This window comes from Drosophila arizonae, chromosome X (genome assembly GCF_054131065.1).
Source record: "Drosophila arizonae isolate 15081-1271.41 chromosome X, UAZ_ARI_1.0, whole genome shotgun sequence".
Taxonomy (NCBI): Eukaryota; Metazoa; Arthropoda; class Insecta; order Diptera; family Drosophilidae; genus Drosophila; species Drosophila arizonae.
The window spans coordinates 13,325,144-13,435,004 of NC_142927.1; the positions used below are offsets into that span (position 1 = coordinate 13,325,144).

Consider the following 109,861-nt stretch of genomic DNA (forward strand, 5'->3'; position numbering starts at 1 on the left):
CCAAATTATAGCAAACAAAAGTTTCAATACTGGGAACAATAAAAGCTTACAGCTTAGCCGTAACACAATCCAAAATGTAAAAGCTCTCTAGGCCTTAAAAATTCTGCCCAAAACTATGCAATACAATTGTAAATAGCCAAGAACAGAACCAATATGAAAAAGTCCAAAGAGTTTGTCCAAGACTAGCACCAGCTATCCAAACTCTAGAGCAACAGCTGTTGGCGCGACAAAGCAGTGCTGAACAATACCGGCAAGAAGCGCGCCAAAGCATCGATAACAGCGAGGTGGTAAAGCATATCGATATAACAACAACTACAACAGTGTCCGAACGTAAGCAGCTGCACAACGTGAATGCATGCCTGTTAACAGTTAACAGTCCGCTAGTCGGTTTTTTGTATTCGCTCAGTGCAGGCGTGCAGCTCGCCGTGAAATTTTTTGTCTGTGCGTTTTTTTTTTTCGATTTATCATCTTTTTTCGAACGACGCGCTTGGAATTCAATTTGTGGTTCGCTCAACAGACGCGAAGTTAAACCGAGTGTAGCCAAGTTAAAGAAGCCAAATTAAAGCATTTGGTTAGTAAGTGTTAAACAAACGCAAATAAAATGCCATTGATGAGCGACGGAGGAGAAAAGTGAAAAGCAAATTTTCTGCTACGCTTGGGAACCGAAACGAAACAGCAACAAGAAACAGAAGAAGAAGAAGCAGCAGCAGCAGAACAAGACAATTGAGCGAGACGAAGACGAAAGCGAAAAGCTGAAGAGAAGTAGAGAAAAAGATCATGCGTGCTTGACGACGACGCTGGCAAGGCCAACACATGCAGTAGAGGGGCGGACAGCGGGCGAGACAACAACAACAATAAATAGTGCCAAACACAATGCACAAGATAGACAACAAGAAAACGAGGAGCAACAACAGTATTTGTATTTCCACATAATTGACAACGAGCGCCTGCAAACGTGCGCACAAGAAGCCACACAAGAGAGAGCCCACGAAATTAGATGAAGAAAATAAGACACAAAACAACAACAAAATTACCGCTCAGCATTGCTCAAGCATATGTATATGTGTGAACATATATATGTGTGTGTGTCTCTCTCTCTCTCAGTCTCTGTGTTTTGAAAGTACAGCGAAGGCAACAGGCGTCTAACAGTGTTGTGTGCAGCAGCTAAGCTTACCTTCAGCTGGGCTCAGACAAACAGGAGACACCGCTACGAAAACAGTGTTGTGTGCAGCAGCTGCAGAAAAAAGTAGTATTATGACGAACTAATGCAAAGGAGGCTCACAACAAGAAAAACATAGCAGAAAATGTAGCAACCAATGCAATTAGGCAATTAAAACTGTGTTCAATCAATTTTAATTTTGAATTGTTAATATAAACATATTTATTATATTGAAAGTGCAGTAAAAACAGTGTTGCGTGCAACAGTAAAACTAGGCATACAAACAAACGAGGATTGAGAAACGAAGCCTTGCGCAATACATTTTAAATTCCACTCCCTCACACACACAAACGCACACACAAAGATGAAGAGCTTTTGGCTTTTGCTAGCGCTGCTGATCGGCACTGCGAACAGCCAAGAGGATTTGCTCACAACAACAACGACAGCGGCGTCGCCTGGCAACGCGTCGGGTCGGCCGCCTCCACCGCGTGTTTTGATAAACAAGTGTTGCCACCATGGCGAATATTTGATTGGCAGCACTCTGGAGTGCGTCGCTGGCTCGTCTGAGAAGTGGGTGCCGCTGGTCTATCTGAAGCAGCAGAATCGCTTCTTTGAGCCCAGAGGCGCCAAGCCACGGTTCATGAAGTTCCTGCCGAACGTGCGGCCGCCTTGCCAGGCGCAAGGCCAGCAGCAGGAGCTGTTTAGTAGCCGTGACGCGAATGTCGTACTCCTGACCAATGGCACGATGAAGGTGCACGAGCGTGGCCTATTTATCGAGCCCTCTCGCTACTGTGTGGATCAAGGAGTGGCGCTGGTCTGCCTCGACAAGGACAAGAACAAGGATCTTGAGACCCCAGCGGCTGCTGATGGCGCAGGTGCATCAGCCTCCACTGACGATGCACTGCGACCGGCCAGCTCGACAGCGCCCATGCTGCGCCTGCGCAAATGCTGCGGCAAGTGTTGCTACTACGATACCGTGGCCAAGACCTGCAGCGTCCTGACGCCCGCCGAGCGCGGCTCGGACAGCGGGCAGCTGAATCTGCCCAATCTGGAGACAGGCAGTTACCAGACTACCTATGAGCTGCCCGATTGCAAAGGCAACGGCACTGGCTATGCCATAGCCGGGGACTGGCATGAGGCGACACTGAACCGGAGCAGCGGTTCCCTGCAGCTCAGCCACACGAATCTGACGGCTGCGCAGTTCTGCCTGGAGCACACGCAGCGAGCGGGCGAGGTGAAGATCATTGCCTGCGCCCAGCACTTTGCCGACGACCACAACAACATCTCCTATGGCGGGGCAAACGGCAATCTGCAAAAGGCTGTGCTGGACGTGGGCATCATCATATCCATTATCTTTTTGGCGGCCACTCTGGTTGCCGGGTATATGCTGCCGGCAGTGCATCATGCACTGCACTGGCGTTGCCAGATCTACTACGTGTTCTGCCTGCTGGTGGGCAAGATTCTGCTGGCCATCGAGGAGCTGAGCACAAGCCTAGAGCCGGGCACAGCAAGCTGTCTGCTCATTGCCATTGGCATGCAGTTCTTCTTCCTGTCCGCCTTCTTCTGGCTGAACACGATGTGCTTCAACATCTGGTGGACATTCCGAGACTTTCGGCCCAGCTCGCTGGAGCGCAATCAGGAGTCGATTCGCCTGCGTCTATACTCCGTCTATGCCTGGGGCTTGCCCCTGCTCATCTGCGCCATTGCCGCCTTTGTGGATCAGCTGCCGGAGACGGAGACCTCGATGCTGCGGCCGGGCTTTGGTCAGCCGTTTTGCTGGTTCGACAATCGCTCGCTGACCATCTTCGCCTACTTCTACGGCCCGATCGGACTGCTGTTGTGCGCCAACATTGTGCTCTTCATCTCCACCACGCATCAGCTGACGTGTGGACTGTGGAAGCGCGACGATGTCAAGTCCACGTCGGAGAAATCGGCGCTGGGTCGCGTGTGCCTGAAGCTGGTGGTGGTGATGGGCGTCACCTGGATCTGGGACATCATCTCGTGGCTGGTGGGCGGGCCGCATGGTGCCTGGCTGTTGACGGATCTCATCAATGCGCTCCAGGGCGTCTTCATATTCATCGTGGTCGGCTGCCAGCCGCAGGTGTGGACCGCCTGCAAGCGCATCTGCTGTCCGCGCCTCCGACACGACATCACCAACACCACCAATGGCGTGCAACACTCGAGCAGCTCCCAGGGTCTGCCCTCCATGGCCAATGGCACCGAATTCACCCAAAACATCTCCATGAACAACACGATAACAACCATGACACCTGCCAGCCCCACTACAGAGGATGCCCCCACCTCGATACCTGCGCCGTGCAGTCCAACTACCCAACCCCCCTCCATACCCCAAGCAGGAGCAGCAGCAGCAGCAACAACTACAGCAAAGATACCCCTGGAGACCATTTGCTAAGGTGAGCTATTTGATCAGTAATCATATAATGGGACTCATAAAACTAGGAATTAGGATCTAGGCATTGTGCGGGCTGCAGACATAACTGTTGATCTAGTCGAGTACATAGTTTATATGATATATATGTACATACATATCGTAAGCTTAGACAATACAATTATGTAAGGAATCTCTCCAGACGGTCTTTAAGACCATACCCAACTTTATGGCCAGCACTATGCTGATAAGATTATGAGCGTGTGCGTGTGTGTGTGTGTGTTTGTGTGCCTTGGACAAACAGACGCACAGGTAAATCTTGTAATCGAGACACACCTTTAGCAAAGATAAACAGCAATGCAAATGCAAATGCAAATACAAATATCCAGTCATAGAGCCGTCAATTGCCTCACTTTCTTTCGCTCGGTGGCAAACAGAACTTAAAAGCAGAAATAACAAAGATATCATTATTTAAACTGAAAATTCCATTTGCCTGTCGCTCAGATGGAGTCAACAAAGCTCTGTTTGTCATGCTAAGACGATGAATTCATCGTGCATCTACGGCGAAGATTTAACAGCTGTATCAAATTATTTCGCATTAGTTGCTCTCTAATGAGGTAATACGACCCCAGCTGAAGTTGCGAAACCTAACAGAGAACTCGAGGGAGTTACTCATTGGTGAATAATTTAAATGAATAAATTGCATACATGTGTGGGAACATATTTGATATATAATTCATTTGCTATATCTGTCGATCTTTGAGAGAGACTTGGGTAGATGTCAATCCTGGTAGACAATCTCTGTACGACTGATTTATATGGCAGCGATAGTTTCTATAGTAGAATATTATAGTACTCCGTTTTAATACGACTTTCTAGATAGCTCGACTAAAGGCAGCGAAGCACGTAATTGCCAAAGATAACTCACGAAAAAGAAAAACGTCTCATATTATGCCACGATTTCATTTAAACTAGTCATACATTTATAAGACTGGAGTATATTATTTGGGCATGTATATGTGATAGAGCTCGTAAAGTCAAGTATCAATAAATATAAATATGATTTCAGATATAGGCAGTTTCTAGTCTTGTACCATATGATGAAGTATAAAGTATAAGATGATTTCCAACTAATTAATTGACTAACCCTGAATGAGTAATTTGTGTCACGCTTCCTGCTTACGAATGAATTGGTCTCTATTTAAAACTTTATTTCACCATAGTTAGCTATCTGAACTCAGCTAACTGTACTGCTTGGCATGGATGCCTGAATCAGCTAACAATGATGCGGTAGCTCTTATATAGATCTCTTATATAGATATAGATATAGATATAGATATAGATATAGATATAGATATAGATATAGATATAGATATAGATATAGATATAGATATAGATATAGATATAGATATAGATATAGATATAGATATAGATATAGATATAGATATAGATATAGATATAGATATAGATATAGATATAGATATAGATATAGATATAGATATAGACATAGATATGTATACATAGATATATGAATCAATAAGGATCTATGTATATGTAGACCCATCCATATACATGAATACGGATATGAATATAAATGTAAATAGATTTATGTATACCACGCTGCAAACATTTCCCACTCATTTTCTGCGCTTCACATGAAGTCAATTAAAATCTGCAAATGGGTTTTCTCTATTTTCTTTTACTGCTCTTGAGTAAGCGCGATTCATCCATTAAGTACGCCCACACAGTGATTGCTGCCGGGTCTGATTCCCTGTGACTTTTGCAATACGCCCAAAGATGGGAAATGAAAATTGCAATTGCAATGGAAACTTGATGGGAAATAACAGGACATATGGAAATCAACGGCAGGCAGACATATGTGTGTGTGTGGTTATTTCAGTTTCGGGAAATTTTCCAACACTGTCGGCGAAGGCGCCGCGGCGCCTGCTGTTGAAATTCTCATGCGTGTGTTGACCATGCTTGGCCTAGGCTTGTTTAATTATTTTACAGCTATGCGCCAAGTTTACAATTGCGTCTGCTGCTGCTTCTTCTTCTGCATTTATTGCGCTGCGAACGAACCACTTGAGAGTGCCATAAAAATCAAGACGGTGAAGAAGAAGAAGAGCAACAAAAAGAGGCGTAGGAATGTGAAATGTGAAATGTTTTTCATTGTTTTTCAATGGAAAAATGCTTGGGCAGCGCCGTTGGCTATTCGGACATTTCCTGTAGATTTCCACATGGCCATAAAATAATCAGCGCAACCCTTGACACACACACACACACACACACACACAGAGCCATAGTGTGTGTGCGTGTTTTTATGGCATCCTCTTGAGTCCATTTAAATGTTATGCATATTGATAGAAGAAATGGACACACGTTTAACACGCCGTGATAAGAACTTTTTACTTGATTCCCCCCGAGCCATCGGCGACGACCTAACACCCGGAACACCAACCACAACAGCACAGTTCCCCCACCCCTCCTCTCAATACAAGAGAGTGTTGCCTTGGACGCTGCTGACACAGTTGGCTAACAAGAAATATGTGCTCGACGAGCAGATACCCCGCAGGCCTTAGATACTCCCAGCCTAAAGAGATCTAAGTGAAACTCAGTTATTGGTAATTTCATCAGTTATATGCAGTTTGGATAGTTGATATAATTATAATATTATATAATAGGACTTTTAGCATTTATATTGTTAGCAACTGAATAAATATTTCAATACCTTTTGCTATATATATTTTGGTCAGTATTTGTATTTCTACCATTATTTGTATACAAATTTGTGGGAAATGATCTGATAGAACCCCTATATCATTATATAGCTGATTATATAAATAGTGGGTTAAGAATTTGACTATTGTACAATGATCTGATATGATATGAGCAATGAGCAATATCATCATCAAAATCGTGCTGTTATATAAATCAATGGTAAACTGGATCAAATTATTTCTGTATTAATATATTTAAGTATCTGTATGTATATATTATCCATTCCATTATCAATTCATACCTTCATTGACTCACACAAAATGAAATCAAATTGTTCTGCGATTTCGTAACAAATTTCGTTCAATTCCCCCAAAACGAAATCGAATATCAAGCATAAATCACCAGATATAGGAAATATTTATATATATATATATATTCACGACTGTACATCAATTATGTACGAAATATACAAGCATGATTATACCAAAAATTTCGAATGGCTACAGGGTAGAATGCGGAAAACCATAATGAAATCGAAATCGAAACTGAAATTGAAATTGAAATTAAAATGAAAATGATTTTTAATATACAATATATATGTATATGTAAATATATATACATCCACACATACATATACTGATTTGTGTGTACAAATTTGTGGACTGCGTCACTGCAGCAACAGAAACAGAAACAGATGTCGGAGCTGCCACGGGGTGGGTGTTACATGCGGGGGGAGGCGACCAAGGGGGGCGGTTGGTATGTTTACCAAGCCAATAATCAAGGCGATTCAAAATGTGCCGAGAGCAAATGAGTGTGCGTGTGTATGTTTGTTTTTGTTTTTGTTTATTGAGGTGGTTTTACCCGGTCAACATTCACACACACTCACACACACATGCACACTATATATGAGTGTATCACAGCTCCGGCTTTAACCTGCCCCATGGGCCATTATCGTCTCGAGTATTATGCAAGAAACATTTTGGGCAATGCCATAAAGTCGACGCATCCACCGAAAAAAAAACCGGGCTTAAAACTGTGCCGGGTCACAAGCCACTCTTAACACGACATACAAAACACATATACAAACATATATACATACATACATACTTGTATACACGTCTGCTCGGTTAAGAGCTCTCTTCTTATCGAGCACATGTCACGGACGGTCTTCAACTCACAATTAACATACATATCGTGGCACATTAAAGCTATTCATGGGATTCTGTTTCATTTTTATGACTATATACATGATATCTTAACTGCTTCTATTATTCATAGTTGATAATTGAGCAGTTCTACTTAAATGGGGTTCTTCAAAATTAAGATAGGGCGGGAAAAGTTGCACTTACAAATCTCAAATTTAGTCATTTCACTAATTAAGATGAGTGTCTCTAGCGGTTATTCTAATTGGCTTAAGATTTATAAAGCAAACCGCCTTTTCTTTAAAAGGAATACAACTGAATTTATGTATATTTATGTATATTTATATAACATAAATATAATTATGTCTAGAGATCTAAAGGATAGATGAAAGACTTGTATTTATTGCAATTTAATGTTAGATCAGAGACTTCACCACATGACTTAAATTAATATTTAAAAAAAAAAAAATTAAAATTAATCTTAAATATATTTTCCGTTAACATCTAAAATATGTACCATGTATTATGGTATATTGGCTGTAGTCAATGGCGGGATCCTACTAGATCGCTAAAGTACAAGTCTTACGACTTTTAACTCAGGGGATCATTTTTAAGTAGATCACAAACCCTCCTTTCCATATATCACACCTTACCACAGCCAAAGGAAACATATGACAGCCTGCTATATCACTAAACTCAAGCGACTGATTGATCCCAAGTATATCCTATTTTGATGCCCAAACTAAATGTTTATAAATCGTACCATTCTCAACGATATTTGCTTGCTTTCACTCAACTCGTCTTCAATTTAAAGCAACTTTCCAACGGAACCCATTGAGTATGCATAGACCACATACGAGATAATCGGCTGTTTATCTTGGCCGAGAATATCTCGCTGTCAAGTATTCAATTCATGTACCTAAACCATCAATGCAACAATATCGAGCACTTGTTTACAATTTATATGTCTGCATGTATGTATGTGTGTACAATTGTTTAAACTATATACATACATCTATATAGTACCTATCTATACCTTTCAGCTAGAGCCAAGCAATGGCTGATTGTCGGTTAACTTTCCAACACTGTTGTTTACTCAAACCAAATGCTATGGAAATTGTTTGCTATAGAGACTGCGACTTGGTCTATGACTATGACTACGTCTACGACTACGACTACTTGGAATTTGTTTTCCTCGTTTCCTTGTGCATGTTTATAAACAATTACACCTTTATTTACCTGCATTTCCTCATTCAAATGTGAATGCTGTTGACTTTTTGTTTAGATTTAGCATTTCTTGGCCCCACTGTGCGTGCCACAGCTGCCAGCGAGCGTTGCAGTTGCAGTTGCAACTTCGTTGGCTTTTTTGCATAATCCCCATGCAACGTGTCACCGTCACGCTCAGCAGCCGTGCAGCAGTCGATCCGCAGATCTAAATGAGCTATATCCATATGGAGGGGCACTGAGATAGCAGACCGAGAAAAAGAAGAGAAAGAGTGAGAGGGAAAGAGATGGAGATGGAGATGGGGTCAGGGGCAGGGGCGGTGGCAGGTGCAGATGCAGATGCAGGGAATGAAGCATCTTTCGTCAACCGGTACGCGCATATCAAAGTCTTCTTCTTCTTGGTGTTTTTGTGGTTGTGTATCTTATAAATACGAATGTATCGGATAAATGCGAAAGTATCTTATGGATGCGAATGCGAATGCCAGCTCGAGTTCGAGTACGTGTCTGTATCGTTGAGTACTTTTTTGTCAAATAAGCAAATGCAGCGAAAATGCAAAGCGTACAGCATTTACACACACACTCACACACACACACACACACATATGTGTGTATGCATATGTTGAGGTATAAACAGACTTCGTTCATTAATCGAGTTTGGCCGCAATTTTAATTTGTTCGTTCTGCAGTTTTTCAAGTTATAATTGCAATGTGGCCCATTTACATTTTACGCTCAGCTCTTTTTATAATACCCTCAACGAAGCAAGCGTGTATGTGTGTATATGTGTGTGTCTTGTGTCTGCCTGAACTCCACATTCCTTAACATCAAATTTACTTTGATTTATCTATGCAAGATTTTCCGCAGATCATCAAGAGATCAAGCCACATACATACATACATATATACATATTCATTTGTATGTATGTATACATATATCTGTGTAGATACAATCATATATGCACTAGAGCATAAAAACTTCGTTAAACTCAAGTAAATTGTTCTATCCGCTTTTAATTTGCGGCTCAAGTGGAAGTTCTTAAGCGAGGGCAGTTTCAAAAAATGTATAGCTCAGAAATATGTAAAATGCTGTGAATTTATATTTATAAAAAGAAGCTTCAATATAACTAATATATGTAGTTTTGGCCGTGTAAATTAATTATGTAACATAATTAACATTATTTATATGTATGTATATATACAGTTATTAAATTTACTATTTTGTAGTATATGCATACATAATAATAGTCACCATATTCCTTTCTTTTAAGTTCGTAAAAGTTTAATGAACTTGTTGAGCAACCCTCGCACGTTCATGTACGTGAATATCTTGGTAATCATTTGTTGCCCTTTTGTTGTTTCTTCACATTTTGCAGAAAACTGAGACGAGCGACAATGCGAAAGTAAACCGAGTCCTACAACAACTACAACAGCAGCAGCAGCAACAACAATGACAATGAAGGCAGCAACAACAGCAACCACCGCAAGCGGGCAGGCTTGCGCAATAGCAGAGACAACAACAACAACAACAGCAGCAGCAGCAAAAACAACAGTAATAACCGCAATAAGCACAACATTCAAGCACGCGCATTGACCGAACGAGCGAGAGGCCAACTTGACTGCCCAACCCCAGGCCCCAGGCCCGAGCCCATGCCCATGCCCAGGCCCATGCTCAGCTGGCCAAGCTCTTTCTTGCAATGTAAGTGTATTGTGCTGAGCTGTAAGTGCGCAATGTGTGTGTGTGTGTGTGTGTGTGTGCCTGTGTGAGCGAGTGTTTGTGCTTTTCAAAATCAGTTTTTAGCCGCAGTCAAACAAAGACGAGCAAATTACTTACAAACACAAATACACATGCATATGTGACTGTGAGTCTGTGTATGTGTGAAGAGCACAAAAGAAATGCCTTAATTTATACAAATAACGGTGTGCAATAGGATATGCGCTGCAGTAGAAGGGATAGAGCAAGATAGCTGTATATGTATATAAACATACATACATATGTATGTATGCTTGTACAACAAATACAGAGCGCGAGTGCTGATTGAGTGAGGAGAGCAAAGGCCTCGACTTGAACAATTTGCTATTCTAATTGAAAAGTCACAGGCAGAGGCAGTGGCAGCGGTAGAGGTGGAGGCAGTGTTGCAAAACGCCACTGGCAGCCGGGTAGGCGTCAAGGAATGCCCACAAATAACAAAATACAAGACAATGCGTTGCTATTGTTGCAAAGACTTTCAAATGGCAATTAACAAAAGCAACGGACACACACACGCACATACATATATACATACATACATACTTTCTAAGCATTTATGCATGTGTTTTGTTTATGAAAACGCAACCAATAGCAACAGCAGCAGCCACAGCAACAACAACAACAACCGCAGCAGCAGCAGCAGCAGCGGCGCCCAGCCACAAGGAATTTATTGTTGAGGCATTTTTTTCATGCTTAGGTCTTTTATTATTGCTGTGGCTCTGGTGCCTCTTCATCTATTATTTCTTAGCGCTGCTCTGTTCTGTTGGTTTTGCTTTTCTTATTTTCAAGTGCTACCGCCGCTTGTCAGCCACAAAAATGCTTCGAGTGTGAGAAAACGGCCACATTTAAATTAGCTGATTCTGATTGGAATTGCGGTTGCGCTGCATTTTACGTCATCGCACGTACGAAAATGTTAGCGTTTGCGTATGCGTGTATCTGTGTGTGTTTGGCTGTGTATACATATATATGTGTGTCGTTCACTGCTTTCTGTCATTTCGATTGCTTAATCTACAATGGAGGACAAAAGTATTTTGACAACGCATTGCAAACACTCTAACCGCTTATTTATGCGTGCTGAGAGAGGTAACGGTACCCATTATATTTTTCAGAGAGAGCAAACATAAAAAGCTATAAATGACCAAAATATTGCAGTGATAACATAACTCATTATTTTTCTATAATTATATGCATGGCAGATTGTCATTATTTGGGTGGACAAAAGTATTTTGACATTAATATTTATTAAATAAAGTAAGACAAAAACTTAACAATGGTAATAGTAACTAAAATATTAATTAGAATTAAACCCTCCTTTACTATCTGCAAGCGTCTAGGGATCGATCTAACCAAATTTTGTAATGTTTCTATTGAAAAATCCTGCTAAGGTCCTCGAACCTCAGCAATCCGTCTCCTTGGGCGTTCTTGATAAGTCTAAGCTACGTTTTACTTTTGCGTAAGCCTACACATTCTCTATAATATTGAGATCAGAGCGCTGAGGTGGCCAATCATATGTATTGACTTCAATATTCCCAGAAAATTCAGTTAAAATATGGACCTTGTGGCATGGAGCATTGTCCTGCTGCAGTATACATGATTTTCCAATGAGCCGGTAACCGGAATTCGATGAGTGGTCATTCAGGACACGTAAATAATTATCCCTCTTCATTTTTTCATTAATTAATATCAAATTGGAGAGGCTATTGACACATGCGAGCCCCCAGAGCATTACCGATTCTTCAGCACGTGGGTACATACGCCTCTTTTTTTGCGAATATTCTTTGGCAACCTGTTATAAATCGCTTTTTTTAAATCCAGGATACCCAAAGGAACTATCGTCCATCCATAATACTTTTCCCCAGAAGAATTGCGGCTTGACTATGAAAGTTTTAGCAAATCGATACCTTTTTAGTTTATTTTATAGTGATATTAAGAGTATTGGAACATCTATAACGTAGAAAAATTTGCCTTCTTTCGCCGACTTGTGATAGTATTTCTGCTTATTGATAATTTATGATTATTTTTGGGCTTAATCGACATGACTTTTATGAAAATGCGCACATTTTCTTTATGATTTGTTAATATGATGCGACCTTCTACAGGTTTTTTTGAATGAATTTTCCGATCTGGCCTTCTTGTTTGAGTGAATCAGTTTTTTATTTTTTGTTAATTTAGTTGTAAATTGCGCATAGAGGTGCATTTTATAAGGCTGTAAGGTTTTCCACGGAAATACCTGCACAATTCTTCGTTTGCGACTAATTTTTTAATGATTTCACTTAATCACGTTGTTTGCCCATAAGTTACCGAAAACTATTATCAAATAATGGCTATTATTAAAGAGGACACCAAAAATAACTTAAAAGGAAAAAATATGTATTTTTGAATCCAAGCAAATTACCGAAAATGAATTTGAAAGGGAATGTCAAAATACTTTTGTCCACCTAAATAATGATAATCCGCCATGCAAATAATTATAGAAAAATAATGAGTCATGTCATCAATGCAATATTATGGTCACTTAAAGCCTAGTATGTTTGCTCTCTCTAAAAAATATAATGGGTACCGTTACTTCTCTCAGCACGCAGAAATAAGCGGTTAAAGTTTTTGCAATGCGTTGTCAAAATACTTTTGTCCTCCATTGTATTTTGGAATTCTTGTAGTTTGCTTATTGGAGTTTTGTAATTGGGCTTTGTTTATTGTACAAAATAGCGAAAACCTAGCCTAATAAGACTCTTTAGACTTGCATAAATATGTCTTTAATCGATTACTAATACAAACTTGCTATTTTGGTTTTTATTTTAGAATTGAACATCAAATGGTTTCAAATGGAAGGAATGGATCGCCTTTTCGTTTGTGGAACATGGAAGCTGTGGATCTTTTATGACTTGCCATTCCAGCTAAAAGCAGAGGATGTAACTGTAAACACTGGAAATCAAATTGTTTAGGTGTGTGAATGTGTGTGTGTATTGTTTTTTAGCGCGCGTTTAATTAAACAAACATTGAGAACGGTTAAATAGTTTACTTTGATATGCACACATACACACACACAAGCACATAGCAAAGTCATAACAATAACACACAGACAGACCCAAAAGTTCAACGGAATGAAAACTGATCAAGGTTAAATGGCGCAGAGCAATATAAAAAAAAAAAAAATAATATAAATAGAAGCGAAATACAAAAAAAAAAAAAAACAACAACAACAACTACAAATAGACAAAAAGCAGAGATAAAGAAGATGCCAAAAGAAGAAAGCGCGTTTAATTAACCGGACGCACAAACACTCACGCGATGCACAGTTAAGTTGGCGCAGTTGCCAGACCTGCGCGCAGAGCTGCCAGATCAGTTTTGCTAAGCTGTTGCAGTTGTACGACTTGCAAATGCCCTCACCCCGCCCTAATTTAACAAAATGTATTTATGTTTACATTTAAAAAAAAAAAAAAAAAAAAAAAAAAAAAAAAAAAAACGCAGAAACTAAAAAGAGTACAATTATCAACCTTTTTTTTATTTCTTAATATTTTAATTTATTAGTGCGTTAAACGCATGCAAAGAAGAGAGAGTAAAAAAAGTTAAAAATGCGTTTTGAAAACCAACAAAAAAGAAAAACTATAGAAAACCCCGAATGTAAACTATTTTTTTTTTTTTTTATAGTTGTTTAAGAACATTTGTATTATGCTAGCTGTATTCGTATAATTTACTTCCAAAGTGTTCAGGCCAAAAGTAATTTTCCCCTCTATTCCCCCTCCGCATTCTTATACCGTGAACGTCCTATATTTAAGTACATTTAATTTTGTTTATTTGATGTTTTTTCTTCGCTCTTTTAAACAATTTGTAAAGAAACTACAACGAATATTTTTAAATTAACAACTGACTGAGGCAAAGGCAGCGAATACATATACAACTATAATTCTTATATATATATATATATATACTTTTTTATATAGAGCACTCGATTATAAGATATTTCTGATACTACGAACAAACAGTCAATTGTATATAACTGTGTATATATATTTTGTATTAACTATTGTAATTGAACAATTGAACAATTGTTGCATGAAATTTCATTAACACATTTACTCGAATAATCATATATGTATATATGTATGTAAATATGCATATATATCATCCGTAACTGATCAACGAATATATTGTAGAGCATAACTAATATATAAGCACATTATTTTTACATACACATACACAGACTATATATTATATATTTATAGATATATATACATATATCTTACAAGTATTCCAAAAGAAGAAAAAAACTTAGCTCGAAACAATTTGAAATTGACAAAGTCTGCAAAATAAAAAATAATATATAGAGAAAAAACTGATAAATATTAAAAAGATATTATGTCAAGTGAATTGCAATATTTTGTATATTTTCCTTTCATATATCTTTTTTGATTATTTATGGAGCGTACCGCCCTCCGATCTTCCTATCTTTGCGCATTACTTAAAATTTATTGCGCACGAAATTTTGATGTGAGAATTTTTAAACGAAATCGAAAACTGAAAACTGAGCAAATAATTTAATGAGCTTTTCCCTCATATATATATTTATTTATATGTATATAGGGAAGTGTGTGTATATATCTATATAGCATGTATGTGTATTATCTAGTATTTCGTATTTGTGCATAAAAGAGTCATGACTAACTAGCGCAGGCAACTATATATCATGTATTTATATTTATATTTGTATTTATATATAATATTCTTATCTAAAAAAATAATAATAATAATAATAGTAAAATAAACAAAAATAAAAAGAAAAACCATCCAATAAAAAACTCAATCAAAAGTAAAGTTAAATGTTTTTCAATTGCAAATAAATATATATATATATTTATATATTATATATATTATCATTTTTGGGACATGGGGAATTTGTCATCATTTTCGTATGCAAATTGGGTCTGCAGGTGTGGCAAGACGTTTGCGACGTCATTAGACTTAATGGGGATTACGAGTGCAAAAACCGGTTTCCTTTGAAAGCACTTCAAATGCTTCGACAGCGCACATCATATATATAAATAAAGATCAGTGCAGAAAACAAGGCAGAAACCGGAAAGTATGCGTCAGACAATTGTGATCGACTAGCAGATACCCTGGCAGGCGCTGTATTGGGTATACTTTATGTAGTCAATCTCTTGAGATTGTCTAAATAATCAATTCATCAAACTACTTTAGTTTTCAATCGATTTTTTATTTTAGTGTTAAATTGATCTGCATCTGCTATAGTATATGCATCCAAAATTGAAGAGTCTAGATGCTATAAATAGAGATCCAGATCGACAATTGATATATACATACATAGACAGGTCTATATACATATTTATAGTATAAATATCTGAACGAACGCTAATTCTAGATTTATGTAGCTAATATACCATATTTAGGCATATAACTATTAGTTTTTAATATATATATATATGGAACACTATATCAGTCTACTCTCTGACATATGCGTATATATAGGTGGTTCCTTTATAATGAGCATCTACATTTTTTAGTAAGCAGAATATTTAGATAAGTTTTGTATATTGTATATAACAATCAGATATTTAAAGAAAATTGTGAACAGCAGATAGATACGTAAAGCCTATTATAGTTGTTCAATGTAGATATAGTCTATAAACATTTCTTATCTACACTACCATAAAACCAATTTATTAAAATTCTACAAAAAATCATAATGCCCACTTAAGGCAGGGTATACATGCAGATAAATGTATTTTAGGAACTGCAACAAGTAATGCTCAGATAATAGCTGTATGTCTACTACACTCAAGTTTTATTAAAAGAGATAACGCGAAAAAGTGAGCGAGTTATGCTAGCAGATCATATATCATATATGTGTATGTATGAGCACTATATCATTTTTAGGGCACATATGTATATGCATATACAAAAGTAGCGATGCGAAATGCTTGAGAAATAAAGTATAGCTCAAGAAAGAGCAGCAAAACGTTTAAACTGGATATACCTATGCGAAAAACCTTGGTATATGCGAACAATCTGTTGAAACTGTATATAAAAATGATATTATATATCAAATTGGGTAATGAAAACCTTAGGGCTTTGTAAATGCCGCCGAATTATAATATGGGATGTGAATATACACATACATATATATAAAAGTATCACATATACATTATATTCATATATATGTATAAAATTACAACTTAATAAAAGAAACGAATATACAAATTCGTATTCATGTGTAAATGTGTGGGAACAGTCTGACAATTGGTCTATATCGTGTAGTCGTATATTTGTGTATTATATAACAATTATATACATATATCAAACAAAGCAATAATAATAAATAATAATAATAAAATAATAAATAAAATATATACAAATCACGTAGCGTGTAATGAAATGTATAAGCATGGATGGTTATATATGTATAGGTTTACATAGATCGAAGACAATTACAGATCGTTAAAAAGAAATGCATTCACATGAATCATATTGCAAATGATGTACACATACATATGTATATATATACGTATATATAAGATAGAATAAGGTTTAACAAATTAAGGCATAAGAGTTAAGTGCTTGATCTTGCGACTAAAGTATATAGATGTCGAGGGCCTCCGCTAGCTAGTCGACATGGTACTCGGTGCGATGCGGCGATCCGCTGCGCTTCTCGGCCACAAAGGGGCCGGAGATGTGCGCGATGCTGGTGACGCCGCGCAGTCCGGTGCTGCGGAAGTAGATCAGCACATATTGTTCGCCGTGGCGCAAGTCGACGTCGTCGGCGAAGTCAAGGCGGACCAGCTCCTCGTTGGCCTCCTGCTGGCGGCGCAAGCGCTGCCGGTTGCGATGATGATGGTGGGAACGATGCGGGGTCGGCGCTGGCATCTCAAAGTAGTCCCTCTCGTGATTCGAGTCCGAGGAAGTGGGCGACTCAGCCTGGTTGACATACTCGTAGGCCACATAGTCCGCCAGGCTGGCATAGTCGATGCCATAGATGGCGATCCAATCGTTGGGCCCCTCCTCGAATTCCGCGTGCTTGCGGTACTCAACGGTATTCTCGTCGCCAATCTTCCACACAGAGACAGGACTAAATGTAATGCCCGGTGCACGATAGTTGGGATACAGCTTGATCGTGAAGTCGCTGGTGACCGGCTTATGGTCGCTGATGTTGTAGGCGGGGTGGGATTTGTAGGAGCACTGCTCAATGGCCAGCTGCATGCCAGGCTGCCGGTTGAGCGGCTGCACGGCGTACATGATGCGATCTGTCCATGCGGGCCGGCGCTTCATATCGTATTCGGAGGTGCCTTCCTTGAACTTGAATGTGGGCGGAAAGGCGGGCAGGCGCTCGTGCAGCACCTGAAATGCCTTTTGCGTACGCTCACGCACCTGATACAGTTGATCTCGCTGCAGCAGCTCCTCGTGCTTGGTGTCGTCGCCAAGGGCGTCGCGCACCTCGGTGGCGCTGTCGTTCCCCTCCAGCCGAAAGTTGAGATCACCGAACCAGAAGACGTAGTCGTGATCGTAGATCTCACGATAACGCTTCACATGGTAGTGATGGCTCTCAAGAATCTGCTTGTAGTCCTCGATGCGCTCGTCCAGCTGGTGATCGTGCGCAGCCAAGTGGGCCACCACAAACACCAGACCACAGCCGTAGAGCGTGAATCGCACACTCACTGCTCCCTTGTTGCCCCAGATGCCGCCAAAGCCAGTGCGCGTAAACTCCGCCTCTATGTCCTTCAGGTGCTCAACATGCGGCCGGCGGACAAACATGGTCAACAGCAGGCCCTGCATCTGCTCTGTCTTGACGGCGACATAGTTGTAGCCGCGCAACAGCTGCTTCGCCTTGTGCGTCCATGGATCCTCTTTGAAGAGGCCTAGCACCTGATGCTGTGGCTGTGCGTTCACCTCCTGCAATCCAATTGCATAGATGTCGGGCAATTCCTGTGCCGCATCGCCGCTGGCCTCGCCTTGCAGGCCCAGCAGCTGACGCAGCGAAATGTTGTCCGGGAATCGGCTACCAACATTCCAGGTGATCACATAGACTCGATACGTTTCCAGTTTCTGGCGTGCGCTCGACTCCACTTTGGGTGCGGCTGTCTCTGTCTTGCTCATGCTACGTCATAAATACATACACACACACACACACACACACACACACACATATGAATAGATTACTTATTAGCTTTTGATTCATACCATATTGTTACTTACATTTAACGAGTTCTCTTCTTGTTTTGTATATACTGTTGTTGCTGGCTTTAGCAATTGGATGTTGCAATTGGTATTCGATTTGGTAATTGCAAATATAGTTTGATTGCTGCGTTAGTTACTAAGCTGCGCTATGAAGTAATCAGCGTAATAATGTACGCAATGCGCATAGTAAATAAAGCAACACAAGCAACAGCAGAGCCCGTTTTTGAACAGCAATTAAGCCATAAACAGCTGTTCGCTGTGCGGCAATCGTTATCGATATTAAGCGATATATCGCAAACTGCGGTACATGCACTGTTAACTCGATTTTCAAAATTCTGCCTGTAAAATAAATAATGCAATTAGAAAATGCATCATCACCTCGATGAGACAAAAAATAAAATGCATATTAAGTATTTTTACAAATTTTTACAAAATGAAGCTACCTGAAAATTTATTAATTGTGCCTATTTTTTAATTAGTTTGAGCTTTTTATTTCGTATACAACACTTATCCTACGCAGTCAGGCCGTTTTACAGCACTGCGTTCAGTTTTGGGTTTGTTTTTGTTTTTGTGCAACACATATATATTTTTTTGTTTTATTGATGCACAATTGATAAGCACTCATAAAGCCGTAAAGCAGAAAAAATACACACCCTGACAAGCAATATCAGTTTCAAAAATACAAATCAATTCTGCAATGCGTACGCGGCCAGGGCGTGCGTTTAATTGAAGACAAGACGCCGATATACGCGGGGCTGCGGGAATAACAAGGCGAGCATAACAAACACAACAAAAACTAATTTTGGTTTTCGACTTTTCTGTGTTGTTTTTGTTTCTTCGCACATTGACGTCGTTGGCAGCAGTTGCCGCTGCTTGTTTTTGTTGTTGCTGCTGCGGCTGCTGTTGTCGTTGTTATGTAAAAATATACAAGAGCCAATTGTGCGCACAGCATCATCCTTGAAAAAAGTTGAACTGTAAATCAAAGCAGCCTCTGCATTGCTTAACAAGTCACGCGATCTTTGCGCTTTCAATTATTGGCTTGAGCCGCAGTTGCAGCAGCAGTAACAACAGCAGCAGCGCCGCTTGCACAGTTTATTTTTAAACAGCCAACAAAACTATCTAGTTGAACAATATTTTGAATTGGATTTGTTAATAAATAAATGCAATTGCAGCGAAGAGATGCCAGCGCCACAGACGATTGCAGTAAGTGCCGCTGCCATAACCACGACCAATGTGCCCAGCGCAGAGGCCAGCACCAACGCCGCAGCGCCAACTGCAACGGCCTCAGCTACGACGGCAACGGTAAACAACACCGTCAGCAGTAGTGGACGCCATCAGCTGCGACCCGTTAAGTACGATTATGCGGACTCGTTTGCCTGCACATATGTCGTTTCGGTGGTGGCCGCCTCCGTAGCCGAGCTGGCCACATATCCGCTGGATCTCACAAAGACCCGCCTGCAAATCCAAGGCGAAGCGGCCAGTGTGGCCGCCATTGCCAGTACCGCTAACGCCACCAGTAGCGTCACCGGCGGCGCCAAAGCCAATGTGAGTACTTTGCACATATTTAGGTATATTTTTTTTGTTGCATACTTTTGGTATTTTGGTGTTTGTTATTGTGTTGGTCTCTCATGCATGCTATCTTTTTGATCCTGGATTTTGCTAATAACTGTTACCCTTGCAGGACCGTTAACCCAAATCGAACGACATCCGTCCATCCGCTTGCCAGTGTTGACAAACGTCCACAACTCGTAGCCTTGCGCAGCCTGCGAGGATAACTTATCGATACTCAAATCCATGATAAGCGCTTCGGCGTGCCGAACTTAACTTTAGCTTATTTATTTATTTATTGTTTTTTACTTCATTTTATTAATTTTTTTTTTTAGTTCTTATTTTTGGTCAGTCATGCGTCTTATCAACATGCTGATAAGATAAATGTGGTGCTGGCATTTCAGTTTGTCATCATTTCTTTTCTTATTTTTGGGGGGAGCGTCCATCTGGGCGTGAGATAAGGTTTTATAGAGAGCTTCAGACTAGTTGACTGTTATAAATCCAATCGACCAACACTGCCCACCCACCTACCTACCCCACTAGCTGCCCAATATCCATAAATCCATTTCTCTGTGCGTTTGTTAAATGTGGAACGTAAAATGATAAAAAAAAGAAAACCAAAACAAAACAAAAGCTTGATACCACGTTCTATACATGTACATGTGCCTGTATGTATGCGTGTGTGTGTATGTATAGGATAGGTATATGTATATGTATGTATATACACAATATGAGCTGCACATATATATATGTTATGTAACTGAACCACAACCCCCCATTACCAGATGCAATATCGCGGCATGGTCGCCACGGCCTTTGGCATTGTACGCGAGGAGGGCGCCCTCAAGTTGTGGCAGGGCGTGACGCCGGCGCTCTACCGACACGTCGTCTATAGGTGGGCATTCAATCAATCAATCAATCGATTGCTCAAACAATCAATTGAACCAACCAGCTACAAACCAAGTACTATTATTGAAATTCAAATGATCTGTGCCACTCTTTAAGTAGCATCCGATGCGATTGCCTCAAGCATTCCAAAACGACAAATTCGCTCCATAGTGCCAGTTGCAGCTAGCTTGAACTAATCTCGTCCTCCTCCATTGACAGTGGTGTGCGCATCTGCAGCTATGATCTGATGCGCAAGGAGCTAACCGAGAATGGCACCCAGGCGCTGCCCGTTTGGAAGTCGGCTCTCTGCGGTGTCACAGCCGGCGCTGTGGCTCAGTGGCTGGCGTCGCCCGCGGACCTGGTCAAGGTTCAAATCCAAATGGAGGGCAAGCGGCGACTGATGGGCGAGGCGCCGCGTGTGCATGGTGCCGCGCATGCGTTCCGCAAGATTGTGCAGCGCGGCGGCATCAAGGGCTTGTGGAAGGGCAGCATACCGAATGTGCAGCGTGCGGCGCTAGTCAATTTGGGTGATCTGACCACATACGACACGATCAAGCATCTGATCATGCGTCGCCTGCACATGCCCGACTGCCATACGGTCCATGTGCTCGCCTCCATTTGCGCCGGCTTCGTGGCTGCCATCATGGGCACTCCGGCGGATGTGGTGAAGACGCGCATCATGAACCAGCCCACCGACGAGCTGGGACGGTAAGCATAGATAAAAATGTCTTCGATTCCCATTCTTAACCATATATCATTTTGCAGCGGCTTGCTCTATCGCGGCTCGGTGGATTGCCTGCGTCAGACGGTTGGCAAGGAGGGTTTCGTTGCTCTATACAAGGGATTCCTGCCCTGCTGGATACGCATGGCGCCCTGGTCACTAACCTTCTGGCTGTCCTTCGAACAGATACGCAAAATGATTGGCGCCTCCAGCTACTGAGAGCCCTTAGTTATTAAAAATCAAATACTAAATGCTTAGCATTGAAAGAGAATCAAAAAACAAACCACAAAACAAGAAGGATGAAATTGCAATCGATTTTAAGCAAAAAAAAAAAAATTAGTATCCTGTTTAATTGTTAATAGTATATTATTTTCTGCTTTTTGTTGTAAACAAGTTAAACAAGTGCCATTCGCTTTAAATGGTACAAATACTCTGAAGACTGTTTTTATCTATGCCTCCCCATTTGATTCCCGCTATCGTTCGACTCCTCAAACTGAGCGACATTCGGCTGATGATTCCCAGAACTAAAAGATTGATCCATCAAATATATAAATATATATACAAATAGAATCGTATGCAGAACCCATATATATAAAAAAAAAAATCCAGAGAAAAAATTGCAAATTATAAATAATTTGTAAGAAATCTATATACATATGTATGTATTGTTTAGGTAAATATATATATTTCTTAAAAGATGTTTTAAAAACATGTGACATGTAACAAGCTGTTTTTTTTTTTTTTGTTTTTTTTTTAATCTTAAATATATTTTTTATGTTTTTTAATGAATGTGCTAAATATATATATTTCTTAAATTTTCGGTCTTTCTTAATATTCTGAAATTAAAAAAAAAAAGAATATTTAAAAACAAAGTAAATACACATATTATACACTATTCCTAAATGTGATTATATAAATGAAACGGATTTTAATGTTTATGTTGGGCATTACATATTTAAAAACAGAATAAATGAATTCCTAAATATATTTTTAAACTTCTGTTCTTATCGAATATATTTTCCTAGTTATCGATATCAGTCGGAGCAATTCGTCCATTTTGTGTAGGCGGCAAGCTAATTTAGAAACTTGTACCAACTGAAGCTGGTCACACTGCCGCAGACGACCAATATTTGGTGTAGTGTATTTAATAAGTGCAAAGACGACAGACAAACATTTTCTACACTCCACAATGTTGTTTAAATCAATTATACCGCTGGCCATTTGTGCGCTCACCTTCAGGCCATTTTTGGCAACCGCATCAACGGACGAATCAGCAAAGCCGGCCGATGAGAAACAATTCGCCGTTGAACTCGATCCGGAAACATTCGACGAGGCAATCGGAGCCGGCAATGTCTTTGTGAAATTTTTTGCGCCATGGTAAGCAATGAATTTTAAAAGGAAAAGAAAAAAACCGCGACTGGCTCATCGAGCAATATGCAAACTCGGCAAGATTTCATGGAATTGCAGTGAACCAAGCACACGCACACGCATGCAGGCAAAGCCACGCAATCTTAAAGAAACGTACATACATACATGCGTATGAAAACATAGAAAAAAAAAAACAAAAACAAAAAACACATTTGCTTGTTGACACATATGGATGCACGCACACACGCTTGCAAATTCATCTGTGTTGACTTAGTGAAGTAAATAAGTTGCCGCTACACGACTTGAAATTATTTCTTGTATTATTTACACACATATGTTTTTGACAAAGATCTATGAAAATAGCTAATAAATAAGAGCCTAATTATATTTCTATCTGTCTTACTCTCTCTCTATCTCTTTTCTTCTAACACTTTTATTAAAATTTTATTCGTGTCACGATATCTTCTAGAGTTTAGAATAATTTTTCTAAAAAATGAGAAGCTATTTTTATTTCCATCTCTTTCTCCCACATATTACCCCTCTCTCTCCACCATTCTCATTTTTAATTGCCTCCTATTCTAATTTTAATTTAATTAATTAATGCCGCACTCGAAATCTAGCGATAGCATAGAAGTACACTTTATATTATATATTTTATGTGACGAATTGAGGATTAAAACTCTTTTTTTTTTTTTTTAATTTCAAATACCACGTACTTTGATAAGGGCGCTACGAGCGGTCAAAGAGCTTTCACTTAGGTTTTTTTCATTTTAGTTTTTCAGCTTGGCTAAAGTCAAGAAGCGCCTTTGATTGACACACACTAAGCACGCACACTCACATGCGCTCACACACACACACACACACATTCGCTCACGCATATACGATTTCAAAATTTACAATCGTACAGCAATTGCGATGTTATCTGCGTTTACATATAGACATACAGATATTTAGACGCATATCATGAGCTCTTTGTATTCAAAAACTGGTCGATGCCCGCTTTGTTGTACCCCTAATCCATAGAGTGTGCTTTGTCTACAATCATACAAAGCTTCCACACTTCTTATCTTAAAAAAAAAAAAACAACTTGTAATAGTTAAACAAAAGCTAATTTAATTTAATGAAGGCGATAATATATGTATGTAAGTAGAAGTGTTTCGAAACGATTTTATGATTTGTCGGTTTGCAATATAATTATGTCTATTAAAATCAAAGCTAAAATCGATCTATTACGGATTTTAAATACTTTTAATTAAATTTCGGCAAAGAATTGACTTTGGGTAACTTTCGAACTCGAGATCTCAATGGATTGTACAACTTTACTTCCAGGTGTGGCCATTGCAAGCGTCTGCACCCGCTGTGGGAGCAGCTGGCTGAGATCATGAACATCGATGAGCCAAAGGTGACCATTGCCAAGGTGGACTGCACCAAGCACCAGACGCTGTGCGCCGACCATCAGGTGACCGGCTATCCGACGCTGCGTCTCTTCAAGCTGGGCGAAAAGGAGTCCGTCAAATTCAAGGGCACGAGGGATCTGCCTGCCATTACGGATTTCATTAACCAGGAGCTGAATACACCAGCCGAGGAGGACCTGAGTGAGCAGCAGCTGCAAGAGGGCGGTGACAAGAATCCCAATTTGGGCAAGGTCGTTGACCTGACCGAGGACACGTTTGCCAAGCATGTGTCCAGCGGCAATCACTTTGTCAAGTTCTTTGCACCCTGGTGCAGCCATTGCCAGGTAAGAGAATCCATTTGCCTTTTACTCCTGGACACATATTAATTGCATTCGCCTGTGCAGCGCCTGGCTCCCACCTGGGAGGAGCTGGCCACAGAGCTGATCAAGGAGCCGGATGTAACGATTTCGAAAATCGATTGCACACAATATCGCAGCATCTGCCAGGACTTTGAGGTCAAGGGCTACCCCACGCTTCTCTGGATCGAGGATGGCAAAAAGATTGAGAAATATGCCGGCTCCCGTGACCTGACCACGCTGAAGAGCTACGTGGAGAAGATGATCGGTGCTCCCAGCACCAACAACAACGACCTGGACGATGCGACCAAAGAAGCGCAAGATGAGGCCAAGAAGCAAACAGTGCAGCAGCTAAATGGCAGCGAGGAGTTCGAGAAGGCCATCGCTGATGGCATTGCCTTCGTCAAGTTCTATGCGCCGTGGTGCGGACATTGCCAGAAGCTGCAGCCCACCTGGGAGCAGCTGGCCACAGAGACGGTAGGCATTGTGATTGCCAAGGTCGATTGCACCTCGCCGGACAACAAGGAGATCTGCGTCGACCAGCAGGTCGAGGGCTATCCGACCCTCTTCCTCTACAAGAACGGCAAGCGTCAAAACGAGTACGAGGGCAGTCGCTCGCTGCCGGAGCTGCAGGCGTACGTCAAGAAGTTCATTGGCCACGACGAGCTGTAAGCTGTACATCAGCATGAACGCCAAAACCAGCTCCAACACCAATACCAACACCAACATCATCTACATCAAATGGTGAACAAATCCAGATACGGAATCACATGCGAATGTTATAAACAAAATGGAATGCAGTTGCAGCCTCTGTGAGGGAAGTGTAGTCATCCATTTAGACAAAAAGAAAGATAGAAAGAACATAAATCAACCAGAAATAATAATTATAAAATCTAATTAAAATTAAATGATCAAAACAAAAACAATTAAATGTACGCCACAAATGTAAATCTGTTTGTGTTGTGACTGTCCTATTCTGTTTGCTGTGCATTAGCTTCCTCTGTATTTTTTTTTTTTTTTTTTTGTTTTTCTGTTTTTTTTTTAAGTTTTGTTCACATGTGCCAAATATTCAAATGCAATTTAACTGATATATTTCTCTGACAATTTTGATATTGTATTGTGAATTTAATAATAATTAATTATGATGTAGAGAAATAAGCATATACACATATTACATTAGTAGAGAAATCTGGCATATTTGATCTCAACTTGAGACTTTGAAAACCAATTTGTTCAGTTTGTTGTTTATCATTTATAATTTCTTGTTTTAAATCAATTCCTATAATTTATACATATTAAAGAATCCAATAAAGACAATAAAGACTTTAATCTTTTATTACATTGCGATACATCTGGCAATTAATGTTTATCATTGATATTGAACGAAGCAATATATGGGGACTGTTTCTTTCGAAATTAATTTTTCAATTTTGTTTCCTTTCAAGTAATGTCCATCATTTTTACTAATGTTCTTTACGTAAATTAAAACTGTTTTGAAAAATTGCGGTTTCATATTAAATGCTTTTTGCTTTTAGACGTTTGGTATTTTGGTTTTTGCCTTCGCTAAAATACTTCCAGGCAGTGTTTCTGGCTCTGTGTTGTAGTATTTTTTCAGTCACTTATTATATTATATTTCATGGTAATTACTTACGTTTATCCTGTGCGAAAAATGCTATAGGTGTACTTTTTATTTTTTATTAATATTCTAATTTTCTTTTAATAAGCAGAATTTTCTTATATACTTTAAATATTATATATTTTAAATTATATACTAAGTTTTTGTTAACGTTCGGTATTTTTGTGTGCAATGCATTTCAGGGTTTTGTTATAGTGCAATTAAAACGGTCACACGGCACTGTAACACAAACGCAATTTGTTGTTTTATATTGCTTGAAACTGAGATTCACCAATTGGGCATGTCCTGCGAGACGAACACAAACTTTCAGCAAGAGTTGTCATATCAATTGAACCTGGACTAGTAACGGCGCTTGTGTCAGCTTGTGTTTACCATGAGGTAAACAGAAGCGAGTGCAAAGATTTTTATGAACGCAAATAGTAACGGTGTGGCCGCCTCTGGTGGAGCTGCTGCCTGTGGTGGCGGTGGTGGTGGAGTTGCAGCAGCAGCAGCAGCCGCTGGTGTTGCTGGCGCTGCTGCGGCAGCTGGTGGTGCCGCAGCCGCTGCGGCTGCTCCGGCTGTTGCAGCGGCTGCAGCTGGTGCGGGCGCTAGTCCGGCTGCTGCAGAGCCCAACAGTGGTACCAATGGATCCCCTGCAGCAGTGGCAGCAGCTGCAGCCACCAATGGCACAGAGGGCAGCACAGCCCTCAACGATGACCAGGATGCCAAGCGGCGCAAGTGCCTGGAAACAGACGAAGCTCAAGATGGAGCGAGCACCGTGAGTATGCAAATGGCAACTAGTCCCCGCCCCTAATCCTACAAACAAAATCTTCACAATCAATCTAAACTGATAATTTCGTATGCGTTTATGCGTATAGCAGATGATTGACCCGAACAGCGTGCTCAATAAGATCGCCCACATGTATGCGGAACAGCTGATGTCGGACATTGTTCTGCTGGTGGATGGCAAGGAGTATCCGGCGCACCGCGTCATACTCTGTGCGAGCAGCGATGTCTTTCAGGTGATGCTGATGAACCCACAGTGGAACGAGTGCAGTAAGCACGTGATTGAGCTGCACGAGGAAGCCTGCTGCTCGGCCGTGTTTCCACAGTTCATCAAGTATCTGTATGTGGGCCAGATCGAGGTGACACTGCAGACGGTGATGCCAATGCTGGCGTTGTCCGACAAGTACAATGTGCGGGATCTCATCGAGCTGTGCATCGGCTATATGACGAAGCATGTGGCCAAGGCGGCGACCAATGGCTTCCTGGTCTCCTGGCTGCAGTATACGCTCTCGTTTACGCCCACGCACAATGATCTCACCGAAACGCTGAAGCGTTTCCTCAAAAACAATTTGGAACTGGTGGCCGAGTCCAAGGACTTTGTGGAAATGGATCCGGCCATCCTGCAGTTACTGCTGCAGCAGAACGACATCGTTGTCACCAGTGAGTACAAACTGTTTAGCATCCTGCAGACGTGGCTGCTGCATCGCCGTAAGCTAATCGAAGCCCAACCGGGCCTCAGCGCCGAGAAGAAGGCCAGCAACTTCATGGAGCTAATCGAGCAGACTGTCATGCACATACGCTTCGCCATGATGACGCCCCGAGAACTTTCACTCGTCGTTCCGTTCATGGAATATCACAAGAAATTTCTGATCGATCGCATCGCCATCGGCCTGAGCTATCAGTCCGGGCAGGAAGATCGCGTGCGCGAGGTTCGCGCAACTGAAGGCGGCCAACTGCAATTCACTCCGCGTCTCTACTGGAACGACACGTGGAGCCTCGGCATCAAAGTGCACAACTTCGACAAGATCGAGGACTATAAAAACTATGTCACCTGCTTCTTTTCGCAACGACACATTGCGGAGACCAAGGACGGTGAGTGTTGTCGATCTATATATGCATATATGCAACTATTGAATGGAACGTAGAGTAGAGAAGGTAAAAGTAGAGTAGACTGTGGACCAGAACATAGAGTAGTGTGGAACCTAGAGGAGAATGGAGTAGAGTAGACAGGACAAGATTAAAGTAGAGCGTAAAGTAGAATAGAGTAGAGTAGGGTGGACCGTAAGGTAGGGTGGAGCATAGAGTAGATTGGAACCTAGAGGAGAATGTAGAGTAGACAGGACAAGAGTAGAGTAGAACGTAAAGTAGAGTAGTGTGGAGCATATAGTAGGGTGGAACGTAGAGTAGATTGGAACATAGAGTAGGACGGAGTAGAAATGGCAAGAGTAGAGCGAATCGTAGAGCGAGTGAAGAAGACTAGAGTAGAGTGAAGCGTAGAGTAGAGTGGAACGATGAGTAGAGTGGAACGCTGTGTAGAGTGAAACGTAGAGAAGAGTGAAACATAGAGTAGGGTGGCGTAGAAAAGACAAGAGTAGTGAGAAACTTAGAATAAAACAGAGTACAGAAGAATCGAATGGAAGTGTAGAGTAGAATGGAACAAAGATCTTTTCTACTAGTAGAATGATTCTACACTCTAGTCTAATGCAGCATGGATATTTCTTTAATAATTAAACTAGATAGGCTTACGAAACAGAGCCTTATTTATACAAGAGGCTATGTATGCACTATAAGCAGTGTATAAAAGCATTCTAATTTAAATGTTGATCGTTCCAACTGGTATCGTTGCCTTTATTAAAATTGAATTTGATTCTCCATTAAGACGGCTGCATGATCTGGGAAATCGAGTTCTTTCCGCGTGGCGTCAAGTACAACAAGGCCAAAATGGTCTGGGGCGAGGACGTGCCCGGCTATGCGATCAACACGGTGCGGCTGCGAGTCACGTGCCAGCTGAAAAATATTGGCGAGGAGCGCTTCAAGGTGCGTATATACCCCAAATGGCTGTCATACCAGAGATTCGTACTTTAATGCAAATATCGAATTCGCAGGTTGCCGTGCTGATTGTTGGCGTGCAGAACAAGATTGAGCACATACGCACCGTGGTGCATCGCACGGAATACTTTTCGGATAATGCGCGTGTCATCAATTTGGATAATCTGCTGCCCTTCGACGAACTGGAGCAGACCTCCCGCAACTTGAGTCCACACTTGACGGGCAGTCAGCGCAATACGCTCTCCCTGCACGTCGTCATAACGCCAATGGATGCGCACACCTGCCGTGATGCGCCTCCATTTCAATTTTGAGCCAATCAACCAATGAAAATAGACTTCGCGATGAACATCTACCAATTCCTTGGAATGAAATGCAGAAGATTGCAGACTGCGGACAGTGGCGCTTGGCCTTATGCACTAGCATAAAGCTGAGATCTCTCTCTCTCTCTCTCACTCGCTTCATTTCTATTTTGAGTTAATCAACACACACACGCACACATTTGCAAAATAGAGAAAGCATAATAGTAGCCGCCCAGCCCCTGGTTGATCCTAGTCGTTGGAAGCTTTTAGCTTCGATCTGCTCGAATTGTGTGCATACACCTAGCTCTATGTTTAACTGTACATATATATGTATATATATAGACAGTATATATATATATATATATACGTATATATAGATATATATAAATATATATATATCTTCCAAATAGTTTTAAATCCATTGTATAAATGAAAACCATTTGAAGCGCAGCTTTTCGTAGCACATCGATGCGTCATATATCTACTTTTTCTGCTGTAAAAATTCCAGCTTAAACATGGTATATATATGTATATGCATATATTTGTATATTTAACTTTCAAGTAACGGTCTATGGGCGTGTCTCTTCTGCAATATTTTCTGTTTTCGTTTTTTATAAATTCCCTAATTTGTATCATAGTTTTTATGTTATTTTAATTATATAAATTAATTTGAATTCAATTTAAACTTAAGCGTTTAGCTAAAAGGGCCATTTATTTAATGTTTTTGTAGTTGGCTTTTTACCTTCTTCAACTTATTTTTCTGTTTTAGACCAAAATACAAATATATTTACTGATCGCAATGCCAAGAAACATTGCAACTAGACTATGGAAAGGATAAATTTCTAATAAACGTTGATTTGTATAGAAACGAATGTGAGTGTTTAACTATTTTATAAGCCACAATGTATTTGCCACACAGTTGTCAACAATTGCCATTAACTTTACCAGGCACTTTATCCTCATTGCGCTGGCGTTGCCAGATTGCTTGACAATAGCATGATTTCCTTGTCATTTGCTTAACGTGAACTTTGATCGTTGAATGAGATAGCAGTTCGTCTCTCTTACCAGCTTCATCTACTTCTTCAAGTGCTTTAACATCTGCCTTTTCAGCTGACAACCTAAGGAAAGAGTCATAAATTTTTACCGCTTGGTATACAGCAAGATAATGCCGATCTATGTAAGGCTGTTACCAAGTTATGTTGCTGCATTAGAGAGATAACTGTGTATTTGTAAAGCATAGGATACATATATTTCGTTTAGCTCTCGCTGTAAATAATATTTAGCCAAACTTATACAGACGACTTGGCTTTTGTTCTATTGTAGCATTAACGAAACCAGCTTAAGCCGACCGCTATAATAATCTAGACATATATACATATATATAAATCCAGGCATATATTATATCCATGTGTCGAAAAGTGCCCATAGATAAGAAGAGTAAGGTACAAAGAGTTTCAGGTAGCGCAACAGGGAGGGAGAGAGCGTGTGTAAGCGAGATAGAGGATGAGCGATATGTTTATCAATAGACAAAAAAACTATTGTTTATCTAAATCAAAGTCTGTATATCCTATAGCATACATATGTATATATAGAGCTGTATATCAACGATATATAACGATATAATTGTAAGGCATTGCCAACACTTTTGTTGCTTGCTTTGATTTGGTTTCTTTAATTAATTGTGTAATAGATGCACTCATTGTATATTAAAGCAATCAGGGGGTATATACATATATACGTATATACATGCATATATAATAAACCAGATGTTAAACATATTTTATATGTCAATTTGAAACATTTTCTAAAGTGCAAATATCAAAAGGTCAGAGATATACATACATATATATGTACATATGTTCATATGTATCTACCCTAGGCTAATTCTGTAACGATCTTTGCTTGTTTGATGTCTATTTAAGCACTTTCCATGTTCGGCTCATAAATTATGTTTATATTCTTAATTTATTCACTTAAATTACAATCACTCAATTTTTAGTGTGTAAATAAAGAACTCAAAATCTAGAATAAAATCAAGCTTAGTTTTAATTTTAAATCAAATAATATATTGTAGCATATGTGAAACACAAACTACAGTATATATATTGAATATATAATAAGGATCCATTTCTAGGATATCCTTTACTTGTACTTACGACTCTTGAGAAGAATTTCCTTTGCGATAAGGCTTTGCACTATTCGGAGTTTCCTATTTGTTCTGACGTCTTTTATTTGAGCACTAATACATATTTAGTAAGACGTGTGGAGGGGCCTAATCAAGCACCTCGTGCGCCGTCTGCCAAGAGACTGCGGGTGCTGGCCACGCCCACTCGTGCGCTGACTTGCAGATATTCTTAGCGATATCTGAGTGGGTTGTTTAAGTCATTTTATAGCGCCATGTTAAACCATTATTACGACATTTTGGCCAAGAGTTCTTTCCAATCTTCAAATACCCTAGCTGCATTGGGGGAGAGTGGTTAACAGGTAAGACCTTCAATGAGTTATTTTTATTGCTATATGATATCCAATATTGATTTGACAGAAAAATTATAGCCCACATTTCTAAAATAAAATCCGATTTAATCATTCTGGTAGTTTCCTATACATACTTGTGTGTCTCGGTTAGTCATTCAACTGATTCATATTCCTAGGGCTAATGTTGGTTATTTAGTCAGTCAATCAATTATTATTATTATTATTAGTCAATCAGAATATATAACAATCAATCAGTCAGTCAGTCAGTCAATCAGAGAACTTATATAATATATCAGAAAATATTCAGAAATCAATCATTAATATATCACCCATCAATCATCAATCAATTTCTAATCAATCATCAATCAATAACCAATTAATCCCCAATCAAGCATCGATCAATCACCTATTAATGACCAATAAATCATCAATCAATTGTCAATTAATTGTCAATCAATCGTGAATCAATCACTAATACTTCATCAATCATACACCAATCAGTTAGTTATAAATCGATCAATCCGTTAAGCAGTTAGTAGTCAGTCAATAGATGCAATCCAGATTGGATGCTGGGTCATCAATCACTCAGTTAATCAGTTCAATCATCCATTTAGTCCCATGTCGCAAGCGAGTTACCTAACCCGTCTGACATACCCAACTTTTACTTTTGAACGTCTGTTTATCTTATGTGTTTGATTGCTCTTCATCGCTCTTCATCCATCGCTTTACAGAACACCGTTGTAATTGACTCATATAATAATAGCAGATAGAACGCAGAGCGTGTTACCAGATGGTATATGCTTATGCTTAAAGTGGCATTGACTGCTCTCGGGCTGTATCAGTCGAATTTTGGCAACGACAGTGGTCGCAACAGTGAAAAATCAACTTATCTAAAATTGAGATATACTTGGGCATATGACTAGACTAGACTAGACTAGTATACACAAGTGATTTTGCGATTATTCGAGTCTCTGAACCCTTTTTTTTAAGTGCTTCGAATATATTTATATATATAGACATAAGTAATCTGGTGCCATGGATAATCCGGGCTATGTGATAGATTGTGATCGCGAGTTCGGTGAGTTAAGCCCCATTAAAAAAGGGCTAATAAAAGAAAACACTTCTCGGCTCCGAGCCTGCGTGTAATTAAATTGTGTAAAAGTGAAGTTTCGCTGATAAGAACTCGAGGAGCTGTTCCACTAATTAATATAGAACAATGGGCTTTATGTGAGCTGTAAAGCTAATTAAATTCTCATTAAAGCAGGACAGAAATTCTTCGACTGTCCATACTCTGTAAGGGGTGCTTAGGCGGGTTATATTACCTGGCTAGACTGAGTTGTTATATATTTGATAAGTATCGCTGCATAGTTCTTTAAGTAGATAATTCTAAATATAACGGATTTATTACTTCTATATACATTTAGAACTAACATGATAAAGAAGTTTCTTTAGTGCTTTCTTTTCAATCTTATCTTTCACTATGTTCATTTCACTTTCAGTCTGCGAGGTTTCAAGGGTATCTCTTTGTCGACTCCTTGTCACTTTATATCGTTAATGAAAACAATTTTTTGTGTTTGTTTTTTTTTTTTTTTTTTTATATATAGTTCATTCTATGCTTTATTATTGCCAAAATGATTCGTTTATTTTCCACTAAGTACACACATAGTACATATACGTGTATGTGTGTGAGTGTGAGTCTGTGTGTTTGTGTATTTATATTATATGCAGTTTATATGATTTTTCAGTTTTAAATACAGTTACAGGATACAATTCTATATCGTAAAGCCATATTGTTTTTATTTTCATAATTATTTGCCTCAACTTGATTTTTTTTTTTTTATTATTATTATTATTTTTTTTTTTTGTGGTAATGTTTTTCTTTGGTTTTTTGATTGCGATTTTGGTATATGATATAGGGTTTATTTCTTAAGGCTTCTTTTTTTTATTGTTTTTGGTTTTTTTTTTTTATTTTTATTTTTTTTATTTAGTTATTTATTTATTTATTTTTTTTTTGGGTGCGCATTTGCAGTTCCTTTTCTTATTATGAAGGTGCGCCACAGCAATTTATCAATTATACAAATATGTAAATAGTTCTCGTATATGTTTATGGAAATGTTATACGTCATATATCATAGGTCATATATCATGTGTCATGTGCCATATGTTATATATATATAGATGAATATATATATGGGGTACACTATATAGAGCACAAAATAATGCATGCTTTAACCAAAAAATAGAAAATCTCCAGCTATGCAAAGACAACAATTTAAGTTCAAATCGAGATATATATGTATGTATATATAGAGAATGCAAGTACACTAAACACTCATGAAAAAAATTATTTATATATATATAGAAAAGGTACACATTTTATATACATATATAGTTTTTGTTCTAAATTTCAATACAAACTTTTACTAATATGTATTATAATAAATTTTCTTTTTGGACCAAAATGAGTTTTTTTTTCGAATGACAACTTTACCCAAATATTTATAGTAATATTCTTTACTATAAATTTTTTTTTTTTTTTTCGTCCTAATTGCAATTGAAATATTTATTTTCTTTTAGGAACAAACACTTTATCAAAACTTTTTGCTGATACTAAATTCTACGGTATTATATATGTATATATAATATTATAGCAATTTATATATGTATACTTTCAATTTCCAATTTGTCTCACTATAACTTTACGATGCTACACAAATCTCAATGCAAAGTAGATTTATTGAAAAAAAAAAACATGCTTACATACATATGCATATCCAACATTCTATATGTCGTATGAGGGTTAAAAAAAAAAAAAAGAAAAGAAAAACACGCACTACTATTTGAAAGTTCCATTTCGTAAATATAAATGTTGTAGCATACTTTTGAGAGCGCGAAAAAATGACTCAACTTGATATTTGTCCACTCACAATTACTATGCGTAACTGAACTGAAGATTGTAGTTTCCACATATATATAAATATTGTTCTCTGCTTATATAGGTATGTAGTTAGTTATATGTGTGCTGTGCACTTGGTGTTATATTATATACAAATATCGTATAAACATCGTTAACAATTGTAATCCATCTATGAAATATTCATGCCAAGCCGAACCCTCTCCGAAATCTTTGATGCCGTGAGTGATATAGTGATATAGATATACATACGTATAGCTATGTATATGTGTGTGATATTTAGTGAGTGTGATTATACCATATATGTATATATACTATATATCTTTCGATTTTAACTAGTTATTGTTGTTGCCTTAAAGCAGTGTCCTAGGTGGGGTGTCGTTTGCTTGCCGCAGTGAGTGACGCTCTATTGGAGTGGGTCCCGTCTAGGTACATATGTCAGTAAGTACCTAACTAACGTTCGCATGCGATACTATCGCATGCACTATATATCATCTATGACTATTATTGAGTATTGCGTTCGCCGTGTGCTGCCAGTGTGTCTCTCTCTGTGTGAGTGTGTGTGTGTAGGATATCTGTAGGAATCAGTGTTAAGTAAAGCCCCTCTATATTTAAATATACATATATATATATATATATATAGTTGTTTTCTTTGAAATATTTGGATATATATATATGTCTGGGTGTGTATATATTTGTATATACGTAGTGGGAGGTGTCGCTAGGTGCCGTGCAGTGCATCGTCTATGACCTCTACCAGAGCTGTTCTAGAATTTCATTGAGCGCAATTCCATTTCAAATCCATTTAACATCATTGTCTGCTCTACAATGAGCATGAAGTTCAATTTAGCTGCTCGTTTGACTAGCTGTTAAATATTAACCAAGCTAGTTAAAGTGGCTGTTAACATATGTCAATTCTCTGTTAACTTGTTGACCCTCTCCGGTCAAAAGAGTGCAGCAATTGACAATTCCTCTGTGAAGAAGCTCAACTAACATGAACTTTACCAGGAACTTTAGCAGCTGGTCAATTATATCAAATCATTTGCCATTTAGATATAGAGTTCAGTGTGAACTGGGCCTAGAAAGAAATCTGAAAAGCCAACTCTGATATATATATGTATATGTGATATAGTCATATCTGATGCATCTGCTAGAGTGCAAGTATTTGTAGTTGTAGTTGTAGTAGTAAAAGTCTGGCTATAACTGTGTGATATGACAGTGTCCGAGTCTCGATTCCCTTCTCATCCGGTGCCGATGCCAGATGCTTAAAGTAAAGTATCTTTAGCTAAACTTTGGCCAAATGTTCAACGTGTATCTCTCAGCGAGTGTGAGTGTGTCTGTGTCGGTGTGTATGTGTGCGTGTGAGTGCGAGTGTGGCTCAGCTGCTTACTTCTCGAAGATGAGCTCGCCGGTGAGGAAGGGATTGAGGTAGGTCTGCGCATCGTAGCCCGATACGGTGGCTGTGGTGGCGCGTCGTCTAGCCTGTGCACCACCCATGCCCCGCCGCTCGCCGTGCGCATGGCTGTGGCTGTGGTGTGACAGGCGTTTCTCCCCATTGCTCGGACTGAGGATGAGCGGTATGGGCATGGATGTGTAGAGCTGCAGCGGCTGCTGCAGAATGGTGCCGGCTGCCGGATTGAGTGGGGCATCCATGTAGCCGTGTGGTGCAGCCACAGTTGGCTGCTCGCTGGCTGTAGTGCTAACGGTTGCAGTGGCACCGGTTCGCTCCGCCAGCTTCTTGGCACCGGCTCGACTGCGATGGTGCTTATAATGGCCACGATGAGTCTTCCGCTTCACATGCTGAATGTTGCCCTCTGCCGGTGGTGAAGTGTCTAGCACGAGGGGCAGGTGGTGCGACGAGCTGTCCCCATTCACTGCTGGCTCTAGGCGAAACGGGTCTCTGCTGCTGCTACCACTACTATTGTTGGCCAGGGCGAGGGAGGAGATGGAGGCCGAGGACAACGACGAGGCAGCCTGTAGAGCCTTTGACTTCTGGAGCGGATCACGTGGTTGCTGATGCGCCTGGTAGATGGTGGCCGTGGCGAACACCTCCTGGAAGCGATTGCTTGCCTCCAGCTGCTGCAGCTGCAGATGCTGCTTCTGCAGGAACTGCTGGCGCTGCATTTGCAAGTGGTTCAGGATGCGATACTGTTCGAGGATGTGCTTGTAGAACTGCTCTGCGGTGACTTCCGATGAGTTTAATAGGCGTATGGCAATCTTTTCGGGTATCACAATTTTGTCTGCAAGCAAAATGGAATATTGTTGAGAAAAAGTCAGGTAGAGCGATACCCGGAAAGTCTACTCTCTGATCAGTTTAACTGTTGTTTTCAGAGCTGCTATTTATGTATGTGTATTTACGAAAAATTTGTTATCGATAATTAATTATATTGATTCTTATGCAGATACAAAAGAAATAGATCCAATCAATGAGTCTTATTTTTGTGAATATATCAGATATCAAATGTCAGACGATCTCTAGGAGTTTTTTAAGGTTTGAATCGCGAAATGAATCGATAGTTATCTATTTGCTTGACCTGCAGCTATATTTATCGACGGTATTCATAGAAGAGGTGGCATGTCAGGTGTAGTTTATTTTGAAAAACAATTGGTCCAAATCGATATTTATCGATTCACTTAAAATGCATCTATATTTATCGATATGTTGCACTTTAATCTATATTTATCGAAGAACTAATATGTCCAATTGGTTAGATCAAGTTCATACTAACAGTCACACATACAAGACCAATACTTATCGATTCTATCGTGAGCCAGTACACCCATTTTCTCAAACTTAACTCTTAAAACTTCAATAAAGACCAGCAAATTAACATAGACTTTGCTAAAGTTTATTGTGTAGCTATATATATTTTTGAACAAATATTCTAAATGAATCTCAAGCTATCCCAATTTATTGCTTTTAGTGTAAAACGAAACAATTTCAATCCTTGTAATGTACTACTAGAACTAATGAAAAAACTAGATTTTATTACCATTTCTAAATTGTATTCAAGTTAAAGTCAGTACGAACTCATACTTAGTTGACTTTAATAGATAAATGTGGAATTGGAATGGCTTTAAGTGGGCACAGCTTAGACTGGGTCAAACTATTTTTAAAAACATTCAAATATAGGCTGACTAGAGTGGACTTCAGAACTGGTTTATTACAGCTTCACGCTAGCTAAATGGGTTCTGAAATGAGCTCGTATAAGAGTGTGTATAAGTGCGTAAATATAAGATTATCTGAGAGTTAATAGATTCAGCTCCAGAAGCCGAGCTTATACTTATATATGTAAATGAATTCGCTTTGAATTCTCTTTTAACTTCAAAGTGTTCTATAAAATATAAAATTATTAAAGTTATTTAACTCTATTTATCGACTCTTATCATTCAGTTATACACAAATATATAAATACAATATTTATATATTATAAACTACTCAATTCCGAGTTGCCCGCAATCGCCTTGCAGACCCATAAAATTTGATATCTAAATTTTAACGGTACTTCAACGATATTTCCTAACCACACATTGGCCTGCTTTATGATAATGCATTAGTGCTGGGTCAAGCATTGGGCAAATTTTTCTGGCTGAGCCAATTTCATGGGTTGTGACAAAGCGTTTATTGAACCGCAAAAGCCATGCAGGCACTACCACACACACACACACACAGACACACACACACATACGCATGAGAGATAGCCCATTGACCCAATTTCGAGTTGATTTACAAAACTGTAAAAGGACAACAGCAACAAGAATAACACAAGTAGAGAAGGAAGAAGGAGGAAGACGAAGACGAAGCCGAAGAAGAAGAAGAACGGCTAGAACATGCAAGCAAACTCTCACGCCCTTCCGGGACAACGAGAACCGCACGAGAACCGAAAGCGTTCCGAGCCGTTACCGTTATTGTTATAACGCCTCATCTACTTCTCGCTCCAGCTAGTTAATGTGTGTGTGTGAGTGCCAGCGAGTGTGTGCGTGTGTGAGTGTGTGTAATATGCAATTTAGCTGTAGCCTAGTTGAAAGCCTGTGTCCCAGTTTGATTTAGTGGCGGAACCCTACCCCCACCCCTCCTTCTTTTCCATGTCCACTTGACCATTGCCCAAAAGCACCCACATTTCCCCGCTACCCCCCTCCCCACCTGCCCCACCTCACCCACATACTTTGCAAAACTAGTGCAGTTTCAGTTACAGTTAATCCTTAACTTATTTAACGGCATTTTTGGGCATGTGCCGTTAGACGCCGTCACCGCCGTCGCCGTCGCCGTCGCCGCCAAAACACTTACCGCACTGATTGGCCTTGGTGACGAAGGGCCGTATGGTCGGATCCCATATGAAAATATAGTAGAGCGATAGCATGATGGCCGCCAGCGATACGCACAGCACATAGACGGCTACCGTTAGGATGCGTATGACCTTACGGTTGCTCTGCTGCGGCTGATAGCAACGGCTTATTGTCTCCGTTGGCGGCAGTTTCACTTTCTCCTCCAGCGAATTGACTTTGGAATTCATGTTCGTTGTTGTCTAACTGTTCTTGTTGCTCTGCTTCTCTTTTGATTTTCGTTGTGTCTGCTTATTTTCAGATTGTTTTCTTTTTTGATTTTGTTGCTGGATGTTTATATATTTTTGATTGTAAATTATTTATTGTTATTATGCACTTTCATTTTCTATACATATATGTCTATATATACATATATACGATGTATATATTTAAAGTTTTTAAAGTTTTTTTCTTCTTCTTGGCAGTGCAATTTGTTAGTCTACTTGTTGTTGTTGTTGTTGTACATAAATGCAAAGTTCTTGTAGTTTGTTATTGTTATTGTTGACAGCTCCAGTTGGAACAGTCGTCGCTCTCACAGTCGCCGTCACCCAAAAAAAAAGCTGCCAACCGACGCGTCGAGCGAATGCAAGCGAAATGACGCCCAAGCGCAAAAAGCTTTTGCCGTTAGCAGAGCCTTTGCTGCTGCTGCTGCTGCTGCTGCTGCTGCTGTTGCTGCTACTGGTGCTGCTTCAGCTGCTGCCTCAGTCGGTGCAGGAGCCATTGGCAGCGGCAGCGCGGCATCGTCATCGTCATCGGCATCGCCTGCTCCTCGTCGTCTGCTGCTGCGTTTCGTTCGGCTTAGACTTCGTGTCAGCCTGTCGCCCGACTCACACTCCCTCTCCCGCTCCGTTCCCTCTTTCGCTCGCTCACTCTCTCGCTCTCTCTCTAGCCTTTGCGATCCTCTACATTGCGTTGCGCTTTTTCGGCATTTTTCGCATATAATTTCATTCATAAAATGCCTGTTTACTCTACGCCAGCTGTCAGCCGCTCGCTCACTGCCTGCTCGCGTCCTGCTCGTTGCCTGCTCGCTGCCTGCCTGCCTCTGCTCATTTCGCTTCATTTCCATTTACATACAAATTTGCCGACGTCGACGTCAGCTGCGACCGCGACGTCTGGATGCGGTTCGTTAGCTGTCTTACTGTTGCTTTTGTTGTTGTTGTTGTTTTTAAATGCAACTGGCACGCGCCGCTGGCATTCCAAAACAAAAACATAGCCAGTCAGTCAGCCAGCCAGCCGAGCTGAGACTGCAACAGCGACGCCGGCAGCGCCAGCGCCAGCGACTGAGGCAGCATATCGGCACGTCTTGAGGCCCTGTCACTGCTTTATGTGTCAAGAGCGCAACGCCCACGTTCACGCCCACGCTCGTTTTTGTTGTTTATTGCACGCGGAAATACAAATGCGCGCCTCAATTTGACCGCAAAAATAGATGATTAATAAATAAATAATTTAAGAAACTGAAGAAAAAACTCAACGAAGCGCGCATTCGTCCATAATTCAAATGAAATCATGTTCCAGACATTTCGACAATTTAATTGGCATCCATGCAGTTGCTGCAGTTGCTGCAGTCGTTGCAGTCGTTGCAGTCGCTGCGCTGCATCTGACTTTTGAGTGTGACCGTGTCCGGGACAACCTTCGCAGACGGCTGTGTGCGAAGGACAACAGTGGGCAAGGCGAATTCAACTATACTGTTGTGTATAAGTATATGTAGGTGTCTATCTCTGTCTGTCTGCATGTGTGTGTGTGTGTGTGTGTGTGGGAAACTTTCGCTGCTGGGATGTCCTGCAACCGCACCAGCACCTGCCCCATGCGCACCTTTCGCCAGCAAGCGCCATGCGCTGCTTTATTGCTTTTCAATGCCCTACAAACTCGACAACAGAGGGTAGGCTCGGCTGCAGCTTCAGTAGATATGCCACAACTCTTGTATGAGCTAGGACATGATGCAAATCCGATCTGTTAAAGCTCTATTAAATAACATTCTTAACATAGCGATCATCGAAAACACTTGGCATAGACTAGAGCTTTGCTCTATATTTTTGGATCTTTGTAAACTCTTGTACTCTTACACTCTTCTACTCTGTTATGTCTAGCCCTACGCCATCTGCCCCTAGTAATTAGCTTTTACAGGGTATACGGGGAGTATATCCTTTGTGCATTGTGTAAAACTTTTACTTGTTTTCCATTTCAATTCGGCAAATCCGTTTGTCGTTAACTGGAGGTTAATAATCTGCAACTAGGTCACTAGGACAACGAAACGAATGCAACTGCGCGCGCGAGACAGAGATGGAGAGAGCGAATGACAGAGACAGAAACTGAGAGAGAGGGTGCGCGCCAGAGAGTGGCCGCGTGAGAGAGCGAGACCGAGAGCGGGCATCGAACGATTGCAGCGGTTGGCCATTGATTTTGTTGTATAAGCGAGACACACACACACACACACACACAGGCATACACACACATAGGCATACACTCTCGCGCACACATTCATCATGTGGCTGGCGCAAATGTAGGCCAAGCGCCCAGTGCCTCAGCCACTCTACCTCCATTACCTACCTCCCTCCCTCCATTCAGAGCCCATTCCACCCCCCTCCGCCCATTCCGGTTGCCCAGCTACAGCGAGTGCAACATTGTTTGCAAATGGCCCTCAAGGATTCTTCGCAGGTGTCGCGCCACCTTGAATGGCAAACAAACTCAAAAATAGTCGTTCCTTTTAACGGCAACTAACGGTATCGCTGTTGCGTATAAGTCACTCTTATACGCAATAGAGAGCTGCCATCAATCAAGCAGATTGTAAAGTAAAGTAAAATAGGAGTTTGCTGGAGTTGTTGATGCACGACTAGCAGATACCCTGTATGCACACACTATCCCTCTTTCTCTCTCTCTCTGTCACTCCTTTAAAAACTGAAGTATATTTAAAACAAGTAAGAAGGCTCCAGTCGAGACTGCTCGACTAGGAGATACCCTGAACCCTCCAAACTGATATTCTAATCATTCTGGACTTCTTTTATGCACACATACATACACATGCACGTATAAGCACGCGCTTTGCAAACTGCGCAGCTAGCAGCGGCTGCGCTTGGGCTGCACTGCAGTGTGGGCAATATAACGAGAATTTATTTGTTGAATAATTTCTTTTGTAGACATACGATCTTAATGAAACTTTTAGAGCGTAATCATATGGCTTAAATGTGTGTACATTTCAAAGCACAAGTCTCTAGTACTTGAAATGCGTTTTTTACAAATTGGGGGCGAAGGGGGCGTGGTATCCAAAATCTGTAAATTACAAAATCTTTGTATCCATTAACTTTATATACAACGCAAATTTGAAGTCTCCAGGTCTAAAAGTGTTCAAAATAAGCTGAAAAAAACATTGTCGATTTTTCGATTATTCTCGATAAAAAAGTTATCGGATGAGTTATCGAAAAAATAAAGCAAACTTGTACTGCCTATGGTATACACGAGTATGCTTGCCAAATTTCAGCTCTCTAGCTCTTATATCTTCTGAGATCCTTTTGCTCATACGGACGGACGGACGGACGGACGGACGGACGGACGGACGGACGGACGGACGGACGGACGGACGGACAGACGGACAGGGCTATATCGACTCAGCTCGTCGTCCTGATCAAGAATATATATACTTTATGGGGTCTGCGATGATTCCTTCTGCCTGTTACATACTTTTCACAAAACCATTATACCCTGATTTCCCATTTTCAATGGGTTCAGGGTATAATAAAACTAAAGAACTTTTGTACTCCTCATTTGCGTTACTCTCTTAATTAAAAAAATCTGTTAGTAGAGATCTCCCTTATAGGCACATATTTCCATATATAGCCATAGCTCAGATTTCTATATAGATTCTATATAAAAATGTTATAAAAGTTTGAACTTTTGTCTAATGTGAACTAGGGTAGCCCAATGAGAAAGTGCAGTATTCTTACATAGTTTCCCCATCATCTGTCTCTTTCCCTTGCCCCCATATATGGCGCAAAAGTTGATCAATCTTCCATCTCTACCTCTTCAGACCCCTTCATTTCTCCCTCTTATAGCTCTATACAAAGTATCTATATCTATCTATAAGAAAAAGGTAGAGTTAGCTCGTCTTGCCACTCTCTTCCTCGCCCGCCCGCCATCCACTTACCAACGTGGTCAGCTAGCTAGCAATTAGCCAAAGGCCGGCGGCTTCTTTTGGCCCTTGAAGACGGGCGGCATGCGCGAGTCCCAGAAGAAGAGGTGATAGATGGAGAGAAAGAAGCCGAGGCTGCAGAGACCGCACAGATAGATGACCAGCACAAAGTAGCGGGCGAATCGCTCCGAGCATGTCGGCTCGGCGAACACAATCTCCTCCAGCTGCGGCGACTTGGGCACGTAGCAGTAGGCGGCCCGGCGAGGGGTTCCGCTGCTGGCGAGACGCACACTCCGTGAGCTGCCGATGGCGGAGGTCGCCTCACGTGGTGCTGCTGGTGGCGGCTCGCTCGCCGACTCTGTTGGAACTTCGCGCACATTCGAGCCAATGATATTGACAATCTTGGCCAGGTTGGCGCTGGCTGGGATTTCGGCTGGCATGCTGGAATTTCAGATATCTCCGCTCTGCGCTCTATGGCCAGTGAATCGAGGGTCTCTTTGGCCCGGCTAGCTGTGCGTCGCACCGATTACTGATTTCATTTGATTGACGTCGACGTCGATTAAATCAAAATCGGACGCCAGCGACGCAGTGGCGCTGAGCTGGCTAGCCCAGTAGGTGCTAAAGCGGATTAGTTTTCTGCGTGCCTGTCAATTTTTTTTTTTTTTTGTATTTCGTTCGTATTCACTTGTATATCAAATGAAGACCGGAGAGGGTCCCTCGCCCCTGCGCCGACCCCACCACGGCTCATTGAATTGCATTTCGCATTGGATGAGCAGCCCTGCCACGCCCACGCACCCAAACATCGCCCACTCGATTAATCCGTGTGTTTAGCATAAAGCGCAGGTCAAAACAAAGTGAAAGCGGGGCGGTGTCAGGGACGGTGCCCTAAGACACCTTCCCTCCACAAGAGACTTACCCAAAAAAGGAAAAAATGAAAGAGGAAGAGAGTAGAGTTTGGTGTTTGATGCCGTCGTCCATGTGTCCTCCGCCTAGCCAATGGGATGCGTATGCTTGAAGATGGGCAGCGGCGGCATACGCGAGTCCCAGATGAACAGATAGTACATGGCCAGGGTTAGACCCATGCCGCTGACACCGCCCATATAGAGGACCAGGGTGAGCAGGCGGAAGGTTTTCGACTCGAAGAAATCGTTCGACTTGGGCACTTGGATCTCCTCGTCCTTTGCCTCCTTGACAATGGCGGCCAGATTCAGCGTGGGCGCAGACATGATATCCAGCTATTATATATTTAACTATATGTGTGTCTATATATGTAATTATATTTTAGAACTAATCGAAACCCGTTCGAACTCGGCGCTCTTCCACGGCTCGGCGTTTCTGGAGGGCTACTGAATCGAGGCGTGCGACTGCCGGTCGCATTTGCTGCTAATTTGCATTTCATGTGTTTATTTTTGCGGTTTTTCGCTTCTTCTTCTTCTGCTACTGTTGCTGCTGCTGCTGCTGCCGCTGCCCTCGCGCTGTCCGGGCCGCCTCGGTCGTGTCCGAGTCGAGCGTGCTCCGCTGATGAAGGCAGCGTCTTGACCGCCACACTAATAAGATTCAGCACTGCAGCTGCCTAGAAGCTTCTACCCTCCACCTGTAAGCCAACTAACCACCCACCCACCTGGCCTCCTCCTCCTCCTCATGCCCATATTCAGCTAGCCCCTCACTCAACCACATCACGTGCTCTATGCTTTGGCCACTTGACCTGGTTTGATTTGTTGTCGACGTTGTCGTCATTTGTTTTTCTATATACCCTGTGCCTAGTACTTCATGATGGGTATATTGTTTTTGCCACAGTATTTGTTACAGGCAGAAGCGAGTTTTCTTTGGGGAGTTAGTCTAGCTAATCCAGCTCATGAGCCCAGTCCAATTCAACATGCCTAAATGGATCTGAAATCTTGCCTGTATACTGTGTACAGGATATCTGTTAGTCGGCCACTGCAAGCTGCAATTGCAAGTTTTCTTATAGAAAAGATGCCCCGCCTAAGGAAAAACCCCGATGACAATCTGAATGAAAATAGCACAAATACCATTTCTTCAAAATAAATGGGTATACCCTCTAGGAAAAGACAATAAAACCTGAATAAAATACTACATATACATATACACGTATATATTTTTAATTGAAATTTCATTCAAGAACATATATGTGTGTCTGCTAAATATTTAACATGGACTTAACATGGTCTTAACATGGACTTAACATGGACTTAACATGTACTTAACATGCACTTCTAAACTAACTTTTTCAATTCATGAAAGTTTTGTGCATTTCTTGATTATTTACAATATGATCTCACTCACTCGACTGGTTTTGCCATTACAGGGTATGGACAGGTCGAGCAATTCAATTCGTTCTAGCCATTGTCCGAATGGCAAATCCAATTAGGCAAGCGACAGTGGTCAGTTTCAAATGTGTCCGGCTGAGGGCTGTGTTTGCCTAGGGTATGGGTTGGCTTGAACTGGGGGCTGGGGCTGGGGCTGGGGCTGGGGCTGGGGCTGGGATCGACTTGGGTGGGACTCACCGGCTATTGGTACTCGTGCACTTTCTGCACCGGGTGGCCGCCAATCGAGACGGGGAACTTGAGATGAATGTCCGGCATGCCGGAATCGAAGAAGATCAGATAGTAGAGGGCCAGCACCATGCCCAGGCCGCTTATGCCGCCCAGATAGAGGACGAGCGAGATTAGCCGAAACGTTTTCGACTCAAAGAAGGCCGGCGGCGGCTGCTCCTTGGGCAGACGCACATCGTCCGACAAGTCAGCAGCCGGATCTGCGCTTTCCTCCGACATGACGACACCGACTGTTCGAGGAGCGCATTGCGCTGCCCCTACTTAAGGCACTGCCAATTATGCAAATGAGCTTCGACTTGTGTCGACTGATTGGCACTCTGATTGACGCGTGATTGATGGGCGATTCTGTATTGCAGACACTGCGGTGAGCAAGCGCAAGTCGTTGGACAAACGCGAATACAGCTTCGAGGAGGCCATCACGTTGACGGGCCACGGACTTTTCCATCTGAAGCTGTTGCTCGTCAGCGGGCTCTGCTTCATGGCCGTCATGGTGGAGATAATGGGCGTTAGCCTGATCATGCCCCTGGTCAAATGCGACCTGCAGGCCACGCTGGATCAGCAGGGCATACTCGCCTCGGCCGGATTCCTGGGCGTTGTGCTCAGCTCCCATGCCGTGGGCTTCCTGGCCGATACCTGGGGACGCGTCACGACGTTGCGCTTAGCGATGCTCCTAAGCGCCATCACCTCGATCATTTCGGCCTTTTCGGTGAACATCTGGATGCTGATCGCCTTCCGTTTCCTGACGGGCTTCTTCATCTCCGGCGGACAGGCGTGCGTGTTCAGTCTGTGCGGCGAGTTCCATGGCAACCGAACACGAGTTCGTCACGTCACGCTGCTCTCCTGCTTCTTGTGCATTGCCATAATGTTTGCACCAGGTAAGACTCACCAGATCCTGATACGTTTTCTCTCTTATTCTCTCTCTCTCTCTCTCTCTCTCTCTCACCTGCTCTGCCCTCTTTCAGCCATGGCCATCGGCATCCTGCCCCTGGAGCTGAGTGGCTCGATGCTGGGCGTGAACGTTGCCTCGTGGCGCGTGTTCCTCATCGCTGACGTCTCCGTTGCGCTGCTGGCCTTGATTGGTCTGCTGACGGTGCCCGAGACGCCCAAGTATTTGTTGGTTCACGGACGCACCGATGAGGCGCTGGAGACGCTGCGCAAGATTTACGCCTACAATTCGGGCCGGCCCGCCAGCGAATATCCCGTGGAGTGCCTGGCCCCGGAGGTCGGCGGCGCCAGCCTGTCCAATGTGCACAGCGTCTGTGACGCGCTGCGTCTCATTTGGCAGCAGACGGTGCCGCTGTTCCATCGCTCTCGCGTCTTCCACACGCTCAACATCTGCGGCATGCAGTTCGTCATCTACGGCATCGCCCAGGGCATCTTCATGTGGTTTCCCACCATACTCAACGAACTGGGCGAGGAGAGCTCCTACGGCGCACTCCTCTGCACCGTCCTGCAGAACTTCAATACCGAACCGGATCCCGCCGAGAATGGCACCTGCGCCATGAAGGCTGACGTCAGTACCTACCTGGTGATGATCACCATTGGAGCCGCCTTCACGGTCATCTATTTAATCTTCGCCTACACCATCGATATGATTGGCAAGCGGAACCTATTGAGTGAGTATACCAGGCATAGTTCGCCTATTTCAATTTTCATCTGACTGCTGGATATCAATGGCAATTTGTAGTTACCTAAGACTATATCTTTAATCCTAGTATAACTTTACCTCGGAGCGAGAATATTAGATAGAGAAGGTCGGGTTTTGAGAACATAGCTAGTTCCACATAGCTAAAAATATGAGTGGAATTATATCAAGGGAACACAATGAGAGAAACTTTCCGAAGAACTCCCGTTTATCTCTCCCTTAATTTTTTCTCCGTATATCTCTCTTCATTTCTTTCATCTTTCCTCACTTCGTCTATCTCTCTTCATTTCTCTCATCTTTCTTCACTTTCTTTCTTACTATAATTTACTTTCTTTCTTTTGTTGTCTGTTTCTTAAAGATTCTCCAATTTTGTCTGACATATTTTTTATACCCTGAACCCATTGAAAATGGGAAATCAGGGTATAATGGTTTTGTTGAAATGTATGTAACAGGCAGAAGGAGGCGTGGCAGACCCCACAAAGTATATATATTCTTGATCAGGGCGACGAGCTGAGTCGATTTAGCCCTGTCCGTCTGTCTGTCTGTCCGTCTGTCCGTCTGTCCGTCTGTCCGTCTGTCCGTATGTTTGAACGCGTCGATTTCCGAAGATATAAGAGCTAGAGACTTGAATTTTTTTTTAAAATGACCGTATATACAGCGCGGACGTCGAGTTTGCTTTTAAAATTCGATAAATCATCCCGTTATGTTTTTATCGAGTAAAAACATTCAAGTTCAAATCAGGTGCCTCTATAGCTAATTGTGAATGATTTTTCTTTTTTCAAATTTCTCAAATATTCAATATAATATGTAGATCATATGCTGAAAGTTTCATTAAATTCCGTTCAGTCAAAAATTAATAAAAAATAATCAAATATTTGGCCAATTAACAAACGCACGTGCAGCAGCTACAACAAATACATCACATCAGCTGTTAGTTTCGTTTAGTTTTGGTAGATGGCGCTGCAGCAGTGAATCTATTTGAGTTTTGCCAGCGCCACCAGCAGGAGTGGTGTGGCCTAGTGTGTTAGGTGCATGACGCTCGATCAAGAAGTCGCGGTTCGAATCCCGATCGGTGCAACACTGATGTTTTTTTTTTTAAATTGTTTCAAAATATTTTTATATTTTCATAAATACGTTTTCTATTTAATTTATATTTTTAAATACACCGAAATTGAAATTTTAACTATACTTTATGTGCGTTTTTAATAGTTTGGTTATTCTAGCAGATTCTTAGAATCACATCAGCAGTTAGTTTCATTTAGTTTTGGTAGATGGCGCTGCAGCAGTGAATCTATTTGAGTTTTGCCAGCGCCACTAGCAGGAGTGAGGTGGCCTAGTGTGTTAGCAGCATGACGCTCGACCGAGGAGTCGCGGTTCGAATCCCGGTCGATGCAACTGATGTTAATTTTTTTTTAATTATTTCAAAATATTTTTATATTTTATTAAATGAGTTTGGTATTTTATTTATATTTTTAAATACATCGAAATTGAAATTTCAGCCATACTAAATGAGCATTTTTATTTGTTGGGTTCAGGGTAGTATCTAGTCGAGCACTCTCGACTAGAGTTTTCTTACTTGTTTTCTTATCATCTTTTTCTCTTCTCATCTCACTCCTCCTATCTATATCGTTCTCTTTCCCCCTATATCGTTCTCTCTCTCCCTCTATCTCGATCTCTCTCTCTCATTTTCTCCCTCTCTCTCTCGTTCTCTTTCTCTCTCTTTCTCTCTCATTCTCTCTCTCTGTGTTTCCCTCTTCTTCTTTTGTCTTAATTTTTCTGGATCACTTTCCCTCTGCATCCCTCTTGCTTTTCCTCTTTCACTCTCCCTCATTTTTTTCCCCTCTCTTCTCTCTTCTCACTCTTATTTCTTTATTTTACTATATCTAATCTTTTCCCCTCTCTCTCTCTCTCTCTCTCGTTCTCTCTCCTTGCAGTGGCCTGGATGGTGCTGACAGTCGTGTGCTTGGCTCTGCTCCATTGGCTACGGGAATTCATCCTGATAGTGATTGCGGTGACCCTGGCCATGGCCATTGGCAACTGCGGCGGACTGGTCAGCACCATCGCGATGGACTTCTATCCGACGCAGATCAATGCGATGGGCATGTGCTTCATCATGATGGTGGGCCGACTCGGCGCTGTGGTGGGCAGCAATGTGCTGGGCAATTTGCTGTTTAGCAGCTGCGACGCCACCTTCTGGACACTGCTCGGCTTCGTGGTCGTTCTTACCGTGATGGCATACTTTCTACCGGAGCAGACCAAGTCCAAGGCCAAACGGCAATCCTCAGCTGCCAACGGGCAGGAAATTAGCTCTAAGTAACTGTAGCCCCTACTATCTAGCTCTATGTGGCTCTACGTTTTGTATTAAGCAAATAGAAGAAGAAGAAACAAACGAAGCGACAAAAAAAAAACACACACACACACAAAAGCAAAAACTGGATGAATTCTACAAGGAACGGGAACGTCAATGGGAGCGACTATGGCAATGACCAATGGGAACGGGAATGGGATTGGGCACGGGAGCGGGAGCGGGAATGGGAACGGGAACGGGAACGAGAGCAATTGCATTGGAAATGGATTAAGTAAATGTTTGTGCTCATTTCTATAGTTGTTGTTCTTGTTATACCCTGTACGGAGCATGTGTAAGCAGCTGGGGTATGCTCGTGTAATTGAAACTCATTGTTCAGGACGCCAATTTGAGAGTCGGATGTGATTAGAGCTGGTCTTTGGCGCTGTTTTAGTATTCTTCAGTATTTAATATTATAATATAAACCATTTTTAATAGTTCTTCAGAATTTTGTTATTTCTGAATGAAAATGGAAGACAACAAAAAATCATATTAGAATTATATATAATTATTACTATACTGTAAGACATATTTTAACAAAAAAATAAACAACTCTATAAATTATACAAATTATTAATTATATAAAAATCTATATAAATACACTCGAGCTTTTGTGAATCTTAAAGCTCTGACAGAGCCATATTGAAGCTTTGCAGCTTTCCAAGTTAGAGTCTCTCGTTTGCCAGGGTATCGTATAGTCCATCAAATCACGTTTCTCTGTTGCGCTGCTGCTTCGTCGACGTTGTCATTGTCGATAGCTGCTGCCGCTGCATTAACATTCTTGACATTGCCCCGCTGTGTGGCTGAGTTGTGGTGCGCGGGGGGGCAGACAGCCGGCGGGCGGGTGGTCAAAGAGGAGGCGGGGCGGTAGCGCTTGGTACTCTTGGGGACCTGAGCCGAGTCGCCGCTAAACGCATTCCAGCTGCAACGCATCTGGAATCGTAAGTACGCTTTTTATTTATACAGCCAACGGTGTTTGCGCCACAGCGGCTGCGTCTAGCGGCGGCAGCAGCACCACCACCACCAGCATCCGCACCCACCATCAAGCACAGCTGCCAATCATAAATGCGAGTACGTAACACACACGTTGTCATTGCCATCCAGCATGCAGCATGCAGCATGCAGCATCAGGCATCAGGCATCAGGCATCAGGCATTGGCCATGGACCACGGCCTAACTGCGCATTTGTCGACTTATATGGCTTGGACAGATAACCAAATAACAACTGCCAGACCAACTCCCAGTCCACAGTCCAAGTCTCAGATCAAGTCCCAGTCCGAGTCCCACTCCCAGACCAAGTCTCGGTGCCATTTCCATTGCTCAGCGCGCACAGTGGAGCCATTCGAATGCAGTGCACGCGCACAGTGGGCGCGAGAGCAGCTAAATTTGTTATCCTGCAAATTTATCAAACTGAGTTCAGAATCTCAATTTTTGAATTTAAAAAAAAATAATATTTTACCGAAAAGATTCAAACATTTATAATTCTATCGAACTTTTTTTTTTAATTTTTTAATTTTTTTTTTTTAAATTTATTTTTGTGTTTTGATAATTTTTTTTTTTGATTTGCCAACTATTAATAACAAACTTTTATTTATCTCCAAATTTTCTTTGATTTTTTTGTCTTTTAAAATCTTAAATTCTCCAATTATTTTTAATCGAATTTACACTTATTTCCGATTTTTTCTATTTTCAGATTTTCTTAAATATATTTAAATATTATATATTTGTAATATAGTTTAAATTTGTCTTTAATTCTTAAATAGATAGGGAAATCCGATATGAATTCAAGTTATATTAAGATTACAAATTGAATCTAAGTAGCATTCATATAAGATTTTCCGATTTTATACTCTAAATTGGAGTTTATTGTGACTTGGCTTAACAACGTTTAATATATATATTTTTTATCTATCATTTTCCAAATTGTCTTTAATCCAACATATCCTTACTTATCTTTATTTGTCAAACTATCTTGGCAACTATCCAGTATTTATCTTTGATTTACTTTAATCTTATCTAATTATTTGAACAGTCTTATATATTTTCTCTGAATATTTTTATATCTCAAATCAAACTTTAATTCATCTAAGATTTTCTTAACTATCTTGGAGTCCAACTCGCATTTATCTTGGTTTCTTCCTAATTAGTTTCAATACAATTTATTTATATCTTCACTTCTCTAAGATAGTTGTTAAATCTAACTTGTATTTAGCTAACATTTTTCAACTTTCTTATCTCAGTTCTCGTTTATCTCGGGATCTCCGCGTCATCAATCTAAATACGCTTGCATCTAATCTATACTTAATAGACTGCACCACATGCCGGTACAGCTCGGCCTCCGCCCGGCCCTTATCTCATTTCAGTTTTTGTTGTTCTCTTCTTTTTTTTGCCTACCTTGTTTTTTGTTTCTGGTTTTCGTGTTCGTTTTTCTATGGGGGGCGTGGCAAACGGCATGTCTAGTGTGGGCCTAATGTCGCGGCAATTAAGAGGCAGCGAGCTGTCGTTCATCAATCATGGCCCAGGCAAAAGGCGCTCGTCTATTGAGGTTCGCGTCTGTTGACCCACAATGGGCCACAAATTAGGCGCTGTGTGTGTGTGTGTGCATGTGTGTGCATGTGTGTCTCTGTGTGTGTGTGTTTCTCTTTGTAACTGCTATGCAAATAGATTGAAGAGACAGCAATTGGGGAAGCAGGTGGCGCTCGTCTACGTTGACTGACTGCTAACTGGGCAACAAGCACAACAACAATCGAGACAACAGCAACAACAACAACAACATACTGAAGAGGACGCCCCACAAGCGACGTGCCATGAAATAATATATAAGAGATAAAAGTCGCACGTCCAAATGGAGCAGCATCACATCAACATCAACGGGCCAAGAGGCGAACGGCAAAACGGCAAACGGCAAATGGCAAAAATAGTTAAACAGACGACTTAGGCAAATTGGCACGAGGCGATCGCAATGCCAACTTCTAAACTGGCAACAGTTGCTGCCAACTGGCAACTGGCAATTGGCAACAGGAGCAGCAAGTGAGCTGAGGAATTACAATGATGCGTTGCCAGTCATAGAACGAGGCGACGTTAATAGATTTACACGCCAGCTGAAACAAGACAAGAAATGAAAGACAACAACAGCAGCAGCAGGCAGCACCAGCAGCAGCAGCAGGCAGCACCAGCAACTGTTGCTGATGATGCCAAATTGAAAAGTAGACTGCGCATGCGTGGAATGGGAATGAGAATGAGACTTAGACTGAGACTGAGACGGGGACTGGGACTGGGACTGGGACTGGGACTGGGACTGCGACTGGGTCTGGGTCTGGGACTGAGATTTGGACTCGGGGACTGAGAATGAGAATGTGCACAGAATCAAACAGAGGAACGAGAACGAGCTGAACGAGCAAAACAGTTGCCCGTTGATGACCAATGCGCGCAGCGACAACTGTTGCCCATGTTGCAGCAACAACACCACCAGCACCAGCACCAGCAGCAGCAGCAGCAGCAACATTGTTGCCCAGTTGCCCAGTTTGCCCCCGTGTGGCATGGCGCGCCCATGTACAGCTAATGAAGCGAACGGATGCAGCGTTTAGCCGCTGCATTTACGCCATTTTAGCTGTGTGGCAACGCTGCTCAACTCTATAGAAACTTATACTCATACATACATATATGTAGGCACATACTCTATGAGTCCAATTAATAATCACAATAAATTGTCGCCGCTTTCAGTTGTGGCAAAGATTTCTAATAACTTCATCAAACATACACTTTCTTACAGTGTGGCAACGCTATTCAAGAATGGTTATTCTTTGAGCTACGTACACGGTCTTTCAGCTCTGGTATTCTACATATATTAACATAATTTTACATAAGCTAATCAAGCATTCGTCAGTATTGCACTTATCTTTCAACAGCATGGCAACGCTGTTCAGCTATTTATAGGTTTATTTACTTATCTATATAATAGAATTCAAGTATACTTACATATCATCATACAATAACTTAGTCAAACATTTTTTAGAAATAAGCCAAATGCAGTATGGTAACAAATGAGTACATATTGTACATATGATATATAAGCTCATCTAGTCGTATAAATAAACATTTATGTTTTCGTATTGGTATCCCGACTCCTATAATCTTATATTGTTATAATATCAATGTTTCAAAGAATTGACCTTGAAAAGCTTTAAATGCGGTATGGCAACTCTGTTAAGAAACGTATATGCATATTTATATTGAAATATGCTAAGAATGCTCGACTCTTTATAAGCTTTCATTCAAAGACCCATCATATTTTTTCTAAAGTTCTAATGTAGTATCACAACTCGATTGAGCTCAATATAATATTAAATAGATAATATTAAGGTAATATTAAATAGATTTGTGAATAAACTTTAAGATATATAAAGACAAATGCTATCCTATTGCATTCAAATAGTTATCAAATTCAGTTTTTCCGAGTATTTAACAGAAAGTCTGGCAAATCTTATTAAACATATTATATATCCAAGTTTCAAAGACGAAGATCAAATTGCTTTCGAATTGTTTTAAAAGTATATATAGCGTTATTATTATTATTAAGCTTTACTAACTCTTAATGGTCTCTAGAAATCGTATTGTAACCCTTACAATCTATTCATATCCATATCCATATCCGTATCTAAGCCATCCGACTAATCTAATGCAATAAATAGCATGCTAGAGTCTTTAGTAAAGTTTTCGAGGGTACCGTTATTCCTATGACATCACAGTCATGGCTATAAAATGATATATTCAAAAATAATTGAACAAAAGCTCTCGAAACTATTAAAGCTTAACTTTCATATGCCTTCATGTTCATTATATAAAGATTATAGAAAAGAAAATTTTAATTTGTTAAGATTAGAGCTTAAATAGATCAATGAGACGCAGACGCCATTTCCATGTGAATGCGGCGACAAGTGCTGCCACCTAACCAAGCGTAAACAACAGTAACAAAAAACAAAAACCAGCAGAAGAAGAATAATCATACAAAATGACAGTTGTTATCTGGCAGTTCATAACGGGCACTGCCTGTTGCATACGGGGATATGCATGTGTGTCATACGCCTATGTGTGCGTGTGTGTGTGTCGCATAAACATGGTAGGTGACGAGGACGCAGACAAAGACGAAAGCGTAGACAACGCAGACGACGTCGACGCCCGCCAAGTCAAACGTTATTTAATCAGAATCGCAAAGGCAAAGGCACAGACACAGAGCGAAAAATAACTGGCCAGCAGACGTCTCAGCAGCGTCTGCAGCATAACAACAACAGGTGCTTGGCAGCGTCGACAGCGACAGAGGCAGCGGCAGCAGCAGCAGCAGCAGCAGCAACAGCAGCCGCAGCAGCAGCCACAGCAGTGAGTGCTTAAAAAAATGCAACAAGAAATAAAAGCTGGCGTGTGTAGTATGCGAACGCGACGGCCAATCAATTCTGAGAAATGAAAACGCCGTCTTCGGCATCGCCTGTTGTTGTTATTGTTGTTGCTGGCACAATTGTGCGATGGCTGGCAGTCCGCAGGCAAAGCCAAAGCCACAGCCACACATAAACATAAAAGAATGCGAAGAAATGCAAAATGCAAACACCACGAGCCACTTTCCAAATGCATTCATGATGTTTACCGTTGAAATGCGCCCAGTTGCCGCTCAGTGTGTCTGTGTGCAAAAGAGAGCCAGCATCATTGCAGACTGAAGCAATGGCAATGGCAAAGGCAGAGGCAAAGGCAGAGGCAGTGGCAGAGGCAGCGGCAGCGACTGCACTGTCTCTAACAACAAATGCGGAGAAAAGCACAAACACAAGCGCAGCAGCAGCAACCGCTTTGAATCAAGCACACACACATGCGCACAAAGCACAGCAATATCAGCGCACGCACACATTCACACAGTGAGTGCGGACAGTAGAGTTGCCAGTGGCGCTGATTTTAACAGGTGTAGAGTAGAAGATACCCATAACTATATGAAAGTATATAAATTAATCCAAATAAAGTTAAATAAATATACACATTTAAGAAAAATGTGATACATACGTATATAGATTTAAGCACAGACTGAAAAAATCCTGCTGCACTTATTTTTCATTCTGGCAACTCTGTCAGCAACAGCAACAAATTAGCTGTTGCTGCCCGCCTCTGCCGTTAGCTCGTAATGAACGCTGTGCGCCTTAAGTTCAAGTTCAAGTGCGCGTGAGCCGCGGCGACTGAGCTGCCACCAAAAGTGATCCTGCCAAAACTTAAGTTGCCGTTGTAACCTTTTGTATGGCTCGATTAGCAAATGATTCAGCAATATTGGTGTTAGCCATCAGACGAACTGTGGAGCAACTAGTGCTAATTGAGCCCTGGCGACGCGTCGGCTGCTCTGCTGTGCTCATTTGTGCAGTTGGCGTCGCTGTCGACGACAGCAACGGCGTCAGCGCGACGATATATCGTTGAGAGCGCCGGCGCAGCCAGTCACAGGCGGCTGCTTCTACTCTGCCGCAGATTTTACTATGTGCGCGAGCGTTCGTCTGTTTGTGTGCGCGTGTATGTGTGCGCTTGTGTATGCCTGTGTGTGTGTGTGCTTGTCTTGTCTTGAATTTCTTCTTCTGTTCCCGACAGTTACATTACGAGGCCAAAGAAAGTATCTTGGCTGGCTCGCGTGTATTTCGCGTTCGTCGCTCGACGAGTTCACACGTCTTTGGCTCGCTTGGCGCATCTAACACAGAATCCGAACAGTCGATTCTGAGTCTCCGTAACTAAATCCGAATTCCGCTCGGATCGTGAACGAGTCTCGTTTTTTGTCTCGTGCTCTCTAGCTGCAGACGCCGAGTGCCGCCAGTGCCAGTGTATTAAATTCTTTTTTTTTGTTGTATTTTGTATCTTGCTGTTGTTCTTTTCGCAATTACCGTTATTCAAATACACGCACACACACACAGAAAAAAACACACAGAGATTTAGCGGAGATCACAGAGTGAAGTGAGTGTTATTGTTGTTGTTGCTGTTGTCATTGTTGTTGTTGTCAGACACATAAGTTAACCCTGAGTGGGTAATTAAGCACTAAAAAAACACAACTGCATAGCAAAAAGAAAAGAAACAAAATTGAAAGAAAAACTCGTAAACTAAAAACGTATTTTTTTCGGTGTTTACATTTTTTTCTTATTTTTTTTTAATACATATTTATTTTATTTACTGTGCAACAAAAAGTTGTCAGAAACGAGAATTGTGTGCGTGCGAGGATGCCAATTGAACTCCAATCAGACCAAACTAGGACATAAGCCAAATGAAGAAGAAGAGCTTGCATTAAATACCGCTGCACAGCCTGTTGCATAGGGGAAACGGAGACGGCGAAGGGGATTAGGAAATTGAGGCTTCTGTTGCGGTGCAAACGGATTCGGCATTTCATGCTTTCTAATTTTTTCCAATTAGCACAAAAGCCGTCTGCCGTCTATCGTCTATCGTCTGTTGTCTGTCCTCTGTGCTTTTCTCGCTTGCTCAATCGAGAATCGAACAGAAAAACAAATCAACCGAAATCAAAGTTTTTCCCGGTTTCCACAAATATTATAAAAATCATTACGCACACATATCAAAACGACCCACAAAAAGTGGCTTGTCATCGTGTGCCCTCCCCCTTCCCACCTCCGGCTCCTTCCCCACAAATTCCCATATTCTCGTTACTTATTGACAATTTACCCAATGCCATTCACATTCTCCATTCACATACAACACACACACAGACACACACATAGTCATGCGCCTGCACCTGCATCTGTATTGCTGCTGGCTCCTTTTGCTCTCTTCGTCTGCGATCCACATACCAAGCGACAACCGCACACACATAGAAGAGAGGAGCGACTGAATGAGAGAGCGAGAGAGACGGCGCATAAAAGCGGCTGCGAGGGGAGTGAGCGAGCGAGCGAGCGAGCTTATGTGTCAAATGGCAACTAATCACTAATCAGTTGGCATCATCATTGGACTTTTCAACTCTTCAATGTGAAAAACACTTTATGATATGGCAGCCCCGCCTGCCCTCTCCCCTCGCACCCACCTCGCCACCCGCCGCCCCTCTACCGCATTTCACCTGAGTTGCTTGGCTGGTTAAGCAGTAAGCACTATGCTGTATGCTGTATGCTCTGGCTGCTTGGCTGGTTCCTATTTACGTTTACGTTTTACGTGCTGTGTCGATTTCACTTCAGCTTCTTCTTCTTCAGCGTACTTGCATGTTCTTCTTCTTCTACGACTACTACTACTACTACGACTACAACAGCAGCTCTTCGTTTCTGTTTTTTTTTTTTTTTTCGTATCGTAATTTATTTGATTTACTTTTATTTCGTCTTCTTTTTCATTTTTTTCCCTGGTACATTTTATGCACTCGCTTAAGAATTTAGTGCGACAAACACACACACACTCAAACTCACACACACACACACAGAGAGACATATCAGAAAGCTCTTATCGAGCGCAGCTTTCAAGGAGCAAGCGGCAAGTGCGTGCGCGCCAGAGACTTAAAAACGAGGACATTTGCTTTTCAACGGTAAGTGCTAAATAGTATAAGAGTCCCCGGGCATAAGTATAAGAGCGAACTAATTGATAGTGCCCATGCACATACATGTGTGTGTGCTCGTATACATATATAACTGCATTAGGGCTCTCCTCCTTGCAGCGCTGCCAGCGATTGCAGCGCTTGTTAATGTATGTTGGCAACGCCAATTATACAAGAGAATGTTAGCATTAACCGTTATATCAATTATACACTGTGATGTGTGCGAGTGTTGCTTGAAAAGTTGTACGTCCTTCAGGCTAAAATGCTAAACTACTTGATTATCTAAATATTACCTTAACTAGCTGTTATTCATTGTGGATTCCTTGGAATCCCAGTCTAGAAAAGTTGCCAAAAGTCTAACATTTTATATAGTATAGTCAATAGTTTTTCTGATTGGAAATCAACAAAGTCTTCACATTATAGTAAAAACTAGTTGGATCTATTTTAGCTGGAATCAATAAATATATTATTTACAAATCAATCCAATACAATCTAACAGAAATTCTATAAAATGATGTTAGCTTATATCTCTCTAGTTATTTCGCTGAGTGCATGGCCTATAATTAGACTTTAATGCGCATCTAATGAGTTCACATATCAATCAAGTCAAATCAAATCGAATCGCATCGCATCGCATTAAAACGCGTAGCAAATACAATGTACACACAGAGAGTCGAGCATACACTGAGCGAAAAGATCGGTGTTAAATGCATTTGATCCGTCTTGGAGCGCATTAAATGCACCGTTAACTACTTCGAATTCTAATCAAGCTGATGCGACAAACCAAAGAACGCCGCGCGGTGGCACAATAAACTCAATTCCGCAAACACACACACACACACATACAAACACTCGCACACACAGCAAAATAACATTAAGAGAGACAGGTAAGAAACACGCGACTTGGCCATAAATGCGATGCAACAGCTTTGCCATTTGCCAAGTTGTTGTTGTTGTTGTTGTCGCATCTGTTGCAAGTTGGCAACAGCTACACCTGTATCTACCTCTCTCTCCCTCTCTCTTTCTCTCTCTGTGTATTTCTTTCTTGGCCTCAAATCATTTGGTTTTCAAGCTCTGCAACACCCTAAGCAGACATCACATCGCATCGTTCATGTCACTCGAACAACTATTTGATCCATGGGCGTGTTCTGTCACTTTTTTCTCACTCTTTCTAGGGTATTTCTCTTGAGAATTGAGTCTAAGACAGTTGTTTATACAAAAAAACCCTCAGTTATTATAGACTCAAATTGATATATACCACGATTCATGGGAACATATTTGAAGATCCCTGAGAACGATCTTCATTCAGATAAGAAATTGTAGGATTGTATTAATACATCTATACAATATATATAATAATAATATATAATAATTTGTATAATAACTTAGGATCCTCTTAATTGATTTATTGAGTTTAGTTTCAGCTCGAAAAGCGTTAGAGAGAATGGTCTAGCTATAGCTTTAAAATCTAACTGGATTTGGCTATATATTTAGTCGGGCTTAGCCATTTTTTGCATCTGGTTGCTCGATTGGTATTTGAATTCAATTCACATTTGCTCATTGAACTCGACTCAGGTGTATTTTGGTTAGTCAACAGCTGTGGCTAAAAGCCAACAAAATGAACGGGTCCCCATCCCTATCCGCTTTCGGCCAACTCTTTGATAACGCATAATTTATGAGCTGTTGGCCAAGTCAATTGGATTTTGGCCAGCTACTTTTTTGTGCGGCACAAGAACACACACACACATACACACATTTACAATTCAGATAGAGATACAGCTACAGATACGTTTACAGCTTGGCTAACACGCGATTGGGCCCTGCCTCATAAAATGTTAATTTGCAGCTTAACAAGTATTTTCTTCTTCTGCTGCCTCGTCGTCTTTCAACAATTTCTCGATATCTTCATCTGCCTCGTCCGTCTCGTTGTCGTGTTTCTGGCGTCTAACTGTTCTTTGCCTTTCTACATGCGGTGGCAACACTTCCTCTCGCGCCCCTCTCATTTGAATGATGAATGAACGAGTGAATGAAATGGAAATCAGTTTGCATCTCGATAAGCCCAAATGAATGAAAAGGGAGAGTGAAGCTGGAGCTGGAGCTGAGGCCGCAGCTGTGGCTGAGGCTGAGTTGAAAGAACATGCAAGCACATTAAAACCCACAAATGAATATTCGAAAAGAAACTTACAGTCTAAACTGTAAATGCGAGAGAGAGAGAGCGAGATAGATTAATCTTTTGTTACTAACTACTTAACTATTTTTGGTATTGTATTTTTAGTTTTCCAAGCGAATTCGATAGATTGCAAAAGCTTTTCAGCTGGTATTTATTTGCTTGCTATGTAATACTGAATATATACTGTGAATGACAAGAGGCAGATTATTTTTATATTGTTTTCTAGAGAGTTTCTTTATTATAATATATTAGATGTTATTTTTGTATATAAAGACTTTAAATACCAATTTTAGTAGCATTCGAAAAAGTAGTTTTTAGTAGTATTTTAAGTTTGAAATTGTAATTGATAGAGCAAAATCATTTGTTCCAGTTGAGTTGGGCAACTCTAAGTGCATGTCAAATAACTAGCTACGTGTTAAATTTGACAATTAATTTGAGCATTAACATATATAATTATGTTTTAAATACCTGTGGGACTTATATTAAGTCTAATTTGACTCAGGGATTTGGATGCTTAGCTAAATGTTTAATTTGAAAGCAGCTTAAAAGCTTCAACAGATATGCAGTCTTTGAAATATATACATGTAGATCTAACTTCCAAACTTCATTCAGCGTGCTAGACATGTTAGTTAGCTACATGACAAATTTGACCTTCCAGTTCAAGACCTTTGGATGGGATTTGTTATTTATTGATCTTAACTTAAGTAGAAATCGCCGCAGTTTTCCAACAAACATTAGTTAACCACATGTCAAATTTGACATGACCTTAAAGCTATTATGAGCTCGTTGACGTAGCCAAGTAGCCTGTTATCTAGAGTCCCAGCCAATTCAGAGCTGAAGCAGCTTTGGCTTTAACGAGCAGACAAATTTCACACTTGCTGCTCGACTGTGGGTAATGCAGATATCGGATATGAGGCACATGTCAAGAGCACACGGAACGTCAGTCTGTCAATGATATGCAGCTTCGTCTCCCTCACTGCCTCTCCCTAGCTCCCTCTCTCTCTCTCCCTCTCTCTCTCTCTCTCTCTTGAATGAGATTTCAAATTTAAACATTGGAAAAGTCAGTGAGTTTGAGTGAAGTCTTCGAATCGTTTGCATATTGTCGTCAAATGAGTTAGTTTCCATGCGGCCGCATGTGGCAAGCGCTGATAAAGAGCGGCTGGGGCATTCGCAAACAAAACAAAAGGGCTCTGCCAGCAGCCATACCCAAAGGCAAACTTGTGCCAACTATTTGCTGCTGCTTTCTCGCACTCTTCTGCATGCTCGTCCCTGCTGCTGCTCCTCCTCCTCCTCCTCCTCCTGCTTCTTCTTTGTTGGGACATTTGACACGTTGTCGTGCCTTGACAACGGCAAAGCTCAAGAGAGAAAACTTTTCTAGCCCTTCGCGTCTTCCTCGCGCCCTCTGCCACGACCAGACAATTTGCATCTTGTGGCAAGCACAGATGCGCAAGCAGCCCAAAACTTGGCACTTGGCCAATTCCAATTCCAATTGCAATTCCAACTCCGATTCCAAATGCAGCCATTCAAGCCGCTTGAAATGCTTTAAGCAATCGCACTTCATTTAAATGGCATAACAAATTATCAAATATTATCATCATTAAGGCAATTTTACAGGCAGTTTGTGTAGCTGCATAAAATTTCAATTGGAAACCATCTGGCAACACTGTTGCCTAAAGGCGATTTAGATAACGGAATATATTACAACTTGTATAAATAATGTACATAAATATATTAAAATAATAATATATGAAACGAAAATAATGGGGGAAAAATAAATATGTTTAAAATATTTAAAAAAACAAATAATAATAAAAACTAAATGTATCAACAATGAAATTTAAATATTCATTAAGCTAAATTACAAAAAGTGTGAAAATAAAACACATAATTTTAGTGAAAAAATACACATTAGAAGCTTAAAGCTTTAAGGAATATTTATCAAAATTCAATAGTTCATGCTGAATTGATGTATTATAAAAAAAAAAGAAAAAGAAATTTTGAAAAAAAATAAAATTTCATAACTCTTCTTCAAATGATTTTATTTTTATTTAAATATTGTCATTGCTTTTATAGTATAAATAGTTTATTTTTCTTATATCCAACAAATTGTTTTATTGATTATTAAATCCATTAAAAATTATAAAAACTCTTTTTGAGAAAAAAAAAAAAAAATTACTAAATATTTTTGAGATTTAGTTATTAGGCAAAAATCCATAAATCAGACAAATGTGGCCATACAGCTAATAGATATAGTCGATCGATTTTGCTGAGCTATTAGTAAATTCCTTGAGGGATCGAATAAGAATCTAAGAATCTAATAGGAATGCTAAGAATCAAGCAACAATAATAACCTATGTATATAATATATAGATATAAATACAAAATTTGCTGTCAAGCTTTGACTCTATTATATACATTTTAAAAAGTTACATCTAATTTAAAATTTTACTGCATTATATAGCTTTTCTTTTTTTATGATTATTGTAAGTGTGGCTATTACATTGACCATGAATGTGTGGAGCGCCCAGAGGCCAGTGATGCCCATTAACAATTACCAACTAGACCAGTTCGGGCGCTAGAAACCAGTTTAATTAAAATCAGGTGCAAAAGAAAGTGAACCATTTTCATAAAAAAAAAAAATATATATATATATATATATATTATATATATATAAAATATAATACCATCTATATATATGTATGTATATCTGGTTTATAATTACCATTAATTCATTATGCACATAAATATTTGCAAAAAGGAAGAGAGAGAGAGAGAGAGAGAGACACCCACAGCGTGAGAGAAAGAGACAGAGAGGGAGATGGAAGAGTAAACAAAAAAAGTTTTATAAATATATGAGTAACTGCGTTTTTGTTCGGTGATTTACCGTTAAATACTTGCTGTCTGTGTGTGAAAATTCCGCTTCGATTGGAAAGTGGTCTTTTTCCCAAGCCCGAAAAAACAACAAACACACACACACACACACACATACATACACCGCCCGCTTTTGATAGCCGATACAAAAATGAGAAATGAAAAAGCCAAAATTAACCGCTAAGCGAGTTGCGTGAAAGAAAAGTGAAAACTGGGCGACAATTGGATTTTCCATTTCATTTCATTTCGTTTCGTTTCATTCCGCATCGTTTCGATACGTTAATGCATTATTATTTGGCATATGCCCCAATAAGCATATCAGCCACGCCCACCTGCTGCCAAGCGGCCAAGCCAAGGCAACTGGCCGCGTCGAGTGGAAATGCGGCTCTGTTAATTGGAACTGGCTGTGTGGCAGCAACTGTGGCAGCCAGCATTAACATTAATTAAGCGTTAGCGGAGCGTGCAACATGCTGCACGAAGCCCCCCTGCCCTCCTACCCCCTCACCAGCTGGTTGGCCACACGCTGCCTGCCACTTTCTTTGGCTTACATATTTAGGCCCGCCAACTCGCGGCTCAAATGCATCCCAAGACCAAGCCAGGCGCACTTAATTGGGCGCCATAGCGGTTGAATTGGTCGAAGGCGGGCTGGAGGAGGGGGAGAGGAAGGCACGTTCGTGTGGGGGAGTTAGATTGTAGCAGCTGCTGCCACATGCAAAACAGTTAGACGTAATGACGTCTGCACCGCTGCCGAGACTGCGATCGATCGATCCAACTTGGCTAAGATCAAGGCAAACAGTTGATGTTGTAGCTGTCATGGCTAGAGTCAATCGTAGAGACTCTCAATTAACTTTCTAGGTCACAGTCGGTGCTTAGCATTATATAATAGAGAACAGAGCTTTCGTAGAATTTCTTTTTAGTTTTTATTTTAAAAGCTGAAGCTTATCATGTTAATTATAAATATAATTAGACATATTATATAGATACTGCTATCAGACTCTATACAGATCATTTTATTTAAATCATATTTTCGGAGTTCGTTCTTCTTGTAAATCAACCTTATCTTCTGTCTCAGAATAATTTATTTCGATTGCCATGGCCTTCCCATGGCTATGAACCGTTGATTATCAGAGTCTCTTCCATATTATATGATTATAATATAGAGAACAAAGACCATCAATAAAAATTGTTAAGCACATCTCACAGATATTTTGCTAAATTGTCTTCTGCAATCATTATATCAATATTATATTTAATTGATATCACTAATAAATACACTACACTTCCTGCCTGAACTACATTAAAACTGTTTGCTAGCGAAATGATATCATATGATCTACAGTAAAGAAATTATGTTCTATGTAAGAAACTTAGATCTTCTTAGAATATATGAACTAATATGCAAACAGATTCTATATAGTTAAGACACATAGCTCTGTCAGATCTATACATAACTGTTTTGCGCTCTATAACTGCAACATATCCATATAAATTCAGGAAGTTGGTTTTCACTTCCAAATGGATTTATTGCAATATCTACTTTGTGGGGATTCGCACATGTTTGACAAGAAAGATTTCTTAATTTCTGATTAACATTAAACAGTTAGGCAAGAAAACAAAGAAGAGGAAGCGGTAGAGGTGGAGGTGGAGGCAGAAGTGGAGGTAGAGGTAGAGGTAGAGGTAGAGGTAGAGGTAGAGGTAGAGGTAGAGGTAGAGGTAGAGGTAGAGGTAGAGGTAGAGGTAGAGGTGGAGGTAGAGGTAGAGGTAGAGGTAGAGGTAGAGGTAGAGGTAGAGGTAGAGGTAGAGGTAGAGGTAGAGGTAGAGGTAGAGGTAGAGGTAGAGGTGGAGGCAGAGGAAGAGGTACGGTAGGGGTAGACTAATAGTGGGTTTGATGTGATCTACGCGACCTCAGCTCTGATCGAGAGCCGGTGCGACGCATCGGCCAATTAGCCAACTTAAAAGCGGGCAAAGAGTGAAATGTGCTGCCCAAAAAAGAGAAATTAATTGGGCGCAAATTAAAGACAAAAAACTTTAAAAAGAAGAAGATAATATAATAAAGTAAGACAAAAAAAAAGAAAAAAAAAAACAAGCAGATGTTTAGACTTTATAAGCAGACACTTTACCGTTGTTGAATCGCATTTCTATTGATTCATTTGTTGTTGGCTCTTTTATATTTGTTTTGTCCCCTCTCGCTCCCCATCTTCCGCTGCTTCGTTTTTTTTTTTTTTTTTTTTTTTTTTACAATTTACAGTTCTGCGCGCGATTCTGACCGCATTTTTGCGCTTGAATTCAAGCGGCCAGTGGAAGTAGCCAACTGTATCTGTATCTCTGTATCTGCATTTTGTATCTTTTTGTCTCATTGTATCTATGGCATGCACACAGCTGCCGGCTACTGTCTGTGTGTGTGTGTGTCCGCCTTTTGTTCGGGCTGTAACTCACAAATCGATTGAAAGCAGCTCAACACAATTTCGATTTCATTTTCACCTGTTGTTTGAGTTTAGCCCGCCCCCTCCTCACCAGCCCCTTTGGCGGTAAAAGTGCGCAAATAGCCAGGCAATCATAAAAGAGAAAAACAAACGGCTTCTTCTTCTTCTTCTTTCATCTCCTCCTCATCTGTTTCGCTTTGCTTTTATTATGATTGTGGGCTGGTCCATTTGAGTCACTCACTCACTCGCTCACCTGATTGACTGATTGATTGACTGCTTGACTTGGCCGGCTGATTGTTACCATGATTCATATAGCCAAAATGTCGGCGAATTGTCTTTCAACAAAATTGCAGTGAAAGTGCGAAAAGCTGCTTTTGACTTGGCTTAATCAAAATTATTTTGAGAACTCTCCACAAAATTTCTTTGTGAAATTGAACAAATTTTTATTTGAATAAGTTGTTGTTGTTGTTATTATTATTATCATTGCTGTTGTTGTTGTCATGCTCTATGAAATTTGTGGAGTTTGTTAGCCCCAACTAACAATTTTGGCCAGCAAATTTTTACAGCTAACAACAGACTTGCATTTGACATTGATAAATCTCATTAGACTTGGGCATAGTCAAAGTTGAGTTAACTTGAAGAGTTTTAATGGGGAGTGCACGACTAAATGATACCCAACATTTCCAATTTTCTGTAGTTAAAAATAATACTTGGCTTGATATAGAGAATTTGGTATAGATATATACATATATATGTATAAGTATATATGATATACACACTGAAAATCGGCTAAACAAAATCCGCCAAAACTAAAAATTCGCAATATTTTAAACATAAGTTTGATATCGTTTTCGATCTTATGGAATTTATGTAACAAATATATACATATATCGCTAACAATCGATGCATTGATGCATTGATAGAAGAATTGAATCGAATCGATTGTTCGCCCTGAGCATGAGATCAATTGAGCTGCTTTCAAAATTTCTCAATAAGCACAATTCACATTATATATTAATATAGTATTGGATATATTAGAGAGCATAATTGTATCCGATAAAGACAATACTTCGTAAAGCATTGACGATATCGAAATTTCGCATAAATGAAGCCAAACTCGAGTCTTTTTGTTAAATCTTTAGTGTTAACTTGATTGGCTTTCAATTTATTGTCATAAAAGTGAATTTACCCACTCCATATATTATCTCTATCTTCCTCCCTCTCTTTCTCTTTCTTACTCTCTTGCGCTTTCCCTCTCTTTGTCTTTCTCAACACAATCTCTCTAATTTTTAAGTTTTTTTCACTCTAAAATTTATGTATATATTTTTCATTTATTAAATTTGAGTAGCTTTAAATTATAGCCTCGTAATATCATAAAGCAAATTGCTTTGGCTGTTGGGGCGTTAACATAAATTGCGGCACAGATTTTGTTTTTGTTTCCGTTTTTTTTTCGGCAGCAAACAATGGGGCTTTGGCCCCTGGCCCCAGTGAAGGGAAGCCGCAATTCGTCGGGCTTCAAGCAACTTGTCGTTTACTTAATTTCAATTATGGCTTGTGGCTGCTCAGGTTAAATGCAAACTGAACCTGAATCGGACTTTGTGGATGGGAAAAATTTATTCTGTTTTCGCGGAGGAATGCGTTAAGCTCCTCAAGCCAATTGACGCTTAATGCTGATTAAAGCCATAAAGCCTTAGGTGCATATCTGTATAGTTGCTTATATTTGATAATGATCTATAGCTATCGATAGAACAATTTTCTTTATGGATTACCCCTCATAATGGTCTGATTAATGATTATAATACTTGATAATCTTTTAAGTAAAACTGAACTTCCCATTACATTTACCATTGAAATCAATACTAATCGATAGTTATCGATAGCTCATTAGTTTATATCTGATAGCCTTGAACAACAGCGATCATAGCAATTCTAGCCTAGCCGTCTCTATATGCAGCTTCCCATCTATCTTACACAACTTTCCGATAACTTCTAATATTTACAATCACTCGAATCTATCGATAGGTATACAAACTATGGAGTTGCTTGCTCAATAATTTAGCTCCTTTGTGGGTCACCAGCTGCAAAGAAAAAAACTAGACCAAGCGTGAGCGACAGGCGAAATGCATTTCGCACTTGGCACTCGGATTCGCATTCGCATTCGTCAAGCTCTCCCAGCGCGATTTTCGCAATTGGGCAATTTATTTTCATTAGCCGCATTCGCTATGCCACCCACTCACGCCAGATCTCGCCTCAGCTGTCAGCTAATCGGCGGTTGCAAGCACAGTGGGGCAGAATGCATAAAAAACCAGACAAAGAGAGAGAGAGTTATACGATAGTAGGCAATAGTACACTAGACTTATGCATGCTGATAAATAATAATACATACATACATATATGAATATATTCTGATATACTAATAATAGGCTCATAGAAATCTATTGCTCGTTCCTTGTCAAACTAGCTCAATCACCGCTGACCCATTGACCTATTTCCACCTATTTTTACCCATTTCATATCCATTCATGATTAAGCTTAAATGCTGTCCATTTGCCAACTAGGCGATTACTAATTACCACTTGTTTACTTAAACCTCACACCCATTTAAATGTTTATGAGCCCTAAAAGAGCTACATACACACATACATATACATATATGCAGTTCCCATTGCGTCGACTGTAAAATGTTTATTTCGCCTTAGTTTATTTGCCTTGAGGTTGGTCAGTTTGACGACTTCATCCGTAATCTCAACGGCGATTATTCGCAACTCCCTATAGGTAACATCACTAAAGATAACACTAAATGCTTAACACTAAGGCTATTTGCAGTCAATTGAATATAGACAATATATAGTGGAGTATATATCTATGTATAAGATTCTCTCCTAATTTCATTTATATGCTCTCATATCTCATAATTTCACTTGAATTTCATAGCATTTACAATCATTTTGCATCACTGTGCTCAGCTGCTACCCAAAAACTTGAGTCTAGGTCCACTCCCATGACATTTTCATATATATATTTGTCTTCAGTTTAAATACATACTTACGATTCTTCTTCTTATTATTCGCAGATATAGCCGCAGCGTCCACATCTCCAGCATGTGGAGCCCACAAAAAGGTCCTACACGGCTGTGGGACCTTAGACTTAGTAGCTGTATATTTATTTTACATTTAATGGTAAGTCACTTTGAATCATATAAACAAGATATATTTACAGATTATAGATATTACATTAAGCTATACTATAATTAATGGAATTTTCGGATGGTTTGATAAATGTAAGCTGTGTATTTGACTAAGATTTCTGAAACTTATAAAGAGAGAGAGAGAAAGAGAAAGAGAGCCTCCTTCAGCGAGTGAGGGAGAGTGAAAGAAGGAAAGAAAGAGAAGTACTGGTAAAATGATCGAGAGTAAGATCTCGAGACTAAGAATGAAAGAGAGTTCTTTAGCTATGCCAGATAGTTCATTGTTATGATAAGCTCTCCATTCGATTCGTTAAAAGAATTCGAATTCTCTTCGCTTTATTAGCTACTTTGTTTTACGCACCTGCTCAGGTGTCCCATAACTAATCGTCTCCATTATCTCTCCCGTAATGTTCAAGTAGTAAGAATATTAAATATGATAAGATTCTAGTTCCTCATGCTGATATTAACATTACTCGAACACTCGTTATCAGTTCGTGAGAGAAAGAAAGAGAAGGAGCTGTTGGACTATATCAAAACAATCAGTATTCTCCTATCTAACTCTATCTCTGTCTCTCGCATTGTTGTAGTTTGTTTACCTTGATTAAAAGTCAAGTTTTTGGCCAAATTCGGTCATGCTCGAAAAATTGTTGTTCTAGACATTAAAACTGTTATTAGGGATTAATTTCAATGAAGCGATCAATCGTAAAATTTATATTACTCACTGTGAGTTCAATATTTGCCGATCATCTAAAGTATTACTGGAAAACGTTTCTGTATAATGTAATGTACTTAGTCGATTACGACTATACAAATATAGCATATATTATACATTATATGATAAATTTGTATGTTATCCTAAAGATCTCTATAAAATACCTAAATATCTACTAATACTAATATACAGTAAAATCTCTATTCATGCTAAGTCTATAATTGAGCTTAGCTTGTCTCTCGGATCAAGAATAAATATGCTATATATAGGAATTCTTCCGCAACATTCTCTGGTGACAAGCATTTTCACAAAATCAGTATATCCAAGCTTACGACTTCAATGGACTTAGGGTATACAAAGCTAAGATGAAGATAGGATAGGAGGAGTCATTATAATCGCTTTTGTATGTAACTGTTTACATGTACATACGTAGGCAAAGATAAACAATTGAAATTATCGTCATGCTAGATGGTTGTTGTTCTAATGAAGCGCTAGGAATCAATCAATCCATCATTGAGTTCACTATGTATAGATAGAATCTATTTATATTGTTTATACAACTAATCAAAAATGAGTAGACCGTTTATATGAAATGATAATAGCAGACAGATAGAGAGACGAAAGAGAGAGAGAGAGAGAGAGAGAGAGCGGTAGACTGAGCTACAGATCAAGTAGTGCTCGAAAGAGAGAGTCACTGGGAGAGAGAAAGAGAGCAACATTTGACAATCACCTTCCATTCTGTATTTGTTTATATACCCTACGTGCATACCCTGTAATATATAATAAGCAATGCAAATGTCCTGCTGTTGTGTCAAGAAGTAAAACATTTTATTGTGAATAAAAAAAAAAAAAAAAAGAAGGCGTGGAAATAAATATGACTAAAGTTGGAGAGATACAAAGTATCCATGGGCAGCGGCCAGTTGAGCATCTCTAGAATGTCTCGCCAATTGGCTTGATCGTCAATTCGTGTATCTGGACATGCGGAGGTGTCTGGATGCAGTAGGTGATTGCATCGGCCACATCCTGCGAGCGCAGCATGGGGAAGTTACCGAGTCCGGTCAGTCTGTCCCTGTCGATGATTTCAGTGTCGACGGCGCCGGGACTGATGCTCTATAGGGGTAGGATGAGGAAGACATTAGCAAACTATCGATAGTTCCATTTTTTCTGGCTACTCCAATTGGCACTCACCGTGATCTTTGTCTTGGAGCCCTTGGCGAGGAACTCTTGGCGCAGGACCTCGGTCATGGCGGTGATCGCATACTTTGACGACGGATACATGTTCATGCTGACGTGCGGCACAATGGGCACATGGTGGCCGGCAATGCTGTTCACGATCACGATGTGTCCGTCGTCGACCTTGCGCCGCTGCATCGACTGGAAGGCCTCGCGTGTGCACCAGCTGACGCCCAGCACGTTCGTGTCGAGGATCTCGCGCAGCGCTTTGCCGTTGTCGGCGTCCACGAGGAACACGTTGTTGCGCACAATGCCCGCATTGTTCACCAGGACATCGGCGCCGCCCAGCTCCTGGTCGATCCAGGCGAACGTCTCGATCACCTGCTGCTCCACGGCGATGTCACAGACGCGATAGTAGAAGCGCTTGGCCTGATCCTCCGGCAGCTGGGCCTTCAGCTCCTGCAAGCGATTCTCGCGACGAGCGAGCGCCACCACGATCATGCCCTTGGCCACCAGATCTTTGACGCTGGCGGCTCCAATGCCCGAACTGGCGCCAGTTATGACGGCCACACGATTCACCCAACGATTCATGTTGATATCGCAAATATTTATTTACTTATGACGTGACGCCGCTGAGCTTTTTGCGCTTCGACTGAACCCCAAAGTCTCCAGCCGCCTCGTTTTTATAGGCCCCAAGAGTCCAAGTGTCTGGCTGCGTGCCTCTCATAATAATACATATACAATATATACAATATGTGTACGTCCATATCTACGTACGTTATGCTTGGCGTTACGAAATAGTCGTGTCATGCTGATAATCTATTAAGCGCTATCCAGCCGGCATTTTCTAACCTTGAAGCGCTTTAACACTGGCAGAGCGAGAGAGAGAGAGAGAGAGAGAGGGGTAGAGATGTTTGTGCTTATCACAAAATTATCTCTCGCTCACTCTCTGTCTCTCTATCTAACTCTTTGTGTGTCCCTACGATCATCCAGATTGTTTATCACTGAGATCAAAACAAGTTCTGCTTGAGAATATTAGCGAAGAGCTATGACAATTGAGCTATATAGTATATGCATATGTATATAGTTATGATTGGTATGATCGGTATGTTTATTTCTATAAGCTGATATCTGAGCTGAGCAGCTACTCTATACATTTGATTTGATTTTTCTAAATGGAGCTCATTTATACAAAGTAGATAATGTCTTGCTATATAATTGATTATAATCGTATAGGATTGATTTGTTATCAAAATATACAACGGGCTATTGCATATGAAAATATGAATATATATGAAATCAAATATAAATGATCATATACATCAGCAAATACATATACATATAATATATATAGAATAATTATAATAATGTCCATAATAGAGCAACAAATTGGCGACTTTTATTTTTACCTGTATTCCCTTCGTGCCATTAATTAAATATAATTAACATATTCATAAATATTGTTGTATATACTCGCTCAGAAAGTTCAACTGAGCATATCGGCATACCTAACTGATATATTTTTGAACGATATTTTATAAAAATTAAATTTGTTATAAAAAAAAAAAAAAAAACAAATTAAATTGAATGATCGATCGATAAATCTACTATATATTTAGTATTTATTATACAATATTACTCTCTAACTCTTTATAGACATGCTTGACGGATTGCGCGTGCATGGCGCAGTCGTCTACGCCCAATCGCATATTTATTTTTAATTCATTTTTATTTATCATGCGAATTTGTTTGCTTCTCCAGCTTCGAATTTGTTTTATCGTTTGTTGCGCATTTTAATTCAATATAATTATAATGAAATTAACTTAATCAGCATTTGAATTCTGTGGGACACACACACGCAAAAACATGAAACTTATGCAAAATGAGCTTGTTGATGCACCCTGTAAACATTTCATTAAATGGGGTATATTAGCCTAAATAGATTCTTCTTATTATTATTATTATTATTATTATTATTATTATTATTATGTCGACGTGATCAACAAACAAAATTATGAAAGAATTACTTTAATCATGATATATGTATGTATATAGATCATAGATAGATAGAGTAAAATAGGAGAAGAAATATACATATAAAGCCTTTATCTCAATTTCGTTCTCTACATATCTTTTTTTTTTTTTCCTCTCGCCCTTTTTACTCTTCGTTATTCTTCTCTCTCTCTTCTCTCTTTCTCAAGCTTTTGCATTCCTTCTCATACATTCTTTTTGTCTCTTTCTATCCCTATATATAAGGATCTTTATCCCTCTCTCTCTTTCTCTCTCTCGCTCTCTCCATCTCTTTCTCTCTCACTCTCTCTCTTTCTCTCTCTTGCTTCCTCTCTCTCTCTCTCTCTGCCTCTCCCGATCTCTTATAAATATTAACTTAAACAACTTCAGTCTCGTATACCATAGATTACATGCGCTTTTACAGGGTATACCATAGTTATCTACTTCAAACATGTTGACTTCAGGACAAGCTAAAATGCTATTTATATAAATGTCGCACTACACAGCTGACTTAACTATGTACAATATTTATATATCGTATATACGCATATACCAACTCTTCTAGATCCTCTCAAATAAATATTTTCTGGGAGTATGTCGAAATCTTAGATTCACGACAATAATAGACTTGGATGCTGAATGCTCCCTGACTGAGACTCAGAGGATGCTCTCGTCTGGCATCTGTGCTGCGGGCCAGTGCAAATGCAGACACTAATCAGGTTGTGCAGTGTAGTTGCGCTGCAGACAATTTGGCACCGTCTTTGCGCCAGCACAGCTGTCAGTCAGGCCAGGCTGGCTGCCAAAGTGGGCGTGGCATTTTTGAATGTTGCTGTTGTGTGTGGGGATCAACTTTTACTGCAAGTGCAGCTAGAAATTCCATTTGCCGTTCGATTAAAGCCAACTCAACTCAAAGACCTCGTCTAGGAGCTCTGCACTCTCGTGTGGCAGGCTCTTGGGGCAAGTATGCAAATATAGGCAGAGGCAGAGGCTGCTTGGAATTTGCTTTCTCAATGCGAAGCGGAAACTTGGCCCGCTGCATTTCGTTTTTATTGGCAACATGTTTGGCGGGATGTAATTAAAAATAAATGTATGTATGCCATATGGATCGAATATGAATAACAATAAATCGATTGATTTGCAAGGCCGTCGACTGAGTGAGGGGCGCGACGGGACGGTGCGGGGTTAACGTACTCGAAAACCTATCTGGCAACGCTGGCAACTCTATGTATTTACCCAGCCAAAGTCAAGTCCACAGCAAATGCCATGCCAAAACCAAAGCCATTCCAGTTCCAGTTGCAAGTTGCAAGTTGCAAGTTGCAGGTTGCTTGCTGGCTGTTACCTGTTGCTAGCAGGTGGCAGCAGCAACAGGTGTCAAGTTTTGCCAGTGGGAATCGCGTTAATTAGAAATTATAACGGTCTACATATCTGGTTGTCAGTCTCATCAGTTAAGATCTACAAATGCACGAACATAGAAAACTGCTCAAAAAAGAGAGAGAAACGAACAGAAGAAGAAGCAGAAGAAGAAGTAGAATATAATCATCATAATAAATTACATCCAGAAAAGTCAATTAACACGCCGCAAACTGTAGCCAAGCTACTTTAAGGCTTTGATAACAATTCTCACACTTGGCCAAATGTGTAGCAAAGCGAAACCAGTTAAGAAATAACTCAAATATCTCGCCAGCCATCAACTGCGCCCTCAGCTCAGACCTTGTCTGCGCTTCAAGTTAGAGATTCTTTGATTCGGTTTGATATGCTGGCAGTTAGATTGAGCTGGATCTAAGAGTTTCTCTATGAGGTGGCTTAAAGCTCCTTTCGGCTCTAGAAAGCTGAAGCTTTATTTTGGGTGTTAAGCTTACAATATGGTTGCAAGCTACATTGCAAGACACTCTTCCCTCTCTCTCTCTCACTCTCTTTTTCACTCTCTCTCACTCTCTCTCTCTCCTTTATACTTTGATTTAGGAATTCAATCTTAGCTCATTTGGGCAGCTACTAGAAAATATTTTCGTTCTGGAAAAACTTACTCCGAGCTTAAAGTTACAATGTGACTAAAAACTACTTCACAAGTCGTATAAGTACTCTCATAACAAGTTCATTTAGACGTTAGTTTGATATGATTTTGCGAGCTACCGTGGGTGCTCGTCTAAGTCTCTATCCGAAATCCTATTGGTTCTACAAAGCTGGAGCCTTACTCGTCAAGTTAGTTTGAGTCTCCGGTAAAAACATTTTGATTTTAGATAACGGGAGACTAGCACTGATGTTAAACTGTACAAGTTGATCAAAAAGACAGATGGTTATAGAAGCTAGTTTGATATTATTTGGGTAATTTTGGTATGTGAGCTGGCTTCAGAGTCTATTAGAGAAGCCCTGGAGTCTGTCTATGTAGAAGTCGAAAATTTTTCTTCGAGTATACTAAATGATTAGTTTAGGTTAAAAAGTCACCAAAACTACTTTTCGAGACAGTCGAAGCACATTTGGTATACTGGAAATGTAAAATTAGTACTGAAATCATATGTGAATAGTCACATGTGATTATCATATTATATCATATGTGAATAGTAAATTTCAATACAACTCAAACATCCAATTTAAGCTCTGATTTAGTCCACACTTCATGAAAGCTAATGAGCTTTTTCAAGCATCATTTTAGCTGTCAGTTAAGTCATCAAGAACTTTCCCATAGGCCACTGGCTACAGTGAAACTGCCACGGCTAAGCCTTTCATTCATATAACAATATCGACAACTAATCTTGTTAAACTGCTTTACTGCTCCGTTTACAGTTTAGTTTAGTCATAGCTGGTAATGAACTGTGGCCCATGGATCGGCCAGATGGTATGCCAAACATAGTTTCACTGGAGGTCATGTGCGGTAAGGATCACATGGATGTCCACTTGACGTTCTCCAATCCCTTCGAAGGCATTGTCAGCTCCAAAGGTGCGTAAGCCCAGACCTAAACCCAATCAGAGAACGATTTAATTTACTCTCCTATTTCTATTGAGCAGGACAGCACAGTGATCCACGTTGTGTCTATGTGCCACCGTCGACGGGCAAGACGTTCTTCTCGTTCCGCATCTCGTACTCACGCTGCGGCACCAAGCCGGATCTCAATGGCCAGTTCTATGAGAATACGGTAAGTGGAACGAAGGGAACGAAGCGTGGGAAGGTGATCTGAAGGGATAGTGATCAAAGGGCCTTGGTAAATTGATCAATAATGCTGTTAATACCGATCATAGTTCCTGCTCTCTAACTTCAATGACCATTAGCCTATCTATAGTAGTACTGAGGGTAGAGCAGAATGATCATAATAATGCTAATACTATAGATGGATCACATAAGTGATGCTGCCTAGAAAGTGATCGTGCAGTTTGCTGATAGCCTCAGCCCCGATAGATATCCTTCATTGATAGTAGCCGGTATTGTGTAAAGCAGGATCATTACAATTACAATTAACTTGATAATCAGTTTCATTATTATTCATCATTATTGAGAGAGTGTGACATACTGACATGAAAAGCCAGCATTAATATGAACAAATGAACGCAGGGCAAAGAAAAAGGATCATTAATTGTGAACGGCGATCAGCAAACAGAGCTCCCTAATGAATATTCCCATGGAGCCCGAATGTGAATGATCATACAGATAGCGTACGATCCGTATGCCAAAAGCAGACCCATGGGAGCATTGATCACACTGAGCCGCACCGCATAACCGATCACCGATTAGCGATCGCTAAGCGTCGAGTGCTTTCCCACGTCCCCAACGTGCTGGGCATTCACCTGCTCGGGGGCCCTGGCAGTTGGGCCCATTTACTTAACCCACTAAATCGCTAACCGCTAAATGGCATATTGTGACCGCAGGTAGTCGTGCAGTATGACAAGGATCTGCTGGAGGTCTGGGACGAGGCGAAGCGCTTGCGCTGCGAGTGGTTCAACGACTATGAGAAGACCGCCTCCAAGCCCCCAATGGTAATTGCCGATTTGGATGTAATACAGCTTGACTTTCGCGGTAAGTAACGTGGGCCCTTGGCCGTTTCTTTTCTCTCCTTTATTGCTTCCCAGTGAAATGTGGTCAAGAAGGGCATAAGGCTAAGGCAGACAACAAACTTAGTCTGTATGCGAGCTCAAGTCTGTCATTTGCTCTACATTTCAGTTAGTAACAGCTTGTCATTCGATATATTCATATATTTAGTTTATTAATTTCAAATTCGTTATCTATCGATAAATATCGATAATATTCATACAATCTATTTTTTTATAACCCCCAAAGTATTGAAATATAGATATTTTTATATTTTTTATGAAGTAACAAATCACTCAATACTTGAAATATCGATAAATATCGGTTGCAGGCGAGATTCATATCAGCTTTAAATATATGTCTAAAACTTTTAAAACCTATATGTATATAGCATAAAAATGTAAATATAATGATAATAATTTAAATGTTAGACAACCGATAAATATCGATTTCAGACTAGATTGCTTGATATAAATTTTTAAATATATATCAAAAACTCCTAAAAGCTGTATGTATATATCCCAAAAATGCAATTAAAATTATATTCTATTGTTAATCGATAAATATCGATTACACAAAGCTTACACATTAAGCACTTTTCGCATCGTATAAGCGCCATGCGAGACATTGCCTAGGCTTTGGACTTGCAAATGATATATCAATTTGGACATTACAGGGTATCTGTTCGCCGTGCCTGTACTTTCCTTTTTCAATTAGCTGACCCAAAAAAAAAACAAAAAAAAAAAACCAATGTAATTATAAGTATATAACATTTCTCTGCTCTCCTCCGCGCAGGCGATAATGTTGATTGCTGGATGGAGATACAGCATGGCAAAGGACCCTGGGCGCCGCCGGTGAGCGGGATAGTGCCGCTAGGATCAACGCTCACTCTGGTCGTGGCCATCAATGACTATCGCGGTAAGTGCGCCATTCAATCAGCCAATCAATCGAGCAGTCAATCAATCTCTCACTCTCTCTCTCTCTCTCTCTCTCTCTGTGCAGGTGAATTCGATATGCGCGTCAAGTCTTGCGTCGCCTCGGACGGATCGGGACATGTGATCAATTTGTCGGACGAGTTTGGCTGTGTGCTGCGTCCCAAGATGATTTCGCGATTCCTGAAGGCGCGCGCCCCCGACGAGCGGGCGACGGTGATTACGTATGCCTTCTTCCATGCCTTCAAGTTTCCGGATGCGCTCAGCGTGCACATCAAGTGCAAGGTGGAGATCTGCCGGCATGGCTGCCTGGATCACTGCCAGAACACGGTCGCCGGCGACGGACTGGGCCCGGCCATTAGCAATGCTCATGAGCGCAAGGATGTGCACATTGGAGATGCGATGGGCAGCAGCAGCAACAACGATCTGCACAGGGATCTGGCCATGCCGCCGGCTGGCATGGGCCATGGCTCGCAGAGCCAGATACATCACGGCCTGGGCATGGGCTCGTCCATGGGCATGGACCATGACATCTTCTACGATGACATCATACACGATCACAAGCAGAACATGGGCGGACCTGGCCCCGATCTGTACGAGGAGAAGAGCGGCAGTCTGCAGCCACGGCCCGTGCACGAGGATCCCGAGGAGGAGGTCGATCTCTCCGATTTGTTTGGCGACGACGATCTGACCGGCATGGATGGCGACGGTGAACGCTATTTGGGCTTGAAGAAGAGCGGCAAATTCCCGCACGGGCCACGCCAGCTGGAGGCGCAGAAGCGCATGGGCGTGCCCATGGCCGGACCACGCTCCCTGGAGCCCAAATCGGATCTGGACGATGTGCCGCGTCCCGTTTACCGGCCGCAAGCCGAGGCGCTGAAGAAGCCGCGCGAGGATCACATCGATCTGGACGAGCCGATTGCCAACAGCTCCGCGGAGTCTAAAACGACAGAGTCGCCGTCAGACAGTCAGCGGCGTCGCCGGCGTCGTCGATCGCTGGTCATCTCCGATCGCAAGGTGCGCAGCGCCGATGTCGGAGTCAGCGGTCTGTACGATGTCATCTCCGAGGCGGATCTGGCCTTTTCGCCGGACTCCAAGCAGGAGGCGGTCACCGTCTTTCAGGGCAAGATCAGCGAGGAGGTCGTCTATGGCATCTGCATGCCGGTGCCCGGCTTCAGCATACTCTTCATCGTGGTCATCTCGGCGACCATTGTCTCGGCGCTGATTGCCGGCTCGCTGCTCTATCGCTATCAGCTGCAGAAGGAGGCGCTCGAAAAGCACACGCCCATGCCGGTGCCGGGCACCCTGGCCTCCTGGATGACGTTGCGACTCTTCCGCTTGCGGCACCTGCAACAGCAGCAGCAGCAGCAGCAGCAGCAACAACAACAGCCGCAACCGTTGCCCACTCCCGTTGCTGGCCATGAAACGGTGCAGTGAGCCGATTGCGATAAGCGCCCCAACTTGAGACCAAGACAGCCCCCACACCCTTGCCCCCTTCCTTGATATACCCTAGATCGTATCCCACAACGTAATTAATTAATTAATTTTTTTTTGTATTTTTTTTTTTTGTGTAAACACAAAGAAAAATGCCCAATTGACTGGCAGGTTTTGCACCTGCGCCTAATTCGAATTCCAATTCAGCACACTTAGAAGAAAAGAAAGAAAGAGACAGAGAGAGTAGCAAGAAATCTAGTAAAAAGACAAAACAAATTGGAAAGGAACAAGCAATCGATATAAGTCGAAAGTTTGTTACAGCTTCACAATTGAGAAAAAGAAATTTTCACACACATTTAGTTCTAAGACCGAAGAAACGATGTGAAATGGAACATGCATCGATTTACGCTTTGAAATGAATGAATAGAGCACATGGAATGTAGTGAAACCAATGGAATAGAACATTCCTGTATTCAATTTTATAGTTGGTCACAAAGTGCAGATACCGAATGGAATGGAACAGACTTCATTTCGTCTTCCATTAGGTTGCCACAATTAAGAGCGAGAGAGACGACAAGGAACTAGTTCAACATGCTTTGACGCATGAAGTCTGAGCGGAACGAAATAGAATGAAACACAACTAAGTTCACTTCCACATGTTTTAGTTAGCTGAAATGAACTACAACTGCATTCGAATTGACTAAGACAGGCTAATGAAACAATATGGAATGGAACACCCGTCGCCCTCATCTCAGCTAGGCACTACTAAAAACACAATCAGTTGATACAACTCCAGAGCGTTGCATTCGATGTTCCGCTCCTCACACACAAACACACAAAACTTTTTTTTTTTTTTGGTGCTGCATAAAATATTTATTTATTATGTGTATTTTTTTTTATTGGGTGCATTTAGTCGTAAAATTTGCAATAACAATAACAAAAAAAAATATTACAAATACAAAGTAGAGTTTTTTGCCCGATGTAATCGTACTTCTAAATAGATCATCAACGCACATGCTTAATGTTAGGGGACACTTATTTATTTATTTAACTTATCTTAATCTGTATAAGAATCTTATCTATATCTCACTCTATGCTAAACCATTGAGAGAATTGCGTAAAATTTGTGGAAATAAAACTCAAACAGTATATTTCAAATTTCAGTCAATTTGGCAAATTTTATGCGAACACAAAACAAAAATTTTAGTTGAAATTTAACGAAAACTTTTATTTTCATATATCATCTAAATTCACACAGAGCAGTTGTACATATATGTATCTCTATTTAGATTTGGTCTACTTTTTTGGCATATTCATCATTTATTTGATTCCAAAATTGGGTATAGCTGATCTATGTGAATTTGGCCTTATGTATTTATTACCTATTTAAACAGCTAGAAAATTATTATTAGAGAAATGGAATAAAGACAATAAAACAAGAAAAAAAAAATACAAAATATATATAATGCAAAAAATACAACAAAGTAAAATCGGTTGTAGAGGCCAAATAATTTATACAATCTTTATAAAACTAAATTTTTTTATTAACGCTCGTAAAGCTGAATAAAAGAACAGAGAAATTTCGGAAAATTGTAGCGAACTAAAGGCAAAATGATAATAAATTATAGTTAAGATTAAATATACTATAAATATGATAAATCATGGCGTGCTTTTTATTCCTCTTTTTTTTTGCAGCTCGTGGTGAGTAATATTGTGGATCGTTGATGAGAATCCTTATATCGTAGTATCCATCAAATCCCTCCCTATTTCCCTGTCTTTTCTTTTGTATTCATTAAGAAAGTTTTAAAGTATGGGAGTGGTAGTTCTTCGAGTGGTTCAGGGAATCTTGTAGTCGAGCAGTCTCGACTGGATCACTTTCACTTGTTCCCACCTGGCATTATTCATCTACAATCTATTTGTCTTTGTTTCTCTTTGTCAATACATATATCATATATGTTAAATATGTCTACCTATCAATTTATTTATCCAAATATCTATCAATTTATCTATCTTCCAACATCGATAGAGCTGAAACAGATATGCATACTTACTCTTAAGGCAATTTAGTAATTTTCGCCCCATTCTCCACGCTCAACATGCTCTCCACTTAATGTGAAGTTTATGCAGGTTTCGATGATAACTAGTATAAGCAAAAGGTTACCTGAAATACTAGGAGGAATGCGATCTGTATGTATCAACATTTTTATTGGCCCTTAAACGTTTCCATTCATTTGAAATATTTTGAAATGTTTTTGAAACTTTCATTTGTGAGCGAGATAAGATCTGGTGAAAGACTGAAGCAGAAGTTAGATAATCAGAGAGAGGGGGAGAAAGAAAAAGAGAACGAGAGAGAGAAAGAGGGCGTGGGTATACCAAAATCGATAATTAAGCTGGACAAATAAATTTAATAGAGCAAGTTTAGTTGTATACGCTCTATAAATATTGTAAAGTGATGATCTCATTTTTATTTGAATACACTTCAACGGATAGTATGACCAAAAATCTCTGAAACTGGAGCATATAAAAACAACAAATTAATGAAATATTCCAAGTCTTTGTGTGTGTGTGGTTTTTTTTTTTATAATTATCGTTTATTGGTCTTGCTCGTATATAGATGCAAAGCTGTATTTGTAATTCGTACATTTCGTAAGTAAGTAAATAGATATGATTTGATATGAAGGTTATGTAAGTGCTCGTACACTCCGGCAATTGTGTTATTCATCTAAGGAATTCGATTAGATTTGTAATATGTATTTGTTTTTATTATTATTTTTTTGTTATTGATGATTTACTGAACATTTCTGTTAGCTTAGTTTCCTTCTCTACAATTAAAGTAAAAGTAAAAAAAAAAAAAAAAAAAAAATACTCATCGTAAACAAATTGGATGTGGGATGCGGGTGCCAACTAGATGGTACGATAAATCAATAGATAAATCAATAAATAAAATCAATAAATAAATCAATAAATAAGTATATAAATATAAATATATTTTAAATTAACAAGATGCAATCAAGGTTCGAAGGATCGACGGATCGACGGATCTATGGAGTCAAAAAATCGAATCAAGTTCGGAGCTTAGACTAAGTTTAAAGCACTTAAAATATTTAGTGACTAATTGAAATACACACACACACACACACACCCAAGCGCACGCATGCACGCACGTACACACGTGTATGTATATGTATGTGTGTGTGTGTATATAGGTATAAGCATATTGTAAGCATAAATGTTAAGAATAGTCCTAGAGAGAGTATGCTAATGTTAAAGTTAACAGCGAGCTTAACAGCTCCTGTTAACTGCAAACGAAACAAGCTCAGACAGTACAGTAAGAGGAAGAGACAGCGAGTGAGGAAGAGACGGACAGAGAGAAAGAGCGTTGCCAGACTGGGCATAAGTATTTGAACTGTGAGCATTGGCTTAGCACCGATTTAAAATAGAACCTAGGCTTAAATAAACTAGAGCATATATTTTAAATTGTGTTAAATCTGATTTTTGTTTTGTTTTTCAATTAACCGACCACCAACAGAGAGAGAGAGAGACAGAGAGAGAGGGGGAGAAAGAGTAAGCAAGTTGTGGAAACAGATAGAGAGAGAGAGAGAGACCTGGGTAGAGGCGGGCGTGAGCCCAGTTAACGGGCATTATGTAATTATTGTTATTTAACTAACGCTTTAGACAATTAGCTAGTTGCATGGCCTAAACTAGTGCAATCTGAAATGCTTTTGGGGTATTTCGTGGGAGTGTTTGTGTATGGTTGCGATATACGAGAGACGCGTTGCGCTCATGATAGCGATCGCTTCTTGGAGAGCGTGCCCGCCAGTGCCTCGGGCGGCGATGGCAGGTGGATGACGGGCAGTGGGCCGGCGGCCAGCTGTGGATTCGTGAAGGCGACGGCGCGCTCCTTGGCCGCGAAGCTGGAGAAGGGTCGCAGACGGACGTACAACACGGCGGAGATTAGGCACGATGTGACCAGAATGCCCAGCAGCACGATCAGCGTAATGGCAAAGCCCGGCGTAGTCATGCAAATGAGTCCCTCCTCGCGCAGCGGAAAGACCATTGTCTGGGGCAAAGTGGTGCTGCTGTTGTTGCCGGCACCGGCAGCCGCCTGTTCGTCAATGGCAAAGGTCAGATCGCCGGAGGAGACCACCTTGATGATGCGATTGAGACCCACTTGCTCCGTGGAGTCGGCCACGGCACGAGCACGTCGCTGGACGCGTCGCTCATCCCGTCGCTTGCCGATCGCACTGGCCACATGATACGCGTCGCCATGCAGCTGGGGCGGTGGTCCGTACTGGGACTCGGGTCCCACCTGCAGATGGTGAACGTCCTGGAGATTGGTCTCGGCACTGCACTGGTCCGGGCAATGGTAGCGACAGATCTGTATGGTGCACTGGAAGTGCACCTCCATCGAATCGGGAAACTTGAAGGCCTGGAAGTGGGCGTACGACAGCACCGAGGCGGAGGCACCGAAGTTCTTGATCTTGGTGAAGCGCGACATTAGCTTGGGACGGGTGACACAGCCGCGCTGATCCACCAGCTGGATGGGCGCCCGCTTGCCGTCGTGGGCAACACAGTTGCGCACCAGCATATCGAACTTCGAGTCGTCGTCCTTGATGGCCAACACCATGGTCATCGTTTGTCCGATCTTCACCAGTCCCGACACCTCGGACGCCCACGGTCCCTTGCCCACCTGGATTTGCATCCAGCAGCCGACATTGTCGCCAGCGAAATCGGCACGCACCACGTCCAGCATGTCCACCGGGAAGGGGCGGAAGGTCACGCTCTTCTCGTACTGATCGTGCCAGGTGCAGCGCAGCTTGCGCGCCTGATCCCACACCTCCTGCACCTGCGGATCGTACTGGATGACAATGATGTTCTCGAAGTAGGTGCCAGCACCGGCGCTGCCGGCGGCATCGTGGCCATAGCCCTGATTGTAGTTGTCCGTGTTGCCGGCGGTGCCGCACTCGTGCAGTCCAATGTCGAAGCTGGCCGAGCTGCGGCCCAGGCCGGAGGGCAGGTGCACGCAGTTGATGTTGCTGTAGTGCCCCTTGGAGAAGACGATGCCATTGAAGGGCTTATCGAATTGGACAAACACCTTCATGCCGTTCTTCTCGCACTTCACGTCCAGCGAGACGATCTTGGGCATGTCCTGGACGGGCGAGGCCCAGATCTCATTGTTGCTGGAGGCGCCCACGCTGAGATCGGCCAGCGATGGCACCTGCTGCACCTGCACCTGTTGCACCTGCTGCTGCTGTGAGGGGGGCAGGGCCAGTGGTCGCTGCGGTGCCGGCGGCGGTGGTCCCTTGTAGAACTGGGCGCCGGGCGGCGGTGGCGGTCCGAAGGGCTGGCCAAAGCTCATCGGGATGTTCTGATGATTGTTGCCTGTGGGACGAAAGGGGATTTACGCTACAGCCAAAGCGGATGTGGACAACAACTTACTGCGGGCCGGGCCCAGGCCGAGGCTCAGGCTGAGTCCAGGTGGCGCCTGTGGCAGACCATTGTGGGGGTAATGCACCTGCACCTTGGGCATGGAAACGGATTGCTGTTGTTGGAGTTGTTGCTGCTGCTGCTGTTGTTGCTGTTGCTGCTGCTGGTGTTGCTGCTGTTGTTGGTGTTGTTGGTGTTGGTGTTGCTGCTGCTGTTGCTGTTGCTGTTGTTGCTGTTGCTGCTGCTGCTGCTGCAATTCCTGTTCCGATTCGAGCGCCATTTGGTCCACCTCATTGTCTTGCTCGTTCAGGCCAAGGGAGAGCTCATCGTTGCCGCCGCCGCCAGAGATCGCCTTCACCACCTCGACCTCATCCGCGCATATCAAGGCGAGCTGTGCAAAACAAACAAGAAAATGGGTCACAAGAGCACAAGAAGAAGAACAGCAGTAGTATTAGTAGCAGTAGTAGAAGAAGAAGCAACAATGTTGCTAGCTTGCTTTAATGAGCTCCACACAAACACACACACAGAGACACACACAGACACGGAGACAGATAGACACAGTCTCGGCAAGAATTTCAACTAAGTACAATGGGAGCAGAGTCACATGTCGCATGCCAATTGCCAATTGGCAACTGTTGTTGGCGAATGGCGGATGCGACTAGCGATTCAATTGCATAAGGAAAGCCAACAACAACAGTAACAACAACAACAACAACAGCAATGGCAATGGCAAGCAACAAAAGAAAACTGCGCCAAGTGTAACAAATTTCACTTTTTTTGTTGTCGTTGCTGTTGTTGTGATTGTTGTTGTTGTTCTTTCTACTTATTAGCCATCTCCAGCGACCCAATTGGCCCCGCAAATCCGTCTTGGCCAAAAACGATGTCAAGGCTAGAAAACGGGAACCGGATGAGCAGAGCTCGCAATTTTCAAATACCTTAGCACAGTGCACAGCACGTAAGGCATCTGGGTTTCGTCGACTCGGTTCGAGTGCCGTTAATTACTCAGCGCGGATCAGTCAGAGATTCTGCTGGGGAATCCATTCAATGGCGAGGCCAACTATCAGCCTACTCTTGTAGCACTATATAGGGCACTATTGTAACGATATTATTTAGATTTACACTAATGATGGCCCCAGACTGAAGGTGACGCCGGGAAATCTATTGAAATCCATGTCGATTCGAGTTGAAGCAACTGAGCTTGGGGATTAAGTGAAGTCTTAGATAAGATGATAAGAGACATCTGAGTTTGCTTAAGCTGGTCTTAAGATGTTTAAGCAAATTTTGATTAGTAAATTTCAAAGGACTTTATTTTCTATTAAGATTATATGGATTATGACTGGCTTTGGTTAGATTATTTTAGACTTTTCTTTAATTTCGAAAGCTTTTTAAGCTATTTTTAGAATGTTGTGAACTGAATATAAACATATGTATAATGAATATGAATATCTTAACATGAATGCAGAACATTTTTTTTAATTAATAAAATTTAAAAATAAATTAAATAAAAAGTGGGTTAACATTTCTTTGAGATTTTTTTTTATTTATGTTTTTTTTTTTTTTTGAGGTATTAAAATGATTTTTAAAATTTTTGTATTGGTTTCAATCTTTTAGAATTTTCGAAATTTCATTTTTTTTTTAACATTCACAAAAAAATCTAAATAAATGTTATTAAGTGGAGCTGAATAATTTTTAAAAAATATTCTTAATTTTTTAAAATCTAAATTTAAATCCTTAAAAAAACTCAATTGACATAATTTTATTTTTAAAATTTAATTTATGTTTTTTAAATTCAAATTTAAAGTTTGTATGCAATTCATCAAATATAATAAACAATTTTTCTTTAGTTGTCCATTTATTTAGAATTGTCAAAATTTAAATAAAAATTTTCCTTTCTAATAACAAAAAGTATAATAAAATATTCCTAAGATATTTTCAGTTAAATTAGTTAACTAAAAAAAAATTAATGAATCAAAAATGTATAAAAAATGCAGTTTTCAGATTTTTTTAAAAATTTCCCCAAGTCTTTACCAGAATTTTCCAAATTGAAGCTTAAATTTTGTATATTATTTTTCCTCCTATCAGCTAGAGACTGAGAGAAAGAGCGAGAGAGAGCAAGAGAGGGATAGAGATAGATAGACAGGTGGCAGACGAGACAGTCTATGTGGCCAGCTGCCAGCCGAGACCCAAGCATTTTCTTTGGTCCAAACTGTGCCGCGGGCCCAAAACAACTTTCACCCGGCTGCAGCCGCAGCAGCAATCGCAGTCGCAGCCGCAGAGGCAGAGGCAGCATCAGCAGCAGCCGCAGCGAACAGCTTCCAATGGGGATGTCACATAATCAGCGCGACGTGGCATCCTGTGCCAATCCTGTTTAAGGTAGAAAGTGATGATGCCCATGCGGCAGACGACACACACACATACACAATCACACACACACTCATACGCTGAGATAAATTGGCAAACGAGTTCCCAAAACAAATTCTAAAAATATCAAAAAACCAAAAAACCAAAAAAAATGAAGATTTTTGCATGCCAAGTCCGCGGCTTGGACGTGATTTGGAGCACTCCATGGGCGATGGCTATGAATAACAAAGAGGAAGACAAGTGCTGGGTGTAACAAAGGGGGGGCGTCAGAGAGGGGAGAGACTAACATTTCGCTTTTACAGATTTTGAGATGCGCGTGAGCCGGTTCCGCAATGCGCTAGAACGATGCGCAGCGGCAGCGACGGAGGCAGAGGCAGCGGCAGCGACGGAGGCCGGCAGGCGGGGATGTCTGTGAAAAGGGGCGAGGGGGAGCTGCTAGCGCCTGCGTTAATAGAAATGTGTGCCAAGTTTTCCATTTTGGCGACGGGCAATGCGCAAAATGCCCAGCGACAATAACAGCAACAACAACAACAACAACAACAAAGTCGTGAGCAGCAGCTGCTGCTGCTGCTGCTGCTGCTAATGCGACAGCTAATGATGCGGCAGCCGGAGCTGAAGACGGAACCAAAGCCAGAGCCAAAGCCAAAGCCAGAGCCAGAGCCAGTGCCAATGCCGGCTGTTGTTGTTAATCTTGACCTCGACCAATGCTGAAATGTCGAGTTTTGCTGTCTGGCTCCGGGTTCGAATCGCAGTCTGGCAGAGCGAGAGAAAGTAAATGTGAAAAAGTCGCAGCTAGCAGCAGCAGCAGCCGCAGCAGCTTCTCTCTGTCCAGAGCATGCGAAAATCTTTTGTCTTCTTTTTTCTTCTACCATTTTTTTTTTTTTTTTTTTGGCAGCAGACAAAAACCTGGACAAGATCTGGCCGATGGTTCAAAGTTGAACGCAACGAGGCTGGGAAAAAAATGAAAATTTTGGAAGAAGAAAACAAATATCGAAGCGAAAAGGAAGAGTTTTCCTTTGTTGTTGTTGTTGTTGTGGCAGCAGTCGTGCCAAAGGAAAGGGAAATCAGCTTCGAGTCCATGATTCAATTGTGTCATAGGCAGCGCGGAATGAGGCACAGGGAATGTTGAATGGGAGTTGAGGTGTGGGGAAAACGGAATGGGGGAGTGAGGAACTGGGAATGAGGAATGGTCAATGGTCAACGCGATATGGGAGAACGGAATATGGGCTACGAGCAATGGGAAAGGGTTAGGTGAAGTGGAAGTGGGAGAACGGAAACTGTGTGCGCTAGGAATAAGGAATGAAGTATAGAGAACGAGAAACGGGAAACGGGAAATGAGGCAAGTGAATGGTCAAACTAGGAGCACGAAATGAAGAATGAGAAACGAGAAACTGAGAACTACGAATTAAGAATGAGAAGCTACCATTGGGAACTAAGAAGGAGGAATGTGGAAAATTGTGAGTAACGAGAAATAAATGCCGAGAAGGGAATGAGGAGGAATGAGGTGCTGGAAGTGGGCAACATAAACTGAGCAATGAGGAACGATTAGGAATTATGGATCAGAAAGGAAACCAAGGAACGAGGAACTATTAGGGCGAAAAAATGAAATATTAATAATAAAGGGCGACGAACAAGCAATTAGAAATCAGGAATGTGGAATAGAGAGCGAAGGTAAGATATTGGGGAATCAGAATCAAAGCAATGAGGAACTAGACAAAGTGCGATGAAGTTAATAAGAAGTAGACAATGGGAAGTGAGGTAGTATATGGTGAGCTGAACAAGAGAAATGAGGAATGTAAAACTAATGATAGATAGACATATCGTATGCATTATGCATTATCTAAAGTTCCATTTTATATCATGGAGAGCTTATAATCTTGAGCTTAATTTTCATAGCAAGATAAGTCGGACTATGTATATGTATGTATATAGACATATATGGAAGTATTTGTAGGACCAATAAGCTTTTGTACTTATACAATATATAATAATAGAATATTATTTTTATAAATAACTTTATAATCCTTTTTTTTCCAAATGGTTATCGAAATTGTTCTAAAATGCAGCTGATATAACTCCTAGAAGGTAGCAAGATCTATAGTAATTATATGAGAAATCCCTTGAAGATAAAGTTATAGACATGGTCATTATCCATTGAAATTGCAAAAGTAGAATTAATACTAGTAATATCTAATAGTTATCTATATGTTTTCTCTGAGATGTGAAGAGAGGTTGAAGACAAAGTTAAGTAAAACTTAATATATAACATGATTTACATATATGTATGTATATATTACATATATAATAATAATAATTGATCAACATCTATGTTTCGTAAGCTCATAATGCTGCCTACTACGTATATCTATATATCGATCTATCAACTCGATTGTCTGTTTGCATATCAAATTTGTAGTGGCATTTGGTATTTTATCTAAATCCAAATCGGATTACTAGATTATAGATAAGTGGAAAGCACAAGATACCTCTGCTGCTCCTGCCGTGGCTATCTTTTGATCTTTGCAGCTACTTTAGAGCGTGTTAAGTTGCAAATCTCTTTCACTTTACACACAGATGCGCTGATCGATAATTATCGAAATTGCAAATTGTTGTTGTTATATGGCTTTAATAGATTTAAATGATGTGTGTGTGTGTTTAGCAGTTTAAAAGAAGCTTATGTTGTCTGTTATTGTTGTTGTTGTTATTGTTGTTATTGTTGTTGTTGCTGTTGTTGTTGCTCACCTGCAGTGAAAGGAAGATGATAAGCGGCAGCCAAATCTTTTTGATCCCCAGACGTTGTCGACAGCTATGGCAGCGCATTTGTTGTTGTTGCTTTAGTTGTTGCTGTTGTTGTTGCATTAAGTTATTTGGCTGTTGCTGCTGCTGCTGCTGTTGCTGTGAGTGTTGCTGTTGTCGCTGCATGTTGTTGCTAGCTGGCACGTTGTTTATTATTATTGTTGTTGTTTGTTTGCTGTTTGTTGTTGTTGTTGTTGCTGTTGCTGTTGTCGTTGTTTGTTGTTAATGTGCATAAATTGCAATTAATACGTTATTTTTGCTGTCATGTGCGCGCTTTTGGCTGTTGTCGCTGTCGCTGCCTGCAATATATTGTTGTTGGAAAGCAAATGAAATGAAATGTGACAAGCGGTTAGAAATATAGAAGCAACAGCAACAGCAACAGCAGCAGCAGCAGACACAGCGGCAACAGTTGTTGAAACACTAGAAAGTGTTTACTTGATTGCTTTTCACATGTGGCTGTTGTGTATGTTGCTGCTGTCGGTGTGTTTGTGTGTTGCTGTTGTTGTTGTTGTTGCTGTTGTTGTTGTTGCTAGCATCATTATTTGATTATTGGCATTTTCGCTTTCAGCTGAGGCTTTGTCTGTTAATTATCAATTTATTGCTATTAATTTCGCGGCTGGAAATGCCGCCGCTTGACTGATTGACTGATTGACTGTTTGATTGACTGATTCGTTTGATTGATTTGACATTTATTCATTGATTCACATCGATTTCTCCTCCGACTACACCACGCCCTCCCCCCTCCCATACACCTGTTTGACTCTCACTTACAACAGGTACTTAGTGACCAACTGCCCAGCTGCCCCGCTGCCACGCCCTTCCAATTGAAAGCCCAAAACTGTGCATTGGGCAAACGAATTGAAGAACAAAAAGACAACAACCAAAATACATTAAACAGCGACAAGTGACAGGCTGCAAGCTGAGAAAAAAGAAGAAGCATCAGCAGCAGCGGCTCGTCTTTTTTTTTTTTGTCTTTCTTTTTAATGACAACTTATTCACCTGGTCAGGTGGCTTGCTGGAGGTGAAATGTGTTAATAATGTGTTCCATCAGCCAAGTGGGTCAACGTCAACAGGCCCAAGACAAATACGAGTCGAGCAATTAGAAAACTCAAGACTGACAAACTGCAAAACTCGAAACTGAAGAGTCTAGAGTGAAGTCTGCAGAAGACTGAAGACTGAAGACGGGAGACTGCAGACTGAAGACAGGCTACTTTCAGTAGACCAGAAATAAGTGGCAGGCAGTCCAAGTGAAAGAGAAATAGGGTGGGGGCAGAGAGGGGGCGAGAGAGGCAGAGAGCGAGAGAGAGAGAGAGTGAGGCTAGGGCCATAGAGATAAACATAACCCCATATAAAATCTAATGAATCAGTCAACTTGGCGCAGACACAGATCTTTTTTTGGATAAAGCACCAAGTACTCTGATCATATATCATCCTCATATCATATATCTGTCATGTGTATCATCATTCAAATGTTTCACTAACATTGAAACTCTCATCAATTTCAAAATTTGATATTTTTATAGTTTTATCTCTGGTAATATATATTATTATTATCTTTTATATTATTATTATCTTTTATCTATATACTTATAGTGTTTCAAAATAATTGGAGAAAAAGTGAATTTTATACGTATGTATATAAGCAATATATTTAAGATACTAGCATATCGTGGCCATAAGATCTGAAGTGAACCTTTTTTAAAGTCTTTGAGTACAATTTAGGAGAAAAATATATTTGTATATAAGATTCCTAAATATATGGTAATATATGTATACATAGAGAACATATCTGCAGCATTCTAGTACATATTATCTTTCAAACAAAAAAAATTAAATATTTTTACAAACAATTCGTTATGTGGGACTATCTTGTATCTGAATTAACTGAATATTATTCTTTATAAATACGTAATTTATGAAAACTAATAAATTCTTAAGTCCTATAGCTCATATATTTCATTACAAATATATACGAGTGTGAAGATATCAAATAGCTAAACGATATGAGATTCTTCTATGTATGTATATATGTTTATAGGAAGAATAGGAAAAAAGAAGTAAAAGCGGATGTGAATTTTCGCTTTTATAAAATTTCATATATATCCATATCGCATTCTAGATAAGATTCCATATAATATTCTGTTCAATTGAAAGAATTCGATAATGTTTCTACACTGATTTTGAGACATTTTGATCTTGATACGTGATAAACCATTCTAGTATTTAAACGCAACATTTAAGACACTATAAATATATATACGAGTACTCTTATGCATATATGCTCAGATTAGTTAGATGACATAGAATCAAATGATTGCTTATGCAGGACATCAATAAGGAAAATATACTACTATAGTAACATTTACTTAATAGTCCTGTAGTCTCATAAATCCTTTATTCCAATATTTTAATCTCATATAAATATATAAAATATATGTAAATATCTTGCTATATTTAGACAATCATGATCTATATAATAATTTTTTTACTAGAACACTTTGTCTTTCATTGATTGATGATTGATAAAATGATTGTTAGATTGATTGCTAAATTCATTGATTGATTGATTAATTGAATGACCGATTGATGTACAATAATATCACGGCCTTATTCCTAACCAGTACTAGCTACATGTTTAACATTAAAATTGAGTTGGGGTTCAATTGATCAATCAAGGTCAATCCTTGGAAACTTCAATTCACAATTGATGGATTAAGCCATGCAAATTTTAGAGTTTAATTTAAATTAAGTTTGTATACAGTTTAAGCGACATTCAAATTGTCGAGCTATGACAAGATTGATGCTAAGTGAGTTCATCAATCAAATTGATTGAGGCTACAAATTTCAGACTGAAGCCCAGCTGTATGGCAACTTCTGTTTGTGTATTTGTGTATGTATATAGGTACGTATGTGTGTATGTATGTGTGTGTGTGTGTGCGTGTGCACAACACTTACCTACGCCTTGGACCAATTCCAAGAGCTGAGCAATTCCAATTTTGATGCAATGCCGAACAACAGGATGTGCTCGATGCGACTTTCGAAAGCAGTTGCTGTTGTGCGTTGCTATTGTTGCAGTTGCTGCTGCTGTTGTTGTTGTTGTTGCTGCTGCTGCTGCTGGCAGTTGCAGTTGCACTTATTGTTGTTGTCAATGCCGCAAATTGCCTCAAATTGAAGCTCGTATTGTTTGCTGTTATTGTTGTTGTTGTTGTTGCAGTTCGACTAGCACGCGGACAATCAACAACTGTTGCAGGCGCGCGAACACACAATACAAAAAAAAAAAGTCTAACAAAAAGAGTCAACAGAAAAAAAAAATTGAAATTATTTAATAACAAAAAAAAACAAGGATACGCGCGCTTTGGCACACACACGCACACACACATACACAGAGGAGCACAGGAGTGTTGTTGCTGCTGCTTCTTCTTGTTTGTTTGAAAAAAAAAATGTAAATGTTGCACTTGGCCAAAACAAATACAAATTTATTGTTGGCTTTCGTTTTGTTTTTCGTATTTTTGTGGGTTTTCAATTACAATTTGTGTTTTTTTTTTTTTTAAATATTTTTTTTTTTTTTTTCTTTCTGTTTAGTGAATATTGGTTGTGTCTGCTGCTAAGGCTGCTGCAGCGGTTGGCGGCAAGCGTTGTGGTTGAAAACGCGTCTGGTTCGCGCCGTGGTTAAGCGCCGAATGCTGCATCCACCTGCTTTCTCGCAGCGAAACACTTCGCATGCGCAACGGCGCCGACAACCACGAGCCAAGCAGCGCAGCGAGCAGAGAGCCGTTGCTGTTGTTGTTGCTGTTGTTGTTGTCGTTGCTGCTGCTGCCGTTGTAGGTATTGCTGTAGGTATTGATGTTGCTGTTGCTGCTATTGTTGCTGTTGCTGCTGCTGTTGCTGCTGCCGTTGTTGATGGCGAAATTTCTTCTTTTCATTGATAGACAGCAGCAAAAAGTAAGATACTGAGACACGAATACAAATACGGTGTTGCGGTATCGGTATCGGTATCGCTATCGGTATCGACTTAGCCGGCTGCTGCAGCAATTGTTGCTGCTGCTGCTTCTGCTGCTGTTGCTGCTGCTGCTGCTGTTGCTGTTGCCGCTGCTGTTGCTCGTGGCATGCGTTTGTTGTCAGCGCTGATCGGTTTCCCCATTCGTCTGTTTGTTTATACCGGGCAGACGGGGCAACTTTCAGTTGCAGACGCATCGCATTGGACAAGTCCTAAAAAACTGTTTGCACTTTCTATGCACCGCACCAACAGCCGCACCACCAACACCACACACAATTGCCATTGCCATTGCAGTTGCAGTTGCCGTTGCAGTTGCAGTTGAAGATGCAGATGCTCTTTTTCCTTGGCTTGTGTTCAATTCGTGGCTTGTGGGCGCACCAAATGCCCTTCTGGGTGGCTATTGGTCAGTTGTTGCTGCTGTTGTTGTTGTTGTTGTTGTTGTTTTTCTTTATCCATTGCTCCGATTGCTACTACTGTTGCTGCTGCTTGGGCGACACCGCTGACTGCCCTAATAACAGCAACATTATCTGCTGCTGCCGGTTTGCTGTTGGTTTTTGTGTGTGTTATGCTGCTGAAATACTGAAATGCTGAAATGCTTAATCGATTGTTCCACTTTTCCGTGAAATATTTGCGCATTTGATTTACTTTAGCTTTGTGCACTTCACCAGCCTCAATTGCCGTCGTCCAGTCTTCACTGTACTTGCTCCGGTTGCGTATGAATTGATGTGTCGCACAGTGGTCCCACATGAAGTGAGCGGCACTGGAAACTGATATGAAATAATTGATTGATTGATATGCTTGATTGATCGTGCCTGCTAAATAACTAACTGATGGATATTTACTACTTCTGATTGATCTCGATTGATTGCTTAGATAAAATGGACTATTTGATAGACTCCAACTAAGATGGGTTGGTTGATAAACCAAATGACTGAGTGAGGAAATCAGAGATTGATTGTCCGATTGACTTACGTAACTGATATGCCTATTGATTGACCGATTGACTTCAACTGATAGCCTTATCAATTGTCAAAATCATGTGACTGACCGACAAATTGAGTGATTGATTGGTTAGTTGATTGACCACTTGATTGATGGACTTATTGAATGACGCAATAAATGTGTCAATCATTTGATTTGCAAATAAAATAACAAGTTTATTGTTGATTGTTTGACTGCTTGATTGACAGAATAGCTTATAGACTGATTATGTGACTGACGGAGGGACAAATTGACTGACTGATTGATTGGGTTATTGATTGACTGATTGATTGACAGCTTGACTGTCAGACTAATTGAGTGACAAAATGATTTGATTGACTGACTGGCAACTGACAAGCTGATTGAATAGTCGAATGATTGACTGAGTGATCGACCGTCTGAGTGGTAGACTAATTTAATGAATAAATGACTGATAAATAGTCTCAATTGTTTGCCAGAGTAATTATTCATTGATTGATTGATCAACACATAGTTTAATCAAGCCCTTTTACATCATATTTATATTTTTAGCTAGATACAAATTTGTGACACTGTAAAGTCTAAAACCAAAATGATGAAAATTATGATAAAATGTATGAGTTTTGTAATAGATCGATTTTTGAACAAATTGATTGATTTACTTATTGTAATTCATAAACCTTTAGCATAGATAATAATATGGCCAAAGCTAGTCGCAGCTACAAACCCGGACCCGCATCAATTGAATAGTTGCGGAGCTTAGCTACCGAGGATGACCAGATTCATTATGCTTATGTGTATGTGTGTGTGTGTGTGTGAGTGTGACATGTGTGTGTTTATGTGTCTGCGTGTGCGCTGCCTGAATCAGTGTTCAGCAGCGATTTCATCGCCATTTCAAGCCAAGCTGGCAGCTTCTTCTTTGCCTCCTGCTCCACAGCTGCAGCAGCTCCTCGCCGTTCGATTCCTGTTTGCTAAATATGACCAAAAAATACTTGTCTCGAAATTGGAGTAATTTCATCGCAACCTGCTGGCCAACTGGCCAACTGGGGAGGAGGGACAGACAGACAGGCGGACAGATAGCCGGACAGACAGTGGTAGAGTTCGGGCTGGCAGTTCGGTTCCGCCTGGAATTGGCAATTGGAGCCAGTCGCCACTCGCCGCTGCTGCTGCTGCTGCTGCTGCTGGGGCATTGGCGACGTCTATTGAGGCACATTAAGTAACACGCGGACGCGTCTGCCGCCTGGCTTGGAGTCGCGCCACAAAGTCTGCCAAATGTTGGACGCTTAATTATTTTGCTAGTTTTGCATATCCGAAAGAGCCAACAGCCAAAAGCTAAAGCAGAAGCAGAAGCAGAAGTAGAAGCAGAAGCAAACGTGCTCTCGCTCGTCTCATCTTTCAAAGAGGCAACAGCCGCTGCAGTTGGGCAGCAGAGCGCCAAAGGGCCTTAGGGTCTCGGTTCAGCTTCGTTGCTGGGCGCACGCCGTACGCATCTTAACTAAAAGCCCTCTCCCCCCCTCTTTCTCTCTCCCTCGCTGCCCCCCTTGATGCGCCACTCTGCTCAGATGTCTTATTAAAAGTATCTTGTTACTTTCACCAGCCGCCGACTTGAATTGCGCTTCAATTTCACACACACTCAGTTGGCGAGAAAGAGAGGGCAAACACTTGGAGCTGTTGTCGGCCAGTTGACACTGACCAAATTTGGTGGCATGCAACATGCCACATGCCACATGCCGTATGCCGTAAGCCGTAAGTTGAAAACTGTATGCCGTATGCCGTATGCCGTATGCCGTATGCCGTATGCCGTATGCTGTATGCCGTATGCCGTATGCCGTATGCCGTATGCCGTATGCCGTATGCCGTATGCCGTATGCCGTATGCCGTATGCCGTATGCCGTATGCCGTATGCCGTATGCCGTATGCCGTATGCCGTATGCCGTATGCCGTATGCCGTATGCCGTATGCCGTATGCCGTATGCCGTATGCCGTACACTTTTATGGGGATGGACAGGCAGTCGGAATAACAGATGATATCTTACAGATTGTGGGGATAGATAGTAGTAGATAAATAGGCATATTGAACTGGAAGTCCAACACTCGGACAGAAAAGCAATTAGGCAGACGGACAGATAAGCAGAAATATATTCATCGAGCGGATTGAGTGTTAATTCAAATACATATAAATATATACAGCTTATAGCATCAGCCACGCCTGCTTCTTCCTGTTACATAAATTCAAACATAGCCGTCATATCCCAAAATATAGTGTATCTAAAAACGAAAACTCTGTTGGATTACAATGATAAACGTGATGTTCATATTTTGTATTTTTGTTTTTCGGAGATTTCTGCAGTTGGTCAGGGAGTCGGTCCGGGTGGGAGCATTTGCATAGCTCACACAGCTAGAGATAATTTTCGCATGGGGCCTCCCCCTCTGCGCCCACCGATTGCTGCTGCTGCTGCTGCTGTTGTGGCCCTGTGGTAAAGCCGATGAAGCGATGAGCGCCCAGTTAAATCCTCTTTGCCACGCCAGGTTTCTAGCCAGCTATTTGGGTCGCTCTCACAATTTATTAGTTTAGTTTTCATTGCATTGACACTTCATCATCGAGTGGCTGTCGTTTGTCATCTGCCGCAAAACAGTTGCATGTTGTTGTTGTTGCTGTTGTTGTTTGTTATCGTTGTTGTTGTTGTTGCTGCTGCTGCTGCTGCTGCTGCTGCTGCTGTTTGTTGTTGTTGGTAGCTGCAAATAACCTTTGGGCTGGCTGCAATCGGTCGCATGTGTCCATTATTGCCAGGTTACAAGGTGGCAACTGCAACTGCAACTGCAACTGCAGCCAAAGTGAAAACGACACAAAACAAGCAACAACAAATGACAACAAACAGCAACAACAACAACAACAACAACAACGACAACGACAAAAAGCCAAGAAACAGTAGCAGCGGCTGCCATTAAGCAATGAGAAGACACTTATATTTTTTAACCATTGCAGCTCGGGCGGAAGGTTAGCGAGGTAGTTGGGAGTCTTAGTCGAAGTTGGACTCAGAGTGGGAGGCGGAGACGGAGACGGATTCGGAATCGGAGTCGGAGACGGAGACGGAGATTGGCCCTTTTGGTGCAGTTGGCAGTGCGCAGTGCGACGGAAATGCAGTCAAAGAATTAGGTTAAAGCTGCTGTTGCCACCATTGTAAATACCCTGTAATTGGTCACGTGTCTGGGAAGACGAGCATGCCAGACTGTTTGGATCAAATAAAGACATGCCCAAGGAGAAATAACTACACATTTCTTATCTTATTAGACTTGCTTTATCCCATATCCCTATCATCCGCTGACATTGAAGAAAATTTAGAGTTATATGTGTCTCTATTACTCTCTGTCTCTGTCTCTATCTAATACGAGTGACCTTACCTTAATGCCAATGGTAATGGTGAAGCAAATGCTAATGATGATACTTATACTAATGCTAATACTATGGATAATATTAATGCTAATAATAATGATAATGCAACTAGTAATGCTAATGCTCATGCTTATACTAAGACTAATGCTAATAATAATAATTAATATGCTAATGCTAATGCTAATGCTAATGCTAATACTAATGCTAATACTAGTGCTTATGCTACTAGTATTGCTAATACTAATGGAATTTAGAAAGACCCCAACAACCAAAAAAACAATCAGTGGAACACCACTGGAAGAGAGCGAGGCCCGTTTCACGGACCCACGGCTGGGCTTTGGCAAAAGCTCAAAAATGCAAAGGAGCCCTGTAGCGCAGGCGCCAAGAAGTGTGGAGGAAACTCCAAAAACCGCTGCCGCTGAAGTAGGTGTCCCAAACACTGTTGCAGAGGCGGTAATCTCTCCAAGGCATGAGTACATGTTGAAACTCCGGGCCGAGGAAGAGGATGCCATTCTAAAATGTCGCCAGGCGCTGCGGCGCATAAAGACCGCTGTCGCTAAACAAAAAAACATCAGTCTGGATGTTAAAAGCGGGGTATCCGACCTAGACGAACTACTCGATATCCTAGGACACTGTAGGAACTCCTGGAAGAAACTGGAAGCTGAAGCAACTAAGCAGAAGCAATTAGAGCCAGCAGCAGAGGCACGGATCTTGGAAACGGTGGAAACACCTACCATTCAAAAGAGACAAGCCCCTAGCCCCCTAGAGTCTGAGTCCGGCAAAAAACTTTGCAAGGGACAACAGAACTTGTGGCAAAAAGTCACCAGAAAAGGGACTTTGAAACAAAGAGCGGAAAAGACTACTTCGGCACCCGCAGAAAAGCCGAAAGTAGTAAAACAACCAGCAAAAAAAGAGAAGAAGAAACCTCCCCGTTCAGAAGCAGTCCTCATAAAACCTGAAAGTGGACAAAGCTACGTAGATGTTTTACGAAACATACGCAGCACAATCCAACAGGACGAAAAGGCAAACGTGAGAGGCATAAGGAAAACCCGATCCGGGGCACTCCTTGTAGAACTGAGCAGAGGGGAAAAGTTACATCCAGAACTAGTTGAAAAACTAAAGGCTACCGTTAAAAAAACAGCCACGGTAGCCGAGTTAAAGCCTACAGCGACAGTGGAGATCCGAGATCTAGACTCACTAACTGTAGAGTCTGAGGTGGCTGAGGCAGTGCGACAAGTCCTTGATAATTCATCAGTGGACTTGCGCATAAAAGTCACTGCCCCAAACAGTCGAGAGCAAGTAAGGGCCTTTGTAACTTTAGAAAGCCAATTAGCGGAGACGTTGCTGAGCTCAGACATTAAAATTGGTTTTGTCAGGGCTAGGCCCAGGATGTGTCAACCCATCCGCAGATGCTACAGATGCTTCGGGGTCGGCCATCTGCAGACCAACTGCACAGGACCGGACAGAAGTGGTGGTGGCATCTGCATTAGATGTGGTGAATCAGGTCACAAGATGAAAGACTGCAAAAAACCACCAAAATGCTGCATTTGCACGGATGCGGGGCGTACTTCTGTCGATCACATGCCGGGATCGCAGAAATGCCCAAGCACACGACAAACTACAGCAAAATGTTGAAAATTCTCCAAGGTAATCTACACCGGAGCAAAACGGCAGATGCACTTTTGACACAGATAGTAGCAGAACATGCTATAGATGTAGTGATCATCAGTGAGCAATATAAGCGAAAAGAGAACGGAGTTTGGTTAGAGGACGACACCAAGACTGCGGCCATATGGATCCCCAGTAGTAGTGGACAACAGCCACTAGAAAGCAAGATGGGAAACTGCTACGTCTACGCACGCTTCAGAGAAGTCGCAGTAGTCAGTTGCTACCTAACCCCTAGCGATGACATAAGCACCTTCCAGAATAAACTCGATGCAATCGAGGATCTCCTCGTGGATCGACGGCAGCCCTTCATTGTGGCAGGCGATCTGAATGCACGAGCAGTGGACTGGGGAATGTCGTCTACTAACTCTAGAGGACGAAAAATTATGGATATGGCCGCTAGGTCCGGGTTAGTGGTAGCAAACCGAGGAAGCAGACCTACCTTCCATAGGCCGGGATGTGAAGGCACAATACCTGACGTAACCTTTGGATCCGAACACATCGTAGATCGGATAAAGGACTGGAAGATACTCGATGACTTCACGGGAAGTGATCACGAGTATATATCATATGACTTCCAAAATACCAGTCAGCAAAACCACCCATCATACTCAAGAAAGACTTCTCATAGATGGGACATAAGTAAGGTGGATACAGGCAAACTACTAGCTGAATTAGATAGGCGAGAACGACAGTTCGACGGCACATTGACGTCGAAGCAAGTGGTCGAAAGAAGCCTAACCGCTATGGAAAGAGCGTGTAACGTATCGATGCCAAAAACGCACAGCAAACACGGAGGTAGACGACAGGCGTACTGGTGGAACCACGATATTGCAGAAAAAAGGAAAGTATGCATACAATGTAGAAGAAGGCTAACAAGGGCACGACGCTCTGGAAATTTCACGACGGAAGCGTTAGCAGCCAAGATTGCGAGAAAAGAACTGTCGATTGCTATCACACGCAGTAAGCATGACAAGTGGAAAGAGCTCTGCAAAGATATAAATAAAGACCCTTGGGGACTTGGCTACAAGATAGTCATGAAAAAGCTGAGAAACTACGGAGCAGTGCCAAACGTGGATGATGACACGATGGATCACATAGTGGAAACACTATTTCCAGCACACATCCACGAGGCGCATGAGCGAGCACCCGTAGAGCTCGATGGTTTAGTCCCAGATTTCACCGAGGAAGAACTCAACATTGCAGCTCTCTCCCTGAAGAACAAGAAAGCGCCGGGACCAGATAATATACCGGCAGAAATACTGAAGGTGATAGCATCAGGACGTCCCACTTTTCTACTTAGGATGTATAACGCATGTCTAAAAGAAAGGATATTCCCAGAAGCGTGGAAAGAACAAAGACTGGTGCTCATTAGCAAAGGCAAAGGCGATCCCAATACACCCTCGGCTTATCGCCCATTGTGTATGTTAAACACAGCTGGGAAGCTTTTAGAAAAGCTCATAAGACCTAGACTACTCGCAGCAGTAGAGGCTGCTGGAGGACTTAGCCCTAGGCAACATGGGTTCAGAGCTGGAAAATCCACAATGGGAGCTATCGATGAAGTGGTTCAGGCAGCCAGAGCTACGCAAAGAGGAAATGCATACTCGCGCCCAGTTGTTCTGTTAGCAACGCTGGACGTTAAAAACGCCTTTAATAGTGTAAGGTGGACTGATATGCTTACTTCCTTGGAACACCGCTTCCAGATACCGGAGTACCTCATGAATATGATCAGGAGCTATTTGCAGGATCGAATACTCCTGTACTCCACGCAAACTGGAACAAAACGATACAGAGTAACTGGAGGAGCTGCACAGGGGTCAATCCTGGGACCAGACCTGTGGAATATCAGCTACGACGACATCCTAAGACTGGAAATGCCTGAAGACACCTTCCTTATTGGTTATGCCGATGATATCGCAGCCGTCATTACTGCCAGAAACACCATAGAGGCCCAAAAGAGACTTACCCAAGTCATGATCCGCACACAGACATGGCTCAGCTCTCGAGGATTGGAGCTTGCCACCCATAAAACAGAGTTACTTCTGTTCACGGGGAAGCAGATCCCAACCGAAATAGAGATGCGAGTAAGCGGAAACCTGATAAGGACGCAGAGGACAGTGAACTATCTAGGCGTTAGGCTGGACAGTAAACTTACCTTCTGGGAACAGCTGAAGTATGCCACGCGGAAAACAGCGACAGCAACGGGGTCTCTGAGTAGACTGATGGCAAACGTTGACGGCCCGACGGCAGGAAAACGGAGACTCCTCATGGAAGCGACAAATGCAATACTGCTATATGGCAGTGAAGTATGGGCGGATACCTTAGAGGCGAATGTAAGGCGAAAACCGATGCTAGCTGTGCAACGAAGAGCAGCCTTAAGGATAACATCGGCGTACCGCACAGTCTCCGGGGCGGCCGTGACTGTGATAGCAGCAGTCATACCGGTTGACTTGCTTGCCCAAGAGCGCAAAAAAATATGGAATCTTCGGCAAAGAGGAGAATACTCAGAACATGCGGCAAAGAGCATACGACAGCAAACCATAGTCTCGTGGAAGGCGAGATGGTCATGCGAAAGGTATGGAAGATGGACCGCTAAAATAATCCCCGATCTGGAGCAGTGGATAAATAGAAAGCACGGTGAAACGTCTTTCTATTTGACACAACTACTCTCCGGACATGGATACTTTCGAAAGTACCTAAATAAAATGGGGAAAACTGCCGAATCCAGCTGCATTTACTGCGAAAATGCAATGGACGATGCAGAACACACCTTCTTCAATTGCAAAAGATGGTCGGAAGAAAGAATCGACCTGGCAGATACAGTAGGTGAAGTCAAAGTAGAGACGTTAGTACAGCAAATGTGCAGCAGCATAGACGCTTGGAAAAAAGTCTATGACTTCGCCGAAAAGGTTCTGCGGCGGAAGAAGTATGACCTGGACGCAGGCACACAGAGGGCAACGCTCATTTAGAGCACACAATGGGGTTCCACCTTGAAGGTTAATGCGGGATATCTCCTGGTTCCAAGGTGGATTTGAGCCCCAGAAGAGGAAAAAAAAAAAAAAAAAAAAAAAAAAAAAAAAAAAAAAAAAAAAAAAAAAAAAAAAAAAAAAAAAAAAAAAACTAGTATTGCTAATGCTAATACTTATACTAATGCTACTGCTAATGTTAATTCTAATACTAATGCTAATGATAATAATTATAATTACTGTGCTAATGCTAATGATAATACTATTGCCAATGCTAGTGCTAATACAACTAGTGATGCTGTTGCTCATAATCATACTAATACTAATGCTAATGTTAATTGTAATACTAATGATTACTAATAATTACTGTGCTAATGCTAATGCTAATACTACTAGTGATAATAATAATTATAATACTTATACTAATGCTAATGTTAACTCTAATACTAATGATGATAATAATAATAATTACGATTATAATACTAAACGAATGATAATCCAAATAGTTATGCCAATGATAATGAGAATGCTAAATTTAAAGCTAATGCTTATGACAATGACAATGACTGTGATAATCCATGGTTATACCAATTATATCATGCTAATGCTAATGATTATAGCATATATAATAATATAATGTTGTTAAACTTGTTCAGTTGTCCTTAACTCAGTTGTATTTAAGTATGTATTATCAATTTTACAGGGTATCTGTGCGAGTGCCCACTGTTTGAGAGCAGCATTCTGACAGCTTGCTCTTTGCTGGTGTTTTAGTTGCTGTTGATATTCGCCCGCTTCGTTTCGTTTCGTTTCGCTTTTAAGTGTCGCCGGCATGCGTGGTAAAAGCTGAAGCTGCAACTGAAGCTGCAACTCATGCAACTCATCCCCAGCCGCAGCTAAGGCGGCTTAGAAAGCGGCTGCACTGCTCCAGCTCCAGCTACAGCTACAGCTCCAGCTACTGCGCCAATTGCTGCTCCCTTTTGTCAGCACCATCCTTAGAATGGCCCTCGACAAGAGTCGACGGCATATGAGGCATGCAGCATGTGGCACTTGCTGTGCGATCAATTTCACTTTCTCAGCGACGGCGACGGCGACGGCAACGGCAAGAGCCAAAAAACCAGGTCCAAACATTGAAAGTCAATTAGCTGCTGTCCAAAAAGATTCTTCTGTTGCTCCACTCTCTAGCGAACGCCCAAAGAGAGAAAGAGATAGAGCGAGAGGCAGGGAGGGAGAGACGCAGGGGACTGAGCTTAGGGAGTGGGCAGTGGTCCACTCATCAATTATGGCTTTTGTTATTGTTGTCATGCCTCAGTTTTGAAACGTTTTTTGTACATTTTTTCCGTCTCTTTTTTTTTTTTGTTTTTTGGCAAACTGGGCGTGCGAACACAGGCACTCAACTACTCAGGCACACAGACAGACACACACACTCGTACAGGTACTCATGCGAATACTCCAACTGATACTCACTCGTCTTTGAGTTGACCGTTGAGAAGGCAGCGAGCGAGGCCTCGAGGCGCCACACTCTGCGGTGTGTACCTACATGTGTAGTACTTCTGCTTCTTCTTCAGCCTGCTCTTGCTCTTCCTCTTCTGATCAGCTCTTCTCTCCTAATGTGTTTATTTTTATGGCTCTGCCGATCGTAGATGAAAGTTAGCAAACAAATCCGACAGCTTGGTGGCCCAGAACATATCCTACAGCTAAAACATATGCAGATTTATTTATTTAATTAGAAATAAAGTTAGAAAAAGAAAAAAGTGAAAGTTTAAAAAAAATTAATATATATAAATAAAAAATTAATCAACATTTTCGAAGTCAGTATATATAGTACAAAGAAATCGAATTATGATCTTACAGGAATTACATATGAATGGGAAAATATATAACTGCTCTCCAGATCAAAAGGCATTAGTCCTTATTAAAGTCTTTCTATTATATGCATAAACATGGGATTTCGGAGTCAATCTAATTTCCATAAATTCCATTAGAACATCATTCAATGGCAAGTTTTCTTATGCATTTGGAAAATCTTTACTTTTAGAAAATCAACAACATTTGTCCTAGTTGCAACTTCATTGAAATTTATATACAATAAATGAAATTTCGGAGTTGACCCGAATTTGATTCCCTTGCTGTGCTTTAACTATGTATTCGGAGTTGATCGGGACTCGCTTGATAATTTTCTTGACCAAATTGAATAACTATACTGAAAAACTGATACAAGTCCTACACAGCTTAAAGATGGAACAACCTCAATTTACCTCAATTTTGTCCATAAATAAATTCGGAGTCTATCCGAACATCCGTAACATTTACTTTCCTTAAGTTTTTAATAGCATACGACTAATGTGAAAAGGTTAGGCTTTTGGTAACTCGCTGAAAAGGCTGTCATCAATCAATCAATAAAAATTCGGAGTTCGAAGTTAGCCCATTAAAGGTTTTACAATAATAATTTGGCAGCATGGCTTCATATAAATGAAAAATAATAGCAAATAATTCTTCTGCCTGGGATAGAAACTGTCAGACACAACGATATACCCCATGTGGGTTGAATGGGCGCGGGGTATAAGAAGTATGAAAGAAAATACACAAGTAACACACGCACTTTCCAAACGAAAACAAAATCGTAGATCAGCAAATAGCATCACGAAGTGAGGCGTTCGAAATGCTGCGCTAGACCGGGACCCATCCCAGCCCATCTAAAACGATATGCGATGACAGAGGGAGACGCCAGATGGTGATGGGAGAGGCAGGGGGGGAGAGTGAGAGAGAGAGAGAGCGACGTTGATTGTAAAGTATGCAAAGTGTTTGGGCAACGCATGCGCAAACAAATGAATGAAATGAAATGAAATCGACTCGTGTGCCGCTAGTTGTTTGTGGCAAGATGGATGGTGCAGCCGCAAGGGCACGCACGAGCAGCTGCCCGCGCATAACTTAAGCTTGCCACAGAGAGCGCTGCAGCCACAGTCAGAGCCACATTGCATGCGTCGAGCATGCCGGCAGCCATAACTCTTAGCCAACTTACTTTTGACTACAATGATTGATCAAAAACGAGCTGACACAGTTCCACAGCACTTGACTGCTCAAAAGTATTCGCATACAGATGAGCTGGTGCGCCTGGCCGAGCACATGACGATTTCAGCCAGAATTTCATGTGCACGTCAGCTACATTACATACATACATCGTGATGTATGAATATTTATTGAGAGCTCAAAGCTGTTGAAAATGACATCAACAATTTATGTTTTCTACATACAAACTTTTTTCACAGTCTATTATCAGTGTTTGTTTTTATAGCATACATCAGTCATACATCATGATGTATGCTACGATATGAAATACATTACATGCCAAAAGTCAAGTCGATTCTTCTCTTTTATGTATTTCAGCTTTGTACATCATGCCATACGACTTACATCATATAAAAGTCAGTCAATCAATTGTAAAAATTTATTATAGAAAAATTCATCAGTCGTACATCAAGTGAAATCAATCAAATAAATATAATACTCCTATCAGGAACTAAGAACTGGCAAGCTATATGCTTCTCTGAGTTATAATAGTTTTACATCATGATGTATGTCTTATAGCTTATGGAAGAAAAACAGAGAATATTTATATCCAATAATGTGGCAACAGCTTGTCAATCAATCAACTATCTAAATAATATTTAATATTTTATATTTTATAATATTATTATTTTGTATAGCTATGAACATATATGGACATTATTATTCACAAGTCTTACATCATGATGTACGCACATCAAACTAAAGCTTAAGAGAGCTTAAGCCAACATCTTCATAAACATATAGCTACATACTTTAATTGTTTAACTACTTTATGATTAAAATGTCTCAAATTGGATAAGCTCTATAGACCTATGAATGACAGTGAGTCTCAATCGAGACGAACTCGTCGAACTCGAATGCTATAAAAGCCAGATTACCGAAATTTGGTATGTGAATGGACGGCTGAATGGCCGACCGACTGCCTTTAGCCCACGCAGCAGAAGATATTTTCACTTTTTTCAATCTGAGCACAGTCAATCGATAAAAAATAAAAAATAAAAAAAATAGAAAAACTAACGAATTGCAACCACAACGATGATTAGTGGAGGCAGCAATTGTTGTATGCATTCCCAAGCCCCGAGCACTTCAAGTTGGCATTCTTCTCAGTCCAATTGGGCAGCAGTAAAACGCGGAGAATGTTGATGAATTTGTTTTGGATGGTGCAGCAGCAGCGGCTGCTGATGCTGCTGATGCTGCTGGCGGTGCAGTGGTGCTGCTATGGTTGTGCATTGAGCGATGTCCAGCCGCGACATTTGGCTTTGCGTTTGCCGCCTGCCAGCTGAGAAGAAAAAAGGCATCAATCAATTGCAAATAGAAAACAAAAATCTTCCAATCAGACGAATTGATCTTTGAATTGGTCTTGCTGCCGCTGTCGCTGCCTTCACCTGGGTGCGTACAGCAGGCCCGAGTTGCTGCTGCGCCGGCTGTGGCTGTGGCTGTGGCTGGGGCTGTGGCATGTTCCGCTTGCGGGTGGCCCCACCTGCCACAGCCAGAGGCTGTGACGCCGACAGCGATGCCAGCAGCGACAGCGACTGCGACTGCGACAGCGACTGAGGATTTGGGTTTGGTGTTAGGAACGTGGCCCGGCCCGGCTAGAGAAGAAAGTGTTAAGTCCAATTCCAAATATTCGCTGGTGAAATTTAAATCATTTTCAAATTTAATTACCGACAAATAAACGTTTGACATTCCAGACGAGCCGCCTGCCACCTGCTTGTCACCTGGGGGGCTTGTTGTTGTTGTTGTTGCTGCTGCTGCTGCTGTGAGCTGCTGGGCGTGCCATTTGAGGCATTCCAGTGTAGAGCATCTCAACATCATTATCATCATCATCTGGCACCTCATAATGAGCATTGGCTCATTCTACGAATACGCACAGCTTTTTCTCTTTTGTGTTTTTGTTGTTGTTGCTGCTGCTGCTGCTGCTATTGTTGCTGTTGTCGTTGCTGCTGCTGCTGTAGTAATTGCTGTTGTCATTGCAGTCTTGTCCAAAAAAAAAAAAAATTAAAAAAGCAAAAAAACGTAATTTCAATGGCCAGCGCTTTTGCTTCATTAAGAAATCGGACCACAGTGCACAGTGGTGCACAGCAAGCAAACAATTAAATTTTATTAAACCTTCAATACAATTAAGATTATAAAATGCGATTTGAGATGATTACGAAATAAGTGAAATAAAACGATGAATGGAAAGTTAAAGGAAAGAAAAACTATTACATTTATATTTACATGAATCAGATTTCGTATATACAAATATAGCATAACATATTTACTAGACCTTATACTAGACTTTGCATCACATCTCATAAATTCAGTTAAATTTTCCGCTTTCACCCTAGAAATTGTTATTTAATTTGATATATTATCAATTCGTATATTCAAACATTTTCAACTGCCTGCCAAAGTTCAAATTAAGTTGACAAGCAGTTAAATTATCATTTCGTTTGCCGAATGACAACTTAAATTCGTGCTTGACCAGCTGGCAGCACTTAAATTTAAACCGCTTGCCAAATATATTTAACTGCATGGCAAATTTTAACAGCTAGCTTGAGCTAATCAATTTCAAACAAATTTAACGCCAGCAGCTAACACTAGACTGTGAAAAAAAAAAGAAGTTATAAGTCATCAACTCATTCCGTTTTTCGCACAGTGTCATTTCACATTATGATCTGTAGATTGTAAATTGTGAACTGTAGAATGTAGACTGCCTGGCAGACAATCAGACAATCGAACAATCATCTAGCCGCCCAATTCCTAACCCATCCCCATCCCCCCCCCCCCCCCCTTGGGCCGGTCGGCACACTTCTTGTCATTGCAACAATGTTGCACGCACTGTGAATCGAGCGGATGAGCTATCCGCGCCCTTGGCATATGCGCCAATTGCCAGTGATCATACCCTGTACTTGTACCTGTACCAAATTACGATTGCTTGACTTTGGCAACAAGTTGCAAAGCGGCATATCCGACTATAAATAGTGTATAATAATGGCGTAGGATATTAATTATGGTGATACAAAATATTAACAATTCCAAAAATATCAAATATTAATAATAATAATAATATAACATACTAGTTCATTTGTTAAATGTATAAAAATATTTGTAATAAATTCTCCAAAAAATAATATGATCTAACTATCATGTTAAGATCATATTATAACAATACTAATAATAATAGTAATAAATAATAATATAATAAATATCGCTCAATTTATATCATCATACATAGCTACAGGGCAGCGGCTAGTCGAGCACTCCACCAGTTGCATCAAATCGACTTGTTTTCATTCATCTTCAGCGCAGAGGCATGTGTAAGTAAGCGCCTATGCGTGTGTGCGTGTGTGTTTGTTCATTCGTTTAAATGCGTGCGCATGTGTGTGTGTGTGTGTGTGTGTGTGCGTGTGCGATCAGGAGACATTTCTCGTTGGTCGTTTTCTCGCCTTTTTCGCGCTGGCCGCTCTTTTCTTTTCTTGTTTCTTTCTTTTTGGCGCACATAAAAAGCGGCTTTTCGTTTAAGTGCGTTGCGCCTGGCTGAGTTGTCTGTCCGTCTACGTCTGCGTTTGCGTCTGCGTCTGCATCTGCAGTAAGATGACCGCTAAAGCCGGAACTGGCCGTGGCCATGGCCAAGCGATGCAGTCGCTGTCGCTGTCGCTATCGCAGCGGCAGCGCGTCGAAAGTTGCGCCGCATTTGGGCTGGCCAATTGACTGACTAACTGGCTAACTGACTGACTGACTGACTGCCTAACCAACTGACCAAGCCAGACAGAGACGCAGACGCAGACGCAGACGCAACG

General features: G+C 41.1%; 13 protein-coding genes across 21 annotated transcripts; 6 read left to right on the top strand and 7 right to left on the bottom strand.

Annotated features, from left to right (window-relative positions):
* Positions 1-358: 358 nt before the first annotated feature.
* mthl1 (adhesion G-protein coupled receptor methuselah-like 1) lies at positions 359-13,570 on the top strand. The gene is made up of 3 exons (XM_089475507.1): positions 359-3,573; positions 10,003-10,325; positions 13,176-13,570. The coding sequence occupies exon 1, from the start codon at positions 1,524-1,526 to the stop codon at positions 3,570-3,572; it is 2,049 nt and encodes a 682-aa protein (XP_089331633.1). The 5' UTR covers positions 359-1,523; the 3' UTR covers position 3,573; positions 10,003-10,325; positions 13,176-13,570.
* Positions 13,571-13,804: 234 nt separating this feature from the next.
* On the bottom strand, positions 13,805-18,843 carry LOC108618217 (inositol polyphosphate 5-phosphatase K). The gene is made up of 2 exons (XM_018014142.2): positions 18,582-18,843; positions 13,805-18,483 (listed from the first exon to the last, which is right to left on the bottom strand). Exon 2 carries the CDS (start codon positions 18,480-18,482, stop codon positions 16,995-16,997), a length of 1,488 nt encoding a protein of 495 aa, XP_017869631.1. The 5' UTR covers position 18,483; positions 18,582-18,843; the 3' UTR covers positions 13,805-16,994.
* A 128-nt stretch (positions 18,844-18,971) lies between these two features.
* Ucp4A (Uncoupling protein 4A) lies at positions 18,972-22,446 on the top strand. Of its 3 annotated transcripts, none has more exons than XM_089475509.1 (5): positions 18,972-19,117; positions 19,736-20,108; positions 20,897-21,006; positions 21,219-21,707; positions 21,765-22,446. In XM_089475509.1, exons 2-5 carry the CDS (start codon positions 19,743-19,745, stop codon positions 21,937-21,939), a joined length of 1,140 nt encoding a protein of 379 aa, XP_089331635.1. In that variant the 5' UTR covers positions 18,972-19,117; positions 19,736-19,742; the 3' UTR covers positions 21,940-22,446. The 3 variants fall into 3 exon arrangements, with proteins under 3 accessions (XP_089331635.1, XP_017869643.1, XP_089331634.1); XM_018014154.2 differs by lacking the exon at positions 18,972-19,117 and adding an exon at positions 19,124-19,334; XM_089475508.1 differs by lacking the exon at positions 18,972-19,117 and adding an exon at positions 19,403-19,537.
* A 345-nt stretch (positions 22,447-22,791) lies between these two features.
* prtp (thioredoxin domain-containing protein pretaporter) lies at positions 22,792-26,167 on the top strand. The gene is made up of 3 exons (XM_018014149.2): positions 22,792-23,097; positions 24,418-24,826; positions 24,887-26,167. The coding sequence occupies exons 1-3, from the start codon at positions 22,910-22,912 to the stop codon at positions 25,508-25,510; spliced, it is 1,221 nt and encodes a 406-aa protein (XP_017869638.1). The 5' UTR covers positions 22,792-22,909; the 3' UTR covers positions 25,511-26,167.
* A 489-nt stretch (positions 26,168-26,656) lies between these two features.
* On the top strand, positions 26,657-30,459 carry Tango10 (transport and golgi organization 10). 2 transcript variants are annotated; one of them, XM_089475510.1, is made up of 4 exons: positions 26,657-27,231; positions 27,332-28,331; positions 29,119-29,276; positions 29,345-30,459. In XM_089475510.1, the coding sequence occupies exons 1-4, from the start codon at positions 26,881-26,883 to the stop codon at positions 29,597-29,599; spliced, it is 1,764 nt and encodes a 587-aa protein (XP_089331636.1). In that variant the 5' UTR covers positions 26,657-26,880; the 3' UTR covers positions 29,600-30,459. The 2 variants fall into 2 exon arrangements, with proteins under 2 accessions (XP_089331636.1, XP_017869649.2); XM_018014160.2 differs by having other exon boundaries at positions 27,335-28,331.
* Positions 30,460-30,595: 136 nt separating this feature from the next.
* LOC108618215 (uncharacterized) lies at positions 30,596-50,583 on the top strand. Of its 2 annotated transcripts, none has more exons than XM_089475511.1 (4): positions 30,596-32,071; positions 46,352-46,870; positions 46,958-47,611; positions 49,575-50,582. In XM_089475511.1, the coding sequence occupies exons 2-4, from the start codon at positions 46,474-46,476 to the stop codon at positions 49,955-49,957; spliced, it is 1,434 nt and encodes a 477-aa protein (XP_089331637.1). In that variant the 5' UTR covers positions 30,596-32,071; positions 46,352-46,473; the 3' UTR covers positions 49,958-50,582. The 2 variants fall into 2 exon arrangements, with proteins under 2 accessions (XP_089331637.1, XP_017869628.1); XM_018014139.2 differs by lacking the exon at positions 30,596-32,071 and adding an exon at positions 32,861-33,140 and having other exon boundaries at positions 49,575-50,583.
* Positions 33,851-39,902, bottom strand: inaF-D (trp-interacting inaF-D). The gene is made up of 2 exons (XM_018014159.2): positions 39,265-39,902; positions 33,851-37,216 (listed from the first exon to the last, which is right to left on the bottom strand). Exons 1-2 carry the CDS (start codon positions 39,488-39,490, stop codon positions 36,363-36,365), a joined length of 1,080 nt encoding a protein of 359 aa, XP_017869648.1. The 5' UTR covers positions 39,491-39,902; the 3' UTR covers positions 33,851-36,362.
* inaF-C (TRP interacting protein inaF-C) lies at positions 43,438-44,332 on the bottom strand. The gene has a single exon (XM_089475512.1). It carries the CDS (start codon positions 43,860-43,862, stop codon positions 43,461-43,463), a length of 402 nt encoding a protein of 133 aa, XP_089331638.1. The 5' UTR covers positions 43,863-44,332; the 3' UTR covers positions 43,438-43,460.
* Positions 44,339-44,945, bottom strand: inaF-B (TRP channel auxiliary subunit inaF-B). The gene has a single exon (XM_018014188.2). The coding sequence runs from the start codon at positions 44,646-44,648 to the stop codon at positions 44,412-44,414; it is 237 nt and encodes a 78-aa protein (XP_017869677.1). The 5' UTR covers positions 44,649-44,945; the 3' UTR covers positions 44,339-44,411.
* inaF-A (TRP channel auxiliary subunit inaF-A) lies at positions 45,948-46,228 on the bottom strand. Its single transcript, XM_089475513.1, has one exon. It carries the CDS (start codon positions 46,212-46,214, stop codon positions 45,951-45,953), a length of 264 nt encoding a protein of 87 aa, XP_089331639.1. The 5' UTR covers positions 46,215-46,228; the 3' UTR covers positions 45,948-45,950.
* Positions 50,584-56,471: 5,888 nt separating the features above from the next.
* Positions 56,472-80,901, top strand: m (zona pellucida domain-containing protein miniature). 3 transcript variants are annotated; one of them, XM_018014127.2, is made up of 8 exons: positions 56,472-56,950; positions 58,353-58,505; positions 69,052-69,157; positions 75,842-75,995; positions 76,064-76,191; positions 76,919-77,066; positions 77,874-77,996; positions 78,081-80,901. In XM_018014127.2, exons 3-8 carry the CDS (start codon positions 69,080-69,082, stop codon positions 79,445-79,447), a joined length of 1,998 nt encoding a protein of 665 aa, XP_017869616.1. In that variant the 5' UTR covers positions 56,472-56,950; positions 58,353-58,505; positions 69,052-69,079; the 3' UTR covers positions 79,448-80,901. The 3 variants fall into 3 exon arrangements, with proteins under 3 accessions (XP_017869616.1, XP_089329965.1, XP_089329966.1); XM_089473839.1 differs by having other exon boundaries at positions 58,360-58,505; XM_089473840.1 differs by having other exon boundaries at positions 56,472-56,820; positions 58,360-58,505.
* LOC108618236 (farnesol dehydrogenase) lies at positions 70,679-71,721 on the bottom strand. Its single transcript, XM_018014166.2, has 2 exons — positions 71,066-71,721; positions 70,679-70,987 (listed from the first exon to the last, which is right to left on the bottom strand). Exons 1-2 carry the CDS (start codon positions 71,639-71,641, stop codon positions 70,808-70,810), a joined length of 756 nt encoding a protein of 251 aa, XP_017869655.1. The 5' UTR covers positions 71,642-71,721; the 3' UTR covers positions 70,679-70,807.
* A 1,330-nt stretch (positions 80,902-82,231) lies between the features above and the next one.
* dy (transmembrane protein dusky) lies at positions 82,232-93,968 on the bottom strand. Of its 3 annotated transcripts, none has more exons than XM_089474242.1 (5): positions 93,411-93,968; positions 92,984-93,269; positions 89,975-90,327; positions 84,884-85,262; positions 82,232-84,826 (listed from the first exon to the last, which is right to left on the bottom strand). In XM_089474242.1, exons 3-5 carry the CDS (start codon positions 90,152-90,154, stop codon positions 83,226-83,228), a joined length of 2,160 nt encoding a protein of 719 aa, XP_089330368.1. In that variant the 5' UTR covers positions 90,155-90,327; positions 92,984-93,269; positions 93,411-93,968; the 3' UTR covers positions 82,232-83,225. The 3 variants fall into 3 exon arrangements, with proteins under 3 accessions (XP_089330368.1, XP_089330367.1, XP_017869606.2); XM_089474241.1 differs by having other exon boundaries at positions 92,984-93,310; XM_018014117.2 differs by having other exon boundaries at positions 92,984-93,968.
* Between the last annotated feature and the right edge of the window lie 15,893 nt (positions 93,969-109,861).

Excerpts from the sequence above, each read along its gene's own strand:
- mthl1 (XM_089475507.1), top strand. The coding sequence starts at position 1,524 with ATGAAGAGCTTTTGGCTTTTGCTAGCGCTGCTGATCGGCACTGCGAAC.
- LOC108618217 (XM_018014142.2), bottom strand. The coding sequence starts at position 18,482 with ATGAGCAAGACAGAGACAGCCGCACCCAAAGTGGAGTCGAGCGCACGC.
- Ucp4A (XM_089475509.1), top strand. The coding sequence starts at position 19,743 with ATGCCAGCGCCACAGACGATTGCAGTAAGTGCCGCTGCCATAACCACG. Across the intron at positions 20,109-20,896 it reads CCGGCGGCGCCAAAGCCAAT|ATGCAATATCGCGGCATGGT; the intron begins GTGAGTACTTTG and ends CCCCATTACCAG. Across the intron at positions 21,007-21,218 it reads TACCGACACGTCGTCTATAG|TGGTGTGCGCATCTGCAGCT; the intron begins GTGGGCATTCAA and ends CTCCATTGACAG.
- prtp (XM_018014149.2), top strand. The coding sequence starts at position 22,910 with ATGTTGTTTAAATCAATTATACCGCTGGCCATTTGTGCGCTCACCTTC. Across the intron at positions 23,098-24,417 it reads GTGAAATTTTTTGCGCCATG|GTGTGGCCATTGCAAGCGTC; the intron begins GTAAGCAATGAA and ends CTTTACTTCCAG. Across the intron at positions 24,827-24,886 it reads CCTGGTGCAGCCATTGCCAG|CGCCTGGCTCCCACCTGGGA; the intron begins GTAAGAGAATCC and ends TCGCCTGTGCAG.
- Tango10 (XM_089475510.1), top strand. The coding sequence starts at position 26,881 with ATGAACGCAAATAGTAACGGTGTGGCCGCCTCTGGTGGAGCTGCTGCC. Across the intron at positions 27,232-27,331 it reads CTCAAGATGGAGCGAGCACC|CAGATGATTGACCCGAACAG; the intron begins GTGAGTATGCAA and ends TTATGCGTATAG. Across the intron at positions 29,277-29,344 it reads TTGGCGAGGAGCGCTTCAAG|GTTGCCGTGCTGATTGTTGG; the intron begins GTGCGTATATAC and ends TCGAATTCGCAG.
- LOC108618215 (XM_018014139.2), top strand. The coding sequence starts at position 33,098 with ATGGATAATCCGGGCTATGTGATAGATTGTGATCGCGAGTTCG. Across the intron at positions 46,871-46,957 it reads TGCCATAATGTTTGCACCAG|CCATGGCCATCGGCATCCTG; the intron begins GTAAGACTCACC and ends GCCCTCTTTCAG. Across the intron at positions 47,612-49,574 it reads TGGCAAGCGGAACCTATTGA|TGGCCTGGATGGTGCTGACA; the intron begins GTGAGTATACCA and ends CTCTCCTTGCAG.
- inaF-D (XM_018014159.2), bottom strand. The coding sequence starts at position 39,490 with ATGAATTCCAAAGTCAATTCGCTGGAGGAGAAAGTGAAACTGCCGCCA. Across the intron at positions 37,217-39,264 it reads CACCAAGGCCAATCAGTGCG|ACAAAATTGTGATACCCGAA; the intron begins GTAAGTGTTTTG and ends TTTTGCTTGCAG.
- inaF-C (XM_089475512.1), bottom strand. The coding sequence starts at position 43,862 with ATGCCAGCCGAAATCCCAGCCAGCGCCAACCTGGCCAAGATTGTCAAT.
- inaF-B (XM_018014188.2), bottom strand. The coding sequence starts at position 44,648 with ATGTCTGCGCCCACGCTGAATCTGGCCGCCATTGTCAAGGAGGCAAAG.
- inaF-A (XM_089475513.1), bottom strand. The coding sequence starts at position 46,214 with ATGTCGGAGGAAAGCGCAGATCCGGCTGCTGACTTGTCGGACGATGTG.
- m (XM_018014127.2), top strand. The coding sequence starts at position 69,080 with ATGTGGAGCCCACAAAAAGGTCCTACACGGCTGTGGGACCTTAGACTT. Across the intron at positions 69,158-75,841 it reads TATTTATTTTACATTTAATG|TTTAGTTTAGTCATAGCTGG; the intron begins GTAAGTCACTTT and ends CTCCGTTTACAG. Across the intron at positions 75,996-76,063 it reads AGGCATTGTCAGCTCCAAAG|GACAGCACAGTGATCCACGT; the intron begins GTGCGTAAGCCC and ends TCTATTGAGCAG.
- LOC108618236 (XM_018014166.2), bottom strand. The coding sequence starts at position 71,641 with ATGAATCGTTGGGTGAATCGTGTGGCCGTCATAACTGGCGCCAGTTCG. Across the intron at positions 70,988-71,065 it reads GCTCCAAGACAAAGATCACG|AGCATCAGTCCCGGCGCCGT; the intron begins GTGAGTGCCAAT and ends CTACCCCTATAG.
- dy (XM_089474242.1), bottom strand. The coding sequence starts at position 90,154 with ATGCAGCGACAACAGCAACACTCACAGCAACAGCAGCAGCAGCAGCAA. Across the intron at positions 85,263-89,974 it reads TCATCTTCCTTTCACTGCAG|CTCGCCTTGATATGCGCGGA; the intron begins GTGAGCAACAAC and ends TGTTTTGCACAG. Across the intron at positions 84,827-84,883 it reads CGGCCTGGGCCCGGCCCGCA|GCAACAATCATCAGAACATC; the intron begins GTAAGTTGTTGT and ends TTCGTCCCACAG.